The sequence below is a fragment of the Sander vitreus genome, chromosome 2 (assembly GCF_031162955.1).
Source record: "Sander vitreus isolate 19-12246 chromosome 2, sanVit1, whole genome shotgun sequence".
Classification (NCBI taxonomy): domain Eukaryota; kingdom Metazoa; phylum Chordata; class Actinopteri; order Perciformes; family Percidae; genus Sander; species Sander vitreus.
In genome coordinates, this window is record NC_135856.1 from 24280330 (window position 1) to 24424508 (window position 144179).

At 39.4% G+C, this 144179-nt stretch overlaps 9 protein-coding genes across 19 annotated transcripts in view; 3 read left to right on the forward strand and 6 right to left on the reverse strand.

Moving 5' to 3' along the window:
• Window positions 1-1282: 1282 nt before the first annotated feature.
• gprin3b (GPRIN family member 3b) lies at window positions 1283-6151 on the reverse strand. The gene is made up of 2 exons (XM_078269779.1): window positions 5913-6151; window positions 1283-4151 (listed from the first exon to the last, which is right to left on the reverse strand). Exon 2 carries the CDS (start codon window positions 4063-4065, stop codon window positions 1867-1869), a length of 2199 nt encoding a protein of 732 aa, XP_078125905.1. The 5' UTR covers window positions 4066-4151; window positions 5913-6151; the 3' UTR covers window positions 1283-1866.
• A 3715-nt stretch (window positions 6152-9866) lies between these two features.
• On the forward strand, window positions 9867-16652 carry elmod2 (ELMO/CED-12 domain containing 2). 2 transcript variants are annotated; one of them, XM_078262341.1, is made up of 9 exons: window positions 9867-9999; window positions 11674-11821; window positions 11908-11936; window positions 12606-12703; window positions 12842-12971; window positions 13286-13419; window positions 15148-15216; window positions 15351-15484; window positions 15853-16652. In XM_078262341.1, exons 2-9 carry the CDS (start codon window positions 11677-11679, stop codon window positions 16002-16004), a joined length of 891 nt encoding a protein of 296 aa, XP_078118467.1. In that variant the 5' UTR covers window positions 9867-9999; window positions 11674-11676; the 3' UTR covers window positions 16005-16652. The 2 variants fall into 2 exon arrangements, with proteins under 2 accessions (XP_078118467.1, XP_078118458.1); XM_078262332.1 differs by having other exon boundaries at window positions 9867-9970.
• On the reverse strand, window positions 15853-21766 carry ucp1 (uncoupling protein 1). The gene is made up of 7 exons (XM_078262317.1): window positions 19653-21766; window positions 19341-19477; window positions 18824-19022; window positions 17978-18175; window positions 17789-17890; window positions 17362-17542; window positions 15853-17225 (listed from the first exon to the last, which is right to left on the reverse strand). Exons 2-7 carry the CDS (start codon window positions 19464-19466, stop codon window positions 17111-17113), a joined length of 921 nt encoding a protein of 306 aa, XP_078118443.1. The 5' UTR covers window positions 19467-19477; window positions 19653-21766; the 3' UTR covers window positions 15853-17110.
• A 97-nt stretch (window positions 21767-21863) lies between these two features.
• tbc1d9 (TBC1 domain family, member 9 (with GRAM domain)) lies at window positions 21864-48668 on the reverse strand. The gene is made up of 21 exons (XM_078262304.1): window positions 47938-48668; window positions 39428-39538; window positions 37637-37755; window positions 36783-37011; window positions 35981-36242; window positions 34807-35014; window positions 34271-34477; window positions 33968-34132; window positions 33324-33474; window positions 30795-31009; window positions 30580-30697; window positions 30189-30474; window positions 29025-29154; window positions 28654-28752; window positions 28288-28356; window positions 27607-27847; window positions 27339-27404; window positions 26883-26963; window positions 24088-24156; window positions 23614-23717; window positions 21864-23513 (listed from the first exon to the last, which is right to left on the reverse strand). Exons 1-21 carry the CDS (start codon window positions 48056-48058, stop codon window positions 22695-22697), a joined length of 3870 nt encoding a protein of 1289 aa, XP_078118430.1. The 5' UTR covers window positions 48059-48668; the 3' UTR covers window positions 21864-22694.
• A 2951-nt stretch (window positions 48669-51619) lies between these two features.
• On the reverse strand, window positions 51620-62074 carry LOC144525480 (aminoacyl tRNA synthase complex-interacting multifunctional protein 1-like). The gene is made up of 4 exons (XM_078262352.1): window positions 61653-62074; window positions 58663-58871; window positions 54236-54404; window positions 51620-52851 (listed from the first exon to the last, which is right to left on the reverse strand). Exons 1-4 carry the CDS (start codon window positions 62023-62025, stop codon window positions 52685-52687), a joined length of 918 nt encoding a protein of 305 aa, XP_078118478.1. The 5' UTR covers window positions 62026-62074; the 3' UTR covers window positions 51620-52684.
• A 2646-nt stretch (window positions 62075-64720) lies between these two features.
• On the reverse strand, window positions 64721-78653 carry rnf150a (ring finger protein 150a). The gene is made up of 7 exons (XM_078262366.1): window positions 77978-78653; window positions 71540-71790; window positions 70640-70711; window positions 70337-70419; window positions 70062-70158; window positions 69720-69930; window positions 64721-67266 (listed from the first exon to the last, which is right to left on the reverse strand). Exons 1-7 carry the CDS (start codon window positions 78429-78431, stop codon window positions 67154-67156), a joined length of 1281 nt encoding a protein of 426 aa, XP_078118492.1. The 5' UTR covers window positions 78432-78653; the 3' UTR covers window positions 64721-67153.
• Window positions 78654-79661: 1008 nt separating this feature from the next.
• znf330 (zinc finger protein 330) lies at window positions 79662-89691 on the forward strand. Its single transcript, XM_078262379.1, has 10 exons — window positions 79662-79745; window positions 80545-80779; window positions 80872-80891; window positions 80998-81068; window positions 83874-83950; window positions 84783-84909; window positions 85032-85136; window positions 85278-85324; window positions 86874-86991; window positions 87953-89691. The coding sequence occupies exons 2-10, from the start codon at window positions 80660-80662 to the stop codon at window positions 88213-88215; spliced, it is 948 nt and encodes a 315-aa protein (XP_078118505.1). The 5' UTR covers window positions 79662-79745; window positions 80545-80659; the 3' UTR covers window positions 88216-89691.
• Window positions 89692-89831: 140 nt separating this feature from the next.
• On the forward strand, window positions 89832-99435 carry il15 (interleukin 15). 3 transcript variants are annotated; one of them, XM_078262408.1, is made up of 6 exons: window positions 89832-90110; window positions 95840-95892; window positions 96999-97092; window positions 97352-97396; window positions 98466-98597; window positions 98919-99435. In XM_078262408.1, exons 1-6 carry the CDS (start codon window positions 90042-90044, stop codon window positions 99042-99044), a joined length of 519 nt encoding a protein of 172 aa, XP_078118534.1. In that variant the 5' UTR covers window positions 89832-90041; the 3' UTR covers window positions 99045-99435. The 3 variants fall into 3 exon arrangements, with proteins under 3 accessions (XP_078118534.1, XP_078118526.1, XP_078118517.1); XM_078262400.1 differs by having other exon boundaries at window positions 89834-90110; window positions 95836-95918; window positions 98469-98597; XM_078262391.1 differs by having other exon boundaries at window positions 89835-90110; window positions 95836-95918.
• An 8360-nt stretch (window positions 99436-107795) lies between these two features.
• The window catches only part of inpp4b (inositol polyphosphate-4-phosphatase type II B), a 144988-nt gene continuing 108604 nt past the window's right edge, over window positions 107796-144179 (reverse strand). For 7 of the 8 annotated variants that reach the window (XM_078262421.1, XM_078262428.1, XM_078262444.1 and 4 more), the window contains 12 exons: window positions 142823-142931; window positions 131952-132135; window positions 127723-128052; window positions 125983-126121; window positions 121222-121394; window positions 120440-120563; window positions 119755-119881; window positions 118196-118336; window positions 117636-117733; window positions 116718-116830; window positions 115708-115862; window positions 113421-113617 (listed from right to left, as the gene is read on the reverse strand). In XM_078262421.1, the coding sequence (XP_078118547.1) occupies window positions 113443-113617; window positions 115708-115862; window positions 116718-116830; window positions 117636-117733; window positions 118196-118336; window positions 119755-119881; window positions 120440-120563; window positions 121222-121394; window positions 125983-126121; window positions 127723-128052; window positions 131952-132135; window positions 142823-142931 (1868 nt within the window). In that variant the 3' untranslated portion in view covers window positions 113421-113442. Of the gene's footprint in view, window positions 108940-113420; window positions 113618-115707; window positions 115863-116717; window positions 116831-117635; window positions 117734-118195; window positions 118337-119754; window positions 119882-120439; window positions 120564-121221; window positions 121395-125982; window positions 126122-127722; window positions 128053-131951; window positions 132136-142822; window positions 142932-144179 lie in introns of those variants that run through there. The other variant, XM_078262436.1, reaches the window with a different exon arrangement.

Here is a 144179-nt window from a genome sequence, read left to right on the forward strand (position 1 = left end):
ATTAAACGACTAATCATTGCATGCTTTAAAATGCCTCCACTGATTTCAACTGCCAAACAGAATAAAAGGGACATGCTGTGTGCATTTCTCTGTGGATTGAGTGTTTTGTTACTTTCACAGTATTTACAGTATATAGCACCTTGACCTGCTTTATAATCAAAAAAATACATTGAAATCTTACTTTTTACAATAGGGAATCTTTAAGACAGCTGTATGATTAGAGAGTTGGTTGTGTGAGGGTGCATTGACAATATATCACTATATCCACTAAATGAAGCTTTGATTGCATTGAATGACGGATATTTGATGTGTGTGTGTGTGTGTGTGTGTGTGTGTGTGTGTGTGTGTGTGCGCAAGCAGAGGCACCTCTTCAATTTAGAAAGTCTTGGTATCCTAAAATTGCTCTTACAACATTACAACATATGTTTCTATATTAGCTGCTATCATTCCTGCATATAATAAGGTTTGTTTTATTGTCCCTCAGCACCCAGGTCTCCATTACTAAAAATACCATGCACAATGGGCAATAGACAATTTCTTCTGTTCAATGCACATAAAACAAAAACTGCCTATTTTAGACCTGTATAATAACCAATTTTCAAGTCTTTGCTTGCACTGCACTTATTCCAAATGATCTGCTCAAAATCGTATCTTTAATTCAGATTTACTCCACAAGGCTATGCCCAAAACAGTAAATCTTGTTCTTAGAAATATCCCCAAGATTGGGTCTCTGCTGTCCTTCACTGACTATAAAACAGTTTTACAGATATGCACAGTTTTCTCTGGCTGACTGAACCCTGTACTTGTACATATTCTGTTCACACAGAACTAAACAATGCTAACTGGTGGATTCATGTAAACGCTTGCACTGATTATAAAATATTGCCATCTAGGCCCACATGCAGACTTGGGATGTTAATCTCTTCGGTCTCAAAAGGAAAGAGTTGGAGCTAACTAGCCTCTGAACAAACCTCATGCCCCCATAAGGGATCAGAAACGGTCTCTGACACTAACATATCCAGCCCAGTCTATAAAACTACAGTACTGTACCTTTACTCTCAGCTGAAGTCTGACACTCTCCTGTGGATTGCGTTGTTTCCTGCTGCTTTCACATCCTCTGACATATGCACTTGGCTCAGACGCAATGAAGTGCTATCTCATGTTTTTAATAGACTTAAAAAAAGAAGCTTAAATATCATCAGAACGGGGATGCTCAAGTCAGAAATGAAGAATATATAAATCTCAATTTAGTTTTTTGTTGTTTTAATAGAAAAAACAAACAAAGAAGAACAGAGATTAAACAGCGCATGTATGCATACAGTCCCTTTTTTTGCACAACAGTACAACGTACTGTAATCACTCACAAAAAATAAATGTGCATGAAAAGAAAATGCAGCAATCTTATAAATATAGGGCCCCAAAACACCTCAAAAACATATACCATAAATGCAGCAAATGCAATGAGATGTTGGTTTAATATACTTGCACAAATATTCTGACAGTAAGAAATATATTTACCCCGTGATCAGTGCCTTTTACTGTGAAGGTCTGGATTGCCATTGTAACTAACAAACATGCGTTTCACTATTATTGCCTCTGTTATTTAAAAAAGTTTTCTCTCTTTTTATAATATCTATTTCTAGAAAATAAGTCTTGGGTTGTTCATTTTATAGTACTATTTGCAACCGTCTTTCATCACAAACATCACACATAGTTTGACTCTTACAACATTCCAGTATACTTACTTACAGGGATCATTGTCCCATTAATGCTTTCACTTGGCATTGTAATCATGATGAGGGGGGGACAAACATTTTGCTCTCTAGGAAAAGGGAGGAGTTTGACATTGGCTACCTCTGTGCTGTGCTACTCGAGGACGGAGGAGGGAGGTGGACGCATGCAGCAGTTGGGCCGTCTGACATTTTGCAGCAATGACCTGAAAATGTTCTGCTGCCTCCTTTTGTTCTTCTTGCCATGTCGCGGAGAGTCGACACCAGAGACTGACTTTCGGAAAGAGGTCTGGACAATCAGTTTCCTCTCTTGCTCCTTGATTTTGCACTGCAAGTGGCTCTGAATTGCAAAACCAAGGGATTCTGGGTCCACAGAAGCACCGTAGACCTCCCAAGTCATCCCTTGTTCATCCCAGACGACATCATGGACGCCCTTTTCTTTCTGCTTCTGGTCGTCCTCTTTATCCTTTCTCTCCGGTTCTATCTTCTGTTTGCCTGACTTTTTCTCCTTCTTCTGGGCTTTACCCCCACCTTTAGCCTTTTGTTTTGGACTTTCAGCCTTTTTTTTAGTTACAGCTGGCTTTGATGTGGTGTTTGTTGCTGTTGTTGTTGGCAGGGCCTTGCTGGGCCCGGTTGTAACAGCAACCTTAGACAGCGCAGCATTTTTACTGTCAACATATCCAGACTTGGTAGCACCGGCTGTCTCTGGGGCTGTTACTGATTTGAGAGAGGGAGCTTCAGCAGGGGCTGTTTTGGCTGAAGATTTCTGAACTCCGGTTTTAATCTGGAAGTCGCCTGTCTTTTCTGGCTCCTTGGGGTTGCTGTGTTCAATGTTGATTTGATAAACTGGCTGCGTATTGCACAGAGCTGACCTGGGTTCTTTAGGCTTTGCTCCAAGCCTTATGTCTTGCTGCTGGGACAATATTTCTGAGTGGGAAACCACGCCAGCATTTTGGTTGGGGCACATCTCCACCTCAACAGTGAGTCTCTCTGACCTCGGATCAGTAGAGGCGGATAGAGAACTCATGCTCATCTGATGTAGTGCCACACCCCCGTCCTCCTGGTAGACTACCGCTAGGCTCTGCGTGGCCTCCCTGGGGACTGCACCATCGCTCAGCCTGCGAGGCATGGCGAAAGGCAGCAGGCTCGGACTTGTGGCCACAGCCTTACTGCACATGTTCGCTACCGCCTGAACCTCCATATCATGACACTGCCTGACTGGAGTGGATGACGGGGATAAGGTCATTGTTGAAGCCTCCTTGTACAGGTTGCAGTGCTGCTGCCCTTCATGGACAGCTGTGTCAGTCTTGCTGGCTTCCTCAGACACCTGCCCATCTGCCGGCATGTTTTGTGTAGCCTGAGGCAGAGTGGAGGGGTCCTTCTGTGAAGACACTGGCTGATGTTTATCTGAGGAGACTGTAGGTTTCTTTACTGGTGGCAAATCCTTTTCTGGAAGCGTTGAACTTGAAGTCTTATTTGTAGACTCGGCCTCTGCATCTTTGCTCTTAGACAGAGGTGTAGTGCTGCTAAGAGGAGCTGCAGTAGTTTCCTTGCTTTGATTAGGTTTGGGAATCTCTTGCAGACTCACAGAGCTTTGTGAGCAGCTACGTACATGATCAGGCTCTTGAGATTTCTCTGGTTCAGCTGTGTCCTTGTTTTTGGGAGATAAAATACTCCCTTTATTATCGTGTTGTGGTTCAGATGTCGTATGCCTTTTTTCACAGGCATTAAGATTTTTATTATTTGGAGAAACATTTTTATTACTGTCCTTTTGTGCTGCGGCTTTGGCTGAGGATGTCAGCTTTGCACACTTCTCCTCTGCTCCACTTGGCCCCTTTATTCTGCAGTCATTGGTCTGCATGTCGACCTTTGACGCTGAAAGAGCAGACAACACATCGGCCTTACAGATATCCTTTTCATCAGCCAGGCTTAACATTTTCATATTAGCGTTAGAATCCCTCTGGTCACCTCCTGCATCACCCACACCTTGGCCTGTCAGAGACTGGTCTTGCATCAGTTGGTCTCCACCTGTCACAAACTCAGACTTTGTCTGGTTATCATTAGTTGGTACTGGTTTGTCTGACACAGTGCTGCTAACTGGTTCACCCCCCTTGGAAGCTGTTTTTTGGGTGGTGTTAGCGGGAGAAGCAGTCAGAGATGAGTTATCCTGTTTGTGGTCAGGAGATGTGACGGTGGGTTTTGGGCAGACATGAGAGAGTTTGAGGTTGGGCTCTTTAGCCCAGTTGGCATTAGGCTCCTTATTGCCCAGAGTGTCCACCACAGCCAGCTGAGGCACCATCTGGACGGTCACTGTTCTTTTTGGGTTAGTTCCCATGCCGGATTTACTGTTCCAGTCCTTAAATATTGTCGTAATCCAAAGATGAAAACAGATGTGCAATATCAGTCACTTTGTGTGATTCCCTAAAAGAGGAAAATAGAAATACTTAGTTTGTTTTTAATGATTGAGCTTTACTTTTTATTAACTGTAATCTTGATTTAGACAAAAATAATCAGACCAGAATCACATAGGCCTCACAGTCAAGGCCAAGATGAGCATTATGTAAATTAGTCTACATTCCAGTTTGTTTCTTTGAAAAGTCATTTACATGCTTTTATATAATCAGTGTTACAATAAAGGCAAAGCACGAGAAGAATCAATGACCCGTATTTGCCCAATTCAACTACTGTTTTGAATTAAGATGAATGTGACTCCAAGCCTAAGGATCTAATTAACCATAAGATAACATTATAATACCAACACTCCATGTCCAAATCATAATGATGTGAGATATATACAAGCTATGTTTCTTTAAACAGTGATGTTGCTTGATGATTAGTTACTGTAAATACTACTTAAAACATAATCCCTAAAGAAATGCTGTGTCAGACTAAAGAAAAGCAAAATGTACAAACTTGCAAGTAAAGTAAGCAAAGTGCTGAAATAAGACTTTGACCTAATGTAGGCTAAAAGTGCTTACAGATAAGGCCGGGATATTTCTGATTAAAAATTGTATATGTACCACATTTAGTGGAGTTTCACTGGAACCAATAGTCGTGTGTGGTTCGAAAAACCCAAATTAGTTATGTGTTTGCTTGGCAGTATCATGCAGTTCCCAACAATTCTCAAGTTGAACTCCCTTCTTCTGTCAAGCTACGTTTATGAAATATAAACAGAAAAGGTTTGTAAGCCTAAAATAACGAGCCTTTAGGTCCTCTTTTATCTAATCAACCCAGCATACATTCGGTTTCACAAATCTCTTCATCCCAGACCTGATGAATGACTCCACCTCAGTCTGTCTCCTAAGTGTCAAAGCATCTGAGCCAATTCTGCAAGTAATGTGCCAGCACTCAGCAGACGTCTGAGGTATCTGATCCTTTGGTGTCAGACAAATGAATTGCACTGTGAGTGAGACTTTAATCATACAAAACAGTCTACAGGCTTCATCAAAAGAGGAGGAAGAACCACCGATTGATAATTCAGTGGTCCACAGGGAGCAAGTTGGTCATTTCCATTTCACTGACATTACCGATGAGAATTCATTCTGCATAATGTGCAGCATATCTCACTGAAAGAAAGGTTATAACCAGCCTTGTCTTTTCAGCTATTCCCCTTTCTCACAACAATAAACATCTCCACAACAACAATAGATTTTTTTTTACAGATCAGGTAATATTTATGTCTACATACATTATTCAAGGATGCAGAATAATGTATCTCTTAATGTACTTGTTAATCTGGAAGAGTAAGTGTGACTTGAATAAAACAGAATAGTAGGTTACTGTTTTGGGTCATGGACAGGTGTAGCCCATTTGTTTGTGCTATCCCCACTACGCATCTGCCGTCTGTTGACAAAGTGCAACTGTTTATGGAATGCATAATCCTGCCTTTAATTAGATATTCAACAATTAAAACGCCCTGGTGTCTTTTGCCTGCAGCAGTTTAGAGATAACAGACAGTGTGTCCAGAATATGAATTCATGCACACCGTTATATACATTAAAGTGATGCACACGACCTATTCGGGCCAATTAAGATCTATCATGTAGCCTACATTTGCAGCTCTGTCCCACCCCAATATCAAAGAGGCCACTGAGATTTGCTTATTTGATATGACCTTGCGGACAAATTCAACATCTAACACGAAGGAAACCACAGTCTAATGAGAAGAGGAGGGTGGCTTACCTTGAGAGACGCTTTATGTCCCGTTCCTTGGGGTGCCGTTTGCGCGTCCGTGTCAGTGAGACGAGGCTAAACCCTAGAAATGAATATGGAAAACCAGCCCTGTGTCTGTGACACCAAGCCACGCCTTCCGTCAGAATACAGGTCTTTAAAAGGTATCGATCCTCCACAGCGAAGTGCAAAATGTAAAGCCCCCTGACTGACTGACCGACCGACCGTGCGCAATGAGTCACCGCGGTCCGACCAATGGATGCTGCCTCACTGAGCTCTTGATTAGCGTTGCCTCATGCTTAGAAAAAGTGGAGCGTTTACAATTGACCTCTCATGGTGTGTGTGTGTGTGTGTGTGTGTGTGTGTGCGTGTGTGCGTGTGTGCGTGCGCGTGTGTGTGTGTGTGTGTGTGTGTGTGTGTGTGTGTGTGTGTGTGTGTGTGTGTCATCCCAGACTGAACTGGCCCAGCGCAGGCAACGTGGTGCAGCAAATAAATGAATGGATGAAATGGGGGAGAGGGTGAGAATGGAGGCAGTGCTGTATCAGCCGCAGGCATCCATAGGAGCGTCACTTGCACTTGAAATTGATTACTATTAGATCATAGCAGCATCATGTGTGTGCAGAGGCACAGTTATATTCCAAGAGGTTATGTCATTTATTTTAGTGCGTCTTTTTGCATCATTTATATATGGATTTATGAGAATAGCATGTGTGTTGTGTGCTTTATGTGTCTGTTTGAAGGGGTGCATAAAGGAATATCAGGTTATGTTTCTGAGTAGAATCAGGTAGCATGTACTGTAGGCCTACCTTTAGATTACAAACCGCACTTAGAAATGAAGACATTTTATTAGGTCTGCTAAATAAATCACTTTTATAATCAGTACATTTATTGTAGGCGAGGCGAAGTATCTTACTCCCTTAAAGATGCAGCTATTTCAGTTTAGCTGACTTTCATGTGATAGGCCCATCTGATCCAAATATTTGGAATTATCCCTTTCTCGATGACAGAAAAGCGGCTACAATAAAAGTGTAATGAGGACGAAAAGGTTTGAAAAAGTTGTTACCAGATATTGTAAATAAGTTTCGGTGGACTAGTAATAATCATTTCCCGCTTTACTACAGCAGAGAAAATGTGCGTTTTCTTTCTGTGTTTTTAATAATAGTTAAAAGGTTGACAGTGGCATGTCTAGACCGCTAGCTCCAAAACTGGCACGGCATTTCAACGCACAGCATATTATCATATCATAAAAGACAATTAGAGGGGCATCTCTCTCTACCATACAGTATGTATATTAGAAAACAATTGGTTCTCTTCAGGTGTGCACTGTGTGTATTAGTCAGTGTGTTTGATTAAGACTTTCCTGACAAGAAAAATAAATTGAAATTGAATTGACTGTCTCTTTTTCAAACGTTCTACAGCTTCCTCCAGAGCCACAGAAGTTGATAGAGTGCCCCTATCACATTCTGCCTCTCTGTCCCTCCCTCGAGCCACATCACCCAAACCTGCTCATTGCCATTCTCCACCTGTCCACCAGACTCCCTCATCCACCCGCTCACCTGTTTCCACTTTCCCTTGTCTGCCCTACAGTAGACAACCGACTCATTTCCTCTCATTCCCTGTCAGATTGTCAAAGTTGCTTTGCTGCTTCATGTCGTTTGCTTTCAAGCCTCTGGTACCCTGTAACCTGTACCACCATGATAAATTATCCTTTGCCTGTGAAATCAGGCAAACCACAACTGTGATCATTTTCATAGATATGTTGGTAAATGTGTTTTGTCGTTTTACATGTGTATTGTAGCCTATACTTGTATCTATATAGTGTTACTTGTAATTAGAGATGTTCCGATACAAATACCAGTATTGGTATCGGCCTAAAACGCTTGTATTGGTATCGGGAAGTACTGGAGTTTATGCATCGATCCGATACCACGTAATAAAGCCCTAAAGAAAATCTACGTTAAAGTAGTTTATTTATGTTCTTTTTCCGTTATAACTGACTGTCAAACTGCATAATAAAAAAAAGTTCTGGGGCGTTCATGTTTCACAAAGAGTTTAACCTGAGCCAGACTGACAACAAAGATAGAAATAATATCACATCCATACAGAGATAGTAGTATACAGCTGTTAAAACATAATAAAATATATGACACACTGGTATCGGATCGGTACTCGGTATCGGCCGATACGCAAGTTCAGGTATCAGAATCGGTATCGGGAAGCAAAAAATGGTATCGGACCATCTCTACTTGTAATGTTTTGTTTTTGTTACCTGCTTAGGGACTGTGGATGTATGTAAATTAGCATTTTTGCTAACTCCAGCATTACATCTTGCATTTTTATACTGATGTTCATTAACGTGCCCTGTCCCTCTCGAATGTATAAATGAATAAATACAAATTAGATTATCTAATCCACGGACTGATGATTCCCTCTTTAACCCCTTTAGATAAATTTGCCTGTTTGGACTGGTCTCCTGGTTTTGACTCCTGTCATATGATACATTAAGCTTGTGTACCTCCATTTTGAAATTAAATTCATTCATGTCTGCTCAATTGTCTGCATATGGATCCTTTCTCTTGACAGTGCCCTAAAACTATAGTGACATCAGAAAACGGTAATTATCATTTTTGTAAAAGACGCATGCATTTTGGAAGGTTCTTACACAATGTCATCCTGCCAGAAGGGACTAAGGATCAGGGAAGGCTTGTGGGTTGTTTTGGGTACCATCAAAGAAACTACTTTGTCATTCATTTGCAGAACTGGTCAAAAATATTGTACTTACTTGTACTCTAGGACCTGTCCTTTGGTTTTTTTCTTCAGAAACGGTGGTGGTTTGATCGTCCTGTCAATCGCATCATCCCTGGCTAACCCTGGACACTGAAGGACATGCCCCTGTATGTGTACAAGAGTGTATAGAGCACAGCATTCAAAGTATCTTTTAAATTACACCTTTGATTATTTTTCACTTAACCCAGAAAGACTCTTATTATAATCTAAGTGGTTACTTTGGGGATTCAGTTTTCAAATATAGGCTAGGTCTGAGAAAGGAGATCATCTTGGAATGCAGTAATTGTATGGGATAGACCTCCTGCCTTTAAAAGCCCAGAGGGACTGATTAGGTGAGAAGGTAGACAACGACTTAATTACAGAGTGTACCACTGGTGAGCAACTCCGGATTCATTGCTGACATGCCAGACTTGTGCTTTGGGACGAGGGTGTATGTGCAGCCTGTTTGGATGGTCTGTTGCAACCTTTTTAAACAGTGGCTAGAAATTATGACACAGAAAGTGTAACACTCTATATCAATGGTATCTGTATGTAATAATGGAGCCAAATGATTGGTGCATTTTTAAAATAGACTTGATCAGTTTAATCTAACACGGTCCTATTGTGGATCTAGCACCATCTTGTGGTTAAATTGGGAAAGGCAATTTATTGGCTAAACTGGTTCTATGAGTTGAAAACCAACCTAATCTGCAGATTATAATTTCTATATCTATATAGATAGATAGATAGATAGATACTTTATTCATCCCGAAGGAAATGTTAGAAATTTTAAGAATATCTTGATTTACTTTCTAGCTAATGCTTAAAATACACAGTATTTGAACGAGAGGTTTTCTGTATTCCTCTGTAGCTGTGACGCCATGTGAAGCACAGTCCATCCAGACAGCAGTAAGGTTTGGACAGTAGATGACGCTTTAAAACGTAGACTGAAAGGCTGGCGTGTGCTGTATTCACAGACGTCATGTAAAATAGCCTTATCAAAAAATTCAACCCATGTTTCTCGGAGTGTGTCCGCTATTTTTGCGAGAAATTGCTAACTATAGGATTCCCAAAACGTTTACAATGATGCAAATGTAATGGTTGAATGTATATGTGCATGCCACCCAAAAATCTTCACTTTCCTAGGTGCGCGTTACTACATGCACGTCAGCGACTGTGTCTGGTCAGAACCTGAACGCATCAGAGCCAGACTGTTGTCAAGAGAAACGTTGCTAACCTTAACTTACCACACAGCTGAGTCAAGATACGTTCATATCTTTGTCTCTGTAGACTTTGATAGTAGGGTAAGATTAACTTCATCTTCTTGCTCGTCGTAAGTAATATTATGTACACCGATTTTTCGGACGCAACCTAATTTAGGTGATCTTAGCAAACAGTTCGGCGAATACAATGACAACCTGTTGTCTGAACCTGTCATCTAGCTAGCTAGCTTAGTTAGTTTATTAAAAACTGAGGTAACTAGCTACCAGTTTGCTAACATGAGGGTAGACGGCTTGCTAAAGCGCTACTAAACTCGCCGAATATTTGTAGCTTTACCATAACTGAATGGTAACGTTTGTCTGAAGTTAACGTTAGCTGCATTACCGCTAATGCTATCTAACGCTAGCACAATGCCATTGTTTTAAATGTTCGCCAGCCTTCTCCCGTTACGTCAGCTAGCCGTTTCTTTCACATTAACATGATCTGGTCTTATTGTAGTTTATATATTGGTATTTTAAATGTGGCGTACCGTCAGCTGATCCTCTCATATGGAACAATGAATTAGCTCATTTGAAAAGCAGAATAGTGGCCATTGCCATTATGACATAGACAGTTAGCTAGTGTTTCAGTCCCTTTCATAAGAATGGCATTGTGGTAAGTACCGTTAGGCAGTGGTGGAAAGTAAAAGAAGCTACATTTACTCAAATACAGTTTGGGGTAGATGTACTTTACTTGAGTAACGTTATTTACATGTTATGCTACTTTGTGTACTTCTACGCTTGCCTGATATCAGACAGATTTGTCAACTCGCTGGAGTGGGCAGATTCAAAGGTCTGGATTATAGACTGAATATAAAGACGTCTTGGCCCAACTTCTACTCCACTACATTTTAAAGAATTAAATCGTTGTTATAATTTACTTTTCAGATTAATATTGGTCATACAAAACATAGGCCTATGATCAGCTTGTTAAGTGTGATGCCTTGTTATAGGTCAAAATGCCCATCTGTACAAAAAGTAGATCACATTTAGAGCTGTAACAATTAGTCAATTAATCGATTAGTTAAGTTGCACAAAGTTTATTGGCAACTGGCTAATATGATAATAAAAATAATGAATAATTGTTTAGGTAATTATTTAAGTAAACATGCCAAATATTCCATGGTTTTGTTGTTTGTTTTACCTTTACCTTGTCTTGCATTACTTTAAGTACTTTTGGGTGTTGGACTGTAGTTTGGATAAAACAAGACATCTGATGACTTAGGCCTTTTAAGAAATTGTGATTTTTATTTATTTATTTTTTTACTGTTTTCTGATATAGACCAAATGCTTTTAATAAAATAATCAGCAGATTATTAGATAATGGAAATAATTGGTAGTTGCAGCCCTAATGAAATCAGCTCCAGCTTGACCAGCTACAATATTAAAAAAAGCCAACTTGCATTTTGAAATTTGAGTACTTAATAACATTTGATGGTATGACTTTTACTTGAGTATTTTTGTAAACAGTGGTGGTACTTGTACTAAGTACTTCCTCCAACCATGCCAGTTTAACTCTTCATTCGCTCTGATCACATGTTTATACTGCCAAGTAGTTTGCTGATCGAAAGCCTGCCAGGACATTTCTTGCACCCTAGAATAAAAATCGAAGGGTGTCAATTACCCCTGACGCAGGACAGACGATCCATCACTGATGGCGAGCTGAGTGGAAATTGTCTGCTTGTCTGAGTCAGATTTTTCTGCTTGAATTCCCATTGGTCAATGTCTTTTCTCTGTCCATGTTGTAGAAGATGCTGGGGTATATCTGGCAGTATGTCTACACGTCCTTCCTGAGATACTGGCTGAAGTGGTTCCTCAGACAGGCAACAGGGACATGTGAGCTGCAGAGAATATGCTCCAACTACAAGCCTGGGGCAACAAGGACAACAAAAGCAGGTGAATTAAATCCTCTCAAATCTGGTGTGACTTTTTTTCCTGCTTATTTTACATTATATCAATCTACCTTTTGTTTCCTGTTGTAGAATATTCTCTCCGGTCATCAAAGAACAAGGTAAGAAAATGTTAACTGTCAGTTTTTTCAAATTAAATATCTTTAATTTGAGAATTGAATGAACATTTTTCATTGTTTGCATTTTATGATGAATCCACTCGCCTTATAAAAAGAACCAGATAAGTTAATTTATAATGGAAGTAGTTATTAGTTGTAGATGCACAAAGGGGATTTTCCCTCACAAAATACAAGAAAAACACAAGCACAGATAGAGGAAAGGAAATAATATATAATTGTAGGCTACACATACTGTACAGACATAACCTGTCAAACATAACCATACATGTTGAAAAACAGGCAACACTGCTGAACTACTGACCTGTTCATTATCTGTTTGGCTGCTTTGTGTGTGAACTCCAATAAAGACATATCCTGTGAGCTAAATCAGTGCTTATCTTCCAATACACTTGCCCAGCTCAGATGAATTGACTCTACATGCCATTTATTGCTAGGTAAGCATTTTCAAATTAGAAACAATGTAGGAAAAGAAGTGCTTTATCATCTTTTTCATTGTTTCTGAGGTTGACTTTGAAAGGTATTTTGTCCCTGTTGCTGACAGCATCATAGATTATATAGCAGCAACTGTGCCAGTTTTTGTGTCTGGTCGCTCGCTGTATCATTACTTCTCTGTGTCTAGCCCCTCCTCTCCTGTGCTTTCCTCCTCTGTAGGTTTTAAGAGAAGCTTTGGGAACCAACAAGGGTAAATTAGAGCAATGTGTGGATCAAATTATGAAAGAGAAGAACGTCAAACCCCAGAAAGATCCACTGTAAGGTTACTTCTTATCTGTTATTTTGAGGTTGCTTGTCACCAGTAATGATTTAATTTCCAAATCATATGTGTAGTGCAAGGGTAATTTTTGAATCAATATATTAACTATTTGTTTAATCACTCTCTACCTGTCTAGGTTCAAGGAGAGCCTACACATTTGTCTGTTACAGATAACAGGAAACAGCAGCCTGTATACATCTGTGGAAGACTTGAGAAAGGAAGTCTTCAACTCTGAGAACCAAGAACACGAGGCCATGCTGTTGAAGGTGTGTGTTCCTGATTCTGGATCCAGTTGTTCATATGTTTTAGCCACATGGTTACTTATCCGCACAACAAATCAGTCTTTGTGGATTTTTGTTATTTGATTGACAGACGCATACTTTTTAAATAATTTAATTACATTAACTAACAGATGCAGTTGAGGCCTTAGGAGAAACCACTTCTTTTTTCTTTCTTTTTTTTTTAAATTGAATTGAGTTAGACGGCACAATACAGTGGCATGATTTAGGTTACAGTATAGAAAGTATTGATTGGCAATGGCAATTAAATTGTGTAACCCCAGAAGTATTTGTACTCTCAGCTGTGGGACCTGTTGATGCCAACAGTCAAACTGGAGTCGAGGACAACCAAACAGTGGGGAGACATTGGATTCCAAGGAGATGACCCCAAGACTGACTTCAGAGGAATGGGCATGCTGGGCCTAATCAACCTTGTGTGAGTCCTCGATGAATAACAATGAGACATTAATGGTCGTTAAAACTTGAAGTAGAAATATGTATCCAGATTAGATTAGATTCAACTTTATTATCAGTGTGCAGAGTACAAGTACAAAGACAACGAAATTCAGTTTGCGTCCAACCAGAAGTGCAAAAAAAAAAAAAAAGGCAGAAAAGTGCAATGTGATATACAACTATAGACAGGTGGTGCATAGGAAGGACAATAGATATATGCAGTGTTATAAGAGCAGAATAAATATGGCTATGTAATATGAACAATGTATGAACAACATGTACAGATATGTGCAATGTAGTAGCAGTGACATACTAATAGTACGAATAATATAGATATATGCAGTGTATTAACAGAATTATAGAAGGAAAAAAAATTCTGAATGAACCATATAGACATATGTACAGTATGTACAGCTATTTGCAGTGTGGTAACATAAGAATAAGTATGTGCAGGATGAATAGTATGAAGAGCAGTAGAATATGGCTATGTATAGGTGTAATTACAGTATGAACATTTGTAAATAATAAATAGAACAGTATGGGTGGGATAGGGTAGTGCAAATTGTTTGGGGGGGGGGGCTTAGTTGGTTAACTTGTCACCGGGATGCAGAGCAAGAGTTCAGTAGGGTGACAGCCGCAGAAAAGAAGCTTCCTTTGAACCTGCTGGTCCAGGTGCTGAGAGACCTGAGATGCCTCCCAGAGGGGAGTGGGGTAAACAGGCTGTGGTTGGGGGGTGAACAGTCTTTGATGATGCTGCGCGCCTTACGCAAGCATCGCTTGCCCTGGATGGTCTCGATGGAGGGGAGTGAGGAACCGGTGATGCGTTGGGCAGTTTTCACCACCATCTGCAGTGCTTTCCGGTCATGGACAGAGCAGTTGCCATACCAAACTGACACAGTTGGTAAGGATGCTCTCGATGACGCCTCGCAGCGTAGTAGCCTATAGTCTAACATACTGCGCTTCTCAAACAAGCAAAAGCCATGGCAGAATATTGAGAAAAAGTAGTACATTATCCTCTTCTACTCAAGTTAGAGTAATCAAATCTAATTGGTATTCCATTTGCTATGACCATATCAAAAGACTGAAGAGTCCATAGGCTACAACGCATGGACTAACAGGTGACAATTGTGCCTTTATCAGATCATAAAAATATATACTACCCACACAGAAGCAGATTTTTTTTTTTTTTTCAAACACCACCAAATTAGCATTGCTCTCTTATAACATTGTCAGATTCACGATGGACAGTATTTCTTAAAAGAATCAACATCTTTTCAGCAGTACCAGAGATATCATCTTTTTTATTCCATGCATTTTTCTGCCTTGTCAAAACCTGGCACCTACAATAATACCCACAACGCAACTCAACGACAACAGTTCGGTCAGAGATTCGGGAGTGTTATGCTAGCAGCGGCTAACGTAGCCTCGAGCCACCAATTGATGCATCACTTGCAATTCAGACTTCATGCAGCTCCTTCTGAAGCCACAAAGGGCTTTATACAACCGTTTTCACATATGCAGTACTTCCTTTAAATCCTAAAAACAGACTTTGATTTGTAAACTTGAGTTTGCCTTTAGATTCTTACCATTTTTGCCAGGGAGTACGAGATTACTGGTAAACATGATCTCATTTGTAGATTAAACCAGCAAGTACAAGCAAAGTATAGGACTGTTTCACGGTAAACAATAAATATATTCAAATGTTTGTTAGTTTTTTCAGTGAAAACTACACAGAGGAGGCCCGCCAGGTGCTGTCTCATGCAAACCATCCTAAACTAGGGTAAGAGACATTCATACATGTCCAGTATTAGCATCCTAATATGTGTCAGTATTGTGTCATTCACCTTCCCCTTCAATGTGCACAGTCACTTTTGGCGTGCACTTTATGCTAATTTTGTATTCCTCATATTTCAGATATTCATATGCGATCGTTGGGATCAACTTGACAGAGATGGCATACAGCCTACTGAAGAGTGGTGCTTTGAAACCTCATTTCTACAATACAGTTCTGGGCACACCTGAGCTCCGGCATTTTCATCAGCTATACTGTGAGTACAAAAATCACACAACTGTGTGGCCAGGTTGGATCAGTGGGTAGAGCAGTCGCACATATACTGAGAAGGTTTATACCTCGACGCAGAGGTCCAGGGGTCGAGTGCGACTTGTGATGATTTCCTGCATGTCTTCCCCCTCTCTCTCTCTCTCCCCTAGCTGTCCTGTCAGTTAAAGGTGGAGAAGTCCAAAAAAATTCTTTTAAAAAAAATAAAAAAATCAGAATTGTTCTATTCTTCAACAGCTCTGATTCTTTCCATCTGCTAGAAAAAAACTAAACTGTAGTAGAAAGTTACATTTTGTTGTCTTTTTTTTTTTTTTAATTACATATACTTCTCTAAAATGTGTGCATCTTCTCTTCCAGGTTATCTGGCGTATGAATTTGATAAATTCTGGGTGGCAGAAGAACCAGAAAGCATCATGCAGTTCAATCAGTACAGAGAAAAATTCCATAACATAGTGAAGACACACCTACAGGACCCCGATGTAACGCTGAGAGTCCGTTCTAAAAACTAATATTATTCAGAAACATTCCCTCACCCCTCCGTGGCCCCTGAAGTTGTTTGACCTGGTAAGCTGGTTGTTACTCAAAAATTTGAACAAATAAATCCTCCTGTATTTGGTTTTGTGATTCATTAGTCACACTCTGTTCATCTGGTTTCAGTGGGAGTTAAGGGTTTTTAAATGGAGCACAAATCTGACACCCTATACCTCAAAAATGATCATTCCAGTGTTTAATTAACCTTTGTAAAGGGGAAATGAGAGCTGCTGCAGAGGACTGTAGAGATAATGGGTTTGTTGCAGTTCAAAGACAGTTATTGAAAAATGGTGATTAACTGCCATATTTGTAGCTGTCTCGTTTGTATTTATGTAACCAAGACTTGTGTGTTCTCACTTCTCCCTCTCAGGACTTGTCTACTAAGACAATAGCTACATTTGTGCATGGTTTAATGTGTCCCTGTTGATGCCATCTGTATTCTGTAACATACAGTAGGTGACATGGAACTCAAAATGGTTATTTGCCTCCATTCTCATAACTTTGTATGTCTGAAGACTGCCTTTTTAGTACTGGTTGTTTTTATGCTGTGGATTGCTTTTGAGGAAGGTATGTAATGATTAACACATCTGACTCAAAGTTAATAAATACACATTTTAATGTTTTAATGTGTTTCTTGTGGTGGACGTGATAGCACACGTTAATGAGCAAGCACAGTCTGTAAAACAAGTCATATTTCGAGTTCACATACTGTAAACCTGTTTGACATTTTATGGGCACCAGTATTATTTAAAAGGTGCACAGCCATTTATACATCCTTAACTGTATAAATGGCCGATTTAGATTTAAAGTGCAAACTCAGCTTCCCAAAGGAGGGAAACAACAACAACCTTGTGTTAGCACCATTCACTCCTATGAAATTTTGAATGGGTTCATTATGAAAAATTATAAATATAAAGATAGAACTGCATTTCATTGTACCGGTACATCAGTTCAACAATGGATTTTCTTCTTTTGTCACCACAAGACAAAAAGAATAAAATGAAAATGTGAATTGATATTTCTTCAGCGATGTTCCAACCCAGTGGTAGTTCAGATTTTTCAGCCAAATTTTGAAATAGGAATCTCAATTTCTGTCCTCAATCATCTTCTTTGTGACCATCATGCCTCTCTTGATTTGTTCAAATGAGACAAACATCACAACATTCCACGATCCCAACCTCAGAAATGAGGGAACAAATCTAGAGGAAACAAAGAAAATGAAAAGCTAAAGTAGGGCCACAAATGCAGCATTGCTTAAAACATTTGTCAAAATTACCTCACATGCAAAATTTCCAAAACAAAAGTGTGTGCAGGGGTCAGAGAGGAGGCGCTCACCCTTTGTAGAAAGCCGTCGGCCCCTCTTTAGTCATCATGGTCCAGGCACAGTTGATAGCACTCTTGTACTGGCCTGGTGGTGAGTTCATGTATCTAGTTTTTACCACATCTACTGGGGAAGCGATCACCGTGGTGACAAAGCCGGCACCAAAGGCAGATACAAAGTGGCAAGGCAGATTGTCTGTGGAGAAAAGATGATTGTGAACAAAACAACTAAAGGGTATGACTAAGAGTGTGCTGAGCAGTATAGAAACTCCTGTCAGCACCGTGAGGGGAAAATACACCATGTTCTGTACCTGCACATGCTGTTATCAGCTGTTATCAGCAGTGGTGGAGTTGGAGTAAGAGGGCGTGTGAATTTCTAACCCAATCAGCTGTGTGTGTGTGACTGTAACCCAGGCATTCACTCTTGAGCTCTCTCACTCACCTGACATCAGGTTGTGTCTAAGGATGGCCTCTTTGATCAGGTCGTATGTAACCAGCTCTGTGCAGTTGACGAGTGCATTTCTTGTGATGTTGGGTAGTGTGCCTGAAGAAGCCAGACAATAATAATAATACTAATGTATAAAGATTTATAAAGACTAACGTATTTTAAAGCAAGGTTCCTAAACGGCACCTTTCCAGAGTCCGCGTATGCCCTCATTCTGGAAGATGTGTTTGTAGGCTTGCATTGTGCCAGTGTACCGACGAGCCACACCATCCAGGTTCATCTGAGCTTGGAATCGAACCTTGACCACATCAGTAGGTTGTGCAAAAGACACCGCCATGGCGCCTGTAGTGCAGCCAGCCAGAATACGTACCAGTACACCAGGCTCTGCAAACGAATAGACAGAAACAACTCGTGGTGAAATATAAGTACATCTACTCAAATACTTTAATAAAGTACAGCTTAGAGGTACTCGTGCTTTGTGTGTGTGTGTGATATTTTAACACCTGTTATCTATAAAACTGAGTTCATTCTCAATTAAAACAATCGGTGTCACTGCCCTCAGATCTTCACACAGCACACTATGCCCTAAACTCTTATTACACCAAATATTTACTTATTACATGTTGTGTACTCTAGTTATTTAGTATTGTAATTGTATCCCAACATTAATATTCTACTGCTGTTACTTAATATATTGTACATACAGAATCTGTTGCACGCTGTATAAGTGATCCCTCCATTGTTGCTTTTCCTCAGGTTTCTCACTCCCCCCATGAGGTTTTAAAAGGATTTTTACTCTTAGAAAATTCTAAATTGAAGGTGTAAGGATATGTACATGTTGTACAGATTGTAAAAAACCCTCTGGGACAAATTAGTTATTTTTGGGCTTGATTAATTAAACTGACTAGAGTTGATATCTATCTTTCACGTAAAGATTTGGGTTTATGACAGTGGGACACAGAGGTATAGAAAATTATTTAGAAATATATAATTAAAAGAAACCCTGCGTGTACTTCAAAAGTAACCACTTACTGTCTTTGCCACCAGTGTAGAAATCTTTGACTGTGTCGTAGAGGCCGATTCTGATGGAGGCAAAGCACACTTGCCTCTGCAGCCCCGCTACCAGCCCATTGTACAGAGACCTGGGCCCCTCTGTCCGGATCATGGTGCTGATTGTCCCAAACACCCCTCTGTAGCGGATGCCTTCCACTCCCTTCATCTCTCCCTGAATCTGGGGTCACAGATTGTACACAAGGCTAAAACCAGTTTTACGGAACAAAAGTAGAAAACCTTTAGACTAAATGCTGCAGAGTGTTGCTCACAAGTGTTAATGAGTGCAACTGACTTTTGGGAAAATGAGGTGGACAAAGTCTAAAGTCAAGCTGCTCAGTCAGTGGTAACAAACATTACACTGTGTTCAAATTTAGTATACAGCAACATTAGTAGCTAAGGATCACAATATAACATCAGATGCATTGCAGCAAATTTTTAAGAAAACATTATATGGTACATAGACGTTCTTTCTTTGTCAGTATCACTGAACAAATACCTGTAATCTGACTTTGGCTGTGTCCAGAGGAAATGTGAAAAGGTCAGCTACACAGGCTGCAGCCCCAGCACTCGCCATTTTCACCCCCAGTGGAGGGGGAACATCTGAGGGTTTAAGTCCCACCATGTTTCCTAATCCTGGGGTTACAGGTATGCACAAACACACAATCAGAGCCAGTCACCAGGAGAAAACCACCATATAAACATTAACCTCAATAATACTAATCATTCATCTTTGCAATTGAAAGGTTAGTGATTTTTTATGAGCCAACAATTAAAGTGTAGATTGATGATAAAAACAAAACAAACTTACGTCGTTTGTCTAAAATGTAAGGTTCCTTTTGATCCTCAGTAGTTTGGTACCGGGCAGGATTTGATTGGCCAGATTATAATCCATAAAGGGCGTCACTCTGCAGAAAGGAAAGCTGCATCTTTGGCTCCGTTTTTATATATGATCTGGCTGTCTTTTTATGACATCTACAGAGAGGCGTTCCTGTGTACTCCTGTACGTACGGGTCAAATCAAAGTCCACAGTCTGTCAGAAAGTCAATGTTCAATTTTCAGTGCAGGCTCATTTCACAAAAACAACTATTTTCTTCCCCCATTCTGTGAATGTAACATCAGTATCTTTTCCTCTGCAGCTGTTGTACAAAAGTTATCAGTTTCCAAAAGTGTCTTCTTGCCTTTAGATATAATCAACACTATAGCCATGTTCACATTCAGTACTGTAAGTAGATTTTCCTTTCGGTCCTGTATCTGTCATTAATATTAAGTAATTATTTACTTTATTGGACCAAGTGTCTGTGAACTTGACAGACATAAAGCACTATCAGATGACAGCCAATGACAGAACAGGCATGACGCGAACAACAGAGAAATTGTGTGGAGTCGATTGGCTAAATGGCTAAAAGGCTATCACCTCACATCACCTTGGCCTTTCACTGTTGTAGTAGCATCGTTGTATCATACAGCATTTGCTCATTTGTTTGTTATAAAACCTAATATATACCCTGGTTTCTTAATAACAAATACCTTTCACATTTTTGTAAAAGAGGGCCGCGTTTTAAAAAACATTTTTTTAAAGAGTTTGGGGGAAGAGTAGTGATGTAAACCATTGACTTGCAGTTCATGATGGATCAGATAAGAACTTTGTGTCACAACATGTTGCCTCCCAACAGTTTGGCAGTGAAGATGCCCGTTTCACAATACCTTACCCTGATTCCAACCTACGTAGCCTCTCTAACAGTATGGAAAAATACAATTTTGGGATGAAGAAACAGGCAAGAAACACTCAGTTGCCAGGTTAATAGGTACAACTAGCTAAAACTAATGCAGTCTAATACAACAGTCCTGCAATAAATCCTACCCTTATAAAGTTCAGTTGTTTTGGATTTTGGAAACTGTAGTTTGTGGTGCTGTTGAGTTGCGTTTACTGAAAACTGAGTGTATATTGGGAGAAAAGGGATTTTGTGATTGAGATAGTTAAACAGGACCTGAGGCACAAAATAGGCCAGACTAAACTCAAGATTTTTTCATTTGCGGATTTTATAATATCTCGAAAGCAAAGTGTGAGACAGGAGGGAGACACTGTTCAAACAAAGCATCATTTCTGATATATCATTTATAGCTTTGTCATGTATCTGAGGGAAAGCCTCTTTTCAATCTTTCAATCTACAGAAAGTCCAGTTTTAAGTGAGCTCCCTTTACTGTGATTGGTTAAACTTGAGCCACAACCCTAGTGACAGACAGACAGACCTTGAGTAAATGCTGAAAGTAATTTACACAATAATAGATTATTCTGAAATTAACTTTGATGCTAATACCTTTCTACTTTTGAATGCAGGACCTTTACTTGTACCAGAGTATTTCAACACTGTGGCATTGCTACTTTTACTTAAGATTTAAGTAGTTCTTTCACCACTGTATGACAATACGTCACATTTTCTAAACGTATGTTTTGTACATAATATCTTAATCTGCCAAGTAACTTTAGCTGTCAAACCTGAAATGTAGTGGAGTAGATGTATAAAGTTACATGAAAATAAAGTGAAGGTAAAGCACTTAGTTACATTCCATAACTGTACTAAAGTCACACGAGACTCACTTGCACTGATGAGCTCCAGTAAGAGATATGAGTTACTGTAGGTTTTGTAAATAACAGGTTAAAATAGTTCAAAAAGAACAAATGATAATGCAATTCCTGTGGAATCATATTTGAGGGCTAAAAATCATATCTTCAGTAAATTAATGATTGGTAGCATAAATGATCTTCCACCAGATGGCAGTAACACAATGTCCTTAAGGTCATATAGTGGCACTCAGTCTGATGAAAAAGGCTTGAGACTTTGTTCTGTGCAGCATTAGATCAATCATACTGTAACTTTAATTAGATGGAGTGATAGCCTACACAATGCATCAGAATCCAGAGTAATAATACCTGGACATTTAAAATAAAAAAATATTCACATAAAAACAAGTTGAATACAGCAACGTAAAAATGTACAGAGCAAAAAGGTTAAAATAGTTGTTTTTTTTTTTTAAATATAAAAGCCCATAATATATTAGTGGACCACATTATGTTGTAAACATAAAGGAAGTGCAGGTTTCTCATTCAACACCTTTTTTAGTGTAATCATTTCTTAGGACACATGAATTCCTTAAATCATCAGGTGTGAGTGCTTTTTTCTTTTGAGTAAAAACAAAAGTTGTTTGCGATTACCAATAAATAAACATTATCCTGGGGAGTGAATGTTCAGGAGGTTGTGTGTGTGTGTGTGTGTGTGTGTGTGTGTGTGAGAAAAATAGTTTCAATCAACAGCCAAAGTGACACATTATGCACTAATGCATGAAAATTCACTTAATCATTGAATTTTCACAGCTTTGTTTTGCATTTGTCCGTATTGTCATTCCAAGAGAAACTAAAAAATATTTGCAAATGGAATCGTAAAGTAAGGAAGCGATAGTTTGACCCAGATATAACGTTAGGTGATCGTACGTAGACTATCAATATCCCAGTGTACTGTATCATGGACATCTACATAGCTTAAGAGTACTAGAGATTACAATATTAATACCTATGCATAAGGTTTATAAAGTACGGCTACTACATGTACACACTGATTTCATCTGAGCAAACCTTAATATTAGTGTCCTGTTCCCTCTTAGCAGGACAGAATCTAGTGATTGTTATAATAAAAGTCTTTCACATCTGGTAAAATACATCGCTAAGAGCAGTTTTTGGTCACATTCATTCAACTATCATACACATACACCCACCTTCATTGTCCTCTAAAACTCAGAGACTGACGACTGATAATCATGTTTCCCTTTTTAAAAAGTCTGTGTGTGTGAAATCTCAGCCAGAAAGCGAGATCTCATAGTCACTTGTTGACAGCAGGGGGCGGCCGACTGTCTGCACATTCTTGGCGTTAGTTATACAAGCCGCGACCTCCACTGGCTTCTCAAAATAATGCACCAGGGCCTGCTCGGTGAGCACAGAGGCCAGGAACTGCTCAAACGTGATGGTCCAGTCTTTATCAATGCTCGTGCTGTGAGGCAGCCCTCTGTCGTGGGGTCCGCCGCCGCCATGAGGCCGGTTACTTCTCTCACCACTGGAGCCGTCGTCGCTGCGAACCAGCACAGTGTCGTCTGCAATGTCCTCGCACTGCAGCTTCTCGTCCAGCTCGTGGGAGCCAGCGCTGAGCACCGAGTAAGACGACATTGAAGTGTCATCTTTGGTTTCATCATCCGAGATAAGCATGGCAGATGAAGTGCCTGTGTCTTTGGGAGACGAGTCCTCCAGCCTGATGTCTTGCATAGACGGCAGTTGCTCGCTCCCTTCGTCCCCCTTCTCCTCCTCACAGGGGCTGGGCTTGTTCTCCAAACCTGTAAGGGCAAAGCCGTCCCCCTGGCCCCGCTGCTGGAACATGCCATCCAGCACGGCCTCCGGGCTGCTTTTGGGATCTGTGGCGTCTCTCGTGCACATGCCCGGCCCCGGCCCCGATTCACCCTCCATGTTGTGGTCCTTCCTGCCAGAGGAGGAGAAGAGCTTTCCCACCTCTCCCATTTCTAGCAGCAGACTGGTGACTGTCGCTGTGGCGTGATAGAGCTCCTGTTCTGCAACATCTTCACTGAACATGCTGTAGAGCGTCTTGCAAAGCTCAATAAACTGACTCTGGAGGAAATAACACAGTTCAGGGGTCAGTTATAGCCCACCCTACTACTTAGCTTCTTATGCACATACTGTGTATGACAACAGATACAGAGAGTCTTACCTGATTCAGCTTGGGGAGGTCTTTTGTGTTTTCTAGTTTAGATTTTGTCTCCTGGTTCCACAGTTTCAGGTAATGGCGATATTCAGGAGTGTTGAGTTTCTTCACTGTAAGATGTACAAATAATGTGTTATTAACTCTTACTATATTTTGTTTTTTAAAAGCATGTGGGTGCTATTAATATCTGCTTGTTTCTGTATTGCGATTAAAGACTACGATATGTGCAGAGCTGAACCTAATTTGTGTTGCTGATAGATAGATAGATTTATTTTTATTTATTATTTTTAAAATCACCCATATGTTGACCCAATAACATTGTGTGTGAATATAAGAGTTTTTATTGGCTGCTAATTGAGACTAAAAGGTTGTTATTTGAATGAGACTAAATGCTCATTTTAGATAAATGGGACTTTGTAGTGCGTCGTATTAGATCTATACATTCAGGCTTTTATATTACTTTTGCTCTATGCTGCTTACCTCTTTCAGTCTTAAATGTAACTCTGACAAAGCCATCATCCCTCTCACTTCTGCACTTTGAGTCGTGACCTGAAGAGAAAAGATCAAACATTAACCTTTCTTCAATTGAAGAATAGTAGGATTATTAAATTCCAATAGCTAGACTGAACTTTTAGCGCCCATCTTTTAGCAGCATCCTCTATATTTTGAAGACAAGCATATTACATCAAACATATACTGTATTTTCTTGCTTCCAAGCTACATACTGCCTCTACTTCTCTACACCCAGGACAAAGGGTGTAGTGGAACAGTATAACATCAGTGACTTCTGAAAGTTTAGTTGTCCAAACATCAGCTTTCCTATCAGCAAAAGGTGTTTGAGGCAGTTTCTCTCCCTTCTGCGTATTCAACTCAGGATACAGCTGCGGGAGTGTGCCAGCAAAATTTAACTTGTGAATACATTTGTTTTCGTGCCCGTCACTGTCAGTGTGCACAATGCCGGCATGCGATGTCTGCGGTTTCAAGGTTAATACAACGACACTTTCCACAGCAAATCAAGACATTCCCATAATAACCACAAAAACAGATTCCACTCATGCAAATATCATGAATCTCAAGTCCTTTATCTTATAACTAGCAACATCGTCAGGAATAACGGCACAACAAATGACTCGGGGGGGGGGAAGCTCTTCTGCTAATAATTTCTCACCCTTTTTTACTTGCTTTTTGAATTGTTCGATACGTGTATGTACTGGATCTTTGCTATGCATCAGATGTAAAGATGGCGCCGCAGAAGGGTGACATTGTGTGTTGGTGCGCTCTGTTTTGCTTTTTGTTTTAACTTGGCTTCTTGCGATGGTACCCGTATCTCATTCACCAGTGAAGAGCTCGTGAACTTCAGGGGAACACCACCGTCGGACTTATTTCCCACTTTTCTTCTCCCTTCACTGGAAATTTTGGACATTCTGGTCAAAGGTGTGCTCACCAGTTTGCGTCATTCATTCTGGTCGGTGTTTACATCTCACCGCAGGCCAACGTGCAGGACGCACAGCGCATGCTCGCTGTCCAGATACTGTGCGTGGAGCGGACCAACCCGGACTCCCTAGTTATTGTCCTTGGTGACTTTAATAAAGGGAGCCTCACTCATGAACTCCCTAAATATAGACAGCATATTAAATGCCTGACCAGAGAGGAGAACATTCTGGATCACTGTTACACCACAGTCAGGGATGCTTATCACACCGTCCCCCGTGCTGCACTTGGACACTCTGACCACGTCATGGTTCACCTGATCCCCACCTACAGGCAGAAACTAAAGCTCTGCAAACCTGTAGTGAGGACATCAAGGAAGTGGACCAGTGAGGCTGTGGAGGATCTCCAGTCGTGTTTGGATTCTACTGACTGGGATGTGTTCAGGACTGCTACCAACAGTCTGGATGAGTACACAGAGGCTGTGACGTCATACATCAGCTTCTGTGAGGACTGCTGTGTTCCATCAAACACCAGGGTGAGTTACAACAATGACAAACCCTGGTTCACAGCCAAACTCAGAAGGTTAAGGCTGACTAAGGAAGAGGCGTTCAGGAGTGGGGACAAAGACAGATTTAAAGAGTCAAAGTACAAGTTTAGCAAGGCAGTGAAGGAGACTAAACGACGGTACTCTGAGAAGCTCCAACGCCAGTTCTCAGCTAACGACTCTGCGACTGTCTGGAAAGGACTTAGGCGGATCATCAGCTATAAGCCTAAAACCCCCCACTCCTCCTTCAATGACCGACACCTAGCCAACGACCTGAACGAGTTCTACGGTCGATTTGAAAGACAAAAAAGGACAGTCCTGACACCATCCCCTCCCTACAGCTACAGCCACTGTGCATCACCTCCACCTCCCCCACCTCAACAGGGTCCTGGGCCCCCCCACCAATGCCCTCCTTAAAAAGGTGGAGTTCCCTCGTCAAGAAAGCACAACAGAGGATGTGCTTCCTGCGGCAGCTGAAGAAATTCAACCTGCCAAAGACAATGATGGTGCACTTCTACGCAGCCATCATTGAGTCCATCCTCACATCCTCCATCACCATCTGGTACGCTGCTGCCACTGCCAAGGACAAGGGCAGACTGCAGCGTGTCATTCTGTCTGCAGAGAAGGTGATTGGCTGCAATCTGCCGCCGCTCCAGGACCTATACGCCACCAGGACTCTGAAGCGTGCTGGTAGGATTGTGGCCGATCCCTCCCACCCCGGACACAAACTCTTTGAGACACTCCCCTCTGGCAGGAGGCTGAGGTCCATCAGTAGCAAAACCTCACGTCACATGAACAGCTTTTTCCCCTCTGACCTGACTCTCCACCCCTGGCTCTTCATGCCACTGTTCTCTCTCTGCTGTAATGCTCTTTGCTCTTTATTTTTTTTATTTTATTATTTGTATTTATTTATTTATTTTACTTTTTCTTTATTTAATTTAATGTAATACATACTGTGTACATATACTTATATTGTTTATACATATACTTATATTGTTTAATATTCCATCTAGAGAATGTGTGACGTCATTTCATAATTCATCTGTAATCTCAGATTTTTTTATTTTATCTTGAGTTTATAATGTTGGAGGGTGGTGTTGTGGTCGGGGTAAGGTGGTTAAGAAATGTCACCATGGCAGGAAGGGGGTTGGGAAAAAGTGGGCCCCCAGTATGGTGTGGGGACATGTTATATTGATATATGGTTATATTAAATCCTTGTGCACATGCATAATGTGCTTATAGGTAAGGATGTAATCAAAGCAACACAAATTTGAGCACAAAGTTGATCTTAGGTTCTTACCGATGGACGTTCCTGGAGTGATGTCTTCAAAGAAATACTGAGTGGCCTCAAAGGCAGAGTCAGGCTCTTCCGGAGTGTTTTCTGGGAGGAAAATTTAAATTGGCTTGTGAAAACATTCTGTCAACCTTTTTTGTAATACGTTTAGTTTTTATCCCAAATTTTCAAATTAGAAACATAAAGCCACCCAAGTATTCATTAAGTTGACGACTGAATTTTAAAATACAGTGAGTACTTTAAAAAGTTCTCTTTCCGGTCAGTTATCTCATTAAAGCATGCTGACAAAAGTAACGGTATGAAAGAGATTTGCCCAGTGAAGTGAGACAAAGAGTTCAACATTTTCCACTGAGCCACCTCTTTTCTGTACAGCTAATAATCCTGCTTCACTAAAAAATGAAATATTTTCCGCTGTGTCCTAAAGACTTCCGATAACACTGAACTGCATGCACGCACACTCACCAGGTATGACATGCATCTTGTAGAGGAGCTTCAGCTTCTCAGTGAGGTCACCGTGACACAGGACACCTAAAAACACACCAACAAGCTTTAGAGATCGGACACATCTGAACTGCTTCCAGATGTGAATCCCCACCTTGGATGCAATTATAACCTTACCTAAGAATCATGACAGCGTGAAGCATCAATTTGACAACTGAGCCGCTATGTTACAAACCATTACTTTCAAAGAATATTTACAAGGACCTACGCACAACCTCACTCTACTTACCCAGGCCACTGATGAACTCCCGAAAATTGATGAGGGCATCTCCGTTTTGGTCAAGGAGACGGAAGAGGCGCAAAGCCAGGGGGTCTGAGTGGGCTCCGTTGGCCCAGGGGAACAGCAGGTTGAACAGGCCTTTGAACTGCTCCATGTCGATGCGGTACTGCTCCAGGTAGGGCAGGCTGGGGTCGTGGCGCTCTGTGGGGTTGCTGCTGCCGCCCCAGTAACAGCTGGTCAGGTGCTCCGCCTGAAGAGAGGAAAAGAGGGGGCAGAACTGTAAAATATAATATGCAAGTCAATATAATTTAAATGGAAGAAAAAACAACTGTATGTTTTGCTGAGTTTGAAGAGGCTAATTATAGATAAATGTGGCTAATAAACAATAACCATAGGCATAGTTGCATTCTGTCATGTTTGAGAAATACAACGCATACTTTGACAGTATGTTTGGAAAACACATTCACTCTTGAATCTAAATCATTATGAACACGGTCATTAATAAAGTGGAAAATTAATCTTCAGCATGTGTTTATATACAGACCAAAAAAAGCTTATGCTAGAGGAGTAAGATAGTTGGAGCAATAATGTCAAGATTCCCAGGCTATCATTCATTTTCTCTGCAGAGAACCTTTAGCATGGTGGCAAAACAGTAAGTGGGAGCTGGAGGTACACAAAGCTGTAACTCACCTTGAAGAGCACATAGAGCTCCTCCAGCTCGTCAATACTGAAGGCAGTCTCTGTTACAATAGTCCTGACCTGAAATATATTATGATACAATTACATTAAGTAATAATAGAAGAAAGAGAATAATGTCAAGCGTGAAAAGAGAGCACAGGATCTTATAATGAGAAGAATGTCGTTTATTGGGTTTCAAAGATCAAATCTAAATTTGAGGAGACTTTTTAAATTGTTCCATGTTGCCTGATTACTGTTGTGCTAACTGCAGGACAGGGTTGAGTAAGAACATTATAGTTAAAACAGAGTGTACTTGTCCACTTTCACAAGCACGTGTCTAATTCCAGTGTTAATAAGGGTAAGTCAGTGGGTCCTTACCACGTTGCGTTTAGTTGTATCTTCAATGGTTTGGATGACTCTCAGTCTCTGTTTGAAACGCATCTGTTCAATCACATCTGCACGGATTGAACCAAATTTCTGACACAAAAGGAGGACAATCGGAGAGATATATAGTGTCAATTCAGCTGGAAGAAGTGCGGCTGGAGACAGTTGCGTGATTGTGAGGAAACAGCTGGGCTTTTCAGTGAGATCCTGTTAAAGTTATTCTAAATTTAAGTTTAAATCATTTGAACAGTGTTTTATTGAAAGCTGTAACATTACAGCTCCCTTTAGAAAGAAAATGCACATCGAGAGCAAACACAGAGGAGGACACCGGTTTACACCCGCTCATCATCATCCAGGTTGAATACCTCGTAGGAGCTGCGGACCAGTTTGAAGATGTCGACCTCTGGATGCGGTTCTCCATTGTCTGTCAGTAAGGAGTGCAGGTGGGGGATGGGGGGGAGGGTGCTGTCCTTATTGGTCACACTGTCCAAGTATCTACAAAACAAGTGATTTACCAAAATTATCAAAAGATCTTTCAGGCTTGTGGGATAAAAATGTCTGTTAAAATAGTTTTTAGGATTTTAGACAGTGGTGGAAAAAGTATCCAGATCCTTTACGTAAGAAAAAGTACTAATACCACGCTGTAAAAAAAATACCCTGTTAAAAGTTAAAGTCCTGCACTGAAATTTTTACTTAAGCAAAAGTATATAAGTATCATCAGGAAAATATACTTAAAGTATTAACAGTAACTTTTAAAAAGGTGCAGTAAGCGATGCTGCGCAAAGATTGTTGATATTTGAACTCACCTGCCAAACAAAAACACCCCCTTCAGAGGCTCCGCCCCCCAGATTCATGGACAGATAACTACTGGCCGACTGGCACATTCACATGTTGCCTCCCCCCACCACCATCAACTGTTGCCGCCGGTTGCCGATTGGCTATAATAGTGTTTTGTGGTTCGTGCACTACTTTCTTTCTGTTGGTTTGTTTTCTATTTACACAGCCAGGGCTGTGTATTAACACCAGCACATATAAAGTAGAAAGCTAGGTGACCTGAGGAGACATTACCTGAAATTGACAAAAAAGTGTATTGGACACTTACTTACTATACCTTTAACTCAATGCAGACAAATCCTCACATTTTAGAAACTGGAAATGATCAAAACAGTTCTTTCAATCAACTAAAGTGTAATCATCTAATCATTTCAGCTGGACTTGTAGGCCGTTATATTGATGGGTAGTTTAACTTATAATAAAACATATTTTATAAACTACATGCGTTATGTGTGCAAAAACCTTAATTTGTAAAGTAACTAAAGCTGTCAGATTAATGTAGTGGAGTAAAAAGTACAATATTTCTCTAGAAGTATAAAGTGGCGTGAAAAGAAAAGACTTGAGTAAAGTACCTCAAATTTGTACTTAAGTACGGTACTTGAGTAAATGTACTTTGTTACATTCCACCACTGATTTTAGAGGAGGGAAGAGTGAAGAATTAAGGATATAGTATTGTCTCTTTTGCCTCTCCTTACCTGCCCAGTACGGTCATGGCCTCGCCGTCATCCTTGCAGCCCAGCAGCTGGTGGATGTTGGCGTGCAGCACGGAGAGCGCCAGCTGAAAGATGACCTTGATGCCGTCGTAGAAGAAGCAGTCCACCACCACCACGGCGCTCTCGAACGGCATGACCGACAGGAAGAGGGTGAGGAACCAGGAGAGCGAGATAGTCGAGATGACCCCGAGGTCCTGCATGCAGTCGTACAACTGAGGAATGTACTCACGGGCGAGCTCCTCAAACACCCCCTGATCCACTAGGGCCCCTGGGGAAGAAATAGGATGTTAAACAAATAACATAGAAAACTAATAACAATAGAAAACTGTCAAATCAAACACCCTAAAATACAGAAGCACATGCACATACTGACCTACAACCCTAGTGTTGTAGTAGTCAGGCAGCATCCTCTCACAGAGCGCCACAAGCAGCCAAAAAGCCTCCTCTTCTTTGGCGTAGAGCAGCAACACAGAGGTCACAATATTCATAGCCTTTGGTGTCGAGGGAGAAGAGAGGAGAATTTCAAGTATTGTCAAGGCCTCCAAGGTTTCTGGCAGTTCATGTCAAAATCGAGGGGAGTGCGTGTACCTGACAGTATCCAATGTTGGGGTTTCTGAATGCGTAGGCTGTAAGGACCCTGCGGAGGGCAGCGATGCCCATCTCATTCTGAAAGGCCGGGTGCTCAGGGAGAGAGCGGTGCAGGTCCCTCTCTATCTCCTCTGTTGCCAGGTTGTATTTGCCCATCGACTTCTCCACCAGGTCTTCGTAGTATCCAGGATGGGTGGCCATCTCGTTGACTGTCCCTATGAAAAAACACATAAGGTCAAACGTCCTCAAAGATAACCACAAGAGCTATGGTAACAGTCTTTGTGATGGGGTTGATTACATGCAAAGCTGTCATTAAATAGTTAAATCCTATAAGATAAGATCAGGCAAGGGGAAATGTAAGTGCCACAGCAGCGAAGCACACAAAGATTTGCAGTAACTTTGAAGATTTGCAATCGAAGAATGCAAAGGAGTTGTAATTTCACTAAAAGTACCCATGTTGTCACTTGTTAAAGTACATTTTTTCTTCATTTTTTAATTCATTCACAGATGTCTTCTTTATGTCAAACCCTTAGTCTGTAACTGCATTTGCACAAGTAAAAAACAATAACACATCATACATTAATGGATAAAGAAAGGATTGTGCTGGTGAGAAAACATTTATGAAGACATTTCACCAGAAAACAAATGGAAACAACTGAGGTAACTATTCTTTATAAACACAATAAGCATAGAAGGAGATCTCTGCTTCTACAGTAAACTACATAACCAATCATGGTAAACACCAAACCATAAACTGATTTTTATCACAGTTTCAGTTACATATTTCGGTTACTTATCAATGTGCACATCACACTCTTGCACCCTGCCTATTGTCAGCAGCCAACTACAAGAAGAAATAGACTCCATTAGCTCTGTCAAAACACAACTTTACAATCCTTATTGTCACATCAAGGTTGTCTTATTTTGATATCTTTGTATTAAACCAAGCATCCTCTGATTTTAAGAGAGCATTGGAACCATAAAGTTGGAATTTTAATGAGTAAAAAAATTTGTAAATTATGTAAATGCTAAATGGCTGAGGGAAAATTAAGTAAACGTGCACTGTAACACCAGTGGTACTGGTAATTACATGCCTTAGAGACCTGTTGCGCTGGTTAACTGTACTTGACTTTAGTTAAGTCAATAACTTTCCAGTGAAACATGGGAGAAAATCTATTTATTTATTTATTTATTTTTTAATCTCCATGTTCTCCTCAGCACAGTTATCCACATACCTCAATGTGCCTATTAATCTCTCCAAACTGGTTTTTACACCCTTTTTTTTTTTTTTTTTTAAAGAACAGACACTAATCCAGTCAACCGCTGAATGTTTTAAATAAGCAGGGTAAATAGTTTTCTTGGTGCAGGTAGTAAGGGTGACTAAGATGAACACTATGCAGCTATGACGACGGCCAAGTGATCCATAAGCTGCTGCATGACTGTGCCTATACACAGGGAAGTGTGGTGTGGATAGTCACTAGCTACAGGTCCTCTGTAGAGACTGCAGGTAATGGAAAGCTTTCATTTAGCAGCACCATGTTTTGTGGTAAAGTTTTAAATGTTGTGTTCAAGTACTCATGGAAAATAGCATATGCTTGTGTATGAGTGGTTTTACAAAAATCAAGTGAGATTTTTTTTTTTTTTTTTTACTTCAAGCCCATTTACTCCAAATAATGAAAAACATAACTTATTTCGTGTCAGCAGGATTATTATTGAATTCTCTTTTCATGTGTCAGTGCATGACCAGGTTACCTTCCTCTGAGTATATACACAGTAGTGGTATTATTGTACACAAAAATGTAACCCGATACAAACTGAATACAACATTTTAAAATCAACCAATTTAAAGTGTTTATAGTCAGCAGACAATAAAATCGGAAAACACGTTTTTAGTCGTAGCCCCCAAGTGTATTCTTTTGTGCTTATACGCGCTGTACATTCGAATATATTTGATATTCAGTATTAAAACATATTGCAAATATATTGCTAATTTTTCGCTTTTTCTTGTGAAATACTGTCAACTCTAAAAATCTTTCAAAAGAAACAATCAGTTTTCAGTTGAGTGGCTAAAAAGTGGAAAAGCATTTCTCATTTTAAGTAAATTATTTAGCTCTTATCCAAATCTTGCCTCAGGTACCGCCTAGGCTAGAGCTGGCACTGAATGTTTGAAAAACAATTTCAGTCTTGAATAATCTGAATGGTTATGAACATTGTGTCATAAATAATTAAATTAATAGTTAAATTAATCTTTACCATGTGTTTATACAGGCTGCAACACCTTTTGTTGTGGCAGTAGTATTCAGGTCCTACACTGGCTATTCCATGTTTTATCTTGTTCTTACATTGTGCATTTGTCAACAGGGTGTCTGTGGATCAACTACACCCGCGCAAAATATGTATCATGTGATGTTATGATCAAGTGTGAGCACGTAGTATGCCGGGCGTGGTCTCATTAGGTGCAGTGTAAGACAGTTCCATATGCACAGTGTGTGTTTACAGCATTTCAGGCCTCCCTGAACATTTGCTCACCAGAGAAAAGCAGCCAGAGCTCTCCTCTCATGCTCTCAGGAATGCCCTTGAGGACCAGCTCCTTCGTCTTCTCAGTGCGGTACATACACACTCCCTGGCCGTACTCGGCAAAGTGGTTCTTCCACGCCTGCTCCTTTAGGAACTCCTTCGCCTTAGCAAAGACGGAAAAGTATTTCATGGAGATGCAGCAGCTCAAGTGCAATTACCGCAATCTTTTTTCTGTCAGATTTCTGCTTTAACTATTCCACACCAGTGGTTAGATTGATTTCTTGCACAATCCACAAAGCAAATACTGTAACATTCTATAATGCAGGGTCACAGTCCCATTGCATTGAGCTTAAAAACAGGTCTGGCTTTATTTATACATTGCAGGAAAAATAATCCAGCTAGGTGGCAGTTAGCAGCAATCCTCCATGCAGCTTTAATATCCATGTAGTGTAATGATGTGAAAATGGCTATTATGAAAAAGAAAGCAAAGAAATGACAAATGTATTAGCTTAGAATCCAAGACTACATATAAATAGCTTTTAACAGAAGCAGAATGGATCAAAGTATTATTAAACTAGGTTCAACTATGTGCCGTACCATGCTCGACAAGATTAAATGCTTTTAATTGTACTTGACAAAAGGTGCATTTAACTCACCAGTTTGGGATTAAACTCCTCAGGTGAGCGGCGGCGGTACATGGTCATGAGGGCTTGTGTGGCTGTTGGCACTCTGCTGTCATTCAGGTTGAACGTACGCTCGCCTTCTGAGCTCAAACTGTGCTGTGGGCTGCTGGAGAGCAGGGATCCATGCTGGGAGGAAACCTGGAGGGGACAGCCATCAGATTCAAGCTTTGGAGCTTTGAAATGGACACACCACAATTATTTACAGTATTTTATGGATTTTCTATTTACTCTAAGTAAACTAGGTATTTACGTAAGAAACAAAACAATTTGTTTTACCTCGTCATCTGAGCTGTTTAGGCTGCTGGTAAACTCCCTCTCTATGTGGATCTTGGAGCTGGTCTGCTGCAGAAAGTCAGAAATCCTCTGGACCAGGAAGTCTCGGTCCTTCAGGTTAGCAAACAGGAATGTCATACGATTCTTGGTACTGATGGAGAGCGGGCTGGGCAGCACGTTGGAGCTGTCTGCCTTCTCCACGATGGTCACCTGGAGGAACGACGGGGAACAAATATAATCTCAGTTAACACAAAGTTTCCTAGCAACTGATTTACACCTTTACCTGCTGAGACATCCCGTACATTTCAAAGGTGTAACGCAATTTAGTAAATGACTAGCGTTAAATGGAAAAATAGTATTAACTTTGTGTACTTTTATTTACAGTACCAACCCTCTACCAGACATTATCAGACACATTCACATGTTAGCGGTTAACTTCAGCTTATGCTCATGACTGCTGTTTAGATAGATACAGTTTCCAGTTACAGTGTTGTAATTTTTTATTGGCAAAAGCAACCAGATGGAGACAAACAACTCGCCTCTCGTAGCGGGATAATGAGGCTGCACAGCGTCTCCTCCTTGCTGGTGAAGCAGATGTAGTTGGTGGAAACAAACATCTGTCCCAGGATGTGCATCTTGTTAAAGGGGGTCCACAGGGTGCAGTCTGTGTGTCCGTCCAGTTTTTCATCTTTGGGCAGACGGAAGAGCGCCCGGTAACGCTCACTCTTCGCTCTTGCATCCAAATCCCTATAGGATGGAAAATATCATGTTAGATGACACATTTTTGTAAATATATAATGTAAATTAACAGCTTGGTTTGATATAATCATAGTTATGCAAGGCAAAAAAAAGGTGATACACCAAAGATACTTCTACACAAATAATACTTGTAAAGTATACCCAGTTAAATTTATAGTCGAGTGGATAGTTTCATTTCCTAAAGTTACACAATTTGGACACAGACAATGAAGTGTCTGTGCAGATGCAGTGAAGTGTTATGCAACAATCATATAACCCCAGACTGCAGTATAACCAAGTCATGCTTATGTAAAATGTTTTGATTGAGCAAAAATTGGATCTTGAGGCCATTCTTTAGGGCTTGCAGAGGCCAATTACTAGAGTTCAATAACACACATTTATTTCCCCAACAAGATTCAAGATACTTTATTGTCATTGTATGGACATAATGAAATTACATTGGTGGCAATCAGTGCAGCAGCAGTAGTAAATAAAAAGAAAAAAAAAAAAAACAATTAAAAAAAAAATGCTTTGCACATACGGAACTATGCAGAGTGCTTTACATTGGTGGCAATCAGTGCAGTACATAAAAAAAAAAAAAATTTAAAAAAACAACACACATACAATATAAAAAAGGCATTGCACATAGTGCCCATATGGGCCTATGCTGAGTTGTTTCAGTTTGTGACAGTAGTCCTTAGCAGCTACAGATTGTCTGTGTATTTGTGGGCATGGAGAGGGGAGGGGAGGAGGGGTGATGGTTTGCAACACATGCATGTCTTGCTTTTGCAGTTAAACTGTGAAACCTAAACTAGCAACACCATTTTAGACTTTCATCCTCGGCTGTTAAGTGTCTGGGTAACCAACTGCTCTGCCAACCACATGTTCAATCAACTGCATGTCATAAACAGGCTTAAATGGCATTAATTATTAATGAGCACAAGCATTTCCCGCTCCGCATCAGATCTTTCTCACCTCTTTAGTGCTGACACCTTCTTGGGTGACTTCTTCTTGAGCTTGGGCAGCGAGCGGTCCTGCTCGAAGCCTTTGTTGTCCAGAAGCTGACGCATGGCGATGTTGGCCAGCTGCTCCGCCAGCTTAAAGGTCTCGTTGATGTTGAGGAACACAGAGAAGACGTGCTCGTTCATGCGGGTGCTCACCTTGATCGCGTCGGGCAGCAAAAGGGTGGCGCTTTTCTCCAGCTGGGTGATATCTGCCCAACGCACCACCAGTTTGGCTGACAATTACAAAAAGAAATGATGGTAGAGACATCAGTATATATGGACACGATAAAACAAACAACAGACTAAGGTAGCTCTCAGGATATGGTGTGAGACTTACATGATGGTTCACCTTGAGAAGCATGCAAGCATACTAAAATTATGTTTGATATGTGGTTAAGATGTTGGTGTGTATCAACTTACTGCCATATAACTTGTGATAATAGTTTGGAGTCTCAAATATATAATATAGCCTTGAAAAAAAGAAATTTCTTCAGATATCTCCAGGTCAGAGATTCTTTTAATGGAGAAATAAAACATGTGGAGGGTAGTTGATGTAGTTAAATATTCAAAGACTACAAATTCCAAATCGAAACTCCAAAAATGATTTGACAGTTCATATCACAATAAATGGTCAACGAGATAGTTAAGGAAGATTGGAATAATATTTGTGTAAGTCAGACGAAGACAAGCTATTGTATATTTTGTGACTCCAAGCCACCCCACCCATTTTGCTTAAAAGACATTGACAAAGTAAAGTTGGGTCTATATCCAACCTTCTTTTCCTAGTAAGTAGGAGTAGAAGCAGAGGTGGTTGATGCTGAGGTAGAGCCATCCCTGTCGTGGCACCTTGCCCTTCCAGAAGCTGCAGGAGTAATAGTTGACCAGCTTTTCCTCCTCCGGCATACCAAACAGTTTACGAAACTTGGTGCTGGCCTCCTTGAACTTGTCCGTGTCATCATCCTCTTTGACGTCGTGGTTCTTGTTGTACTCCGCAATGATGCCCTGAGGCGAGATGGACAGAGACAGACAGACTAAATGAGATGGGACATGAAACATGGATTTTAAAGTGAGGAGCAGCAGCTGTCTATGACTGAGGTTTTCAAATTTACAATTCCACATTGTTGTATGCATAGAGCATGGGCTACTACGGTTATCCGTCCCTGTTTGTACTTATATATGAAACATTTTGTTTTGCTGCCCATCTTGACAAGTGGCCATCTCTACACTTCTTTCTCTGATTCTCTTCAAAATCAAAAAAGACAGCACCACAGTCTCATAAACTGGCTGGAGAATGTTGAGGCACACCTGAGACTGAAGCAGAGAGAGAGGGGGAATGACAGGCAGCAAAGGGCCACAGGTCAGAGTTGAACCCGCAGCCACTGCGACAAGGACTGAGCCTTTGTAAATGTGGTGCATGATCTACCAGGTAAGCTATCCAGATGGCCCTATACATTTTTTTTTTTTGACCACCTGTAAATGCTCTACACTGAATGTGTGACAAAAACAAAAACACAATGTCCGTCACTTCCATCTATAATGAACAACAATCACCTCACTATTTCACGGAGGACACCTTTGAATTTAAAGTCCAAACATCAAACTACATGTTTTATGGAACAGCAGTTACCTGGACTTTTCCTTTGACAAAGGTGGTAATGTCATTCTCATTCTCAAAGATGGAGAGAGTCTGCAGCAGGTTATGTTCCAGCCACTCCCAGTGCTCGGTGATCTCTTTGCGGGAGGTTCCTGCAGAGGAGTGAAGAGGGAGGGTCAGTGCACTCAGCCACTCTGTTCACAGGAGGAACATGATGGTGTAATGTTCCAGAATTAACTGGCATTATAGTCATGATCTAGTACTGGGCCACACATGAATTTACGGGAAATTACTATTGTATTCTTAAACAGTTAGGTGGGAGATCCTGGAGGTAGATAACTGGAGGATGGGCTAATGATGGCAAAATCATCAGCGCAAGTCAAATTTCTAGAGCCAAGAGTAAAATAAAATGCATATCATACATGTCCACAGTAACACTATAATTACCATTTTGTTACTGTTATCGGTGAGGTCAAAACTGATGTTTTTTGGCTGCACGAGAAACAGTTTGCAGTAATGGCTGCCACTGTGGACCATTATCCCTCAGCACTGCTGCAAACAGCCCTTCAGTGAGTGCACATTCACTAAATTAGCAACGTCTGCCAGACTGCTCCACTCTCCTATCCCTGGGCGGAGGATTTAAGAACTGAGAGGGAGGGGAGGTGGGGAGCCATTGCCATTTCAAAGTCAGGCTAGTCTTCTGTAGGCCTCCGTTTCAGATAGGGAGCACAAATAGTATTTCATATACACATTAAGTAAGGAACAGCTGAATTAAATACATGGTTGCAAATATACCCAAACAAAGTCATCTTTGCCAGTGTCTCAACAGTGTCCCATCTTCATTAAATTTGAAACTACAGCTAATTACAGCAGTTTCATCCTAACATCATAATCTTATAAAGCACCATCCTGATTTGTTATTATGCATTCCCACAATGTGTGGGTTGCATTTTTTTGCCTCTGAACGCCCACATATATGCACATTAAGCACAGCGGAGTTGGTTCAAGCATCTCAAATGTGATAATTTGTTGATTTCCGTTGTCTTTTCTGATAGTAAATACCTTTCAGGTTTTGGACTGTTGGTCAGAGAAAATAAGCAGTTTGAGTGTGTCAACTTACGACAGGAAATTGCTATTTTTCCACTTACATTTGATTAATTAAGAAACTAATCAGCAAACTAATTGATAATGAAAATAACTTAGTTGCTGCCCTGGTTTTGTGTTGGAAGTATCAAAGCTTTTCTGAAAATATAGCTGAGATAATTTCATATTCAAAGACAGTAAAAATGAAACTAATCAGTCTGGAGTGTGGCTGCTACTTTGCATGATTTACTGCTACACACCGTCTCTCACTGGAGATAAGTAAATCTTTGCATACACAGAATATGCAGATTACATTGTTGTGAGACACCAGCAGATGACATGAAATTATAATGAAACCTCATCCAGTAATTAGCAGAAAAAAAAAAAACATCCACTCATATTTGAGCATCGATTCCTGCACCCGATCCTGTAATCCTGCCCTTCAAAACCACCGGGGCATGATGTAATGCTTGGCATTCAGCAGCTAGCATGTGAAAAGGCAGGATGTTGGAGCATTATGTGTTGTGTGATGGCTGGGGGAGGGATGTGCAGGGGGTGAAAACACAGAGGGGTCTATACTGGAGAAACATACCTGTATAACTAAAATGTGCAGGAAAAAAAAAAAAAAAAGCACCTGAAGTGGTGTAAATCAACAAACTGAATTCTCAAATGAGACTTGAGATAGTGGCTTGCTTTCCTTCTAATACATGTGTTCGAGCTAAAGAGTGAAAGTGCACATACCATGAGCAATGATCCAGTAAACTAAAGAGTCAGGAGTCTGGTAAAGGATCCTGTATGGGGCCATCCGAGCACTGGAGTCCAAGACGACGTCCAGGGTCCCAACCAGCAAACCTGTTAGAGCCCAAAATACTGTTACTTTTTGTGATTAACAATTTCCTTCTTTAAACATATAAAAAAATACAACTCGCAACATGATTCCCCCCCCCTTCTTCTTCACCACCCACCCAGACAAAAATCAAGAATCTGACGTAGATAAAAGACCATTCATCAAAAATAGATAAGCCATAAACCAAATAAACGTGTATAAATGACAACACCATAAGCCCATCAAACACGTCTCTCCCCATCACAAAGCTTCTTAGGAGCCCTCCAGAAAGCTCAGGCACTTTCCATTTTTTTTTATTATAGACATCCAATCTGGCAAACCGTTTATATGACATTAACACCGCCACCCTAGCCATCTCACAAGCCCACTCTTGGATTGATGACACCCCTTATTCTTCCATCCCCTTAAAATAACTTGTCTTGGGGCAACCTCTAGCTCACCCAATAAGAGCGTGCGCCCCATGTAGGCTGAGTCTTTTGCAGTGGCCAGGATTCGAGTCTGACCTATAGCCCTTTGCTGCGTGTCATCCCCCCCCCCCATCTCTCTCCCACCTTTCCCGTCTATCCACTGTCACTATCTGATAAAAAAAAAAGGAAAAAAAAAGCCCCAAAAAATAATCAAAGCTGGACCCAGCTTGTTGTGTGCTTATCTCTTCCGTTTAGGATTGACCCATCCCCCCAGAACAAATCATTTTGGGCTGAATGAAACCTGGGTCCCTGCAATCTGACATATGGTTATCATGTATCCCGGTCCAAAATTCCTAGACCTTATTACAGGACCACAGGACATGAACAAAATACTGTTATTAAAAGACTGAGAAACAAATACTTACTATGAAACACTTCAGAGGGCTATTTCACAAAACCAAGATAAGGGATTAAGCTGGGATTTATCAGTTATCCTGGCTCAATTTAGCCTTGACTTGGTTTCATAAAAGCAGAGGCACCCAAGTTACCACAACAGCCAGGATTTATTAATCCTGCTGCCTTTTCTGTTCACTCAGCAGTGGCGTTACCTTATTTTTATCAGCCTGCATTAAAATACAACAGGGGCATATTGCTGTTCAGTTAACTACTGTTATTTAAAGTTGTGAACATTTTTTTAAAATAAATTATTCATGTGACATTGTTCCTGTTATATTTCTGTATGAAGACTGCTGTTCATTTTGTTGTTAGAAGTTTGATGAATATATTATGACAGTTGTTAAAATAATTAGAAAAGGCTGATACAATTTCAAATGTGTTTTAAATGAAGTCTGTTACTAAGGGTAATATATAAAGTGCTGTACATGCAAGTCTGTTACTAAGGGTAATATATAAAGTGCTGTACATGCATTTCTATAGTGGACCAATGCACCTTGAATTATTTTATTTTTTATTTTTTTTTGTATTCTTTAACAATAAAGGATCATGTTTGTTCCGCTTCCATGTGCATTGTATTTGGCATTCTTAGCACACAATGTGTTGTCCAGTAAACTGGCAATATAATTTGGGAGGATTGTACAATTTTAAGAACATATCCTAATTGTACAATCCTCCCAAATTATAGACTTAGTTCACTGAACCAATAACTATCTAGTGTTGTAGGCTACTGTACATTCATGTGACAACAGGGAGAGGACACCCCAATGGTTTTTGACCTTATAGTTTGCCTGGGGGAAATAACTGATAAATATCACTCTGTTACATTACTGTTTACAGTGTGCATGGAATTCAACACTTAATTATCTTTAGTTTCTAGATTTCAGAGTCAAATTTCTTCATTGTCTCTCTTTTCTATGTCCATATATACGAGAGAGCAAAGCATATAATATGTAAAGAAGGAAACTCGGCCTCTGTAAAAAACAGCATCTTAAAGACAGACAGAGACAGTTAGGAGGGCCCCAAGCTTTATATTACAGGGGCACTGCCCCCCCCCCCCCCCCCCCCTTTAGAAGCGCCATTGCACGTAATCCTGTTAATTGAAAGTGTTTAAGTATGTCGATGTTTTTGTTTTCTAACTCCCAACCAGTATACTATGGCGATTGGTATGTAGTATAGATTTGGGACACAGTGACAAATGTAAACAATGCAGGTGACACACACGCACACACACACACACACACACACACACTATGGGAGGAAGAAAATGCATTCTACACACTTCAAGGATTCAGACAATGCTTTTTGGTGAGAAACACTGAATGTAAACAAGAAAAACTTCACAGGATACCTTTAGCAACTTATTAACAGTTACATCATCAGACTTGGACTATTGTAAGAACCCTTTATTAATGACTTACTGACACTTCTATTTGCAGATGATTTACACATTGACTTGAAATTTAGAAACCTGCAGTTGGCTAATTTGCCATTGTGATACCATTTCCCGAGCTGTTGGTAGCTGTGAATATTCTTCTTGGTTCAGGAGTAGGTATGCGTTCAATTGCCATAAGAGACAGGTTATTTTTGTTCAGCAGCTCGTCAGGCCAAACACAGTATGAGTCACACAGAGTGAGGATGAGTGGGAGGAAGGGGAGAGAGGGAGAGAGAAGACAAGCGACAAAGCTGAAATGTTTTTTCAGAAACAAAACAAGTCTTAATAATAAAAGAATTACATCTGCATGGTTAAGACTCACTGACCCTCTATCATTCAAAGACCTTACAAACCTTCCTCTAATTGTCTCCCTTCTATCCTCCTCATGTCCATTCTTCTCTGCCTTCCTCCACATATCTTACATTATAAGTCCTCATCAGTCCCTCTCACCATTTTGTCCCGATGAACATTCAAGAAAAGCACCAATAAAGCAACTTGGGCTTCAATAAATACCTGGTAGACCATGGCGTATCTTAAACTGATGAACTAGATGGTGAATGTCATGCCAAATGTCATGTTTTGAGCACTGTCATTAGAACTACTACGCATACACAAAAGTAGTTTTTCCACTTGTATTTGTAACCACTTAAGCGTTTCCCCCAGGGCTGAAGAAGTCAATCAGCTAAAGTGGAGTCTGACACTGAAACTAATGAGCTTATTCAGTCTTACACTTTGGTTTAGTCCCTTTGTGAGAAACAAACAACGGTTGTGAGTGTGAAGACAACTCTCTCTTTGACAAAAGAGGATCACGGGGAAAACAAACAGTCATATAATCAAAAGGTTCAAGTTCAACAATTACTCACACGTTGACCTCAGAAAGCTTTTACAGTTTTTCTCAATTGCTAAAACACTAAAACCCACTGGCTGAACACAGTTATCAGTTGCCTGAACTCATTTAGCGAATTGTCCAGTACCTTAAACCATTTCACATGGTAAAACACAATTTGCAGATCTCACTTAGACTTTTCAGCAAAACTCTAAACACATTCTGCACTCTAATGCATATGTCATCCATACTGGTAAACACAAGTGGCAACAACCAAATACAAATAGAGAACACATGTCATTGATTGAACACAACCACTCAAAATTGATTTCACTTGTTTCAAATGATGTGACAACCAATATAAGCCAATTCAGAGAGCAAACAAGTTGTTGAAGGTGGGAAGGAGAAAGTCTGAGAATAGATAGAAGAAACAATGTGAGAGGACGAGTGCATATGCGAGGTGTCAGGGCTAGATATGGCACACAAGAGGCTTCTTCCCCCGTTGTCTCAGGAGGGACAATATTGCTTGTGATGTCGACGAAGTGCTCTGGCCTGACCCAGGCCAAAGACAAGAAGAAGCACACTGATCACATGTTTACTCCTTTGATATTTGTCCCTTTTAGTATTGTATACTGTAATACAGTGCATTGTAGGCTGTATACTGTACAATGAACAAATTGTATGGCCCTGAACATTGTGCTGATCCTTTCAGGGTCATTATTATTTTTCTTAACATTATGAAATGATAATAATTACCGTATACTATATAATTTTCTGAGACGGTTATCATACCGTTGCAACCCTACTCTCAAAATACTTAAACAACAATTCCAAAGAGATACAGCAAATGTGAGTATCTACTGTAATCTTGTGGTTAAAAATTCATGAAAAGCAGCTAATTTGGACTTTGCTGTACAGCATGCAATGAATGGTTCAGCCTACGACATGCGAGTTGAGGTTTAACGCCGGAAATCTGGTCGTTACGCACAAAAAAGGAGACCACTGAAGGTTTGATACCACTTCACAGCCACCCCGTCACTCCTCCAGTAAGACTGATATAAGTGAAACCAAAACAGACAGAAAGACAGTGGTTTCTTAACCAGTGTGAATTGTACGTCAGTTGTTGTTTATTTACAACCGGAACCACAAACATCACATGCCTCTGCAGCATTAACTCATTACACATCCAAGTCCATGTGACCGTTTGTTCCATCTCACACATCTGCCTTACAGATATAATTTCCTTCTACACGCTATATGAGTGGGTGCACAAAACAAAGACAACACAAACCTGTGATGGTTGTATGATCTGTCTATGGAATGATGGAAGGGGGGGGAATGGTTTCTGGGTTAGGATGTTTGCATTGAGCACACAAAGGGAACACAATCTGCCTCAGACTTAAAATCAATACTGCTTCAGATAACAGAAACCAGAGACAAGCCTGAAGAATCATCATCATCATCATCACATGAAAGTCTCATTGCCTCCAAATATGCAATGATATGTATTGAATAGCCTCTCCACCTTTTCTACATCTAGATCTATATCAACATCAAACAAATCCTAAAGTTCAAAGTAACCATATGACCAACAAAAGGACGGGTCAGTATCTGTCTGTTGTCCATACTGACATCACACACCTCCAGTCAAACATACAGTAATTATTACCAGCAAGATCGTGTTATACAATGACTCAAATTATTGTAAAAATGTTATGCTTTAATTGTCAAGTTACATAACAACTGACACCATGGCCTGATTCTGAAGTTATTTACAGTCTGATGAATGCAGGTTTTGTTCCGTCTTATTCTCATTGCTTCCTCGCAGAACATACTGACTAATAATGGTCATGGCCACATATAGACAACAAAGAACACTTGGATGCAAGAAGTCCTTTTCAATGTCCCTCCAGCTCTGCACTGTCCCACAAAACACTGTGTCTGCAAACTCGGTTATTAGATAAGAATGCAAGTTAAAAGCTGGTAGTTTATCAGGTTGTGTGCGTCATCCTGCAAATGACATTAAACTGAGCAGTTAGTGTAGACCAGCTTTGTTAGGTCAAATTGTTTTTGTTTTTTAAATCGTTCCCTGTGGAGTTTTATTGTAAACAAACTAAGTCACAGATGTTCACATTCTTGTGTGTATCCTGGTCTAAGAAATGTGTTGAATGCATTTCCTTCTACATAAAACATCTGGAAAGATGACTTTTCTTAAAGTTTCACACCTGCATTGTTTACATTCATGTTTGCTAGCTTTCGATGTTGTACTTTTGCTGTGGCACTGTTGCATTTATTGGTGCATCACTGCCACCAGTTCATCAGTGGAGTAGTATAATGTGTATTGTGTTGCCTGCACACGAGAATAAACAAAACTGGGACCTACTCACCTATAGTAAAAACATCACTCCATTGCATTACTACTGTTCCAAATCTCCCACAGGTTACCTTGAAATCACAACTGACAATTACTCTCTGAAAGCATAATGGAACGAACACCATTAATATTAATAAAACAAAGAAAAGACTAGCAGCCTCCTTTTCTCAGGCTCTGGTGAGTTCTTGTTTTGGCAACACAAAGTGTGCTAAGTGGTGCTAGAGGATGATGTCATTGTTATGTTATGTAAATGCTGAGCTTGCTGACTTGTACTGTGTGCCAGTTGGCGCTTGGCGCCCAGACACACTGGCACTGCCCACAAGCACTTCTTCCAGGGAGAGAGTAAACCAATCAGCTGCACCAGGACGCAGCATTGCACAGATCCAGGCATAAATCTGCTGTTCCGTTTAACTTAACAGGGCTTGAGTTCCGATGTCAGAGCTGGCATAGGGCCGATGAGGTTTGGTGAAAAGAGGCAAATGTATATTTGCTTTGCTCCACCAAACCGCTGCTCTCTGATTTTCAAACATAATTTACCAGAGTGGCAACATTGTGAAACATCAGTACAGTAGCTGCATAAGCAGAGATGGACAGTTGCCGAATGTATGCAGTTCCTCCAGAGAAAAATGAGAAATAATTAACTCTTGTAAGGGTGAAGGATCTTTTGGGTTTTAAACATGGAGACAAAAAAAAAAAATGGATGGGTATCTGATTGCACATCCATGTTCCCCAAACAATCTGAGTCTGACAAGTTAAAGAGAGGATCTAAGAATTTTGGGTCGCCAAATGTCCTTCAACACTACATCAGTTTTATGTTAACTCCAGTTCTCATTTATCTGAACTAACCTTATAAAAGGAATCGTCGTTAAAGGAGCATTTGGAACCCTCAAATAGTAAAACTATTGGAGTTTCCCCTTTAACACCCAAAAGCTTAAAGGCTAATATAGAAGTTGAATGAATGAGTGCTCATTAAAGAAGGTCAAATATGTCAAAACGTAATACTTACTTTAAGCCTTTATTAGTTTGACTATGGTTGGTAAATATGACAATGTATACCTCGAGACAAGAATTTGCCATACTGTTCAAACCCCTGCATGCATGCTATCCCTTAAATATCTGTAGGTAGTTTTGGCCACCATTGCTTTCTACTAATAGTTTATTCAAAAGGTTTTTGCATCAATATGATGAAGTACCTTTATTTGTAATGTATCTTATTAACTAACTTAAATCTAACCTTTTGTGCGTAAAACTCACTATAGATTTTATCTACATCGCCCAGTCCTGAGTCAGTCCTCAGTGGCAGAGATTTTACTCTTATCATAGTAACTGGTGTTGAGGCTCATGAGCAGTGACACTGACAGAGTGAGAAAATCTCAGCAGGGAACAGAAACTGAGCTGATCAACACTGATTAATCAGTGACAGAGCCATCATTTTCACTTCAGGTTTGAATAAAAAAACACAAAAGAAAAGGCCTTTAAAATATTCATAATTTCCATTGCTATAAATTATGATGATATTTGGCTGCACATGTTAACATTAATGTACTTCATTACCAGCTGGGCAAGGGGGGGAACTTCGCTGGGACCATCAGGTTCACTGTGTGGCAATTGGTTTGTGATAACTTAATTTATTGTAAGTTTGTTTTGGAATATGGAAATATCACCTGACATCATATGGTCCTTGAAGTTGGTCCTGCTTTATCTCCTGATCTTAAAGCATTGGGCCAAAATGTAGCGTTACAACCTTCATAATTTAAACCAATATATACATTTTTTGTTCAAACAAATTACCACAGAGCATATATGGGGCAATCTCAGTTCATTGTAGTAAATTACATAGGGGGAGCATTGGGCGGTTTATAGGGGCCCAGCAGCTCATTTTTGCAGCCCAAGTTATCTATGGCTGTCTTAGATATAAATGTCAAAATCAGGACCCAAACAATGTCATCTATTAAGGTTTTCACATACCCAAATATGTATGATTATCTCAAAGATGTTAAACAGCATCTCTTCTATTAAATATGAGGAAGTGCCACACTTTGTGAAGAACTGCAACCAGACGGATTCAGGTTAAAGAGTGAACCAAATTTCAAAATTCAGAGAGAAAACAGGACAGTGGGCTGTTAACTGTAAACCTCCAACTGTCATCTCCATAACCTGTCTCCCTCCTCCTAATGCTCCTGCTGCTTCTTGACCCATTTTGGATAGAATAAGCAAGAGAGGAGGAGTGAGAGAAGGAAGAAGGGGAATGATTCAGCATGAACAAGCAAACAGACAAATAGATTCACTGTTAAGGCAGGCTCCACAGCTATTAGCAGCAGCACAAGAACTATTGTTTGCATTGTTGAAATTTAATTTTTCTTGCAGGAAGGGATAGTCTGCCACTTAACAAGATAGTGTGACCTAATTTCTGGAGTAGGTTTTATATGATCTGAGAGTAGATGTGCTGGACCTTGTCCCTTGATACTTGGTCAAAGGTGTATCCTTCATTAGACTAAAGCAGGCTGATAGTGTGAATAAATTAATCAGTAAAGAAAAGTACGCAGCTCCTCTTTGCCAACATACACAAAGGCCACCCATGACAGCTGATTGGTCATATGATCCTCCTCACATTATCCTGTCCATGCGTTTCCCATGTCAAACGTCAACACACTCCATCTGACATATTGTACTAAGGTAAAAAGGTATTTTATTGTCACATACATGTAGCGAAATGAATTCTCTGCATTTATCCCATCCCTCAAGGGCGCAGTGGGCAGCCATTTACATCGCCCGGAGACCAAGTCACTGACTACAGAGAACTACAGTAGGCCTACATACTGTCACTCAATGTCATCATCAATAACCTCTGAATTTAAATAAAACGTGTTTTTACTGATGAGCCATGACAGTTTAATAATAGGACTCACCCGCCAGACCTCCGCCTCCATCCCCGTGGCCCTTCCGTTTCTGGAGGATGAAATATGGATTTGCTCTCTCGGTGATCCATAATGCGCCCGCCAGTAACACATCTTCGGGACTGACCCACATAATTCTCCTGTTTTTCAAGGGAACATTGAACACAGAAGGCTGCTGACGGCGACTATCAAACCAGCAGGGTAAGGCTATTAAGTTATTAAAACACCGATGTAGGCCTGATATTCTCCTTCTCGATCCTTCAAAAATCTTCCACCGTTGGCTGTCCGTGCAGAAATTACGAGAAGTGTTGCTATAATTAAACCAGCCGGGCACGGGTCGTATCGGCCTTCAATATGGAAGTCCAACACCAAATTTCATGCACACAAACCTTCTCATGCAGCACCAGCCTATTGTGTGCAGCACAGGATCTTAAAGAAATTAATATCTTTGAGGTTTCGCAGGTAGCCTGGCTCGGTTTGTTGCCGCACAGCGCGGTGCTGGATCAGGCTTTGTTGTCCATACGCTTCGTGGCAGGTGCGATCCCGTCAGTGTCGAGGTTCGTTGATTAGCAGCGAAAGCCTCGTGATAGTCGGTCAAAATGAACAGTTAGCAGTCTATGTGCTCTCCTGCGCTGCGATACCTGTCCGTGTTGTGAAGCAGAAAGACGACACTTCAACAGTACACCCGACAGCAGTCTTCTTCTCCGCCTCCTTCTCTCTGCTGTACAGCTGCCGCTGCCGCACGCAAATTAAAGCGAGGCGGACTGGCCACCGTGCGACGTCAGCGTGCGGGAGGTGGAGGCACGTGAGGAAATAATGAATGAATTAGTTAAAACATTAAATTCAGGTTATAGACTACACATCTTTTATTCGAACATTCATCTCGACTTTTGTGTTAGTTTTTGCTGCCAACCAAAATATAATATGTATATATACCCTATATATTGTTCACAGTGTGGATTTGTTTACTTATAGACAAGCAGTAATCAAAGATCTGCCCTCTTTCCACTTAGGCTATGCCACTCACCTTATGGAGTTGTGGGCTACTATAGTCTATAAACATGGCAGTTGGAAACTAGAGATGTGAATCACGCAACATAAACATTCCTTCTGCTTTGTTTCCATTAAGTATTTTGAAAAACACCAGTGCCAGATTAACCTGCTAACCTATAACACCACTCTACATACATACAACATGTTAAATCATTTTACAGCTTTTACTATTTCAGTTAGAAATTGTACTGGTACATATTACCAGACAAATTAATACAAAGTTATTGCCACATCGGCCGGCTGGGACACTTGAACAACAGCCTTGCATAACACCCATAAAAAAAATTCAGAAATTCATTCAAAAAAGTAGACCTATTTATCTCATTGTTTTAATATACTAAGGAAGTGATAATATGAACAATTAGGAGCAAGTAAACATATACATGACAAATAAATACCACACAAACACATTCATGACACAGCTGTAAAGAGAGTGTTTTGTTGGGTTTGCTGCACTTTGTGGCTTTTCAAAAACAGGATGCAGGAGGAGCAGCACTTTATTCATGGGTTGACTGAGCTCAACTAAAACGTGGGTTCAGGTGGGTGTTTATGAACTTTCCCCTTGGTTAACCACTCAGAGTCAACAGGCTGCAGCACACTTGCAGGGCTGACTCCTCCACACCAGTTTGTCGTTGCAGATGCAGACAGAAATCAGTGTGGTAAACTTTTTCATTACCTCCACTACGACTGTAAGAGGAGACTGTAATCGGGGTGGGTGGGGGCTGACATTAATATCAACACTCCATGATCTTTTAATATTAAAGTGGATGTATTAATGTCAGCCTGTAGCATTAGTCACCACACACTGAAGCATGAGATGAAAAACACCTTGGTCTGTCTTTCTGGCCTACTTTCTTACAAAAACAACTTTAGTTACCTTACAACAACATACAAAGCTAAAGTGCCTAAGGGAATACATAATGATCAGTAGGATTGTTACATAGGAATTGTCTATTTGTTTGGTCTGTGTGTGTGTGTGTGTGTGTGTGTGTGCCTCCTCCCTCTCTTTCCCAGGTTGGTGATTGTTGAGTGAGCACACCTGTGTTCAGCTCCCTGGATAAAGGAGAGGAAACCCCACCACTTTGGCCTTCCACTCATGGGTGATTTTAGACCCTTTTTAGGGGGGCTCAAGCCCAATTTTTCATCTCAAATTTCATCTCAGCCCCCCTAAAAATTATAATAAAAAACTTTTTTTTTAAATCAATTTTGGTGCTTCAAGTGAGAGTTTGCAAACTTCTCTGTTAAGGCAGTTACACACCAACCAGAGACAGCCGACCGTTGGCAGAAAAGGCAGTTGGACTGATCAGTCTCCCCGAGTTGGTCAAAAAAGTGCCTTGGAACCTGGAACACACCAAAGCGACGAGATGTAATACGTCTCCATAACAGCAGGTGGCGCTAATCTGTATTGTCGCCCAAAAAATGAAAACTGGCAGCTGATCGGACGAACGCGTCACATGCTGCTTCTGGATTTTGGATTTTTCAAACGGCCATTACTGGCGACTCATTCAGATTACGATCTCATATTGTACTAAAATAGTTCACCGAAACGTGTTTCTGAAAACATTTTAAGTGATAAATAGGCCATGCAGTTGCTGAATCTGTCTTCATTTCAGATCGACAATGGTCAGTTTAAAAGATTTTCGTCAGATTTTGAGAGGCTTAGTCACGCTCATCCCACTTGCCATTTCCGGGTGAGTCCCGACTGCCCTGTCTCCGACTGAGCATGTCAGGTCAGCGAAAATGAAGGCCGATAGCTCCTCCAACAGATGGGGGGGGTTAACACTTTTGCAAGGCACTGTCTCCGTGTGACATTCTCATTAGGCGCTGAGCCCCCATAAAGGTTTGATCCTAGAATCGCCCCTGCTTCCACAACTCTCAATGTCTTTGTTGTGCTGGCTGGCAGCAGACAGTGCTGAGCATGTGTCGGCCTCTGCCTGAGACTGTGGCAACCTTTGTTGTTGTCGTCCGCTGCTGTGGAGCAGCGTTGCGCATTTCTGTTTGTTTTGCTAATAAATTGTACTGATAATTTTGTTACAAGCACCTCCCACCTTTTTTTTTTTTTCAATATTTTTTTGGGGCTTTTCCACCTTTGACAGGACAGCTAGGTGAGACAGGGAGAGAGAGGGGGAAACATGCAGAAAATCGTCACAGGTCGGATTTGAACCCTGGACCTCTGCGTTGAGGCATAAATCTCTAAGTATATGGGCGCCTGCTCTACCACTGAGCCAACCCGGCCACTCCCATCCTTCTTTTACATCAATGTTACTCTCTGATTTACAGGATAAATACCATTAAGAATTTACCCATCAAGACTGATCCATCCTCCTTTTTTGAGACATTAAGATGGGGTTTCTTCAGGCATCTGGGAAGTAAGTTTTATAGCTACCTTCTCTAGCTTATGAAATGGTAAAAAAATAACATTTTGTATATGCAAAGGTTGATACCATTCCTTCTCAGTGTCCCTGTTCTGTCAAATAACTACCAGCAACGACGTGCCTGGGACAATTTGTTCCACTTCTTAGTTCCTGAATCACATCCCCATTATTTACGTGCCATTTTTCGGTTCTTCCTTTAAAATAAGGGAAGAAGAACTTTGCGTGTTTGAGTTTGGACTAAAGGGAAAAACAAAAATAAAGATAGCTTGTTTTAGAACCAAGACATGTTGGTTTATTTTTTTGCCCTTGAAATGATAAATAGGCTTATCATGAATGGAAGCTGAGACACAAACATGTAACATGAAGCAGGACATATACAATCTAAGTTTTAACTAAGCTGTTACAATATCTAAAGAACAGAGTAACAATCTGCAGTAGCAGGATGGATTAAAAAAAACATCTTTGTTGAAGAAATTGTAAGTAACAAACATCTGCATTTATATTCAATCCATGATTCAGAACGGTTAGTTTTTAGTTTCATACGATTCCTGGTAAAACTACAGATAAACACAATGATCTAGATTTCAGACTAAATATTGCAATATGTAAGATGCATTCAAATAAAACTTCCCACAGGCTATTTATGCTGATGCACAACACACTCATTTCCATAATTTGTCAGCATCAGACTTAAACTGAAGGAGCTCAAAGAACTGACCTTATGCAGTTTCTTAAGAACATTGAATTTAACTATTTTTTAAGGAATTCCCTTACTCATTTCCAACTCATTTTCATGCGGTCATACGAAAGTAAAACTGTTCAGTTTCCCCTTTGTCAAAGGGATTTCTGTACTATTGAGTTTCATCCACTGTTCACTGGAAATGACAACTGTAGGTTCATGGCAAAACATTTGATATTTTATGAAATATTCCCCAACCAAAAGGGATTATTTGTAAAACTTCCATTTTCTTTTCACCTTGCTGGTTATGACTGTGTGCTGTATGTTTTACGTCTATCTCACCATACATATACTGTACATCATCACGGGCAAGTGCCCTCCTTTGACTAAATACAGAACTTCAGATTTTCATAATAAAATCCTAACAGTAATGTCCATGTCCATCCAACAGAGGGCAACATACTCTTCACTCTTACAGGACAAAAGTATGTGAACCCTCAAACATAACAACCACGTTGATTGTTGGAAATGTCATTCCAAAACCGAGGGCATTCATATGCTGCTACAACAGCCTCCATTCTTCTTGAAAGGCTCATCTCAACATTCTGGCTGCAGGGATTTGCAATGAGCCATTTCGAGCAGTCCTGTTAGTTTATTTGATTTCACTGTCGCTCATGGTTTGGGCTTTGCACACTCCCTTGCCGGCAACTTCAAAGGCAGCTCCCTTGTAGGTTGCAACACACTGGCTGTCTGTGCGTAGGTCTGGCTGAATCTGCTCCCACACCTTCTTTTTGGGGTCCAGCACTTTGTCCGGTTCACCTGCAATCAAGAAGTCCGTTTGATACATTAGAATAACCTACTTTGTTCTCTACTCATTCATCACAAACGCAGGATTTGATGGACACTGTACACGTGCTTGCATAAAACGACTCAAAACAGCAAAACCATGGACAGTAATATGCGGCCTCCAATCTCCTGGGAAGACTTTCCACAAGAATTTGGAAACTAGCTGCAAGGATTTGCTCCCATTCAACCACAATAGATGATTGAGTTGATTCAGTTAAAGAATGCCATTCTTAATGGCCCTCACTTTGTGGACATGTTGAAACAGGAAAGAGCATTTTCCAAACTTCCCACTGCTCTGTAAAATATCGCCATGGAGAGGTTTCAACAAAAAAAACATCTTCTATTTCCTAAAGACAGACATTTTGTGAAAATGTAGCTATATTACCATAATGTCCTAGTGTCTGTTTGGTTGGAAATGGTTGTTACATTTAAAGGTGCGATAAGTAATATATTTACTGTATTAAATCCAAAATTGATCACAATATATCATCAGATATTAAGGAAACATGCTAAGTTGAAATACTACATTACAATACTACTATTTTCTGACAACAATGCTAAAGCCAGCATTTTCTCTTTTGAAATTTGCGTTCCATGACGGAATGTCTGTTTTTCTTTTGGCCTGTGTGTCGGTATCAACTACTTCTTTTGACAGCCAGCCGAGTTGCCAGATATCCCTGTAAAAACGCAAACCCAGCGCGCTACAGCCGCAGTACAGCCATGGAAGCAGCAAACAAACGAACGGTATCAACTGCTAACGTTACCGGAGAACCAGGCAAGCGTTTGACTACCTCATAATGGAAACGCAATGTAATTTAACTTAGGCAAAACAACAGTATAGCCTGTTCAGCGGCCGTAGCCGACCAACGGGGAGTAATTTTAAGCCAAGAAAGTGTGTCTGTCAGTCGGGTAGAGAGGGCCGTGAGTTTGCAGTGTGTTTAGCGATTGTTGCCGTAATTTTAAGTAGAGAAAGTGTGTCTGTCATTTGGGTAGAATGGACGGCGAGGTAGTGGTGTTTCAGCGGCCGTTGCTGTAATTGTAAGCCGAGATAGGGTGGTCGTCAGTGGGGTACAGAGCTCCACGTCACAGGCTTTTATGACTGTCAACATAGCCAGCATCTAACGTTAGCTGCTGTGCTGTGGAGTAATATCTGGCTATGCGAGACTAGCGTCTAGCAACATTGTTGGATGCTGCGTTCTCAACCTGGCAACCTCCGTGAACTTCGAGTCTGGGGAGGAGGGAGATGACTCTCTCCAGTATTTTGAATTTGGACTGCAGTAACTATTTTAAACGCTAGCTGTCAGTATTACATATTGCACCTTTAAGTTTTATGTTAATGACTAATCTGTAATAGTACCTGGGAAGCCCTGGAAAGTAACTCTGTCCCCTGGTGCTGCTCCACTTGGTGGTTCAAGGATTTCAACCTTGTCTGGTGAGCTAGCACACATAACCATAGCCTGGGACACCACTCCTCTCGTCTTGGCTGGCTTCAGGTTACACAACAGGACTGCCATGCGGTTCTCTATCTGCATGAGGGATAGAAGATTAAATACGTATTTACAGCCCATATGGCCTTGACAATATAAAACAAAAACATGTTATATCAATTTACAATACACAACTCCAAATTATATTCATACAATTATGCCAATTCTACATAACTGTGTCCAAAGGGATTATGTGTGTGTGTGTGTGTGTGTGTGTGTGTCGTTCTTAAATTAAAGGAAGCAAACAGGAAAACGTCAGACTTTTGAGCCTAGAGACCTCTGTGGCTAACCAAAATTTAAAAAGAGCAGAGGTAGCTTTTGCCAAAACCTGAGAAGATGAGAAATTCTGTATTTTATGAAATGATGTATGCCACGTCTTAGAAAATAATAATACCAATTTTAAGAGCCATTTATCCATTTGTTTGCCTTTGTGTTTATTTTAGTGCAATACACCATTTTGTACACTGGATGGCAGTTGCCTATAATGTAGTCTCGCATTGTCAGACCTATCTCCACAGCGCTGTAGAGCAGAGGTCTTCAACAGGGGGTCCGTGACGCCTAGTGGGTCCGCCGAGTTAGTGCAGCGGGGCTGCCAAATGATGTTTGATATTTTATGTCTAAAAATATACATTAATATGAATTCAACATATGAATAGCAAAGATACATTGGCAGATGTGTTTACACATTGAAGATAAGCTTACTATAGGTAAGGTAGCCATACAATTAACCTTAAGGATTCACTGTCCCTTCAAAAATGTATATTTAACATTAAAACACTATATATAAATGATATAATAATATCCATTCACTTTCATCCATCTGGCCCAGTTTAATATGCAACTCCATTGTATAAAATATTTAGTAGGGGGTCCCTACTCTGTCTCTGCAGCTAAGGGGTCATTGGCCTGAAAAAAGTTGAAGATCCCTGCTGTAGAGTAAGCTCTGGCTACACCACACATACAAAACGCTCTGGGTTGTTTCCATTTCTTTAAACCAAACATTGTTTGATTGTGCAGCGACGTATCTGCAAAATAGTCTCGCGAAGGAACTTGTTTTGGTGGAACATTTGCACGCCGCAAAAGAAAACCCCACATACAATATTAAATGAAGATAACTGTTCACACAATACAGTGACGTGAGCCATTTAAATTAGCTGGATACATGGTTAAACCTAATCTGTGTTTTTCGTCCACAGCAATCCTCTCATATCAGTCCCAATACATCCCAGTTAGATAGTAAATGCTACGAACATCTTCCTTGTAAATCTTTACAATAATTCCCCGAAAGAACCAAGCAGGCCTGCCTTGTTGCACGATCCAAATTTTCTCTAAAACTTGCCTTTTTTAGCGTGCAGCTTGCTAGCTCGAAGTTGTTTGTTGTTTGTCATCTGCAGGTAGTGTAACAGTGACTCATTTGGTTAAGCTACCTGTGTAATTAATGATGTTCTACTTAGATGCAAGAGACTTTATAAATATCTGTTAGCAATAAAAGAAGCGGTAAACAGCAAAGGTAAACATCTGGACATTGTTATTGGTTTGTGCATTACCCGATGCCTACGGCACGCGTCAGTTAAGTTCGCCGGCATTGCAGCACCTCAGTGACTAGGCCTGTCGCAATATCCAATGAATCAATTAAATCGCATGCTAAATAAAAATGAGCTTGATCATTTTTAAATGCAAATTATCGCGGCCGGAATAATTTCCATTTTATTTATTGTTTTTGATTGTGTTTGGTTTTTATTCAAGTGATTTTTTGTTAGAGTACATTTTATTTATCGTTTTTGGTTGTTTTGTTCATTTATTGTGGATATTTAAAATGTCTTCCAGTTCCAGTGTTAAATATTTCTTAGAAATAAAAGTTTATTCATCTTTGAAAAGGTGTATCTGCATTATTATGCCATTATCATTATATTAGATGAAAATGGTCTCAGAATAACAATATTATCGTTTATCGCAATAATTTCTGGGACAATTTATCGTCCAGCAAAATTTGTTATCGTGACAGGCCTATCAGGGACTTATTGGAAAGCCACTACACCAAAACTATTTCCATTCGTTTAGCTGCATCCTTTCAGTATTTACTATATGAATCTAGAATAATCCCTCATGAAAAATCATTTCAAAAAGGTTTTGGTGGTAGGGAAAGTATATAGGCTAATTGCTTTGAAACTGTATTTTGTTGGTTTTGCCTAATATCTTTCCAAGTTTAATAGACAGTCAAAAAGTATTTCAATCAAAAATGCATTTTTCTCAATTATTTCACCCTTGTTTGCTTGAAGGAAATTGAGAATATACTGTAAATAAGACCTTTCACAAGTCAAATAATTTACTGGTTCTGTAAATCAGAGCTCTGCGCAAGTCAGCCATGATGTATTTTTTTTAGAGACCTTGCTATGTTGAAACAGGAAGGGGCCTTCCCCAGACTTCGGCTGCACAGTTGGAAACACACTATTGTCTAACATTTAGACAGGAAATGAATGTTACAGTATACTGTACCATGATAAATGCCATTGTGTGCTGTAAAAACAACACACCATGTAAAACAGCACCAGACCAAAAGTACACAAAAGTATGTGGACTAATAAACCAGTCAAAAGGCAGTCATCAAGAGCATCAAGAGAAGGGTGCTTGTCGTTCAAGTTCGGTCAGAAAACACTTGCTATTAGCTGTGCTATAATTACCATTACTGGAGCACCATCAACAGTTTGAGAAGCTAATTTAACATTTTGTCTCTTTGTGCATGGAAAGGTTGCCTCTTACAGATATTTTTCATACAGTTTTTGGCAAAGGCAGACAGTGTTTTAGATACATGACCTTAGAAGGCAAACATTTTGATTTAAATGATTTAAAGTATGCATCCACATACTTTTGGTTTGGGGCTGTTTTTTGAGGTCTGGGGGTAGGCAATACAGGGAAATATTACTGCTACACCACAATGATATGTCTGACAATAGTGTGAGGCAACAATTTAGGGAAGGCTCTTTCCCGTTTCAAAATTACAATTGCCTGTAGAGCCTGCCTGCACAGAGCCCATCGTACCCCTTTGGGATGCACTGTGGAAGGCAGACTGCGAGCCAGACCTTATAGAGGGTTTTCACGGCGCGTCATCAGACCCGAAGTCGCCATGTTGGAGGTACTCCGCATCACAACAAAGCACAGGCACTGAAGTAGATCCCGAACAGCGTTAAGGAAAATGGTTAATTATTGCAGTGTTTTAGGTTGTACCAATAGGTCAGACCGAGAAAAACATTTGGAATATTATCGACTTCCAAAAGTTATTAAAAACCAGGGAGAGGAATGTCAGAAGTTATCAGAGGAAAGGAGGCGCTTGTGGTTGGCAAAGCTCAACCAGGATCTACGAGGGAAAACTCTGTCTTGTTCGGTCTTTGAAATGAAAAAAAACTATTGAGTCACTTGGCTACACCTTGAGTATCGCAATGATATCATACAGTTAAGGTTAGGTTGATTAAAGACGTTATTGCATTACTTACTTTGGCCTTCACAACACAACGGTTGTTAATGACTTGGTACTGCGTCTCCCTCACCCATCCAAACACCATCTGGTTATAAGCCTCCAAACTTTTGTAGGATTTAAGGTCTTCCGCTGTGTATGGGCTCGGCGAGAAAACCATGTAGTTGACTATATCGGGATATGCAACTGAAGGAAGAATCACCGGGTCGCCATGGATCCAAGAAGAGGGAGCCAACTTGTAGGGATCTGCACCGCCAGTAAACTGTAATTTCTCAAAATATCGCGCCTTTTTTGTGGTCAAAGTCCTTCCATGCCTTTGCATCTTGGATGCGTTTTGATGAGCTTTTCTGTTGTTTAGACATAAAGTATTAAAGTATCCAAAGTGCACAGTACTCCATTACTCCATTCAGTTGTTTACACCGAGTGCCTCCAATATGGCCGCGCATCCAGGTTACCACCCAGAACGTGACGTCGGTGAAAACCCTCTATCATCCCAAATCAGTGCCTGACCTCATTAATGGTCTTGTGTATGTATGGGAAATTCTAGTAAGTGAACAAATTCAACAATTTACAAAGTGCTGTGATCCAACGTCTGGTAATTATAAGAGCTGAAATGATTAATCAATTAGTTGACATTCAACTGCAAAATTATTATCCATTTATTGTTGCGTTTCACCAGCTTCTTAAAAATGAGTATTTTCTCCTTTTTCTGTTTTATATGATTGTAAAATGTAATAACTTTGGGTTTTGGGTTGCATCTAAAAATCACAAGTCATTCAAGGAATTCCTTAAAACACAAATTATTGTATGAGAGCAATTCTATACCCGGTCCGAAGGTATGTGTTTAGCTAGCTCGCTGACCACCATCCTAGGAGAAGCCTCTCCAACATCAACCTGCTCCACATACAGACCGTCGGTCTCTGGAGGCTGCAGAGTTGTGATTATACGTCCAACACGCAGGTCCAGACGAGACACGTCCACCTTGGCTTCATCTTGGCTTGGAGCTGCCCGCTTCTTCTCTGCTTTCTCCCCTCCTGGCATCAAAGAAAGAGGAGTTTGGTTATAATAACCATGCACACAAACTGACAATGGATGTAGCCCTAAAATCTTCTATCAATGGATATTACTTCACACCTAATGTGCTCTATGTGAGGGGAAATCTGATATGATAATGTGCTAATGTGTGAAAGTCAGACAGTAGATATTTATCAAGTATTAAGGAAAGTTTGAATGAAGAGAGACATCTGTGAGAGCTGTATGCTCTTTAACTAAATGTGTATGATACGAAATGTTTTGGTTAAAAACACTTAAAATAGTTCTGCCAACTGGTAACTCATATTAGACGTTCATAGTGGAAACAATACTTGACAACAACTTTATAGTATGCTGCAGATTTTAATGTGCTTGCAAATTTGTGTCAACAGTTTGGAAAAGACCCTTTCCTTTTTTCAACATAACAATCCCCCCATACACAAAGCCAATTCCACAAAGAAATGTTTTTCTCAGTTTGTTGTGGAAGAACTTGACTGAACTGCACGGAGCCCCGACCTTTGGCTAACACATTTGGGATGAACTGGAATGCAGACTGTGAGCCAGACCTTATCGCCCAAAATGAGTGCCTGACTTTATTAATGCTTATGTGGCTGGATAAGAGAAAATCCTGTGGAAAGCCTTTAAGGAGAGCATAGGCAGCATCTAAATGCCCATAGTTTTTGGAGTGAGACCAAGTTTTCTGAAGGACATACACTACCGGTCAAAAGTTTGGGTCACTTAGAAATTTCCATTCCACTCCATTATAGACAGAACACCAGCTGAGATCAGTTGCATTGTTTTTTTAACCAGGGCAGCAGTTTTCAGATTACATTATGTGCTTACATAATTGCAAAAGGGTTCTCCAACGTTTTTTACAGTTAGCCTCTTAAAATGATATCAGATTAGTAAACAGAATGTGCCTTTGGAACATTGGATGAATGGTTGCTGATAATGGACAATGTAGATATTGCATTAAAGATCATCCACTTCTTTCTACAACAGTCGAGAACCCTTTTTCCATTATTTAAGCACATAATGTAATCTGAAAACTGCTGCCCTGATTAAAAAAACAATGCAACTGATCTCAGCTGGTGTTCTGTCTGTAATGGAGTGGAATGGAAATTTCTAAGTGACCCCAAACTTTTGACCGGTAGTGTATAGTGGAAACTAAGGAGTGAAAGAAATGTTGTGTAATGTCTTTTTTTCTAGATTCCCTCTTTTCTCCCACTACAGCACATTGTATCGATTCAACTACAGACAATTTGCTGGTGGTGCTCCAACTAATGAAGCTCAGTATTTATGCTGGAATTTGAGAAATGTGCGCACGTTGCTCATCAAAACCTCTTATACATTTCTAATCAAAACATTTTGCAGTCTTTGGGACATGAAGCACACACACATCCACAATGAGATGGTTCTGTGCAGAAAAAGCTTAGCAGAAGTCTTTTCCTCCTTGGGATAGTGTTTCCCATGCATTGCCCTCTGTGGCTGGGTTTAGGACCTATAGGTGTTAAAGAGTAGGGGTGTTGAAATTAATCACTGCATTGCGATGCAGATGTGGACAATTCTGCATCGATGCAGCGACAGACCATAATCGATTATTGCCTACTGATGGAACTTGTTCATTTTTTGTTTTCTGCTTTTTTTGTTTTTGCCTTTTGTCTGCTGTGTTCAGACTCCGCTACATTCAGGAAGTGCCTTTTTCAAGAGCAGATGCAATAAAATGGGAGATCATATATTTCTGACTGCTTGAATTTGTTGATGAAAACCATGTATGGCAATATATAATACATTTGAGGAGGTGGCGCATCGTGATGCATCATGATATCCATAGACCGTATAAAACAGGTGATATCGCATCGTATCGTTGACAGGATAATCGTAATCAAATTGAATCGTGACACCGATGGAGATTCACACCCCTACTAAAGAGATGATTGGTTTGGGGTTAGGGCTCAGACTTGGTCCAGGTTAAGGTGAGGAAACGCAAATCACAAATCAACAGGGAAGCAGACTTTGGCACAACACAAGCTATGAATTTTTACAAATGACAAACAGGTCTTGATTACCGAATAGACCGAGTGGGAAACCAAAAGTCCCAAGTTCACTGCATATCAGGGGGTTTTGGTAATTTAATAACTAGACATTAGTTAAGAGATTAGCACCACTTAAGTACAATATTAACAAAGACTAAATTATATTGCCTTGTAGAGAGGCCCTGTGACAATATATTTTTACATAGATCTTCTCAGAGTCCATATTCAGACTGCTTGTTTTGTAGATCCAAGCCCAAAACCCAAAGATATTCTGTTTATCATCATATAAGACAAACATTCTCACATTTGAGAAGGTAGAACCAGCAAATGTTTGGCATTTTACTGAAAAACCAACCTTTAAATAAAGTTGTGTTTAACCTTATTACGACAAACTAACAGAACTTTTGGGCCAGTAAGTGGGTGGCTTTATTTACATAGCACATTTCAAAACACAACTCAAAGTGCTTTACATAGGCAAAGTATAGCATTAGAATGACATTTACAAAGATATAGGTCCCTAACATATTTAGATTTTTTTCTTGTGGCTGAATAAAGAGCAAATGTCTGCAGCCAGGTCTCAAAATCCTGTAGAAAGCCTTTTATAAGAGCAACTGCAGGATGAGAGCAGGGGTGTCAATATGAATGTCCAATACAATCGCGTGTAATGTTGCCAAACGCATGTGGACACAAACACATAGATAACACTTGTATCCTGTGATTGTTGAACGTTTCCTTTCCTGAACTCACCTTTAGGCTTGTTGTAGGCTGACACTCGGCCACGGAAGCCCATCTCATGCAGCTCCCGGCGGACAGTCCTGGGGCTCACGTTGGCCCCGGAGGCGGTCTGAAACTCCGCAGTAAGAGCTTCCACCGAGGGCGAACAGTTTTCCAGCGCGACTTTCTCCAGCACTTGACGGTCCTCCTCTTTGAGCTTGTGCGGTCGGCCGCTCCGCGGCAGAGCCGTCGTTATCCCACCACGTTTCCACTTCAAAATGACATTGCTAACGGTGGACCGCGGCAGGTTTAACAGAGCGGAAATCTCACGGTTCGACTTCTTGCATAAGTGACACCCAACGACGGTCCCCCGCTGGAAGTCACTGAGCTCCTCACTGCGACCCATTCTGCCGCAAATGTCTGGCGACTCTTGCTTGGATTTGTCACCTCCTCATTTTTCTTCTTCTAATGTTTTAGGTACTATAAATGGTGCTCGACTTATTATTGCCCTCCACAGGATAAAAAAACGCATTACATCGATCACAATTGGATAAGATAAGGACATAAATAAGTACAGGTTAAAAAGAGAAAAGTAAAAAATAAAAAATAAGAATATAAATAAAAAATAGAAAGAACAATTTATATCGAAATGACAAGACAAGGAGTGACAGTGGTGTGATTAGAAACAGCTTGGAGAGCAGAAGTCATATATATTGTATATGTTATTGCTAGATTTTGACTTCTGTACTATTTCATTTCTTACTGTAGATTTTCATTTTTACTTGCATGATTTTCTTTTTTATACATATTGTACGAGCATTGTTGGAGGTAGCCTGAGAACAAAGAATATAATTGCCAACATCTGGAAATATGACAAATGTAGAACTTTGAACATAATATAGTATAACATTTAAAACCTGAAATGTAGTACTATTTTGTAACATAATATATAGTACAGTACAGCGATATAGCATAGGACATCTCACTTGAGTGCTGTTTAATAGAAAATGCATTACCCAATAATAAAACCTAATTAACACATCCTCTCCCCTTAATACATTTTTCTTATATTCAAGAAAACTATAGCAACAACTTCTTACATACTGTAGTGAGTGTGTGTGATTTCATTACTTACTTACTTACTTACCACAATTTTTCCCATTATTAAGTGCTTTTTATCACATAATTTAGACTTATTACCTCATAATTATGAGACAGTATCTTATAATAGTTTAGCATTAACATAACTGACACATTATTTTACATACACATAAACCTGTATGTTTATTGGAGTTTGTCCTTACATTCAGGCAATACCTAACATTCCTTCCTCTTAAAAAAAACCTTCATGCCCATGGGAACCTTCAAATAAACCCAGTCCTGACATCGAAAATAAGACCTGAGCGAGGCGTCATAGGGAGACCTTACTCTATTGACATTTTGTCACAGATGACTTCTGAAAATATAGAAACTTAGAGTAGTATTTGGTGGCTCAGTTTATATGCAGCAGGTTGTCAAACAGCATTTTTTTTTCCTTTTTCCAGACTATAATAGATTTCTTTAGTCTGCTTCCCTTGACTTCCCAATCAGTCACATATATCACAAGCTCTGATAGTGTTCATCATGGTACAAGAAAAGGACAGAGACACCGCTAATCATACTTACAATTATTTTATATTACAAAATAGCAATGCTGTAATCTCTGCTGGGTATAGTGTACAATATATTGATACTCCCCCCACACACACCCCACATACACGCAGTGGTTACAGATAAAAGGTCACAATATGATATAAGAAGCAACAACTGAGTCAAGTGCCATGTTCAATACTGTAGCCCTCTTTGTCAAAAGCTGTACGTAAAAAAAGGCTTTTCAAATCGTTCAGTATAGCCGCTCCTCATTCACTGGAGGGTTAAAGTGCACTATAGGAAAGTTTACACAAACAGAAGAAAACATGTGTTTGGTCACACTCTATTTTACAGGTCTATAATTTCTGAATAATTTTTGAATACTTTCCTTGAAAGAAGATAGTATATGTAAAATAGAGGCAGTGTTCAGTTGGTACATTCATTTCAATTAATTAATTCCAATCAAAGGTATCAAGTGTCATACCGTTTTTGGAATGTACCCCACTGGTGGTGGTCAAATTTAAATAATTAATTTTAATCACCAATCCTCCTTTTGATTTCAATAATAAAAATTGAAAGTTCATTTTAAACGATTTAAGATTTGGAATTGAAATTGTGACACCCCTAGTCAACATGCAAGCATACAATTCAGCTAATAATTAAATCAAATTAAGAAATAATAAATATGGTGAATAAAGTTTCCAATAATATATGAATATTTGTATAAATGTTTTGTTTAAATTATCTTAAATTAGCACCAAATCTCAAAGTTCTTTCCAGGAAACTTGTTGGAAATTATTAAGAAATTACGGACATATAAAATAAAGTGTTATGTAATGTTGCAGATACAATTAGGGACAACAATCTTGTGTTACTTCATAAGTACATTGAATGCCATTACATGGAGTACACCAAGGTCTTTTGTGTCTTAAAATTCCTTAACATTCTATTTATTCCTATAAGAGCTTTGTTATTGAAACACTGAAAACAACAAAACTGAGAGATGACGACCTTTAGCTTAGTTACATTATCTTTAAGTTGATCTGGAGACAGAAGGTTTAACTTTAGACAAACTCGCTCTGTTTTAGGCAGTACAGCCAGAATCGAGTGATCTGGCATTAAAAAACGGATGTGCTTTGCTTTATGTTTATTTAACGATCAGATGGAGACAGAGTGTTTGTTATGTTTGTGTGTCAATGTGAGAAGGAGACTAGATGACAGAAGAAAGACCCGTGAATTCAAAGCCTGGAAAGAAAGACAAGGAGAGCAACAGATATCGATGTTGTTGGGTGTTTCTGGGTTATATTATGTATTGTGCTCGTCATTATTGTCTCATTATCCATATGAGCTAATGGGACTTACAGAGGCTTAAAAGGTCCAGATCAGGCTGGCTGAGACTTAAACATCTGTATCTATAATGTGCTGGCAAGAATCACAATCATCCTCCACCTTCATATCCACAAAGCAAAAGATGTAGTCGTAAACCAGGCTTTTTATCAAACCGGCCACGTTGTTTAATAGTGTATAAAAATGTACATTCATGAACACTTCCGACTGCAGGCAGTATTCAACAGTAAAACACTGCTGTCAGAAACAAATTATTCTAACTTCTTACTTAAGCATTATCTAGAAAGTAGTGTCTATGGGTAACAAGCTGCTACAGCCAAACACATAGTCTCACAAAACAATTTAAGAAATATGGAATTACAACGTGCCCCTTCTAAAGCCAAGGCTTTCATGAAAGACTTAAACATTAGCCCATACATTCAGTAATCCTTCAATGATTGACCCAAAAAGGGGAGTGTGGACATGTGTGTGTTATGTAACAGAGTCCCAGGTGGATGCAGGACATAATGGAAACAGTGACTGGATATAAAAAAAACAGTTAAATTCCACTGGCTCCATCGGCTCAGTAGAGTCTGTGCTTCTTCAGTGTGAAAGTCTACAGGAATGTGAGAGGAAATGGATCCAGTCGAGTATTAGATCCTACTGATCTGTTTAATGTGACATTACTGAATAAGTAATAAAGGAGGTGATTGGCAGGACAACAACAGAACAACTAAAGGAAAAGTAGAAGAATGAATTCTACTGTAAAGTGTAAAAGAGGATGAACATGAATTAACAGTCAGCATTACCACTGGAGCATCCACACTAAACCGGCTCCATTTAAAGAAGCATCTTTATTTCTTTGTGTTGGCCCTCCATCCGCACTAAGCTGGTGTTTTTTCTGTAGATTCAGGTGATAATTGTCTGTAGGTTTGTTGCTACTGTACCAGCAACTCATTTTGAATATCAATATAGCCGACAATTGCTGACCGTGGACGAAGAATAGGAAATGTAGCCATTTTCCTATTCCTCAGGTGTATTTGTGTGGAGATCTTTGCGAGGGCTGCATGCATGTCATTCCCCAAAGCCGGTTTAGTGTGGACATAGTCCAAACAAAACTGTAAACATTTTCATGCTGTAAGCTTTTCATGCCATACATAATCCCATGCTTGTAGCATCTAATTCATTTAATGAAAAACCTGACCATGCATGTGAATGCATTTTATCTGTCAGGCAATGCATAGCTCCCTTCCTGTCCACAAAAACTGGCCCTCTTTTAACTTACGTAAACCATCTAATTCTGCACCCTCATGTTATTTCTTCGGTTTCATATCATGAGCAGATTCAGTGCCATTCCAGTCTATTTAACAGCCAGTAATGTTTGAAATTCTACAGATAATCTTGGCACAAAGACTTGTTGACATATTTTAAGCTGGCTTGACAAGTGTAGGAAGTTTGTCTACAGTATGTGCATACTGCCAGAATTTGGTGGTGACAACTGCTATTGCCAGCTGTATTTAGCAGCAGTGTGAACATAGATATGAATCCTCCCCTTCCGACAGTCAGCAGGGAGTGATCATCAGCGCCATGTGTTGTAACAACTTGTATATCAGCAGCAGTTTCAGTAGGGCAGTGGGTGACATCACTTCTGCTTGTGGCAAGCTATGATTGTCAAATGTAAGGACAGAAATATCTACCTTGTGTTTGGTTATTTTCTCTGACGACAGGAATATTTAGTCGTTAAAATAGAAGTTCTAAATGAAGGTCTCACAAAAACAGAAACAGAAACCGCTACATTTAGAAATTCAGAAATCTCAGCGTAACGTGTGCATACATATTCCGACTCTTCAAACATGACCATGAAGTTAAAGATCTACGATTCAAGTTTTCAAGGGATAATAACGTGTACCCAATTCTGAAGTTGAAAAAATGCTGATGGGAATTCACACCAATTGTAATGGGACTCAAAAGAAATTGCTGATATAGGCTCCTTTATGTGCTGTGTATCACATTACATCAGAAAAACTTACTTCTGGAATATGTTAGCAGTGATCTCCTACCAAGAAATCAATCAATCTGCACACATATTATTAATAATAATTAATGCAGCAATCTGGCGTCTGTTGCTCCTGTGCTCATAGTGTGTCCAGCAGCAGGTTTACTGTAGGTTGCCAGTGAGGAGAAACTAACTCCGACAACTCAGCAGTTATTGTATGTGTATTTCAGATGCTAGGTTTGGGGATGTGAAAAGATTACGTCTGACAAAAACTGGGTCACCACAATGTACGAGCTGCTGTCTGATCGCAATGGCAGTCAAGGTGTGACTGCTAGAAAACGAGCAAGCAACACGTCCACAGATAAAGGGACAAATCTGTTTTTTGGTCAGTAAAGACAGAATTGTGTGTTTTTGTGCTGCTATGTTGTATTGCCCATTTGCCCATCTTCTGAGAAGTCACTTCCTTCAGGGGGCCAAAGACGTGGCAAATCTCTGGGGGGGGGGGGGGGGTGCGCTTTCGTCCTCTTTCTCGCTTTCTCGCTTCCTCTTTCTTGGTGAATTATGCTTGTCAGATTCGATTGACTCAGGATTTGGCCCAATTACATTCCTGCTCCATGGACAGGTCTACTTCAGACATGCCTACCTCCTCGCCCATGATGATAGAAGTCTCTGAACCACTGCTGAGCTGGTGCTCACCTGGGGGGAGGGGAGGGGGTGCAAATCATTACTTGACAGGAAAAAATATTCTTTAGTAAAGTCCTTTGGAGAAGGTTGAATTCTTTGGGTTAATGCCATTAACACTTACAAATTTCCCCACATTTCAGCAATAAATCAGGTCTTTGTCTGGGACCCTGATAGACACATAGTAAATGGCTGACTCTGGAAAGAATGATAGCTGCAATACCATTATCAACAGCGCTCATTATTCAGGCTGAAGACGCAACACAATCGGCTCTCCATCACTCCCGACCCACAGCAGCAGAAATTGTGACAGATCAGCTTGTTCATCTAATGCTAACTGCCTGTCAGTGACATTGCCTCTGTTAGCTCAATAGTGCGGCAAATCACATCTAATTTACATACAAATACGTCGAGCTGATCTACTGCCTGTCAAGCACACAAAAGTAAACATAACTCTTTGTGTTACCAGCTTCTGCTGAGTGCCTTAAAGAACAGTCTCTTCTTTAGGGCAAATTGAAAAATATTTATTTTTAGTATACTGTTTTATTAATGTTTAGTATTTAGCTGAATAAATACTAGACTTTTATTTTTGTAGTAGTGCCAACACATACAAAGTGAATCTATTTCTCTGCTCTGGAAGCTGGATGCTGGTTTTGACAAAATAACAATCCAAAGAACATCCCAAAAGACATTTAGTTTACTGTCATGAAAGACAACGAAAAGCAACATATCTTCACATTTGAGAAGCCAGAGCCAGCAAATGTTTGGCAATTTTGCTTTAAAAAAATGACAAAAACAATAAATCAATTATCAGAATAGTTGGAGAGTAATTGTTTTTTTTTCAATCAACTAATCTTTGCAGCTGTACTTGTTACTTTAGGCTAGAAAGTTAAAAGGGACATCAACATTAAACATGTCACTCAACTCTTCTGCAATATAACTTATTATAACGTATTATTCTCCATGGAGTTTCAGCTATCTTGCCTTCATCAGAGTGGTGTCTAACATTTTCTTTAGGTTTCTTCATAGATAGCTTTAAGTATTAATCAGCCATGTGACTTATAAAGACAAGGTATTCAAAACAACACTACAATCATCTCATCAAAATTGTTTTGTTTTCTTAATGGCTAAACAGGTTCAATTGCCATTTTTCAATACAAAGAAAAACTAATTCAGTAATCTTTCAAAACCCAGTATGCTCAAATCTCCACTTATGAATATCACTACTGTATCTAATAGCATAGTGACTATAGCTGGCCTCAATAAATCCCTTCTTTAAATGAATACACATTGATGTGTGAAAACATGTTAGATACAAGAGTTTTCTTTACTGCGCAGGGAACAAAGATGCAAGCAAGGAGTAAAAAGAAAATGTGTGTTTGGCTTACAACTGTCAGTCCATCACTATTGGTTGTCAGGAGTGAGTCTCCTCATACAGTAAGTGTGTGTGTGGATACTGTTGGAGCTAGCCTGATGTGCTGAGCAGCAGGACTTTGGCACTCGTTACTCAGACACTTCATCTTTTCTTTACTGTTCCACTCTGCTCCTCCAGGCCTTTAAACACTGTATACAAGTTTAATTATAAACCCTACGCTGACAGTAACCAGACATCTGAGTCGTCAAAAAAAACTGCAGGCTCAACAATAAAACCACTGGGAAGTGTAATTACATCAAGCTGGAATTGTTTTTAAATTTACAGAACAGGGTGGCATTAAATCCATGCATGATCCATAAATGTCCTGCTGAATTTCTTGTTACATAGATTTACTGATTTGGCGTGAAAATGAGGATAAATGTTTTTGTCTCTTTTTTGTTCTTTATATATAAAAATAAAACTAATAAATAATACCTGTTAACCTGTTTAACCCCTGTTTATTTCTTCATCCAGCGAAAGACTTTTAAAACTCTGGCTACATCTCTGTTCTGGGGAAATGTTTTGGCTTCAGCCTCCAAATGGCAGAAACAACACATGTATGAGCATGTGCTCACGCTGTAGAACGCTGATAGCTAGCAGATGTTTAATAGTCGTTAGTTAAAGTAACAGCCCTTAGGTGTTTGAAGAAGGGCCTAAAATATACAGCATACTTCAACATAACATATATGTTAGTGTTTGTGGGTTAGATCTGTCTTTCTGAAAATGGAACACTATTCTTACCCTCCTGTGTTGCCCAGGAGGATCTGAATTGGGGAACACTGACCAGGTGGCTGCTTGGCCTGATTTAGGCTTCAGAATAAACAATTCAACCCATAAATGACAAGAAAAAAGGAACCAGAACCAGCACTTTCACTGTAAATCTCAAATGGTGCAGTTTACTGTGTAAAATAATCGAGAAACAAAGAAATGGACAGATATGTAATGTTGAGCATGTGGCGATATTTTGTCTGGATTGAATGTCCCAATTTATGGGACATATGTCAAAATCCCTTTTCACAGACTGTCCTTAAAAATGTATAATGTCTGTACTTACTGCTGGCGATAATGTGTCTCTCCCCTGCCTGAGGTTCTAGCTCTTCATCAGGATGGAGCTGCTGTAAGTATATCGATCTTCCGGCTGGATCCAGAACCACCGAGCTCTCGTTAAAGGTGATTTCACTCGCTCCGCTGATGGGGTTGGTGGGTGCACCCTCGACAGATGTCTCATAGTCTGGAGGAACGTCATCTGAACAGTCTGCGTTGAGCTGGAACGTGCCAAAGATCTTGTCTTTAGAGGCAATCATGCATGTTATCAGTGTTCAATTCTTGTGTTTTGCACTTTAGAGTTAGATTAATCTTGGGCAAAAGTTGCCAAAACAAACCAAAAGGACCTTACTGGGATTCCCAAGGCTTTGAGGATGTTCATTTTACACATGGGACACGTCCGGTGGTCCTGTAACCACGGGTCTACACAGTGCTTATGGAAGACATGCCTGACCAAACAAGAACACAGTGCACAAATAAACCATTTGAAAACAAATGACTGCTAAAATACAGGGCACAGTTAAATGTGTAGATATCGGCAGCTATGGTGCATGTGCTGACTTTATGCCTTCGACAAATTGAGAGACCTACAGTATGTACGACAAAGATCAAGCACACAAACTTTACCTGCATGGTAGTATCCTCACAACATCATTAGGCTTATAACCTTCGATGCAAACTGCACAGTTGTCAAAGTCTGACTCAGTCTCCTAAAACAAAGAAATAAACAAAAAGACAGACCAATGCATTCTCAAATATATCTATATACCAAATAAAATAAGTACTGTATAATTCAAATATTGTCCTTCACTCGGAGAAACACATTTTAGTAAATGTATGTGTAGCTTACTTTTGAATTTACTGAATAGCCAAACATGCTTTGAGGATTATGGGAGATGTACGGTTTGCAGTGTATGGAATATCATTTACCTTGTCTCCTTTCCTAATGGTGCGCAATTGTAGCTTACTGATGGCCTTTTTGGCAGCATCTCCCAAACGCCTCTGTAGATATACAAAAACGTTATTACTGACACAACCAGTGGGTTTTTAATACTGGACAGTCAGTCAACAGTCAGTGACTCAGCAGTGTGCAGGCATCTCATTGGTATGTTGCAATGACTAGAAATGGGGATCAAGTGTACAAACTGTACACCAGTTACCTTTAATACAACGTGACTTTAAAACTAAGAGATCAAGTCATTTGACAAAGTATCCAAGTTCAACTCTTCATGGTTGTAAAAAAGCTACCAGGATAGGACAAGAGTTAAAGGGAGCTGGACGCTTTGGTAGTGTACAAATGTGTCTGAAGATGTATTTTTGGACAGTAATAGGATTATTTGACCTGAAAAAATATTTTTGAAAGGTTTTCCAGTTTTTTGGGCTGCCTTGGAAATGGATTAATAGCAGATATGTTCAATCTGGCTGAAATCATAAATCAACATAATTCAAAGTGAAAACACAAACAATAGTTGTCACGGCACCGACTCCTATCATAACAAGCACAATGATGAATTTTTATTACAGACGTCAGGAAAACGTCAGAGACGGCCATTCACAATAAAAAGAAGGCAATAGCAAGTATTTGCTCAAAGGGCCAGTGAGCTGAGTTGGTTGATGGTTCATTGGTTTGCTACTTCTCTGTTCGGCCAGCTGTCAGGCTAATTCTGGCCTCTCCTTTAAAGCCTCACAGAGCCGACACCAGATGGGAAAACGCATGGGCCAATGTCAAGAGAGAGACCACAGCACTGCACCACTGCCTGTATCCATTTTAGACAGAAATACATCAGCTCATAGAGGCGTACTATGATCAAACAAAGTGCACAGTCATACCTGATTGCGGTCTCGTGCATTAGCATAACGGAACCTCTGGATGTAGTAGAAGACGAGCCAGGCGAGGGAGATTATCATGAGTACGATGAAGGAGATGGAGACAAACACTACCGATGTTCTGCTCACATACTTCTGCAGGTTGCGGGTTCCTATGGTGATGTACAACGTGACTGGGATGTTCTGCTCCAGCAAGGCCAAAATCTCACGACCTTTAGGCTCTGGGATCATGATGGCCACAACTTCGCCTGTACCTGCACACACATACAACACAGAAAGTACCAGTTTAGATGTTTAGGAGAGGAATCAAGTCTATGCAGTAGCTACCACCTACTAAAGACATTGCCTCAGTTTCATTCAGGAGTTTTAACAACTGGAGAGCAGTTTAAACTCTACTATTACATACATATTATACATGATGAATAGTAGACTATATTTTAGACATATTCAAATATGTTTTTTTAGCCAAAAAACATTAAATAAAATAAAAACATCATAAAGGAATGTTGTATTTCTTTCCACAGAATTATATCTGGTTTGGAGAAATAGCACTTAGTGAAATTTAACTAGGAACAAATATAACTTAACAGTGGTTTTGAAATGCAAATAAGCTTGTAATGCATTTTGCATAATGTCTAATGCTGCAACGATTAATTGATTTGTCGATCAACATAAAATGAATCTGCAACAATTTCGATAATTGTCATTTGAGAACAAAAATACCAATAATTTGCAATTTCCAACTTCTTCACTTTTCTTTGTCACACATGACAGTAAACTATTAAAATATTAATTTTATCATTCATTAATTTTGTTATTAATCGATTCATGTTTTGTAAATATTGTCACAAAAAAGCAACAACTGTCGATCACAATTTTCCCAGAGCCAAAGGACACGCCTTCAAATGTCTTGTTTTGTAACAGTTACCTGTTACCTATGTTCTTCATGCCTCGTGGCTTATAAGGCCTTAGTCTAAAATGTAAAGATATTCAGATTACAATGATACAAAACAGAGAAAAGAAGCAAATCCTGACATTTGAGAAGCTAAAACTAGTTAAATCATTTTTTGCTGAATAAGTTTGACTTTAGACAATTAGAAGATTACCAAAATAGCTTTTTCTGTTGATAAATCAATACATTTATCAGCTAATTAGTTCAGCTCTAATGTACAAAAAGATTTTTGTTTTAAGTTTACCAATCACACAGATTATACGTATAGATGCCCCGATGCAAATATTCTTTCCTGGTATTTGCTTCTCATAGAAGTATTGGTATTAGTGAATAAGTAACCAAAAACTGCAGTACAGAGAAACAAAGGAGGACTTGTTGTAACAAAGATATGTTGAGGTAATTTAAAAAGGGTGTCACCATTACATAATGTAGTTTGACAGTTTTTTTTTTTTTTTTCTTAAAAAAAACAATAAGATTGTTGTTTGTCATTTTTGCCTTTATTTGCCTGTTGCATTGGAGATCATGAAGTGTATACATGTTGCATAATGTTATGGGACAAATATCAGTCAATATGTTGATTTCTAGCTATCAAATATTATATATCTGTTCCTGTCGCTAAAAAATCAAGCATTGCTCAGGCTCTATTCTTTTTATTTGAAGGTGTCTGTAATGAGGGAAGGACACATGGGACATCATGCTTAAATAACACAATAAGGGTATAACAAGGCTCTCCTCTCTCAGCAGCAGGTTGATAATTCCAGGAACTGCATCAACAGCCTGAATACTGTTACATCATATTCCTTCTGTTGCCTGTTTATGACTGTGGCTGCATGGAGTTATGTTATGTTAATTTGTTATGGGTATGGTAGAAATGGGTGCGAAGCATTTCATTTGTACAATCCTCTTCAAAAACAGCCAGATCCACAGCCACACAGTAATCCAGCTGGCAGTATTGACACAAAGGTTTATCCATGTATTACGGTGGCTGCTATCTCAAAATGAGTTTATGTTAGAGCTTCTAAAGCAAACCCTGCTACAAACAATGACTGAGAAAACAAAAGATTATGTTGACAACAAACAGACGGTGATACGCTGCTGACACCGCTGTGTATTCACACTGTCAGGCCACTAGCTTTCACATCTTTCTCACTGACATAAAAAATTAAACAAATGAACATGTGGCTAAAAGACATATTCAGAGTTTTAAAATAGGCTGACCAAAAAATATATTACCTGTTTTCCCCAATAATACAAGTTAATTGTCAAGACTGACAACATAATTGAATCTGTTCACTGTTTTGTAAACCTTTTTTTTCATGTGTGTAACCTCAGATATATACACTCCTGACCTGCAGATGAATGGTTTTATTAAGCATGACCATATGGTGCGGAGGGAAAATCACTGCTATGTAACATTTGCCTTTGTAAACACAAGATAACCATTTTATCTCATGTCAACAGGCAAATGATTTCAAGAATAAAACTGTTGCTTACAGACTTGGTAGACTTTTGAAAATGCCTGTGTATGGCCACCTTCAGCTTCATAGCCAGCAGAAATAAGGAAAGGCATAACAAGGCATATAAGATTTGCCTAAGCCTTGACTCTTATCTCCTTCTACTGTTCACTGTGACGCAGTCAGAGGAGCGGACAAAAATAGCTGCTTCTAAAATAGGAGGGCAATGTCTGAGGCTGAGGTTGAACTTGTGAAAAGATCTGTGTTTTCAGATCCACTTGGCCTAAATGCGGAAGCAAAGAGGAATAAATACTGAATGGGTTAATTCAGTGGACACCATCCTGTTCCACGCTGGGAATTTCATGTCTTCAAGAGGCTTTTGGTCTGCTGAAGAGAGGATAACACTTAGGTACAGATTACCACAGAATTAACTGGTAAACGCTTTATTAACAACCATGTACTAATCTGAACCTGACAGTTACATAAAGTTGGCGTCGCTGTGGCTTATTCATGCAGGTATATCAAAAAAGCTTCAGAGTCAGTGACTGAAGGAATAGTTTTGACATTTTGGGAAATACACTTGTTCGCATTCTTGACAAGAGTTAAATGAGAAGGTTGATAGCACTTTCATATCTGTACAGTAAACATGAAGCTGAAGCCAGCAGGCGGTTAGCTTAGCTTAGTTTAGCATAAAGACTGGAAACGAGGAAACCGCTAGCTTGGTTCTGTCCAACGGTAACAAAGTTCAGCAGCTCTAAAGGTAATTAATGAACACAAAAATGACATCCTAAACTATTACTTGGTGCTAAGCAGTTGCCAGGCAACCAGTGGAGACTCCAGGAAGGCAAAGAAATAGTCTGGAACGCAGCCCGCCATAAAACAGCTAAATGTAATATTTATACTTTGTTTTTGAACAAATTAAATAAATGAACGAGAGATGCTGGTAGAGCTACCAGGTAGGCAATGGTTTTTTTTAACCTTTGGAAAGAGCCAAGCTATCCGTTTCCCCTTCTTCCAGTCGTTGTGTTAAGCTAAGTAACACAGTGATTTAGGATAAACCCCACACTTTCAGAGTTGATTAACCTGCAGTATCTGACCTGGCAGTATCAGGAGTTTAATACCACTCAGCCTTGAGATGGAAGGGTTAAATAAAGCCAGGCCTTGAGAAGCTTCTGGCTCTGGCAACTGTGGATTTTACAGCCCAGCTGTGTTAGCGCTGGACAAGAAAGTGCTCCATTCTTTCTTTGGCAGCGTAACATTGAGTCTACACATTAAGACCTGTTCATTTGTCACAGTTCTCTGTTACCTTCCTCTTTGCTAAATATTTTGGCATCACACCTCTCCTGGCTGATGTTTCTGTCTCTTGGAGTGTCTCAGTTTATATTAATGTCATGGCTTAAAGCAGGGAAGGACCTGCTTTTTTTTTTTTTATCCATGTGAAATTGTGTATGTAACCACCTAGTGAATGCAAGCTTACATTTACCCTCTTTTTAGCTTTGCTTTGGTCTCCACTAACTCCTGAGACAAGTCACTGAATTTAAATAAAATATTTAGAGGTTTTGCATACGATTTACATTATCTACTCATCTTGACAGGTGCCTGTGACACTTCTATACAAAAGGATGTTTTAGTTAAAAACATGTCATAATCAATTAGACCCTTAGGTCGTCAGGTGTGTTTTTTGTTCGAACATCTGTTTCTGCACAGATCCTTTTGTCCAACAGCCTTCATGCATTGTGCTGTTGTCTGGCACAGGCATAGTGGTCTGATCAGCCACACCTTTATGAAAACTAGCAAGAAGCTAAGAGCCCATTTCCAATGGAAATACAAGTCAAGTGGGAAAAAAGGCTCTGCATACTGTTGAAGGCCTTAACCTCGTAACTTTCATTCTCACAAATAATACATCTAATCGGTTCAGGGTGACTACTAAAAAATATATAATTTATAATAACAATGATAACTGTTTAGCAAGCTTGGAAGCAGAGAGGGGATTTCTGGCACAGCTTCACATGGAGAGGGGAAAGACGTCTAAAGCGGTCAAAACTTCAGCAACAATTTGTATAGAATAACTTTATTGTAAGTCTGATGTGTGTCGGCTTGTGGCCTTCATCAGGGACGCTTGGGTCTTACTATAACGTTTTTTTTTATACACTATAAGTGTTGCTGGAGTTTTGACCTCTCCATCGAGCCTGAAAGAAAAAAGCTTTATTCCAACTCTAGGACAGCTTTAGAGCTATTACTAAATTAGATGAGTGGCACTATGAAAAGGGAAACTACTTCACAAAGCAGAACCAACATTCAAGCCTCTGTGTCAGCAGGTGTGTGTGTGCATATGAACAAAAAACAGATGATCTATGACTTCCAGGATCATCTAACAAATAGAAAAATTCCCCAACATTATCTAATCGTATTCACTGCAAACAAATGACTCTGCTGGTACCATTATCCAATCATATCAGCTTGCACTGCCTCCAGCAAACTAGGGAAATGAATGTGACACTCTTTTGAAGAACCGTCTGTGTTTTCAAGATGTTTTGCATACATTGTGTCAAAAGGTGTGTTAGCTGGGTTTGTTGTTTACACATAGTTTATTCCTTTCAGTTCTTCAATGATTGCTTTGGTGGTGTATTGACTGTGCTTAAAGTCAAAAGATGGGTTTGTAATGTTCTTCAGCTTTGTCTTGAGCAGTAATGGACCTGTGAGTTTACAGCATGTGCTTGTCTGCAACATTTTAAATTGCATTTTTGATCACCCTCTCAACGTTACATGTTTGCCGTCTGTGGGCTTCTTGACACATATCGTGACAAGCATTTTCCTGTTTGTTGTGAAAACCTCGTAATCATGTATTGCTTAGAAATAAATCAGAGGGCGCTCTGGCAGTTCACCTGGTTGAGCATTGGCCCCAAATACGAATGCTCAGTCCTTACTGCAGTAGCCCGGGTTTGACTCTGAGCAGCAGCCCTTTGTTGCTAGTCGTCTCCACTCTCTCCCTCCTTTCCTGTCTTCAGCTATTCTGTCAAATAAAGGCCAAAAGAGCCCCAAAAAAAAATCTTTAAAAAGTAAATAAATCAGGAGCACTAATGGAACAATAACTGCCTCTGCAGTTACAGTATAGCAGGTAAACTCCACCAGAGGAAACTAGACACATGGCAGTGCTGCTATGAAATGATAAATATTTGGTATTCTTCTTTAATGACATTGGGCTCAACTCTTAGCATTTGTGAGTGCTTTGATTAGCATTGTGTTGAAAAGACAACCAATTTCCAATTCTTTGCTACTGTCTTTGTGCTTCACCTGTGTAGTTTTCTTGATTATTATTCTTTTTCTTTATATTATTATATCATAATAACAACGCATAAGGATAGTTTTAAGTGACTATTTGAGACGGCATTCTATGGTATATAGCCGGGTATTATTGGCCCTCAATGCTGTTTTGGCACCGACCGATATGTGTCTGTGGCACCGAATATCAAGCAGTATCAAGTACCAAAAGCTGGCATTAGATATGTTGTCAGATTTGTAATCTTGTTAAATTAGTCTTTAATCAGATAGTTCTTGATTTTCATCAACATTTTCAACCTTCAACCTGACAAAAAAAACTCTATTGTTTTGGTATCTGCACTGGAACTCAGGTATCAAAGTGTCACTTATATCAAAAAGGTGGTATATATATTGAGCCTGCAATGGTTGCACAGGGCACACAATGGTCAATAGTCCACATTTGAGAAAAAAACTTCAGCAAGACCTACAGACAGTTAGAAAATCCAGCAGATCATTGGAAGATGGCAATCGGTCCATCTGCTTGGGGATCCAGTGCACTTTTCTACTTTACCTCGAAACTAATTGGTTACTGAGCTGATTGCAGAGATGCAGAACAGCTCTGGGACTTCAGCAGGGGGAATGAAATCCATTAATCTTGATCAAAGGTGCCCAACAAGCAGCGAATTAATGGCATTTGTACCTTCAGGCCTCCATCACACCACTGAACAGTCAGTTATCATGATGGAAAAGACGGGTTGACAGGTTGTCTCTTACCTGGATGGGGCATTGTTATGGTGTCGTTGGCACTGCTGGAGAACACATTGTATATGACAACTGCAGAGGCGTTATAGTTTGCAACGTTACGGATCTTCTCTCGGTATGTACAGTTCCCCGCAGCTACCAGCGCCACCCAGGCGGTGTTGTAAGAGACATGGGGGAACCTGACGTTTGGGTCGCACGCTTGTCTGTCCTGCAGGACGGACGGCACCAGGACCAGACCTCTGGCTTCTTTCTTGGGCGACTGCTCGCCATACCGACCGCATTCGGTTTTCTCTGTCTTGACCTCCGAAGTAATGGGGTCCAGATAGGTGATGTTGACAAAAGCGGTGTACCATTCCTCTTTCTCTGCGACCGTGAAGTCCAGGCATAGCAAGTGCACGAAACAAAACGACAGCAGCCACGTCGAGAGAGCCAGACTGCGGCAAGCTCGGATGAGGGACGGTGCCATTGTACAGCGGCTGGTTTGGGATGGATGGTCCGGGGTCTCCTTCTCAGTGGAAAGCTCGCACCACGTCCCTTCCTTTTACAGGAGGTACCAAAAAACATTAACCTTGCATAAGAGCCAGAGCCAGACACCTGCCTTCATAGACAAGGGAAGAGTGTGTAAGCCAGGCTACGTGCTCGAGTCTACTATACACCACCACCTGCAGGAGAAGACGACTGTGTGTGTGTGTGTGTGTGTGTGTGTGTGTGTGTGTGTGTGTGTGTGTGTGTTGTTGTTCACCGTCAGCTGTTTCCTGTCCTCGTTCGAGATTGGCTCATGTGGAGAAACTAAAACATCTACGTCATAAATCATGTAATCCACTGCCAGAGAAATCAATCAAATGAACCAAGCATTAGAGTCACATGAACAGTTTCCGTACTAATTATGAACGGTTTGCATTGCATTTTGTCAAAAGCAAAGAATATAACATATGAACTAATCATGAATCTAGCCGATTAATTATACTATTGTGTTAATGTTTTTACATTATGAATGAATAGTTACATTTTAAAATGAAATTTCAAAAATATTTTTTAAAAGGTTTTAAAATTGTATTTTGTGTTATTAATATTACTTATATGTGTTATTCCATTACATCTGACAATTCAATTTACATATGTTTTGTCTTTCTGCATGACAAATTTATGCAACATCTTGTTAAATCTTAATCAGCTTTCTAGAGAGACACTTGAAACCAGCAGAAGTTGGGATGAGCCCAGTAAGTCCAGGGTTATTATAGTAACCTAAGACATTGGTTTGCTTAAGTGAAATAGTTTTCAATGTCTTTAAAATAACAAATAGGCTAACAACTTTGCTACGGAAGAGGATTAGGGCCCCATGTGAAACAAAAAAATGTAGATTTAAAAAAAAAGTCAGAATTCTGACTTTTTCTCAGAATTCTGACTTTAAACTCAGAATTCAAATACATTTTTTCATATGCGGCCCTAATCCTCTTCCGTAGGCTACTTTTCACAGGGCTGCTTTCCTCACTGTGTTGCTTTCATGTATCAATACTGCAACTGCGCTAACATCTGGTAATGTGAAGTTATTTAATAGGGAAATGAATAATCTAGAAAGTTCAACGTACACGAAATGTGTTTATTAGTAATTGAATTGTAAAGTATAGGAAATAATATATATTTAACATTTGTGAGATAACCTGCTTGTAACACATATACAGCAGTAACGTTAGTAGGAACGAACAGCTCGGCAGTATTTCTCAGCCCGGACGAATTTTCAGACCGGACTTAGAAGAAGTCGGGAGTGCTGATCATTTCGGTAAGAAATTGCAAATCAGACTCTTACATTTTAAATGACACTTAGATTTAACATTTTGGACCATTAATGTAACTGCTCGACACCCTTAATATTAAATATAAGCGGCAATAACTAAAGTTAATTTAATTTATTTACCATGTGATTCTACGTGTCAGATCAACAACTCTGCTGTCTGCAACAGCTAACGTTAGCAAACATTAACAGACATGTTATAAACTGATGGGTTAACGTTACCGTCAATGTGTTATCTATCATTGCCTTACTTATTCGATTCCGTGTGTATTTATGGACAAGAGAAGTCAAATAAAACAACGTACTACTACTTACAACGTTTCCTACTAACTTAGAAGTTTTCCTCGGTTAGCTTAATTGCTTCCATATAAAATACCTGCGTCTCCACAACAGCACTTAGCAAACTAATGTTCCGTGTTTGCAGCAAGGCAACTAGAAATAAGGAAAGTCATACAGTACGTAATTAGAATGTTGTATAGGTGTCAGACTTTTGTGTAGTTCTGTTGAAGGAGGCACATAGGAAGTCACACTAAGTTATTGCGTTAACCAGGGTTCAAATTAGCACCAATTACCAGCCAAATGCTGGTAAAATATCAAATTGGCTAGTGGATTTGCTTTATTAACCAGCCAAAAAAACAATGGTAATCCAGTGGCTGGTAACATTTTAACATTCACTAGCCATTTAGCTGTTGGACGAAAAAGTTAACTTTGAACCCTGTTGTTAACGTATCATATCTGTGTTGTTTCACCTTTTAAAATTAATCTTTCCATTTTCCTTGGTTTGCAGGTAACCAGACATTAGCTCTGTGGACACCAGCGTTAATAAACCAGCTGTTATCTCTGTGGACACCAGCTGTTAAACCAGCTGTTAGCACTGTGGAAACCAGCTTGTTGAACCAGAAATGCCCAAAAAGAAAACCGGTGCCCGGAAAAAGGCTGAGAGTCGGAAAGAGCGAGAGAAACAGAATCGAGCCAATCGGGATGTTGTCGATGTGGCCAAACACCCCTGCAACTCTAACATGGTGTGTAGCTAAGACATAATGGCAACACGTTCAAGTATCACATCTGAAGTACTTTTTCTTATATTGTTCTTTATTGTCTTCTGTTTTTATAGGACTGTGACAAATGTCAGAGGTAAGTGACTGTATTGTGGTATATAACATTTATTTAGGTAAAGGTATTTCTAGTCAACCACTTAAAAAATCAACATTTTTTTTCTCCTTGTTATATCACCTGGTAGAAAACAGAAGAACAGAGCTTTCTGCTACTTCTGTAGTTCAGTGCAGAAGCTGCCTGTCTGCGCTCAGTGTGGTGAGTAAACTGCACAGAAATGTTTACATGTATGTTGAGAAGTACTTTATGTTACTATAATGTTAAGCATCTTACTAGTTAATCCTTCTCTCAAATCTTACTGTCGCCCCTGCCCCAAATTCCTTAAGGCCCAGACACACAGAGCCGACGGCCAAATTTGGCAGAAAAGGCAGTTGGGCTGATCAGTCTTCCCAAGTTGGTCAAAAAAGTGCCTCGGAACACACCAAAGCGACTAGACGTAATACGTCTCCATAACAGCAGGCGGCGCTAATCTGTACTGTTGCCCAAAAATGAAAACCGGCAGCTGATTGAACGAGCGTGTCACGTGGGTCTGGTTTCTCCGGAAATTCAAAGACAGACTGTCATGGCGGCTTGTTCAGAATACGATCTGATATTGTGCTAAAATAGTTCACTGAAACGTGTTTCTGAAAACATTTTAAGCGAGAAATATGCCATGCAGTTGCTGAATGTGTCTTCATTTCAGATCAACAAAGGTCAGTTTAAAAGATTTTCGTCAGATTTCGAGAGACACTAGTCACTCTGCTCCCCGTTTCCGGGTTAGCACTCTACCAATCAGATGGGTCATTTGAGTCCGACTGCCGGCAGTGCCCGCCCAGCCGATTATACAGATGCTGGTCATATAATTAGAATATCATGAAAAAGTTGATTTATTTCAGTAATTCCATTCAAAAAGTGAAACTTGTATAATGTATACATTCATTCCACACATACTGATATATTTCAAGTGTTTATTTCTTTTACTTTTGATGATTAGAACTGACAACTAATGAAAACCCCAAATTCAGTATCTCAGAAAATTAGAATATTGTGAAAAGGTTCAATATTGAAGACACCTGGTGCCACACTCTAATCAGCTAATTAACTCAAAACACCTGCAAAGGCCTTTAAATGGTCTCTCAGTCTAGTTCTGTAGGCTACACAATCATGGGAAAGACTGCTGACTTGACAGCTGTCCAAAAGACGACCATTGACACCTTGCACAAGGAGGGCAAGACACAAAAGGTCATTGTTAAAGAGGCTGGCTGTTCACAGAGCTCTGTGTCCAAGCACATTAATAGAGAGGCGAAGGGAAGGAAAAGATGTGGTAGAAAAAAGTGTACAAGCAATAGGGATAACCGCACTCTGGAGAGGATTGTGAAACAAAACCCATTCAGAAATGTGGGGGAGATTCACAAAGAGTGGACTGCAGCTGGAGTCAGTGCTTCAAGAACCACCACGCACAGACGTAAGCAAGACATGGGTTTCAGCTGTTGCATTCCTTGTGTCAAGCCACTCCTGAACAAGACACAGCGTCAGAAGCGTCTCGTCTGGGCTAAAGGACTGGACTGCTGCTGAGTGGTCCAAAGTTATGTTCTCTGATGAAAGTAAATTTTGCATTTCCTTTGGAAGGTCAATGTCCCAGAGTCTGGAGGAAGAGAGGAGAGGCACAGAATCCACGTTGCTTGAAGTCCAGTGTAAAGTTTCCACAGTCAGTGATGGTTTGGGGTGCCATGTCATCTGCTGGTGTTGATCCACTGTTTTTCTGAGGTCCAGGGTCAACGCAGCCGTCTACCAGGAAGTTTTAGAGCACTTGCATTTGCAGATTTCATTTTCCAACAGGACTTGGCACCTGCACACAGTGCCAAAGCTACCAGTACCTGGTTTAAGGATCATGGTGTCCCTGTTCTTAATTGGCCAGCAAACTCGCCTGACCTTAACCCTATAGAAAATCTATGGGGTATTGTGAAGAGGAAGATGCGATGCGCCAGACCCAACAATGCAGAAGAGCTGAAGGCCACTATCAGAGCAACCTGGGCTCTCATAACACCTGAGCAGTGCCACAGACTGATGGACTCCATGCTGCGCCGCATTGCTGCAGTAATTCAGGCAAAAGGAGCCCCAACTAAGTATTGAGTGCTGTACGTGCTCATACTTTTCATGTTCATACTTTTCAGTTGGCCAACATTTCTAAAAATCCTTTTTTTGTATTGGTCTTAAGTAATCTTCAAATTTTCTGAGATACTGAATTTGGGGTTTTCATTAGTTGTCAGTTCTAATCATCAAAAGTAAAATAAATAAACACTTGAAATATATCAGTCTGTGTGGAATGAATGTATACATTATACAAGTTTCACTTTTTGAATGGAATTACTGAAATAAATCAACTTTTTCATGATATTCTAATTATATGACCAGCACCTGTACATGTCAAATTGGCCAAAATGAAGGCAAACGGCCCCTTGGACGGACGACGGCATGGAACACACCGAACAGACTCGAGTCACTGACCGCACCAGACTGACCAACGGCCGATTATCGGCTCTGTGTGTGCGGGCCTTTAGAAATAGATCATGAATCACTGTAGTTTTTAACAGTAATTACTCAAACAGTTGTAAATAGTGCATTTGTTGGGGACTATTTTCAGCCACAGATGCGTTGCCCTAGTCCAGCCTTTACTTCCGTGATGAACGTGCGTCACTTTGTAACACGTTATAATGCTCGCCTAGCTGCTAGCGTGGCACTCCCTCATACTCTGCATCTGACGGGGTAGTAGTCCTTACCTAGCTATTGCGCATGTGCGACTCCCAACAAAGATGGAATAGAAGTGAGATGCCTCACTGTGTAGCTAAAACAGAGAGCTCAACACACAGGGTGAAAAGAGGAGCTGCAGCAATGTGTAGTACAACAAATATATGGTGTTTTCTGAAAATTAAATTATGTAAACCTATTCTGATATAACTTCTAAATACAATTATGAACCTGAAAATGAGCATAATATGAGCACTTTAATGCTTCTGTTGTCAGGCAAAACCAAGTGCATGAAGTCATCAGATTGTGTCGTCAAGCATCCAGGCATCCACAGCACTGGAATGGCCATGGTGGTAAGTTAGCAACATGTCTTTTTTTAATTTTTTTATTATCACACCGCAAGAATGCTTCTTTATGCTTTGATCCATCCACACTTATCAATCCTTATGGGGGCATTTGGTTGTTTCAGCGATGTAAGAGTAGGTACAGTACAAGTTTTCTTTTTTTTAAGTGTGTTTGTTTTTATTCATTAGGTGGGTTTTTAATGTGACATGAAACGGCAATTTATTTCATCTGAAACAAATGTTCCTTACAATGTAGTAAATTCTTTTTTGTTTAAGATCAATTTATTTTTATGGATGTAGGGCTGGGACAATATGCTTTTGTCCTGATTTGATTCTTTCAAGTTACATGGGTGCCGATTCAATTTGTATTGCGATTTTCATTTATTGCACTTCTAGAAGTATTGTGATTCGATAGTATTGAGTTTTGTTGTTTTCTTTTTCCTTCTTTAACTAAAACAAAAGTTTAATAATACACTTCTAAGGACAATATATCATGAAACATTTCTAAAAACTAATTATTTACTATAAAGAATGCACATCACATGTCAGTCAGTCTGACATTTATAACATTTGTAAAGAAGTACATGCATTTTATGCTTTCAGTCTGTTTTGCTTGAAATGGATATGATGTAGTCGCCGTCGGCGGTACCGTATAAACAGAAAATATTTTGGTGAATGATTGGTAATAAAAAAAATATAGATTCTAGGGAAAAGAATCGATTTAAAAATCACTGCAAAATAAAACGAACATACGATTTTCGATCCCTCCCCCCCGCCACCCCTAGTATACAGTGGCATCAGAAAAATAAATCGTTGTTGTAATTTTCTTCTTGACCACAAGGGGGCAGTATGTGACTTCTGTGAAGCGTGGGTGTGCCACGGCAGGAAATGTCTTAGCACTCATGCCTGTGTGTGTCCTCTGACTGATGCAGACTGCATTGAGTGTGACCGGGCTGTGTGGGATCATGGTAAGAGACACCCCCCCCCCGCATTGTTTGAAATTCACCCTGGTCACATCAGTATCACACTTAATATCCACTGTTATGAGTTACTTTGAGCAAATATCCGTCTGTTTAAACACTCTGAACAGGAGGGCGTATCTTCCGCTGTTCCTTTTGTCACAACTTCTTGTGTGAGGATGATCAGTTTGAGCACCAGGCAAGCTGCCAAGTCCTCCAGGCAGAAACATACAAATGTGAGTCATTTTTTTGTGGTTAATAGCTAAAGTTAAGTTTATCTTATCCATTGCAGGGAATACTGTCTTGAGGGTATTTGTGCAAAAGATTGAATGTGACTGTTTACACTTTGTTTTGCCCTTGTATACATTCTATTTTAGGTGTTTCCTGTAATAGACTGGGACAGCACTCCTGCTTGCGCTGTAAGGTGAGGGGAATGTTAACACACTGCAGCTTACTCTACAAAATGTAGTGGCTTGGCGGCTTATGATAGCATTAGTTTCCAAAGCAATTTTACTGATATAGCAGATTTCATTACAGGTAAACTCGACATACTTTACCCATGTAGAGGAGAATACAATTAATAAAATACAAGAAAGGGAAGCAACTGTGGTGGAAAGTTTCTTGTTGCAGCCATAGAGTTTTTCAAAAAGAACAAGATGAAACAAATAAGGACTATTTGAGAATGAATCCAAAGTTTGGTCTTTGAGTATTTATATTTGCAAATATAAGGAAACCGTTTCACAAGTACATCAGCACAGTGGAAAGTGTATTCTACGAATAAGAAAAAGCACACAGCTTATATGCATCTTCAGTGAGATGGAAAGACATCTTGTCACGTCATCATCTCAGAAATGAATGTACCGTATCTGTTCTGTGTACACATTACGTTCCCAGACTTTGTGGCAGACATACTTTCAACATGTGAGAATCAGAAAAACTCACTTTCAGCATTGTGAGAGAAAGTAAAACAGAAATAAGACAAAAATTTTAAGAATCATGCTTAAATATAATTTTGCCATTACACAACAAAAAAAAAAACACACACAGTGTCTAGGTCGGTTAATAGAATACATTTGCGTAGCATTTTAAACATCAGAGAATAAGGAGCTGTAAAATAATAGCAACAATGCATTTACATACAATCCCCGGTAGCAAAAGACATACACAGCTGATTTCAGCTGAAGGTAATATGATAGTCTTAGCTGAATCTAGTGAGTTTGGTGCTAAGCGTTTTGTCCTACATCAAAACCACATGTAATTACAGGAAGTATCCCTCAGAAAGTAAACATTGTGTGCGGAAACCAAGAAGACATTTTGTACTGAAACGACAAAGGAAAAGTTTACATGGTTGGTGCCTCATATTCGCTTCAGCTGAACTTAAGTGTGCATTTTTTCACAGAATGCCCTCGTGGATTTTTTCCCTCGTCTTTTACTGGACTCATGTTAGGAAGGGATATTTCCACAGCCAGTATGGGTATGAGGAATACCTCTGAAAGAAATCCAAACTTTTCATTTTTTAACCCCGTAGATCAGTCCCAACAGTTACTACTTTAGTACTGTCTAAAGTGAATTATCATTCAGCCTTTGTAAGAACACAATTTGGTTGTCACATTTGTCTTTAACATAGATATAAAATGGAAATAGGAATGGTCAGACAAGCTTTATCAAACTGTACAGGAGGAGAAAATACAGCTGGTATATCCTCAGGGCAGGTGAGAAGGATATACCAGCTGTCAAGACATGAATACGTTGCTTTACTTTTAATTTATACTTTTTATTGATCCCCAGTGGGGAAATTACAATTTTAATGATATTTTATTGATTTAAATAGATGTGGATGAATTACATTACTTGTCTTAATGAGCCTGAACAGTCCTCTGATTTCTTTCTCATGTTTCAAACCAGAATTACATCAAGATGTGTGTGGTATTAACATTTCCATGTGACGATTTCATTCAACTGTGTCCTCTCAGGCCTGTTACTGTGATGACCACGCCAAGAGTAAGGTCTTTAAACAGGAAAAAGGCAAAGCCCCACCCTGCCCAAAGTGTGGTCACGAGACCCAGGAGACCAAAGACCTCAGCATGTCCAGTGAGTCTCAAGTTGTTTTTCTTGTAAAGGAAGTTGCAGCAGCCTCAACTTCCCTGCTGAATGATTTTAAGAAATGAAACCGAAAGAGTGAAAACGGGAACATTTGAGAAATTTCCTTTTATTTCCTGTACAAATTTGAAATAATTCCCTTGACTGTTGTTTGTCCACTCTGAGACAAACAAGTGTTTTTCCTCATTTCACATTTTTATTCAACTTTTACTTGCAATGTACGGTGATATTAACACATTTACTACACTTTTTATGAGAGAGCTTTATAAAAGAGGTGCATTGGACCAAATGGCATTTAAACCATGTTTTATTAGATCCTCCATGACTAACTCAAATGCAACATTGCAGTGTGTAACCAATGTGTAATGTGATGTAATTGAGAAATTGAGCTTGAAGGTTCATCCTTGAACAAGGAAAAAGTAACTTGACCAAAATGAAAAGATTCCTTCCAAAGTGTTTAATCACAGACCTGATCCGTTTATATTTGTCTACATTGATGTTCCTTTCTATTTTGTTTTCATAAAAAAATAAGATTGTCTATTATCTATTATATTTGTCTTGTGTCGTACAAAACGAGCAACGACGTATGACTTTTCCAGCTACCCAGATAAGAAACTGAGCTGTACTTAAAGGGTTAAAAATCTTTAATTATCGTGCAGTGGAGGGAATATTTATTTCATCCGTGCCAGTCTTTCAGGAATCTGAAAATACCTTTTTAAAACCGGGGTAAATGATGTTCAACAACCGTGGGTTTTTGAAAGATCGGCAGGTATTTATTTTTCAGGTGCTTAGCTTTGTTAAATTAACTTTTAACACAGAGAAATCAATGTAAACCGCAATGGATCTGTAATACACAAACCTGATTTTCTGAACCTTCCCTAACTTTTTTTGTCACTTCACCATCCCAGTAAATGAAACCAGAGCTAATGTCACATCTGTGTGTTCTCTGCAGCTCGCACGCTGAAATTCGGCCGCCAGGCTGACGCTGATGATGACTATTATGACGATGGAGCGTCAGGGTACGACTCCTACTGGAAGAACCTAGCATCTGGGGGCGGCCAACGGGACGACGATGGAGAGGATGACGACTATGAGGAAGATGAGGATGACGATGAGGAAGATGATGACGAAGAAGAGGAAGAAGAGGATGAGGAGGATGAGGAGGAAAAGGCTGCAGATTCCGTGGCTGGTCTTAAACTGGATGGGTCTGCCTGAGCCAGGGCAAAGACTGGAGAGCACAGTCCCGTAGATCCAGATGAGTCTCAGCAGATGTTCACTTGTTACAATGCAGGAATTAATAATATTAATACTTTAAGAATTCAACAACATAGTTGGTATAACTAAAGCTAGGTATCAACACTAGTACTGAGACTTACTCTGAGGAATATAAATGAAGAAGAATAGTAAAAATGTACTGATGCACAATTATGAATCTGACCAGCCATTTAAAAGAGTTAGGAAAGAAATGGAGGTTTCTATAACCATCCCTAGCGACGACTTGTTTTCTGCTTTGTTGTTACATCCCAGGCTGGATTAATTGCACTAGGAGGCCCCGTCGCTGAAATGAGCTGTAAACCCCTTTTAATTAGGAATATGGAATATGCACCATGTACAGTGTGACACAGACCCCTCCACAAGACAGCTAATAGAGTTGCGCAGTGGGAGGCCCCAAAAGTGTTTTTTCAAAACGTAAATTCCCAATTCAAAGTTTACCTTGAATGATTTTCTGCATTTTCCTCAACATAAAAACATATGGATCTCCTGTTAAATGTAACAATGCTATAAGTTTATGTTCTGATCATCAATTATAGTTATTTCAACTTTGTTTCAGAGATATCATGTTTGGCGTGGTGGATGGCTCTAAATACTACAATACCCATGATTCTCGGCCACTGTAACTACAGAGAAGAATACAGTCACAGGTGCAAGTTGGAGCTGTAGCTTGTAGCTGTGAACAAAAATGGAGCTATAGTTGCCAAATTGATCCAAACTTGACCCAAAAGCTGAATGCTAATTTCTTGATGCAGTGTGGTCATCATTAAAAAAAAAAAAATTAAAAAGTTATCTTGTTTGTTTGCTTGCTGTTTATTAGCAGCACATAACAGAATATTACTGTAAGTCATGTCAGTGATTAGATGATTCTTACAGAAATCAGAGTCTTAGTTAACTTCTCTACTTATGTTATTGTGTTATGTCATGCGTACAGACTCATAGCTTTGATACTTACTAAAGTAGTTGGTCATCCTTTGTGCTGATGATGTGACTTTCTAAACTTTGGTTGCCTGAAGTAACCCCTCCCATTTGCAACTCAATAATGCATATTAATAATAATCCTTGAGGCCCTAATGACTTGAGTTTGTATTGTTGCTTTAGTGGTGTATATTCCTAAACAAATGAGCAGTTAATTAAATCCCCACCAACCACACCCCAACCACAAAGCCCATGTGTGTGGTTGGTAATCCAGCCCTTGTGACAGTCTGAAATAAACATTCATGATATATTTACTGTGTAATGAGTCTGGTTCTGCTGAGGAATTAATTTGCAGTCTGTTGTGGTAATTGGATTGGGGCTACCCTGCTTCAATCCAATGCAAAACTTGACATATTTGCCCTGACCCTCATGTAATCAGCTGCATTTGTGGAGACATGTTTGTGTTTATCTCATTAAACAATAAAAATACTATTTGAGTGATCATGTTCAAATGACTGGTGGTTTTGATCGTTGTGGCTGGAAGGCTGACTGAACTATTAATCTGTGCAATTAAAAAGAAATCAATCAACAGCTCCCCTGATACGTACTGGGAGTAACAAAGTGACGAATCAGAGGAGGAGTGAGCTTGAATTTAACGTAAAGCGAAAAGGGCGTGTGTGAGTCGGTATCGGGAGCGTAATCTGGACCGCACTCACTGTCCCCTCAAGAGTTAATAATGCTTAACACGGACCAATGAGACAAAAGGGCTGTATAAGAACAAGGGAAATGCAAAAATGTGATTTTGGCTTGTTGCTCCGCTGGGTAGGAAAGAGACCGCTGCTGCTACGCAGATGACAGACTTCATGACGGCGCTCCCGGTGATCCTCATCCAGCCCACATACCCCGGAGACCTGCAAGCAGTGAGCTGACTTTCTCTGTTTGTGTGTGTGTGTGTGTGTGTGTGTGTGTGTGTGTGTGTGTGTGTGTGTGTGTGTGCCACAAGTGTAACCAACCTGTAGTGTAACTACACCTCAGATTCTGGACTTGTAGTATAAGTAAAAGTTTTCATTTAGGAAGACAGACAAGTGACAAAGTTTACACCGGCCGGGAAGAATTGGTGCGTAATGATCAGAGGTGCGTCAACTTGGTGATCCACGTGCGTCCACGGGAGATATTTCAAATGCTGTCGGTGAACCGTGCACCATTATGGTTATTTGGTTTAAACCAAACAAGACACCAGTACCATGCCGCCACTGGTTTAGTTTCATTTTCAGTTGGTGCAGAGGACATATGATCTGGTTCAACAACAAGCTCCTCCTCCTGTTTGGAGATCGTAAATAGCTCCGATTTATGTAAGAGTCGCTCCAACAAACACCTGCTCAGCTTGAATGTAAAGAATGTAAAGAAACAACTGTTGGGATATATTTATTTTTCACTGCAAACTAAAAGTAGCCCAAGAATAAGGCGATTCTTTCCAACAAGACGTTTAGAATACACCTGCTACTTTATCATACTGGTCTTCATATGTTAAAGAGATATGTTGGGAAAAGGTTTGACTATTGCCGCACAGGATTTTCTCAATCAACAAAGTTAAAGAGATCTCTTTTAAAATGCTTCACAGGTTTTACCCAACTAACCATAACCCGCAGAAACTGAAAAAAAGATATTGATATCAGCTGTACTTTTTGTGAACTAAACAAAACACTGGTACATTTATTGATGGTCTTGCCTACATACCAAGAAACTTTGGACCAGATTGTCACATTTTATTGAATATTGATTGATTTATTATCATATTTACCCTCAATTTACATTACTTTGGGAAAATGTATTGTTTGGATTCACTAAAAATGATAGGAATTTATGTTCAGAGTAATATGTGATACATAGTTTTAACCAAATTTTATTTACATAGCCTATGTCAAAAAAAGAAGAAAAGAAGCAATGCTTTTTGGAGCATGCTGCCAATATTAAGCATTCAACATGTTTTCCATATCTAACTGTACAAACAAAAAAGCTGTTAAATCATATGACCTCTGTAAGCTTTACAGTATATTTACCTGAATCTTTTTGCTATCGTTTTAGTTATATTTTCTTTTTGGTAATCCATAGACATGTTTGTGGTTGTAGACTCTGAAGATGTACAATGATATTGTAGAGCAGCTACATCCATGTCTGTCAATAAAGATTAATTAAAGAAATAACACAAGGAAATTAAAAACAAAAAACACCTGCACAGCTGTTAAAAGTGTGGGGGAATGAACAGGAGGCACGTGCACCTCAGGCATTTACCTGTTAATTTAATTCTTTTTTTTCTGCTGTTTATTTAATTTACCAAACTAAGTGTAATACGCTTTGTGGTACTCAGTGTCGTTCAGAGTTCAGATAGCACACACTTTGAGTTACATGTACTCAACTTGTAGGCTATTCCCATTTTTGTGCTACAATACCTCTTCTCCCAGTGCTGGGAAAAGAGCTTGGACTGTCCTTAAGTAAAAGTTCAATACCATAATGGAGTATAAGTATAAAATCGTACTTAACATATTAACCGTTCACATACCTTCCGCCAAATCACTATTTTCCTTTTAAAGCACAATTTAAAACTAATATTTGATGCTCAAAATCTCAATGTTTTATGTGCTGTATAACGTGTCTGTTTCTACATTGCTTATTTTTAATCCTCTGTCTTTGTTTTTATTTCTTGTTTTGTGTAAAGCACGTTGTTATAAATAATCTCTTATTACTATTATTATGCAAAATCTTACTAGAGTAGCTAATTATATATATATATTTTTTTTATATTTATATATATATATATCATTTTAGGGTATTATTTTGATTATATAGATTTTATAATTGGATTATAATTATTAACTCATTTCATTTTCATTTTATTGTTTATCTCGATCAATCATCAATGTTGCAACAAAACAAAAACAAACAAAAAAACCTCCAAAATTCAAACGCAAACAATCTGAATTTACCATAGACTCAAAAAATAAATAATAAAAAAGTATAAGTTTGAGAAGGAGCTTAGAAGGTCATTATCATTAACATGTAAGAAACATTTTAATGTAGCTGGTCAAGGTGGAGCAAATTCTGATTCATTTATATATTGTTGGATTTGTGTTGGTTTATTGTAAAACAAACAAACATATTATAAATGTATTTATGTTTTATGTGTAACATCTTAATTTGCAAAATGTTGAATGTTTAATGCCTTTATTGTCATTGCATTTAAGTACAATCAAATTGTAGAGCCACTCTAGTAAGGTGCATCATCATTGTAACACACATATAAAACTCATCTCACAACACATTCATTACACACACACACACACACACACACACACACACACACACACACACACACACACACACACACACACACACACACACACACACACACACACACAGAATACATCTCACCCATCATTCATAGCAAATCATCTCATCTTTCCTGCAAGCACATCCTAACCATAACATAAAAACACAACTTGCCCACTCTCACACTAAGGGGATAATAAATATTCTAATGTGGATAAAGTGCTGAGTAACAGTGCAAATGGCATCATTAAAAAAAGTTTAGCTTCATAATAAATAATAAGTTACTACAGCTGTCAGATACATGCAGTGCAGTGAAAAGTACAATATTTCCCTCTGTAATGTAGTAAAGTAGTATTAGTATTATTATTAAGTATTACTTAGCATGAAATAGACTGTAGAGTACAAGTAAGTTCCTCCACTGTCTACTACGTTACAAAGAGTTACTCAGCAGATTCTGATTTCACATACATAACATTCATTATCTTCCAAAAAACATGATGCACCATTGCAGATTAAACTACACAACAGCATGCAGTTAAAGTCTCTGTTACTTTGCTACTTGTTACTTAACCCTCTCCTTGATATCATGTTGTTTATGGAGGAGAACCAGGAGATGAGTCTGGGGCAATGCAACGCTTCCAAGCCACAGCTGTGCGACGTGCGTCGCTGCAACGTGTAGTTACATTTTTCGAGAGGTGCACGTCAGGCTACGGCGTAGGGTCTGGCGTAGGTTTGTGTCTTCACGTACCTGTGTTCTGTTTATGGACATCATGGAGCCGCTCAGCTCTGGTGTTGTGCTGAGTTTTGCATCCCTGCCAAGAATTGCAAGCACTCGGGATCAATCATTTCTGCAGAATAATGCATGTCCCGCACTCATCACTGCCGGAAATTGCATCCACCTCACAGGCAGCAAGGAAATGCTACTGAGTCTAATAAAACATTAATGACTTTAAATGTTCTAAAATTATAGACTTCAGATCATTTATCACCATTGATAAACATGACAAAGAAGTTTATATAGTTTTTAAACAGCACTTTGCCTCAGACTCCTGCATCCATAGCTCTCTAGCTCAGCATCAAATACCAAGACCTGGGGGAGGTAGCTGTTCCATCGTCCCCAGTGCCATTGGTAGGTAACGCTCCCCCTTAAACATCAGCTGCTACCCCTAGTTTGCCTGGTGACTCCACCAGTGATGTTGTCGTAAGTCAACTCTGCTGCCAGGTGTCCCTTGGGAAACCTGTTAAGTGACAACAGCAGGGCTACTCCCCTCGAGAAACAGCTGAGATTCAGCACATCTCTGCCATTGTTGTTGAACCATCCATGGTCCATCACCTGTCACACCCAAAACACAAACATTCTGTCACCTAGATGCCTGTGTCACATATATATATATATATATATATATATATATATATATATATATATATATATATATATATATATAATAATCCTTCACGGCCACTTAGATCCAATGCTGCTGTTTTTTTTAAATGCAAACTATCACACACAAAAAAAATCGGCAGCTCAACCTTTTTTTAACTATTCACCAAAACTATGGAACTCCCTACCCAAGGCAGGCTCCGTGGATATTTTTAAACGACAATTGAAAACGTATTTATTCAGCACTGCTTTTAAGTAACTGTGACTATCACCTAAATAATGTTGATTACTCACTGACGTCAAGTGATCACCGGTTAATGAGACAGCGTTTGCAGCACCTTGCAGCAGTTCCAGTGTGGCTGCTTTCTCTGTGTCATACAGGCTGTGGGTGTTTCTCAATCTCAAGAATGCAAAGAACAGACTTGCGTTTTTGGGGAGGACGTTCTTGCTGGTTGTTCTAGGCACAAGCTGGCGGCCGCGTCACTTTATGGAGCCTCTCACCTCCGAAAACTTTGGAGCAAATTGTCAATTCGGCAAAGATTTTGGCAAGACTGCCTATATTCAAAATCTAAACCGTTCATTTCTCGCCTAAAACGTTCTCAGAAGTGAATTTAGTGATGAATAAGATGGCGAAAATTGGTAAAATCCGTTTTTGGTCTGTCTATGTACCGGAAACGCGACAATCATTGAATGCCGAAATGAATGTTGGGCTACGGGTGCTGCAAAGTTCATACATGTTACCAACCAATGCATCCTCGGTAAAATGGGCGTGTCAAGAACATTTCCGGGAATCTTAACTGTTCTTGGTGAAATGCAAACTTGTGTATTGGGACAGTACTTTGGCAACACGAGATGACGTTTCACAGGGACACAAGAACACAAGTCAATAGAAGAACACAGATTGAGAAACGCCCTGTGTGTGCATGAAACTACTGTGCCCCTCGACGGCAGTGTATGAGACGGGTCAGAACATGCCAACTATAGTACGTCTTTAAGACCCAAATCTTCTACGATGCTGACAGGTCTGCAGTTAGTTGCCACCCATTTCGCAAGAGCTGTAGTAATTTTTTGGGATTTGGTTTCATCCACAGGTCAGCAAGTAACACTCTCCAAAATAGTGCTTTGCCTGAGTGGGTAGCATGCTAGTGGGTAGCATCAACCTGAGTCGCGTTAATTAGCTCGTAGGTAGTAGCTCAAGCTTGACGTGCTTCGTGATATTTTAATTCGGCTTTACACAAATGAGCCGTCCGGGAGTTTTGGAAAATAAAAAGCGTCATTCAGAATTGTGTTGCTGCTGTCTTTCTCCATCATGCCTGCAGCCTGCAGCAGTAGGAAGTATCGCAGCTTGATAAGTAACGGTGCAGCAAAGGGTCAAAATAGTAGCCTGTTAGGCACGACGCGAAAAATCATTTTATGATTTATCATAGTTTACATGTTTTATTGTTGCTTTGCTTTCCCCTGTTTTATTTAGATCTTTCACATATTCTGTTGTTCTTGGCATACCTGTTCTTGATATTCATTCCTCTGTGGTTTGTTCATTTGATTGCTTGGTTGTATTACACAAGATTGGTGATTTTGTTTTGTTTTGTGGTTTCTCACTTTGTTGTAAAGCACTGGAGCTACACTCTCTGTATGAAAGGTGCTAAATAAACAAAGTGCATTATGAAAGTTCATTAAAACAACCACAAAGAGACACTAAACAACCACAAAGAGTCTTGCCTTGGGTCTTATGTGTGTATGTTTGACCTAAAACATATATTGTTTGATTTTTATCATATTGATAACTATAAAATCCAAGTACTAAGTGCTTAATCGTAGCATTAGGCATTAAGGTAAAATTGATCTTGCTAACTAGCTCTTTTTCTCTTAACAGTCTCATTCAAGCTTGACAAAATAACCCAGGATGACATACTAACATTTCCTTGTGTTATTTCTAGAAAGGCGTCCACTTCCAGTCGACTTGCAACCTTTGCAGAGATAGCCACAAAACTCAGGTCTGGCTTTGTTTCTTAGTTCTGAGGTAGGCATACAGTGTGTGACTTGTTTGTCTAAACTTAAATGTTGGTTATCATACATAAAAGTGACAGAGGGAATGTTTCTGTAGTTAGAAGTAAACATTACCAAATACAACACAAATTTAGTCAGATATTTAAGCAATATTACACTAGAGGGTGTGCTTTAATGTCATTAATGGCACGACAGTGATGCGGTCAGGACCGAGGCGCCTGCGTGTAATATTGTGATTATACCTCTTTGTACACAGTCAATGGATTATACATTCAACGGTTACCAACTAAATAAAATATATAGTCTATATCCACGACCGGGATTGCTCCGGTGCTGCCAGAAATTCTGCCGGATGTCCCTCTTTTCAGCTGAAGAATTTTCTGTTGCATGAGTAAAACAACTTTTGAACATACACATTACACCAAAACAAGTTCCTTCCCGAGGCTATTTTGCACCGGCACCTTGGCTCTGTCCAGCGCCACCCATGACGATTGTGATTGGTTTAAAGAAATGCCAATAAACCAGAGAACATTTTTTGTAACTAAGATATCTGCAACAAAAAAAAAACAGTCAGTTTGAAATTTAGTCATTCTCTTTCCTCCCAAAACATCTTGTACAACCTAATATCACTCATCCATACAAGTGTAAATGGCTTGTTAATAGGTGGTGGTTAATGGGTGGTGATGGCCTTTGGTGTGGGAGATCCGTGTTTGATTCCCACTGCGATACATCATACAATGTGTCCCTGAGCAAGACACTTAACCCCTAGTTGCGCCAGAGGAGTGCGACCTCATATACAGTATATAGCAATTGTAAGTCGCTTTTGATAAAAGCATCAGCTAAATGACACGTAATGTAATGTAATGTAATACTGGGAAGGTTTACAGGTAATACAGGGAATAAGTTGAGTATTGTATCTGTCTGCAAGATTACATGTCGTAGCTCAGTGTTTGGCATAAAGTAGCAGTGAGTCAGGAAAACATATAGTACTTTTTAAACGCCTGCTTACTTTCATAGTCACTGTTGCAAGAACAAAAAAAAAAGTCTACATTCATAATGAATGTTTTGTAATCAGTGTCTCATTCTCTTACAGCTTCCTGAGTACATCTACGTCTGCTGCTTTTGTGCCTGTACCTAATACATCACATGCACAGAGCTGCTTGAAGAGTCTGAAAAACGCCATTGAGGTGAGAGAATGTATTAAATAAAAAGGCATTAAAAAAAACTAAAACATTTTGGTTATGTTTATCTTTTACCACTTATATTAAAAGCATTTGTTTTATACCAGATGTTGAAACCATCATGATTTTATATTCACTTATACTTTGTTGACACTTTCCTGTTGTGTACCCTTTTTACACATGTAATGGATAGTTTATGTTTTGTTTAATATTTGAAACATTATTCCAAACCCTAATCTTTTAAATTTTGTTTTTTATTTTTCAGAAATCTGACGCTATGCTGTATGCCCCGTCAGCTAATGATGTCGAAGTAAGTTGTGAAAGAACATGTTAAACTTTGGTTTTGATTTCAGTTAGGAGAATGATGAGAAGATCAGAGTACATGTTTGCATACTTGAGTCAATGATGTTCCAATGTTAACTTAAAGGATGAGTTTTCTTATTGTCAACAAATCCTATGGAAAAGCAACCAAAACCAACAATGAATTGATTCTACTAACAAGTATTGTCTTTGTAGTCAAAGCCTGGGGGTGTCACAGACCTCTATTAACAAAGAAATGCATTATTGAGCTACGTTGACATTTTCTGTCATTGCAATGAACATGGCCACTGTAGTTTGAGTAAATGAGTCGACCTCTGCCCAGCTCCCAGTAATACTTACTAGTGCACCAAATGAGTATTAATTCCTGACGGAAAATAGTTGCACCATTTACTCTTGTTTGAGTAACGTGTTTAAAAACTACATTGCCCAGCTGATTTAGAAAATGACTTAATCGTTCTTAGCCATGTTGGTGGTATGGCTATATGGATGGTAATGTCAGTGAGTCTACCACTTTTGGATGAATTGCCATGAACTTTAATACAGACATTAATGGTTTCCAGAGGATAAAATAATGACTTGGGTGATCCTCTGACCTTTCCTCTAGCTCCACCATGAGATTGACAATTGCAGCTTTGAGTTGAATGTCTTAACTATTATATGGATTGCTATGAAATTTGGTACAGGCATTTATGTCCCCAACATGATGAAATGTAATAAGGTTTAGTGATTCTCTTTTCATATAGCACCACCATCTGGTCAACATTTCAATGTGTGTAATACTTTGGTTTATGATCAACTACCTGGAAAACCATTCCTACATTCCTAGCACTATATTGTGACTAAGTGCAACATCACAGAGCTGCTAGCATGGATGTAGACTCAAAATCAACTTATGACTTAATTCACATTATATATTGCTTTGTGAGCATACCTGCATGAATCATGGTGTGCTCAAAGGCCTCACACAGCTACAAAAACATGTACATTTTTGTTTATAACAGTTGATGTAACATATGTAACTGCATGTGTCCATACTGACGCATTTCTCTCTCTCCTAGAAGAACTGTAAAGTTATGTCGCTCAGATGTTACATATGGGAGTTGTTGGTGGTCATCATGGAAGAAGAAATTGTGGGCCCTAAAGCAAATTGCATCTTTGATTTTAATGCCAGACTGCCTAAAGATAACTTTGTAAGTCCTGTTAACAAATTCCTCCTTACAGTATAGTGTCTGTATTTACTTTTTTAACTACCTTTCCTTCTCTCATAACCACTGATGAAGCTGGTATTAACATCATCAGTTGTTTTATGTAAAACTGTATGCACATTTATTCTTATTTTTTTTTAACAAATAAAGCTTTTCATGGCTGATACATTAATGTCTCTACCACCAGCTCAACTTATGACATCACACAAACACACTTCTGTGTCATATCAGCTTTGATTCATACTTTCACTTCTTTTTTTTAAACTAATTTTATTAATTTTCAAATATGTCTCTTTTTAATTTTAGGTTGGCTGTCGACCATGTGAAGCATACTCACTTAAAAATATTACAGTATTCTTGGACAGACTAAATAACCTTTTGGAAGAAATGACTACACAGTGGAATACTTTAAACATAATGAACAAAACATAATGTGATGTAAATATTGTAAGCTAAACAAATGTATTTGTATATATTATATAAAATATATTATTTTGCAAATTTTGTCACACTGTAACTACGTCAACCTGTGACAAAGCAAACAGTTTAAATGTATTGAAGGACAGTACTGTATCTAGACCGTTGATTATTTTTAACTGTACAGATGAAGTCTCTGACACTGCGTCACAATCAGCCTTCAGGTGTACAGGTTTGGGAGAAGTATCATAGAGTAGCAGCATGTACTGTATAAAATGTATAATATTATTAAGCTCACTGCTAAACACTACTGAATGTAACACCTATTATACAGTATAATGAATGCCTAATGAACTCTAGTATCTTCAGAATAGTTGCTCATCCAGTAAATAATATATCCAAACTATAGAGTCTTTCATTGTATTTCATTTGTCTTTTTTATACATCAAGTGTTTGTTAAAGGTGTATTTTAGAGTTTGTTTTGAAAATAGTTGCTTACAGTGGGGCTCGAAAGTTTGGGCACCCCAGGTAAAAATTTGTATTAATGTGCATAAAGAAGCCAAGAAAAGATGGAAAAATCTCCAAAAGGCATCAAATGACAGATTAGACATTCTTATAATATGTCAAAAAAGTTAGATTTTATTTCCATCATTTACACTTTCAAAATAACAGAAACCAAAAACGACGTCTGCAAAAGTTTGGGCACCCTGCAGAGTTTATAGCATGCACCGCTCCATTTGGAAAGCTGAGACCTGACAGTGTCATGGATTGTTCTCAATCATCGTCTGGAAAGACCAGGTGATGTCAATCTCAAAGGTTTTAAATGCCCAGACTCATCTGACCTTGCCCCAACAATCAGCACCATGGGTTCTTCTAAGCAGTTGTTTTCTAGAAAACTGAAACTGAAAATAGTTGACGCTCACAAAGCAGGAGAAGGCTATAAGAAGATAGCAAAGCGTTTTCAGATGCCAATATCCTCTGTTCGGAATGTAATTAAGAAATGGCAGTCATCAGGAACAGTGGAAGTTAAAGCAAGATCTGGAAGACCAAGAAAAATATCAGACAGAACAGCTCACAGGATTGTGAGAAAAGCAAGTCAAAATCCACGTTTGACTGCACAATCCATCCAGAAAGATCTGGCAGACACTGGAGTTGTGGTACACCATTCCACTATAAAGAGATACTTGAACAAATATGGTCTTCATGGAAGAGTCATCAGAAGAAAACCTCTTCTACGTCCTCACCACAAAAGTCAGCGTTTGAAGTTTGCAAATGAACATATAGACAAGCCTGATGCATTGTGGAAACAAGTTCTGTGGACTGATGAGGGTTAAAATAGAACTTTTGGCGGAATGTGCAAAGGCGCGTTTGGAGAAGAAAGGGCACAGAATTTAATGAAAAGAACCTCTGTCCAACTGTTAAGCATGGGGGGTGGATCAATCATGCTTTGGGGTTGTAGTGCAGCCAGTGGCACAGGGAATATTTCACGAGTAGAAGGAAAAATGGATTCAATAAAAATTTCAGCAAATTTTGGACGCTAACTTGATGCCATCTGTGAAAAAGCTGAAGTTAAAGAGAGGATGGCTTCTACAAATGGATAATGATCCTAAACACACCTCAAAATCCAAGGTGGATTATATCAAGAGGCGTAAACTGAAGGTTTTGCCATGGCCTTCACAGTCTCCTGACCTCAACATAATTGAAAATCTATGGATAGACCTTAAAAGAGCAGTGCGTGACAGACAGCCCAGAAATCTCAAAGAACTCGAAGACTTTTGTAAGGAAGAATGGGCGAAGATACCTCAAACAAGAATTGAAAGACTCTTGGCTGGCTACAAAAAGTGTTTACAAGCTGTGATACTTGCCAAAGGGGGCAGTACAAGGTATTAACTCTGCAGGGTGCCCAAACTTTTGCAGATGCCATTTTTTGTTTTCTGTTATTTTGAAAGTGTAAATGATGGAAATAAAATCTAACTTTTTTTGACATATTATAAGAATGTCTAACCACCAGTTTCCCGAAGTACGAGGCTGTGTTGCGGCATTGACTACCGGTAGCTCTCTCTCTCTCGTAGCCCTTTCATGGAGCTCCCGCATCTTATCTTTTCAATAAACTGTCTGTACATTTACAATGTTCTCAATGCTTAGGTTAACATTTAGGGACCCTCATTATGCTACCGTTGGGCTACTAGACTTGAGGTATGTATAAAAAGCCAAGAAAATGAAATGATGATACTCTTGTGCTCTTCACTGGTCTCATTATACAGTATGATGCTCTGTTTGGAATTTGACACTAGAGAAATGAAATAAAAGTAGACAAAACCAATTTAGAAATTATCTTGGAGGAAGTCCAGGTCTGTGATGAAGAACAGAAAAATGCCAAAAATGACAGCCTGCGGTTACTAGCTGCTTATACAGATGTATTCTTAGGTTTTCAATTTTGAAGATAGAGGAATTTGGCAAAGATGGTCATCATTTGAGATCCAGAGGTAAAGTAAAACCAGCGCTGTCTGGAAAATACGGAAATAAAACCATGTACTGTAGCCTACATTCTGCTCATCATGTCGAGAGCATGCTAATTGTAATCTGTGATCTGATAACCTTTAACAAAAGCATCAAATCAAATCCAACATATAATCCACCTCCCTTCTGTCAGAGTATGTTCAGTATTTACCAAGGAGTATTGTTTTTTTTGTCATTTAAGTTCATTTAAATTTTGAATTAGTCAAACACCATATAAAAAGCAGACAAAACACAAACACTTCAATACAAACAATACAGCCATGTAAAATAGATGCATAATAAATATATACTATATTGTATATCAGCAGATAAACATAGCACAACATATAATCATTGGATACTAAATACTGTATCCCATATATCCTTAACTATGAAGGATATATATATATAAATGAAATAAAACAATAGTATTTTTCTCCTTGTATGTTATAGGCACCTATTTCCATCTTTTATGTTATTAAAAAATTATCCCAGACCTGGTCAAATATCCCTTTGCTATCACTCAACCTAGCTATTATTAATTCAAAAGAAGCATTGTCCATCATCAGCTTAATCAGTCAGTATATTCTGGGTGAGTCTGACTCTTTCAGTAGCGAAGAATAATTCTAACTGCAGTGACAAAGCCCGTCAGTACTAAACAAAATTCTGCTTTGGATATTCCTGGTGGTAACTCTGATCTATCTCCAAGTAGACAAAGTTGGGGAGATTTTTCATAACCTCTTTGCAGAAAGGAAAATTCAAAAACATTCCCACGATAAGTGCATGAAGGTACCTATCTCTAAGTTAAATTTCTAACGCAAGTTGTTCTGTATCAAGCCCATTCTATGAATTTATGTTGGTGTATAATAGTACCTGTAAATTATCTTATGTGTACATTTACCATTCTGTATTTGTTACTATGTCTTTCTATGCATCTGTAGCCGTGGAAAGGTGGCTTCCTTTGATGACTCTTAAATATCAAAGAAGTAATTTCCTGGCCTCCTGATGGGATCTGGATTTCTCATCCTCGTGATAAGACCTCTTCCTGTTGGAGCCTTTGTGATCAGTCACATGCATCGCTGGTCCCTAAGGGACTGTTCATTATTTAATTAAGGGGCCACCGGAGGAGTTTTGTAACCTAAAAAGACTTGACCCTCCCCTCATCAGCAATAATTTTCCAATGACCTAAGCATGACCCTCCCCTTGCGTACAAGTTTGCACTTAGCAAAGAAGTACAGATGCCATTTGATTTTTACAGCCGGGATGTACAGGAGTTGACCTCTGCATTCTCATCTTACACATCACACTCCTCTGTTATGGTGTGGTGGCCATTTCAGTAGATTTACTCACTAACATTGTTGTAACAATAAGACACAATACACACAATAAATAATACATAAATACATAAACACAATAAGCATGGAAACTAAATGCACACTTCATGCATTACTGCATTACTTCAAATACTAAGTTACTCCTCTAGTAAACTAGTATTCACATGAAATAAAACAATAAAACATTGAGACCATTCAGCAAAGGACAATGGGAAATAACAATTCAACACTGGTTGCTATGGACTCGTCACTAGGCTTCGTCATTGTATATTTTAGCACATAGGTAAAGGTGCGAAGCTGAACATTATATTCGAAACACATATGTTTATTTTTAAAGCAGATTTTAAATTACATTGTAACAATTTAATAATTAGCCTTACGAAATCAATCGCGGCCGCGGCTGTTTTGGAGCATAATAGACAAGCAGCTTAAATTCAACTAAAATGTAACGGTTAACAATCAGTGTTCGACCAACAGTCTGTTGAGATGCCTCTCCAAACTCACCATAAAACGTTAAGACACGTTGAGAAAAAAGATCCGTATTTTGCCGTAATCCAATAACACGGAAAAAAAGTAATCCACAGCGATCAGGAGATCCACAAACAGAGTCACGGTGTATCAAGCAAGGGCGATACGCGCGTCACATTCACCAGCCAGCTCCAAACAGGTGAACGAGGCCTCTCCACTTCGCCGTTTAAACAAAGTGGAATAAACATATACAAGTCCAAATCTACACAAAACCCGCAATCAATTAGTAAGCTGACATCACATTTATATACATGGCATTTAGGAAACCTTTATTGCAAGGTTGGCACGGCAAGATGTCCAGACTAGTGCAACAGTAACTTTCGTTTTGTTGCGTCCTGCTGCTCCCATCTACAGCCAGGTAATATTTTTTTTTACTAAAGCAGTATATGAAATCAGATGTATTACCATTTAGTTGTTTTGTGTTATTTAAGATATTTATAAAATATCTGGTCATGCCAGACGTAATTATTAGGGCTGTCAATCGATTAAAAAATGTAATCTAATTAATTACATACTCTGTGATTAATTAATCAAAATGAATCGCATACATCATTAACGGTGCCTGAACCGATACTTTTTAAGAAAGTAAAAAAAGGGTACTAAACAACAGTTGGTGACATTAAAGAACGGCTTGTTTATTGCTAAGGCCATATGGTCAAAATTAAATGATTTAATAATAATCTATAACAATAACAATAATTTATTTCACTAGTAAATTACTGTTGAACGACAAAAACAACAACCAGATAGGAAAAGGACATTTACAATAACTTCAAATGCACCACGAGGCTGTAGTTTACCAGTTTCATTGAACGCACCGTCTGTGTTGTTTCTCCGACGGCAGCTGCAGATTGTTACATCCTGGTGTTGAATCCTCTACAGTAAAACACAGTCACACTTTACACCGTTTAGCGTTAGTTGTCAGCATTTTAACCGTGTTTAATCCAGCCACTAGCTAGCGGTAGGCTAACGTTAGCTGCTGTTGAGTATAGTGTTAACTAGCGTCACGTGCAGCGGTGTTTGTGTTTCAGAGCATCAGAGAGAAGCGCAGACATATCAGTGGCACCAGATTTTCGTCTGTATGCAAACGTCAATATGATATGGATTAATCTGCGTTAATTTTTTTAACGCGTTATTTTTTCTCAGATTAATTAATCGAAATTAACGCGTTATTTTGACAGCCCTAGTAATTATTCCACTCATTTTTTAAACAATACAATTACCCGTTTCAGCCACCAGGGGGGCAGTGCTCTCCCTGCCCACCCAGCAAACTCCGTGTATGCGGTCAGACCCATCTGCTAGGGGGCTACATGGATAAATATGCACCAAACAAGCCACTTTGAAATTTTGCTCTTTTCATGAATAAAAAAGTTGGGTGACCCCCCCCTGCCCAGACTAAAAAATGTTGGATGACCCTCCCCTCAACAAAAAATAAAAAGACATGACTCTCCCCTATTTTCCTCCGGTGGGCTATTCCATAAACACCAAACGGTCCCTAAATGGGAGGACCTTTGAACTCTCAACTATCTTTAAGTATGCCCAAAGCCCGTCTACAGAAAGCTGTTCCACTCCCTATTCAGCCCCATTGTACCGAATTTGGTTGCAGTTCCACCAGAGTTGCACTGGGCGTGATCGCGGTCCAGTGCTAAATGAATGGGACTCTATGGAGCTAGACGGCTACATTTGTCTCTTTCAACATGGATTATAGGTCAAAAGTTGAATGAACGAGTACAACGAGATTTCTTACAGGTTGAGTCGTTGTTGCCCATAACACGCTAGCATTCTCCTAATGAATGCTGATTGGTCAGTGAAGGACTGATTACGATCGGAGATCCCGCTTGACGGCATCCAAAGCAGAACCAGAATGTCAGAGTGAATATTTCTGCGTGGTCTTTAAAACATTAGCAAACTTCTTTCTAGCACGTGTATTAACAGGGAGAGCCTAACCTGTCAGCTGTGTTGTTGATGCTTCGAGAGAACAAAGGAAGCGACTCAGAGCTTGCCGTAAAGCAGTATCTCTGGCCGTATATGTGTATGACGTCATTGACATTTTAAAAGGCTTTTTAGAACAAAAAAGCCACTTTAAAAAAATCTAACACCCAGCAGTGTGTATTTTCTTAGCCTCCCCTTTCGAATGCAACATTCAATTTACTAGACAAAAAATTATATCCTGAGAAAACTGGATTTTGAGGGGTATAGCTCCATAGAGTCCCATTCATTCTGCACTGGCCTGTGAGCCAGTGCAGAATGGAACTATGGAACTCATATCAACTATGGTGGAACTGCAACCAGTTCAGAAGCCAGAAGTAACGAGAGAGTGGAACTTCTTCCCTTATTAGAAATTCTATGGTATGCCTCTGGGACTGAGTTCTGCACAACAGGACAGTAAATTAAATAACTTCATATTCGTACACGACAAAACTGTGTGTGCCTGATGCCTCTCTCTTAAGAGTCGATAGGCAAACTGAAGAATATAGACACTGTCCCTCACATACACAGTGTGTCCATTCAAGAAACCAGATATAACCTAACACTCCATCACCACTTCCATCCCTTTCATCCACTGCACATGTCATGAAGAATGACTTCAGCACACATTGCAAGATTTTCAACTTTCCCCCAGTTGACACACCAGCCAAAAGTTCACACTTCCTAATCAATGAACACTGGACCCTTCTCTTCAATGGTGACTTGTCCCAAGAAAACAACACATACTGGAAGAACATCTCTGGTCTCTCTCTCTTCCTCCCCCTTTTCAGTTACGTTCTGATATAATGTTTAGATAATCTTCTTTACCCAGGGATCAATGTACATTTTGACTGGTTTATTTGAGCTACATTATGTGTTGATTTAACACCATGTTATAGCTTTGAACTTTTTAAGAAAATGTGGTTGTGTGAAATGTGCACTAAATTGATTTCTTATCCATAACTCATGTAATGTCTAACATATTATATGTTAATTAAGTGTTAAAGGAGAATTCCGGCCAATTTTTACGCTAATCTTGATCGCTATAGCTACGCGAGTACTTTCGATAGAAAAAACCCCAACCCGAATCAGTGCAGGTAACACGGAGAAGCTGCAGCTACGTACTACAAGCGTCCCCTGAGCTAAAACGGCAGTGGTCGGGGCAAGTTTTAGAGTGCCTTTGTGCGTCTTAACAGACACAAAATGCAATTAATGTCTGTGCCACATGAACAGGGCCCTTACGTGTCAACAAGATGCGTTTTCAACTAAGACATTGTTTAAATTCACCTACCCTGGTCCCTGTCTCGATCCTGCCGGTAGCTAGCTTGCCCTGCTAGCTGATAGCCGTTAGCCATTAGCCGTTAGCTACTAGCTGCCGTCCGGTGAGTGTATTCAGACAGGCTTCTGTGATAATCATCCCAATAAACATCCACGGAGCGGCGGTGGTGTGGCTATGTCCTCCAGAGGACAGTTCATGTCACGTCTTGAAGTGTATTCCCCCCTAAAATAAACAGTACTGTGGTAGTAGCTGTTAGCTGCTAGCTGCCCTCCGGTGAGTGTGTACAGCCAGATAGCCGTTAGCTGCTAGCTGCCGTCCGGTGAGTGTATTCAGACAGGCTTCTGTGATAATCATCCCTCAGCCTAATCATCATCTCAGCCTAAGCTTTGAGACTAAAACCTTCGCTTTGGAGTTGGAAGGATCAACCAACAAGGGGCAACGTGCCCCTGCCAAATAACCCATCTGAGCTCACCCTCATACCAATGCGCAGCGACAGCCTTGGTCGCAAAAGACAAACGCAGGTCATGGGTATTCAAACCACCTTGATCTGAGGTCAGAACCAACAGAGAACTGAGCCAAACCCCTACCCCACCAACTCACGCCAAAACAAATTCCAACCTGATCAGTGGAAAAGTAGAAAGTTCAGTGAGTATAAAGGAAACACCAAAGAAAATGGTTACAAATCAGCTCCACCAGTAAGGAACAACAACACTGAAGGTAAGTAGAAAACATCCAGATTTAGCCAAGAAACAATTTTTGTTTCACCTTGAACAGAAAGGAGTAGCATGAAAGTTCTACCTTTCCATGATGCTTGAAGACACACTCCTACACGAAGCTCCCCTTCTGACAAGGCCGCAGATATTACCTTAATGTCATTAGCACTTTTCAGTAAGCTGCATATGATGGCCTGCCGATCAAAGACCTAAAACATGCAAAATACATTTTAAAGGTTACTTTTATTTTATCCAGACAAAAAACAATCTTTTCATTTCTTTGAGTGTTAGTTTTAATTTAATATATCTTGCTAGTTGTAATGGTACACATGGATTAAATAATGATGAATTGATCAATCATGACAAATTTAACTGTAGCAGTTTACTTGTTCAATTAAACACACACCTGTGAAATTGAACACATATAATCATACAATCACAAATATCCACATCAATCCATTATTTTATTTCAAATGGACAATTGTAAATGTCCAATGTACAACACAACAAATACATTTCAAACATGCATTAAGGTCCAAGGTATCAACCCTTAGAATAAAAAAAAATTGTTTAAGAATACAAAAATAAATATTTGAATTGTAAATATAGCATTCAGAAATGATGGTCCAATATTCTCATTCTGTTCTAACTTTAAACCTGTACTTCATGTGGTTTCACTGGCCTGTACCTGGAGATATAAAAAGATTATGGAAAAAGATTAAGTGCAACCATTAAGAGAATGGAATGAGTTAGAAAACAGGATTCAACATGTGCTTTGAAATACTGATATGTTACTTATTATAAATGAATGAAAATATGTCTGCAACAGTCAAAAACAATATAGGCAAAGTTTAGACTTGAATATGTGATGCCATACAAATGTACAGATCAGCTGATCAAGAACTGCAGAAATGTACAAATTCCTGTACAGCAGGACACTTTCAGCTCTGAATCTGCACTTTCATTATGTAAAAGTGCATCCAAACATGGAATTAGGCTATAAACGGTTTGTTTCCAAGTCAATGTAGACAGGGGTTTATACTCCCATTCAAAAATCACTGTAGCATGGAAGTTTATTCTCGACCTTGGGAACAGCATATTTAATAAAAAATACTCTCAACTCGAAGTTTTTACTGAATCACCTCTAAAATAGCTCAGAAAATTTTAGTTAATACTGTTGTGTGTCTCTCTCTCTCTCTCTCTCACACACACACACACACACACACACACACACACACACACACACACACACACACACACACACACACTTCTTCATATACACAAATGCAGGATGAACGGCTTAACATCTTAAAACAAATCATTAACATACTGTACAGCCACACAAAGACTCTAGACAAACTATGGTTTGCCAACACAGTTGCACTGCTTAGGCCATGACAAAATAACTACTTTGGTAACACACAATGACTGGTTTTACAGTACATGGCTTACGTCCTCAAGAGTCAACTTTGCCGTAAGTTCCCTCTGGTGGTCGGTAGCACTTGGGAAAGGCCATCAGCTGCAACATGTTGAAGGCATATTTCCTGCATTTAATATTCTTTTGAACGTTCTCAATCCGACATCCTTCTCTGGTGATCAAATAAACAGGGTGAAGAGGGAATGAGGGAAAAAAAGAAAGAAAAACAAAAAAGTAAACATGAATGAGTTTTTAAATTAGGTTTGTGATGATAAACACAAAATACAATTTAATTTGGTCTCTAAACCATCAGCCATAAATTACTGTATATATATATCACATTTGTGCGGAGATCACCTGAGACAGCCATTGTTGCCGCTCACAACTTCTGATTACCACTTTGAGACTCCATTTTACAACTTTCGTTCAAGTGTCCATCTAGTACATTTCATTTGTACAGAGAGTCGGATCTGCCCAGAGCCACTCTGGATCTGCCATAACCAATCGCTAACGTTTGGTTGTGACGTTGGCTTAGCATCGCTAGTGTTTCGCCTTAGCCAACTCCTTCACCGCTAACGGAGCGAGCTGGAAAATCAAACTTTTCCCAAACCCCGTGAGGAGGAGGGCCACAACATCATGGCCACCAACAAAACTCAGCAAAGATTGTTCTTGCTTGGGCTTTAACATCTGGATATTCGGCAGCCTTGCCACAACGGAGCGAATGGCTTCGCTTGCATCTTTCTCCGCCGCCATTACGGAACTACAACTCAAACTAGCACATGACCTAAACGTCATGGTTCTCAGCCACTCCATCTGTTCGCTGATTGGACCGGTAAAGATTTGACTGAAGAAAACCCGTGAATATACCGCAAACCCAGACGGAGTACTGAAGGAAAATGAAAATTGAGCGGAAGTACGTAGGAGGGCAGAGCCAGGCTAGGCAAACCCAGTCTGCTGCTGAAGACCAGGGGATATGAGAGGAAAATCCAGAGAAGCTACTGAATGGGCCTTGTGGTGAGATTGTTTTCTCAAATGTTTGGTAGAGGCAGAACAGGGTTAGAAAGTCAACTTAGCGTCAGGACCAGCTGAGTGATGGGACACTTTTTTTTTTTTTGCTTAGCTTTTGGCATTACATGGTTTTCTGTTGGCATTACATGGTTTTCTGTTGGCATTACATGGTTTTCTGTGGCTATAAGTGGGGCTCACTGTTTTTAAGATGAAGCAAATATTTGCTTGCTCTTTTCTGAATGTTAATGAATAATGGGTATAGTCCTAATTCAGCTCTGCAGGCATTGCTCGTGGTTTTTCTGTGCACCTGCGAGATGCGTTTGCAGAACTCTAAATGTATAATTTCCAATTGGGCTACATTCTGGTAAGAAAGAGGACCCCACTAACTACCATAGAGGAGAATTGGTTATATGACAGATTCAAATAATTTGAGACATATTTGAATTTGAATGTAAAATTGTCTTTTTACTGCATCAAGTGAAAGTGTGCTTTCTCTCTCCGTTCATTTATTGTTGAGTTAAAACTTCCAGTGGAACTCATTCCTAAATAAGTACAGTTGTTTAATGTATGTGTTCCCTAATATGAAGATATACATATTTCCCTGAGATCTGGACCTGCAACTTCTCCACATCTTTATATTTTGGTCGCATTTCCTCTCTTGTCCTCTCCCCTCCCCTCCCTGCAGCTGTCCCTTAGATGTTGCTAGGCTACCAGCTTGACCTCAACTAAAAATCACACAAATATCAAAAACATTTGAAATGAAACTTGTAGTTGAGCTAATTATATACATTTTGTGGTTGTTGTTGTTGTTGTTGTTGGCAGTTACACAAATTATCCTAAGCCCTTTACTCTTTAGCTAAACTTCATTGTTGCTATCTTTACTTACAGTCTAAAACAGGCATACGTATTTAGAACTGCAAACAAACACGTGCGTCATTAGTGTCCCTGTTAAACCTTCCAACCAATCAGAATCCAGAATTGTCAGGGCCATGCTGTATTAAATATTCTACTATAGTCTTTGTGTGATTAATTTGTTTTCAGCACCAGTCAATGCCAGGGGTAAAGACTGACTTTTTTTTACTAAGAATATGTTCTTCCTTCACCGGGACTCAATTGTCCAAAGAAACGGTTGTATTTTAACATGTTCCAGTGAAGCACTTTCCTGTTTAATGATTTTTTTAATGCTTCGGATGATTATGTGGATCATTATGTTCATTTCATATCATTTAGATTTAAAAATAGTAGTTACATAAATCAAAAAAACTACCTTTCAGCCAAGACTCGGCTCATTTAATCAGGTTTTAGTACCTTAAAGTGCTGTGACACTGTATTAACTCGTGTCTGCTAATGCTTCAGACATATATTTCTGTTTGAAAGCATAATGTGGTGTTGGGCAAGAGCTAGACGGTTAGCTTTCCAGAAACATGACAAACGAGTGACGAGTATTGCCTTTCAGGATTTAGACAAGTGTAACTGATGTGCACCTGAAAAAGGAAGTGATTGTGAAGGTGCTTCTAGGTGCAAAGGTTAGCATTTTATTGTAAGGTGCAACAGCTAATACTTGTTCTTCCACACTATATGAAGTGCTGTATGTTTTATGTTTTGTTTTGATTATAGTGATAACATGCATGCTTAATTTGAAGATTTTCATCCATATTAGATAAACAGTGTGGGAAATCCAGCCAAAACAATGAAAAACCACTGTCATAAATACTTAAAAATTAAAAAACTACATGCAATCCAATACAACACCTTCACCACAACTATGACCTACAAATACTTCAGCTCATCTGTGACATGTTCTCAACATATAATTAAGACTACAAGCTTCACAGATGCGTTTTTTGCTGTACTGTTTTTATTGGATTAAAACACCATGTTAAAGCATTAAAACGGCCTGTAAAAAAAGTGAGACCATCTGAATTCTGGGATACCATTAAAGTTTGATAGACTGCAATGTTTTGCCGTTAATCAATACATAACAGGCCTTATGTCCTTCCAACTTTTCCTTTAAGGGTCACTTCACTCAAATCATGAATCAAGGTTTCTTGTCTACTGTATAGTAGCCTGTTCATAACTGGTACAAGTGGGACATTGTTTCTGGAGAAACATTCTGCTATTAACGTCATTTCTTTATGCTTGTAGAGCCACAAACCAAATGTCATTCGCCCATAATACATTGTAGGATAGGGTAGTGGAAGTCTCAGTGGTGGAGATGTCATAACTTCTGAGGGAAACTGAAACTATCTGCACTGTTAGATATTAGGACAGATAAGTGAGACACAACATTTTATGTGATGTGGTTTTGGCCATTTATTCGATCTCTGCAAAGAGGCTGAATAAATTACCAAAACCAAAAGTTAAAAGGAGGAAAGTTTTTACTTTCCCTTTGTACTCTGGTCAATGTCCACTGGTTCAAGTTTCAGTCTCGGGGTCGAAGCATGAGCTGCACAGGGATCTTCTAAACTATATAAGACTTTTACTGTACATGTGCTGCTGACACAAAAGCAAATTATTCAAGTTTGAGGACAGGATTACGCAACCGCAGGTGTTAAAAAAGAGATGTCTACAGTGGCAGAGACTTCTTAAGATGAACTGCAGCTTAAGAAGACATGCAATTAACGACAATATTTTCACCTTTTTGACACAACATATGTACAACGTAAAATTGTACACGACAACTCACACTTCCAGACATGCAATATTTTGTACTTTTTCGTTTATGTGCCACTGTTTTATCCTTCTCAGCAATATAATCCTCGAAGAAACTTCACTCATCACTTTCACATAGAGCTTCTGTTTCATTTGATGTTACGAGTTAAAGGGTAAGACTTGAAGGCATGAAAGCATTGTTTAGTATCCAAATTGAGTATTGCTATGGGTGAGTGATACTCTGATTGCTGGTTACATGATTGGCCACCGCAGGGTGACGTTGGTAGGCTACTGCATTTTCTTTTTCCGGCTCCCCCATATGACCCCCACCACCACAGCCTAGCACTTCCCCCATTCAAAATAAATAGGAAGACCTGCGTTGTCACAGACCATCTGAGAGTACAGTGAAAGCAGTTAAAAGTAGTCCCAAACTAATTTATTCCTGTTTGAGTAATGATTTCAAGAAAATTACAGTTCCCAGAAATTACTGAACTATTTTATTTTTTATTTTTTTAGAAATGAAAGTGTAAATTTGTGACCTTTTTTTTTTTTTTAAATCCTTTTAAAGTAGGAATCAATGGGTTTGGGGCTGGGTGACAGACATGGTAGAAAAGTATAGATTAATGTCAGGCTTATCCATTAACCTTAAATGAAGATGTCTGAGAGTTAATATGAATTGTATGTATATTGATATGCAGTTAGTGTAAACCTAACGCTAACATTAGTCTTTGGTAAGTTTGTTCTTGTCAGATATTAAGGACTTACCTAAAGTTTGTCGGATAAAATATTCCTGACGAAACAAGAAAGAGGAAACTTAATTGACAGTTATCTAATACCATCTGATTTAAATACAATTTATTTGGTGATTAACACCCAACAGCTTGAGGTTGATATTAAACCACTTGCTAATAACCCTCATAGGTAAAAGTCAGTCAAATCACACTAAAACTACTCATAGAAGAATAACCAGCAAACACAGAATAAAGGAGTAAGTAGAGATGGCATTGTCAGCAATTTATTGATATTTTGCAAGCAGAAAAACAAGACTTAAAATGAGCCACACAACCAGTAAGTGCGAGCTAACAAGCAGCAGGGCAATGGGGTAAAAGTGTCTGGACGCTGGTTTGTTCTCTGTCACGGCGCCAGCCTCAGGGTCCTCCCACTGCCCAATGTCTCCCTGGGTCAGCCGACTGCAGGGGCGCCCATCAGAGTGAAACAGAACGAACAGAGACAGATCAAAACACTGCGGTGTTATTACAGTCTAGATGCTGTCTAAGTGGTACTTCTAGCACAGATTGATCACTTAAGAGCCCATACAGGCTGGTACCAGAAGGCCCACTTAGACACAGAGCCATTGGTACAGACTTTGCTTCAAAGAGCCACAGCCACAGACAAGCAGGCAGCAATGACGGAGCAGACATGTAAGAAACAGGCTCACGAAAAGCTGCATGTTAAGCTACATAATGAAATGACTTGGTTGGCAGAGGATGCAGAGAGGAGTCATGCAGTTTGATGCACATTTTACAGTGAAGGTTTTATGTAGAATGTGTTTTCATTACATCTGATCCAGCTGATAAGCATTCACTTAAGTCTAGAGCGGAAGAATCCTTGTTTACGGTAGGGGTTTGTGACACTAGTTTTCGATTTTCTTTTGGATAGCATTTGACTTCATTCACACTGTGTTTATGCCAGACTTAACTCACTGCCAGCAGCACAGAAAACATCATTATCAAAGAATGAAACTGCTTCCTTTCAGGATAATCAGGACCATAGGACAGGTGCAGAAGGTCCATGTAAGGAAGGATGTTTAGCCTGTGTGGATAATGGAACTCGGAAAAGACAGACAAGCACATACCTGGAGGTTTTAGTTAGCCATAGTCTGGAGTGATAGAAACAGCAGCCAACTACTCTCTAGCCAAACACCTGATGGCTACACTGACAAGAAGAATAGACTTAAAGACACTGTATGCACTGAATCTGCTTTGTTGTTGCATGTACAAACCACCAAATTTCTGACCCTAGTTGTAGAATATGTTGAGTGATTGAGTTGTGACCAGTTGTTATTTGTATCTTTGGTCATGTAATGTCCCGTCCTCTTATTCATCTAACACATTGACAATATTTGTTGTTGGTTTTCTTTCCAGGTTTTCCTTCCACGGGGCCAAGGAAAATAAACAGACTTTCTATTTCACTTTCACTTTGCAACAAGTAGCCTAAAGCTATCTGTCAGGCTATGTTGTCTAGGTTAATGTAACATTTCCATAACACAAACATCTCAAACAATGCCAACTTGACATTAAAAGTGTCATAACAGGTTCATAACAGGTGTCATGTCATGGTTATGCATACCCCTTCAAATAAAGTGTTCACCACAACGGCCATCCGCTGGCCTGCACAGGTCATTACCACAGGCATTTTAGATAAGCACTTCACCAAAAGCCTTAACAAAGTTCTAAATTTAGAACTTATCAGATTCAGACAGACGCAGATGTAGATGTTTACTCTGCTGGCACACACAAACAATAAAGGCAGCAGTGTCCCTGCAGCACTGATAGGAACATGCATGGTTGCCTTTGAATGTGTGAGGTGGTGATGGTGAAGGGAACACATGATAATGTTTTTACTGGCACATCGAACGGTGATAAGATGGGAGGAGAAGGTGCAGACAACATGTCTTTGATGTGTGCGGTGGACCCAGCTTTTGCTCATACAATGTGTTATGGGTGCAGGTTATTACTTCAACCAGACGTTTGTAGTAACATGTCTATTAAAGTATTACAGAATGCAATTGCTAAATCTTTGGCAATTTTGGCTAAAGGATCAGTTTACCCAATTTTTTTCACTTGCCTCTTGTAGTATCTAGCCATGCTGATAGTTTAGGTATTACAAGTTGAGATATCTTCACTGAAAACTCTGCTAACAACCCAACACAGTAGAGGTGAATGGTATTTTATTTGTGCTCCTCGAAGCACTGAAAATTAATCAAGTTGAAAAACCCAACATTGTGTCTTTCCAGAAACAACATCCTGGCTACTCTGGATAATCCATTGTCTATCGCTTTTATAGGAACTATTTCTTTTATAGAAAGTAGTTCCAATTAAAACAGTTCAGAGTGAGGTCTGTGGATTATCCAAAGAAACCAGCACATTTTCTCTGTCCATAAAGGCAAAGTAGAGAACTTTGCCTTTATGTTATTTGGATGAATGACTTTTTATATGCAGCATGTTTGGGATTTATTGGAACAATAACTTGCACCCATAATATATTTATAAGGTCTTACCTCCGCATACAGTCCAGAGCACGGATGAAGAAATCCTTGCTGAGCTGGTGTTCGTCACGTAGGAGGGCACACTGCTCTAATGTGACAGACATGGATGTCCGATCTTTGGCACTTTTACAGCTGGTAAACCTGATGCCATTTAACCTTCGGCAGATCTGGAAGGTAGTGGAGAAAAAAAAACACATTAATTAACATTAATGTGAACTGTTCCTTTTTTGTCAGCAATTGACCCATCTTGTAAGAAAACTGTGCCTGGTTTTACATTTGCTTTTTGACATAAATTGCAAATTTGAGTATCATCCAACCCTGGAGATTGTTGATGGTGCCTATTTAGCCATGCTAGCGGCATTGACGGTCAGTCGATCCACTACTGTGGTCAAATCTACTATCGTCTCAACAGCTATTGGATGGATTGCCACTAAACTTTGTAGAGACATTCATGATCCCCAGAGGATCTAGCACCATCATTAGGTCAACATTTTTATCAGTACAATACTTTGTTTTATGATTACGTATGTAAAACTAATGACTTTCCCATCAGCCTTAGCAGGACTTTGTTTAGTGCTAATTAGCAAATGTTAGAATGCTAATACACAAAACTAAGATGATAAACATGACCATTATTTCATCTAACATCAGCACAGAGCTGCTAGCATGGTTGTAAACTCTTAGTCTTGTTTGAACAGAAACAAGACAAGACTGTTCTGTGAATCACAATCACTGTAAGAACATGTATAACAATTCATTGACAGATACTGAATATCAGGTTGAAGGTCAGCGTCTATGCAGTATCGTCTTCCAAAGTCAATCCATCATGCTCAGGCTTTTTGTTCAGCTTCCATTAAAGCCCATGAAATGTCAAAATGTCAAAAACGTCATATTAGACTGCATCTAAGTGTTTACAGATCACAGTTACCCTGGTTATGCAAGAGAGGATGTTTATTTATACGGTTCATGGACTACTGTCTTCCTTGACAAGGACAAAAAGTTACAATAAAAACAGTGCTCACTGTTCCAGCAATCCACAGTATCTCCACGTTCTTTCTCTTCTTTGTAACTACATTCTGGCCCAGGGTTTCAAGTAATTCCTTTATGTCAGTTGGTGTCTGAAAACATGGTAGACCTGTTGATAAAAAGCACAAAGCACATTGCCAGTGAGGGGTTCTGTTTCATACTTTGTTCTGGTGAAGATAAAAGTTTGAGAACAGGCTGCCACTCAGGGCTGAATGCAGGTTCTAATGGCGTAATATGTGTTAGCAGACAAAAAGAAAACAATTTACTTAAGGTGCTGTAGGTAGGATTGCGAAGATCCAGGACTTAGCCAAAGAATTTGAACATCGACAACTTCTCAGTCTCTCCCCCCTTTCTGCTAAAGCCCAAACGGTCTCCTAAGCCCCTCCCCCCACAAGGGAGAATGAATGCGTGCGCATGAGCCCCCCGGCCCTGATTGGTGCATCTGAACAGGGAGCTGTGGATTTTTGTAAATCGCACTGCAGGCTGTAGGTGGTGCCAGAAGAGCCAGATTTTTTTTTTTAAATGACCTGCTTCATGTAGTTCTATTCGAATATAGGGTCAGTTTCAGCAAATATGACAGAAAGTTAGTTTTATAAGTCTTACCTACTGCACCTTTAACACACTTTGTTATAGATGATTACATTCAAAGATTCGCTTCATAACTGATAAAGTGACATTGTATAAATTGTCCTGATGTGGTAAACTCCATTAGATACGCAATGCATATTGAAACAGTTTTAAACAGTTATTTGTCAATACAGTTTTTTTTCCCCCAACATCTTTGTTACTGCAAGAGTCGCTTTGCTGCAGCAGTGGGGCCTGGAACACAAGTCCTATAGTATTTTTCAAAGATTGACAAAGATAGAGTATTTGTCCGTGGTAAAAAAAGAAAAAAGAAACATTTGTGCACTTACATTCTAGTGGCACCTGTTCACTTAATGATTTGCAATAGGCTTCTAACATCTCAAAGTTCCTCTGGTTTATTCTTTCTTGTAGAGAGATATCTCCAAACCTGAGAGAATGACAGAGAGAATGAGGGCTATGGTGGAGCATCACCAAGACGTTTAACAAATAACAGTTTATCATTCGAAATTACAATATAGCCAAGCGAATGCTAAATGCAGCTGAAATAAGAAGATAAACCATGAAAATAGTTGCTTTGTTTTTTTTGTTAAAACATTTTCAACCAATTAACATAAGTAAATACAACATGTTTACATGTTAAGCAGTTCTTTGTCTATGAGGAAAAGTGAGTATGCCATTAGAGTTTTGAATGCTTCAAGCACAGAAGGATTATTTTAATTTAAATTTTTGGATATAGATGCACTTTGCAAGAATGAATCATAAAGAAGACGCTGTGCACGACTACAGTTATTACGTGATATTGATTAGTTTTAGACCACACTGGCCTTAGTTAACATGTTGCTTGCGTTAAGTGCAACAGATTGGAGTGAACAAGGACTGTCTGCAGTACCTCTCTGCTATTGTTTGCTGTTCATTGATGCCCACGTTAAACAGCACCGGGAATACTCGTAGAGGCTTGCCCTCCTTGATCTCCTCTGGCAAGGTCTGGAAAACCAGTCGTGGTAATGGCACTTCTACTGTGAAGTGGTCTCTGAATGCAGGAAGAAGAAAAACAAAGGGGAGGTAAAAGAGACAACAGAAACATGATTAAACAGAAATTCAATAGGTTCTGCAATGCTGTAGAATTTGACACATAAAGACAGGCCTGAGCAAGCTGTACCAAGAGAGACTGTTTGTGTGTATGCATGAGAGAAGAGAGAAATTAAGTGTGTGAAAGAGATTGCTTTACAGATTGACATGGAGGGGGTGGGGCAAGAGTAAGAGCGTGTATCATCTTATCACACTTGGCATAATGCACAGTGACCGGCTCACATAACTGACTGGCAAATGTCGTACAAGTAAACTACAGTATTTATTTACTGCAGAAGGGGGACGGTATTCAAACTGCCAAGATTCAAAACTATATATATATATATATATATATATATATATATATATATATATATATATATATATATATATATATATATATATATATATATTTCACATACTTATATGTCTCTACAAGGTCATATAAAATTCATCATAACACCAGTGTATTCTCATAGTGAATAGTCAATATTTGATCTGGAACCTCTTGTTGTGAAAACACCCGGCTCTGGAAATAATAAAGGAGGTTTCTGTCTGGGTGAAAGTCAAAACATGGAAGATGAGGTTTCAAAGGTCAGCACAATTGTTGTTAATATAATATAATAATTAGTTAATAATAATACTAATGTTAGACTGAAACCTTTGTACAGGGTTAAATATACAGTAAGGAATTATGCAGAGAATGTTTTACTCTGACATGCTCCTTGATGCGAGTGTTTTGGAAAGAACCATGGAATTTTGGGTTGAATTTAAGTAAAAGTAACCACTCATTAAAAAAAAAAAAAAAACTGAGGAAAAGCCAAAACGCTTGCACACTGTTGATCATTTTAATCACTTCATTAAGAGCGTTTCAGTCCTCAGACCTTGGGCAGGTAAAATGAATATGTTCATTTGCAGGATTTTGTAGTTTTTCACAGTAAGAAAAAAAATTACACAGTTGTAGCATAGTTGGGTAGTGTTTACAAACTACACACCTAATTGCTTTCTTTTTCCCTAAACCTTTCTAAGAAATTGCAGTTACATGTCGAGCCTTTTAAAGAAATTATAAAGAAACTGGAAGGGCCAAGGCGTGCGCTATCTTACAATGTTAAGGAAGTGTGAATTTTTCTGATTATTCCGACACCACGCGTTGAACACACATTCAATGCCCCATTTTGCAATGTCATTGAAAGTGAGAAATAAATGTGTGTGTATCTGCCGCGTGATCCTAAAATATAATGGGTTCTTCCTTATCCCATGCCACACCCTTCTACCAAGTTTTATGAAAATCGAGTCAGTAGTTTTTTCTAATGAAGAGACAAATTAAACATGTTATGTTCAAACAAAGAAAAGCAAGCAGAGAAGGAGATGATGTCTCACCGCCGGCCACACACTAAAGGCTGGAGGTCACTAAGGTCATCTGTCTTGGCTTCTGTAATCTGGAACGTGACTCTCTGCAGGTCTGAGATTCCAACCTCCATGTCCTCCAGCATCCCGATCTCCTCACCTTAAACGGTTCGACAAAACAAGATTAGCAGTGATTTAATACTTGCTCGTCAAACGTCTTTTTAGTTACTCAAAATGAGTTAAGGTCGGCTTTAACTTTCCGAGTTAAATCCGGATGATGAATATAATTCAGAAACTGCCCATATGATACTGAAGATGCATTGCTTTTATCATATAAATGGGTTAAGGAATAAGCTGTCTTTCAGCTTTTATTTTTGCTGACCAATACATTTCACTTCCTTGAGAGGTGAATCATGAGCTTTGTCAAACTAGCATGAAGGAGCTGCATGGTACTCATATTTTACAAGGAGCTCCCTTAAAGTCAATCTCTAGTCTCTGTATTGATCTGAATCTATCCATAATACTCTGGTGAACTTTCACCTAGAACATGTTGTATAAAACCAAGTTATAAAAGTGCCTGTAATAAAGGCCCAACAAAACTAATGACTCATTTGCTACATGTTGTGATTTGTTACTCAAATAAAAGTAAAGCAAAACAGCTGTGTTCAGAGGCTTTGAGGTTGCCATTTCTTTCTTTTAATCTTAAAAAATGACTCACTGTAGGTGCTGAGCAGACTCTCAAACTGGGCAACCAGGCCAACTAGGTGGAGCTGCCTCAGGAAGCCTTGGTCCTGCATTCCTGCATATAGCCTCATGACAAAACCACAGGCTAATGCTGCCAGCTGCAAAACAAACAAACACACACACACACACACACACACACACACTTGTAATTCTCTAATGATGAAGATTTTTGTCAACAGTTTGTTGAAGCAAGCGGTGAGCAAATTAATTTATGAGCTTTAAAAAAATGTAACGCTTCAAGACTTGAGTGTATGGGGACATTTTTTAAGATTTTTGTGGGGCTTTTTTTCCCCTTTATTTCAGAGTGACGGTGAATAGACAGGAAAGGTGGGAGATGACACGCAGAAAAGGACCACAGGTCGGATTCGAACCCGGACCACTGCAAAGGGCTCAGCCTACATGGGGCGCACGCTCTTACTGGGTGAGCTAGAGGACGCCCCGTATGTAAACATTTAATGATTTGTTAAAAAAGGTTTTAATGTTGTTTGGACAAGCTAGGCACAAGTTTAGCATGGCAAAGTGAGTTGCATTTTGGATCACAAAGGACAGACAATTAGATTATTTTACAGTTCAATTGACTAAAATTAAAAAGTAAAAAGTCTAAGTATTTCTTTACAATTTTAATTTACGAAGTGAAGGATTGTTAGTTTTGTGAACAGAGGGCATTTACAATTAAACATTTACTAGGGTCAGATAAACTAACTAAATTTACTGAAGATTTTTAGAGTTGTTTATTATCTCAGTGTGGCTACCTACTGCTTGACTGAAGACCACATCTCGCCTCTGTTGGAGGAGGAAGCCCTGTGGAATGCTGCAGGCTGCCTCCTGCAGGAGCACAAAAGTCATGGCTCTCTTTGCCTTCTCCACCACCTCCATCACACACTCCTTTAACCTGGTCACCAGAGGACGCAGCTGCTCCCTCCAGTCGCCTGCAGAGAAATATAGGATAAAAAGGGGTAGGGGTACACAGAGTTGATGTGGTTGTAGATTTAAACATGTCTTAACTCTTGTGTTCTCAGCCAAAAACAACATGCCGTTTATCTGTGAGGTGAAACCGGTTTAGCCATTATGTTTCCTTGAAAATGGGGAGTAACTACCGGTAAGAAAAACATCAAGCACATACAAACATTTCAAGCTGATCAAAGGAAAGAATTGGCCAGCTGTTAACTTGAGAAACCCATATACAAAAACATATTAAACTTTGTATGAACATAAAATAAAACATGGCCTCAGGCCTTCATGTAAGTGCAGCAGTGCAAAGTGTAAAGGGCTGGTTGAAGTAGAAATATATATCGTGGGTGTGGTGATAATAACGAATAACAGCAATAAATACACTCTCAACCAGTCACATCACTTGTCTCATAGCTCTGAAAAAGCTGTGCAAATCAGTGAAGTATGATATTAAACAATAGCTCTACACTCTCCCAGGAAATGATAGTTGTCTGGCTAGTGGCATGACATAAACACACACCATCACAAATCTGCAGCCAAAAGCAGATGGTGTGGGGTTTCTTAACAGTTAATTAGTATGCTGACGATATCATTCATTTTAACAAATAGTTTGTTGAAGCCGTTAATGTGATTGCATCAACCTGGCACTATTTAAGTCATAATTCTACACTACATTACGTCCTAAACATTCACATCATACCGTAATTGATGTGACACACCAGCATTTGCACCATAATATATTTCAAGAATAAAACATCAAACATCATGTTTGTCAAAAAAAGTTGGAAAGGCGGCAATGATGAACAGAATTAATGAGCCCCAGTAATCTGATGTCTCCCGCATAAACACACAAAATAAATAGTCACAACCAACCAATCTGATGTGTGTACAGGTGTTTGTGGTGTTTTTAACAGACTGGTGTTGTTTTTGCATGTAATTTAATCAAGATAAACACAGTGAACAGCTGTGTGTAATGGGACCACGCTGTGGCAAGCACTTCTCAAATCAAAGGCTGCAGATTTATAAACATATCTGTCCTGCTGCAATCAGATGGCTGCAGAGAATTTATGAACTGAAGAAGAAGGATTTCATACAGTGTTACACAGCTGTTTACAACAAATACTGTAAGAATCACCCATTTATTTTCACTGAGTGAATCTCCCACCTGTGCCAGGAAAATAGCAAACTGAGGGCTGCTTGCGCTGGTTGTTTCATCATCAAGAAAAAAGGGCTCCTTACATTTACTGCGTAAAAGACACATCACACTTGGTCATTTTACTCCCTTAATGTGGTGTAATTCCTGTTGGAACAGGATGTTGGAGTGAAACATAATGCAGAGAAAGATTACTCCAAAGTGAAAGTCAATGATAGTGGATCATTGACAGTATGCCAATTGCTTGGTTGTGGCAGGGCTGGAGAAACAGTTTAGTCAGTAGTTTTAGCTAACAATTATTAGCTATTTAATAATTTATTAGCTATCAGCTTCCCTCAATGCTTGCTAACTAGTTTCCAAACATTCAATTGCAATATGTATTGTTGATGCGTTACAACTGACTCAGGTTGATGGGCAGCTTACTGATCAGGCTGATCTTTAATCATTTACAAACATCATGATGTTAAATGATTAAAGATCAGCCTCAGCCTCACACACAAGATCAGTCTCACACCAATTTGTAATCCTATTTGTACATCTTCCTACGGAACACAAATATATGGATATATCATACAATCAAATCACAAGCAGGTGAGTTATTTGGGTTTGGTTGAGTCATTTAGTTGAGCCTTCTATTTACGCCCTGACAACTGCAGAAGTAGCCCCTAAAGTACAAGTACCACTGGTTACTAATCCCAGGTATTCACTATAAACTATATACAAATTGTCATAATACACTGATTTTATATTTATTTTTGTATTTACTTTTGCAGTCGTGATTAGCTCCTCTATTTCCTTATATTTTCCTTAATTAAAGTCACACTACATACTCAATTTTTTATGGGGTCTCAGATGCATTTCCTCCTTACAAAACAAGTTTTTGATGATCTCACTAGCCAACAGGGGGCAGTGTTGGGTAAGCAATGTAGCAAAACTAGTTTTCCCAACATGCATTCGGTCATATTGAAAAGTTCTTAGAGGGAAGTGGGGGCATCAGTGTTGACACGTAGACACACACAAGCACAGTTGGATACCACCAGTAATGTATAGCAAATCAGCCTTGCCCTTGCCTTGTCATAAAAATCATGTCTTATCTCATTCTACAAATACCGCCTCTGCACAGAGAAGGAGGAAACAGAACACCAGCTGTCATCTCTTCGCCAGCCCACCTGTCCAAACATCAAACCACCCCCCCCACCCACCCCCCAAAACGCCTTGTCATCAAAAGCCCAGGCTTCACTGGTCTCAGCAAGAGATAAAGCCCCTGTCATTATTCTGTCCATGTTTTTATTTAGACAGGCAGATGACCACTTGCTCTGAGCCTGTTCAGCGTCTTAATGAAGGTGCTCGGGGGGCTGGAGCTTCTATTTCAGACTGAACACCGGGCGGATGGCCTTGTTGTTACCTGCCAACTCATTCGGAAAGATAGACACATGTAGAAACACACACACACACACACGCACACACGCACACACACACAGTCCTTGTCGCTTGGTCTGACTAATGCCGCCGCTCTGTGTGCCAGTTGGCAGTTGTAACAGGCTGGGCACTTGACTGGACACAAGCTTGAGGCAGGATTTCATTGGACGTAAGGGAAGACTGGGCAGCTTGCGGTCAACAGTGAATGGCTCTGCATGTCAAATATTGCTTTCATCCACTTTGCTGGCAACAATTTAAGTTTGCTAATGCTTAAACAACAGGGAGCAGGGAAGTTGGACTAAAGTATTGTCTCACTCAGGCTGTAGATACACTGAAAAACATTGACTGTTCCGTATTTGATTTAGTTTATTAATATATTTGTTGGCGAAAAAGCTCTTCTTAAGCTAAAATAAGCTGCTGTTTTGTGACAGGAACGGAAAATTTGACTTTTAAATTCTAAATTTAAAAAAATCTAAAATCTAAATTTGAGAACTGAAAAATGAGATAAACTTTTGATGTCTAAATCACTGAGTTTAAGCCTTTTTACGTGTATGTGTACGTAATGTAGGATATTTAATTCTGCATAATTTGGAAATGAGCTCCAAAAAGGTGTTTGGGTTTCGTACTAGGAAGGAAGCAAAGGGTTATCTAGAATAAGTCTTTATCCAAAAGGTTAATTTAAATTAAGTATATTTGATTAATTATAAGCATTAGTTTGGTTTAGGGTTGTGATTCTGCTGCTAAAGACATTTATCTAAACTTTGTCAACTGGTGTGAGTCAAACCACCTTCACATCAACGCCAGCAAGACAAAGGAGATGGTGGTTGACTTTCGCAGGAGGCCGCCTGGTACTACACCGGTGAACATCCAGGGTGTCGACATCGAGATGGTGGAGACATACAAATACCTGGGTGTTCACCTCAACAATAAACTGGACTGGTCCAAAAACGGACACAGACGTCTTGTACAAAAAGGGTTAAAGCTGTCTCCACCTGCTGAGGAGGCTGAGGTCCTTTGGTGTGTGCAGGACTCTGTTAAAAACCTTTTATGACTCGGTGGTTGTGTCTGCAATCTTTTATGCAGTAGCTTGCTGGGGAGCTGGGAGCACAGAGAGGGACAGGAAAAGACTAAACAGACTGGTGAAGAGGGCTAGCTCTGTTCTGGTCTGCCCTCTGGACACCATAGAGGAGGTGGGGGAGAGCAGGATGTTAACCAGGCTGGCATCAATCATGGGCAACACCTCTCACCCCCTACATGAGATTGTGAGTTCCCTGAGCAGCTCCTTCAGCAGCAGACTGCTGCACCCTCAGTGCAAGAAGGAGCGCTACCGCAGGACCTTCATTCCAGCAGCAGTCAGACTCTTTAATGCAACATTATACACTGTTAATGTAGCATTGCTCGCTGTTTCTTCAATATGAGCCATCACTGGACAATATTCGGCACTATGCATATTCATTTATTTATCACTCGTTACCTCCAACTGTGCAATATGTCATTTCTATTCATCTGCACCTTACTCATCTGTATATCTGTGTTTATATACTGTCTGTTTTTATTACTATTATTATTATTATTAGAACTGATTCTATTATTCTTGTTGTTATACTTTATGTATTTTTTTTCTCCCATGTCAACTTAATGTGTATTTGTGTTATTCTGATGTGTGTACATTGTTTTTCTTTTGAGCTGCTGTAGCACAGGAATTTACCCAGTGTGGGATTAATAAAGTCTATCTTATCTTATGACAAAAAAAAATAAAATTAACCAGATAACCATGTTTATATTGAAATTAAGATCTCATATATTCAAATTTAAGAAATAACAATTAAAGTGGCTGACTTACCAGTCTCGTATAAATAACAGTATATCAATGCTTAATTAAATAAAGGAAAAGTGGTTTGAAGTGGAGGGATGTAAGAACCCATTTACAGCATACATATACTCACATTTAATAGATGTTTCACTGATTGCGCTAGACATAAACAGTTATTTACCCGGGTTGTGTGAGGTGATGACATCAGCGAGCTGCTGCTCAGGGACTGGCTCCTGCTTGTTGTTGTCTTCTTCCTGGAGTTTATCCACCATGGCGATTACACAGTTGAGACATTTGGCAACGTTGGCCCACACCCTGTCCTAAAAGAGCCGAATACACAATCAGTAGTCAGATCAGCCGCATCGATAAGATTTTTCGGTAACACTTTACTTAAAGGTATCGACATAATCGTGACATGACACTGTCATAACTATGACATGACACTGTCATGAACGTGTCATAAACATTATAAACAAGTCATAAACATTTATGACTTCTGTCATTAAGTGTCATTCAGTTTTTGTCATGACAAGTTGACAATGTTTGGGTTGTCTTGATTATGACAAGTTGACATTAATCAAAGTGACATTACCAGAAGTTGTCTTGGTCGTGACAAGTTGACATTCAATTGGTTTGGGATGTCTTTGTAATGACAACTTGACATAATGCCATCCTGTTTAATGTCAAGTTGTCTTAATAAGGACACTCCAAAGAAATTTAATGTCAAGTTGTCATGACAAATACATCTTCTGGTAATGTCATCCTGGTTAATGTCAAGTTGTCATTACAAAGACATCCCAAACTAATTTAATGTCAAGTTGTCATTACAAAGACATCCCAAACTAATTTAATGTCAACTTGTCATGACCAAGACAACTTCTGGTAATGTCAAGTTGTCATAATCAAGACAACCCAAACAATGTCAACTTGTCATGACAAAAACCGAATGACACTTAATGACAGAAGTCATAAACGTTTATGACTTGTTTATAACATTTATGACACGTTCATGACAGTGTCAAATAGTTATGACAGTGTCATGTCACGATTATGTCAATACCTTCAAGTAAAGTGTTACCGATTTTTCTCACTCTGTTTGAGATAGTGAAATTGAGGAAAAACCAAAATGTGTAAAAAGAACTGAACCTGTTGAAGCAGCTAAAACCGAAAAAAAAAAAAAAAAACAATAAAGGTGTTTCCCTGTCCAGTCTTAACTGGCTGTGTGTCCAAAAGGTCAAAAGGAAATAGCAGTCGGTATATTCTGAGATTACTCTCAAAGCGTTTCAATTGTTTCCAGCTTTCTCTTGCTTTTTTCTGAACTCCAGCCTTTTACGGACGTATAGATGCTTTGTAAAAACATGACAATCCAAGTGTGTGTGTGTGTATGTGTGTGTGTGTGTGTGTGGGTGTATTGTAAGTGATTGTGTGATTTTTGATCTTTTGTGCTTCAAAAATATGGTTTTGATCGTAATATAATGGTGAGCAATATTTTGAGCGATAATTAGTCATGGGTGTGCAGAAATGATGACAAACTCCTGCTGCCAGTGAGGCAGATGGCGTCCTCACAAACAAACAAACCAACAGTCACACACAGTTCAATGAAAAGAAGCAGCATGACGAGAGATTAAGTGACAAGGATACCACAAAGTAATCTTCTGCAGTGAGTTTTTGAAATTCAAATTTTGAAACCCCCATGAGAAAACGCTCTCATTAAAAAAGAGTAACGTTTGGTATATCATATGCCATAAAAAATCTTTATCTGTAATTACAGTAATATTTTATCTCCCTAAATGTGCTCTACTGTGAGGACCAGCACTTAAAATGACACATTTGTCACATTGTACTTAAAAATAAAAATAAAAACTAACAAGTCACAGCTTTAGAAGAATTCTCAATGACTTGGAAAAGTAGTCACACTCACCCATTCCTCCTCGTCATACTCTTTATGGTGTGGTATGGAGTCTTGGTGCTTCAGTGGCCCACCTTCGCCTCTAGTCATGGTTTGGGATCCTTCCACGTTATTACACACTGCTGTGCTGTCAGTGATGGACGTGGCTGGACTGTGGCCTGGAAGTCCCTGAACTGGGCTCTGATTCTGGTCACTGCCCTGGTGGATGTGGCCTTGGTGTTGGCCTCCTTGCACCGGGGTTTGCTTCTGGTTCTTGGAAATGTATCCGGGCTGCGCTGCATGCAGTGCCAGTAATGCACTCTTGACCAATTCATCCTTAAGCGTGTGAACAAATTGTTCTGTCTGCGGCAAAGAGAGAGAATGACAGATTGGAAAAAAAGACAGATACTGAAAGTTATTGTGTGGGGGCACAACAAATTAAAATGTAACAACAACAAGCAAAAGAGACATTGTCACACAGGGGGTGGAAGAAAATACAGATGGAAGTGAGCTTGGAAGCGGGTAACTATTTACAGAGAAAGTGAAGAGAAACAAGGAAAATGAACACTCTCCTCCAACATAAAGTAGCTGCTCTCCATTACTGCAGCACAGTCGGTGAGCAACAAAAACAGCAACAAACAACAAACAATTCAATTACTCCTCCTCTAGCCTGCTTCTCCGAGCAGCACACCTCTTTTGATCTCAAATTCATCAGCTACTGTAAGTTGATGATGATCCTGGTACCAAGCAGCCACACGCTTGCTGCCGCCACAGCAAAAAAAATGAAAAGGGCTCTCAAGAGTAATTGAGTTAGCACTGCAATAAGCATTTTTATTACCACAGCAAAATACAGTCTAACAAAACACGAGCCAAGCCCTCCATGAAAAGAAACCTGCAAGGCCTTTATATACGTATATGTGCCCCCCCGATGTGAACTGAACAGTGAGCTTGTAGAGACTGCTAGAATTTGAGGAGACGGCTTAGTCAACAAAGAAGTAGAAAACTGTGGAAAAGAACCTCAGGCCAGTCCTGTCCCAGAGGCTTTGTGTGGATGTCATAAGGAAGTAATTCTGAGTATTTCTTTGGCTTGAGACCCCTTAAAATTAAGCAATGTTGACTTGTGAGCCCTTTAAAAATGGGCTGCATGACCTGTGAGCAGTTTAACTAAGGAGTGACAGTTTAACTAAGGAGGACGCACTTTGTTGATGTAAAGCTTTGAAATTTCAACAAGGAAAATCTCACATTTGATACTGAGCTGATACTGGCTTTTTTAGCTGGGCCTTTTTTAGGTGGCTAAAATATGTTTATGTTACTGATCCATCTGAGTCTGGTTTAACTGTTCTTCTTTTGATTTAAAAAAATATTTAGACTGTAATCCACATAGAATGGGCCATTTGATGAATGTTTTAGCAGAGAAAGCAAATGATGACTACACTTTATATCCATTTTAATTGCCTTGCATGAATCCAAATGAGATCTTGGATGAGACTGCGTGTGTAACTGCATGAGAACAAGCATATCTGCTGGAGTACTATTCGGTGACGCACACAATCATACACAAAGATGTAAACATAATTTTAAAACAAACAAAAAAACTTACAAAAAGGAGCCATGCTTGATTTAGTAACCAAAACACTTAACAGGAAATGGGAATTCAAAATGTAAATTCATATTCAAATTGAACTCTGCTTATCTGACCTCAATGTTAATTTGCAATCTATGAAACCATGTATTATTCATTTTCTTTCCTGGGATGAGTGAACAAAGATACACACTGTATTTAAAACAATCTGGATCTTATTTGCACTTCTTAATCACAAGGTCACAGAAGTCATGTATTTTACTACACCAGTGCTCATATGGTAACTTTTTATGAAGTCATTTTCTTATTAATGCAATCCATGCTTTTTTGTTATGGATAAAAGGGAATACATTACATTACAACCAACCAATCATTTAGTCACATTCCTAAACATTCAGCCAGTACCTAGGCTTGTATCCTCTAGGTTTAGATTAGGATCTAAAGCAAAGTACAGAAAACATTTTAATGATACACTGTACTGCAGGATACATATAGATAATGTATTCAAAGCAAAATATCAGAGGTACACTCCTTTGGGCAAAGGAGGAAAGCTTTGCAGCGTCATTCTCTTACCAAGGCTAAACCAAAGCAAATTTGCTTCTCCACGCGCAAAAGCTACTCCAAGTGTAGCTCTTCCACACCTACCTGTTTTAGAGATCTGAAACGCTCAACATCCCTTGGGAAGAATTCTGTTGCTACTCTTTCTTCAATATATCTGCTGATATGATTATGACTGAGCAGAAGTGCAAGTCAGAAAGTGCCTCTGTGGACTCCTACTGCGAAAAAATAAGTTGCGTTTGATCTAAAAAAAGAAGAAAACTGTAGGAATCTATTCACCCTGAATGGTTTTACCCTGAGGAAATTATTATTATCATCAACAGAATCATGGCCATATATAGAGAAGCAACATCGCATCTGCCACGTCCAACGCTAATCAGAATGTGCCCAGGAAAAGTATTCTGGAGTGAAATATTGCATTAGGCCTCGAGTCAGGTGGTCTGAACCGAGAAGGAAAAAGTCAGAGCCAGCAGGTACTTGATAAAAAAAGGTCCTTACATCTCCCTGATTTTCTCTGGAGATGTTTTAACACTTTTAAGAATCAGGAAATATTTAGCATTTATGTTCGAAGAATGACTAAAACGATAAACTAATTTTCAAAATTGTTGCAGATGAATTTTCCACCGACCAACCAATCCATTAATTGACTAATCATTGCAGCTCTAGTGTGTTGTAGAGTATTGTTAAAAGAAATAGTTCAATATTTTAGGAAAGATTACATTTTGATGTGAAGATTGACCAAGCTTTAGAGGTGTTGGTGTGAATTTTGTTACCTTTGAACAGAATAGCTGTTTCCCCCTCTTTCTAGTCTTTATGCTAAGCTAAGCAAACTGACTGCTGGCTTACATTTAGTGGTATTTATCTTCTCATTTAACTCTCAGCAAGAAATAAAAAAACACATTTCTCAAATTGTCAAACTATTCCTTTAAGTGTTTTAAAGGACATTTATGATTTTAGGCTATATGAATACAACTTTCTTACTTGTGTGTGCACAGGTGTGAACATACTTGTCCAAGTGAGCATGAGTCTGTGTGTATACGAACGTATATAGGTATTTGTGTATGTAAAAAAAAAAAGTTTTGAGATAGATGACCAGATCTGGAAGAGGAAATACTGAAAAAAACAATTGGTGATGTTGATCATGATTGGAGTCTTTGGGGCTTAAAGAGAATAATGTTACTTAAACATCAGCTTTTAAACACACAGAAACACACTTTCACACCCTCAACCGCACGCGCGCACGCACGCACACACATACACACACACACACACACACACACACACACACACACACACACACACACACACAGCTTGAGATTTTAATCAGAGAGCAGCCCTGCTTGTGCTGACCAGGCCAGGGGTTTACTTGGCCAATGTGTGTGTCTAATCAAGGATGAGAGGAAGTAGTGACAGAGCGAATGTACCAATTAAGCAGGCTGATTGGGCTCTATTCCACTGTGGCAAAAACAATCTCTCCCACAACAGATTGCAATCTGACAGCACCAGATGTAATTCATTAATTATACTGATAAAAACGCCTCAACTCCATAAACCTCCATGCTACTATTCACTTTTGTTAGTTTGGCGTTTTTATGATGAGTTATAGATTTTTCCTGAGGTTGTCTGTTTAGGGTGTGCATGTGTGTGAAGCAACTGCTTGATTTAAAGTTGTAAAGTTATTTTTAGAAGTTATCAATTTTGCATTTGTTTTGTTGCAATGAAACTAGCCGTGTGAAATTACCAGGGCTGGTACTAAGAAGTCTCTCCTGTAGGAAAACTCCCCTAAGAGGGTAAACATTTAGTTTAAGAGTATCAAAGTCAATTTAGGCCTATATATCGACCTGAATAGTCCTCCGATTGCAACTCTACCAGGAAAACTATTGATTATAGGCTTAGAAGCAGAACCCCTGAGCAAATAATGAACATGTATTTGGATGGGTTTGGGTTTAAATTAGTTTGTCACCTCAGTTGAAGATTAATATAAAATGCTTTTCAGGCTGAAATGTTATCTGACAATGTTTAGTGATATGTCCAAGAATAAAATAGTTGGTTGCAGCTGCTTCAGGAAGGGGATAGTTTAGATGGAAGTGAGGCTGGATGGAGGGTTTGGGGGCTGCCTCACCTTGTCAGAAAGGTTCTTGAGTGCATCCCTCAGTCCAGGGGAAGAGTGCTCCTGGGCAGCCTGGAGGAGCTGGTCCGCTAAGCTTGTGATGAGGGGCTGGAGGAGACTCATGGTGCTGAGTACCTCTTGAGCTTTGGCTGTGTGCTCTGGGGAGTAGTAGATACACTGGTAGGCAGTGCTGAAGCTGTGGTGGAGGAAAAAAACACATCAATTCAGATTTGACAGTCGCTGCAGTTGCACATGGACTGTAGATACATGAAATGCATTTGAAAGTGGCCCAAATCTGATTTAATAAGAACAGGGCCACACTTGCTTGCAATGAGTTTGTCGACATACGATACTGGACAGAGGCTCATCCCACGTTTGTTTAGACAAGTGCTGCTGGTTTTCCTAGAATCCACTTATCACCGGCCTTTGCCAAAACTAGCAGAGTAGGAAGATACCGTATTTTATATGAAACAGCATATACTGGTTGGCCTGCTCCAAGATCAATGTTGACACAAAAACATTACACATACACAACTCATCAAGAACATGATTAGTTTTTTTTCTGCTGGTATTGAACACATCAGATTTCTTTTATTATTAGAAATTGATATATCTCGATGCCTTTGGTTGTTGTGGAGTATGGGATGCAGCACGTCTAGTTGCTTGTGCACATAGCTGTAGCAGCTTTAAACTCCACCGGCATACACCTACTGTAAGCCTGAGTGCCCTGCTGTGAATAACAAACGCAACCTTTCTTTACAGCGGTCAATTGCATCTAATTGTATATACCTTGTAGTATCACAAGTGTAAATCAGTCCCTGACTACATGGATACATTAAACATAGTATGGCTCTGAAGCTCGACAAAGTTGAACTATAAGTATAACTGTTATTGTTACTTGACGACAGTAGAAAAGCTTCACAACTCTTTTCTCATCTGATAAAAAAAGTTGTTGATCATCACTTTACAATGTACAATGTCTTTGTGTTGAGGTAAAGTAATGACAAACAGACAAATAGTATGTTTTTATTGGCTATAAACATTGTGCTATTGCGCACTAATTTTACTTCTGCTGCTGAAAAAATTTACAGCAGCAACGCTTTCCAGGTACTTGGCATGAACTGTCAAATTGGACCTGCAGTCCAATGTCAACCCATTTTTTGCTTTATGAATAATTAATCCCTTCTGAATTTCCAGGGAGCTATTTAATCTGAGACAAAAACACCTTTTGTCAGTTCCTAGATTCAGGGCAAATCACTCCAATCAAACAATCTCCTCGGGTAAAGTTCCAGTGACTTTCAATGAGTTTCCGCTGACTTCCTGCCATCAGATGTAGCGTGAAGCGAGGCAGTCATTTGCAACCCTCCCAGCTAGTTTAGAGTCAGCTCTGCAAGCCTCTATGTAGGCCAGACCCCAGAGCCAGATCCTAAGGCATAATTGACATAAGAGAGAGAGAGAGATAGTGAGAGAGGGGAAGAAAGGGGCACATACAAAGGGCTGGCATAATACAGTATTCTCTGCAGCGCTCCTAATATTTTCAGCGAGGGAAAGAGTGCTTCTTTAGAAGTCGCCCGGCGTGGAACAGCACTACCTGATTTCAATAAGTGTGAAAATCTGAAGGCCTTAGGAAATTAGGAGTAGTAGGTACTAGCCACTAACTACCTCTTTGACTGGCTAACTTTAAAATCTTGGCCTTGTCATTATGACTAATGAGCTCCCTGGAGGACTAACACCCACAAGCTCAAGGCTAATCAAAGGAATCACTAAGTGAGAGAAGACACAGGGCAAACAGTGTGAAATACTTAACCCCACAGAACACTACCATGTCTACTTGCACACTAGTGTTATCCCCACTTCCAAAACCATACCTTTAAATGCTACAATTTCAGCCAGAGAAGACCATAATTGAATAATCTACTGCAACAAAGTAAAGTCTGTAAACCCTTTTCACCCCCTGCATGCTTACATTCGTCTTATTGCATTATGCAGAACTTAAGAGAAAAAAAATCCAGAAGGACTGCAACAATACAGATACTACATAAAAGAGGCAAAGGAGAAAGTTGGTGGAGGAAGACAATTGCTTCAGCGACTGAGATTCAATAACAGCCCTGTTGACTCATAAGTACAAATCCAATCCCATTAGGGAGCCTATGCAGGCAATAATGAATGTTGGGACCTGCCACCTGATGCTAGACGACAGAATTGATCCTCTCTAAGGCTGGCTAAGGCAAGGAACTTTAATTGCTTCATCAGCATTGCTGTCAGTCCAAATGGGTCTACCAAGACGGCAAACCATGAAAAAGTAAAACAGCATAAATCTGTGAATGCAAACTTGATGAAAGGCCAAAGTGGATGTTGCACACGAGGATCTGATTGTCATTTCAAGCCTTGGGTATGTTTCCCATCCCTGATGTGATTTGGGAGAACTGTGTGCCATGTTTTTAAAATGGTGCCAATAAAATGGGGTGGACAAAAAATACTACCTTTGTGGATCTTATAATATTTATCTTTTGTTGAATATGTAGGTGATGACTGAACCCTGGGGTAATGTGCATGATATATTAATAAAATTAACACAAGAGCAGAAAATTCTCCCACCTGTCTAGGTCTTACGTTGATGAGAAGTAGCCTCAATCTGACTCATAGCACACCTGGACCCATAAAAGGCCTCCTTCTTTACAAATCCTTTACTTCAGTTTAAAGAGGCACCCAGAAGAACTTGTTATTTACCGTTTGTCTGATGGTAGCCATAGTTAATGTTGACATCTGGATGCATTTCTTTTAAGTTAAACATTTGGTTCTAATGCTGTTACCATTTGATCAGATCATTTTGATATCAATAGTATTATTTGCCTTGTAGCACTATATTATCTGTAATTATCACAAAAAGTTGAAAATCCTTAGAAAATAAAAGGTTTGATAGCAGTTTGAGCACAAGTTTGCAGAGTCCTTATAACAGCAATAGCAAGCAAATATGAATGCTCATTGATATTCATAATGTGAGCCATTTGTCCTGCAACTATATAAACTGCATGCAATTTATGAATATTTATGTGTATGTCTATGGACCTAGGAGACTCATTAATGTCCATACATGCAGTATCTTGAAATGCTCTATACGATATGATCTGGTGTTGTTTTTTGCCTCTAAAGGGACCAACTAAGGACTAACACTTCAATCTAGAGGGTTGTCTTTTGCGTGTTTTAAACATAATGATGCACAAGTTCCATTTTACTGTGCCACAATGTGAAAATGAAGATAAATGAAACTCAATATTTCAGATAAAGTATCTCAAATTGGAGCTGCACATAGATGAAAGAGGCTTATTTGTGCAGACTGTACAAAACTACATAAAACAGTACGTTAGGACTCATCTCATTATGCTAATAGTGACCAGCATACCTACATCGACCTACACCCACCTACCTGCGTGTAGTCAACAGAGCACTGTGCTTTGGTGCACCTGTGTTTTGTTCATGTTTTACTGACCTGCAGACACACCTTATTGCAAAAGTCTCCAATAGTCCAATTATGCCACTAATTCCAAGATTTAGAGTACATTTTCAAATTAGGTTTTTATCAGTATCTCTTAGCCAAAACAGCTTGCATGATTATGCTGATTAACTCCCCACAAAGCCATCTAAAGATGGCAGGTTTATTTTTCATCCTAATTTGTGTGATACACTTTGTCAAACTTCCATTTCATGTGCCAGATCTAACACAGCTTCCCAGTTTATGCAGCGCAGTACACAGTGGAGACACATGCAATAAAGGTTGACCTGTGGCTATGAAAAACAGCCTGATGTCTAACTGTAGAGCAAAATAATGACTGGTCATATAACTGTGCTGGTTAAATTTAAGAGTGGTATGACTGAAAAAAAAAAAAAAAAGTATTAGAGTTAGTTATAAAAACTCCACTATTATTGTATTTATTACATATTATTATTTATTACGGTACTTTGTAGTTCACACAGAAAATGTTTTTCTTCTCGTTTGGCAGCGGTGATGTCATGGTGCATGTAAGCAAACTGAATGCAACCATTTCCGATTTCCAAATGATGTGATTTAGCACAGAAAACAATAGAGGATGATGATGGAAACTGTATGTTCAAACTAGAATTCAACTTATCTGGCCTGGCCGTGCATATTTGTGTTGGACTATAAAATCAACTCTCCACCTCCTGTTAGGGAATATTAGATTCCTCTTAGGTGAAGCTCCTCCAGACTCCATTACATGGCGTCCGTACATCATTGTGGGAGAGCAATACTTTTAGAAAGAATTGCTGCCATACCCCTACACACTCACTTATAATGTATGATAATGGATTTTTCTTAATCCTACCTCATTTACATTGCACCCTGGGTTTGCCACACGCCTCCAGCCATGAAAATACCGAAGGTGGGCTGCCACTCCCTCTGCACAATATGCACAGTGCACTTGACTGCACATTGCACCTGCACTTTGATTCATGACATTTTCTCCCTTGGTCTTCTCGTAATTCAAGTTTTACAGAAAAAAAGCACTGGATCTCCAGGAAAAAGGACCCATCCATGTGTTGTGGCGCAACGCTCCATCAGGTAAACTTGACTGTAAGAGAAGACTCCAGTCTACTAACAGATTACTAAAACTAGCAGTGTGTCAAGGATGAACTTCCTCCTTGGTTTTCCTAAATGATCAATGGGAATTGGTTATAACAGTAATGAGAGGGAGAAAACCGCTGGGCCCAGCGGCCTAATTAAGCCAGCATCTCCAACACATGGCTAATTAATAGTGGAGAGGAAATTAATGAAGAGCTTGTGGCCTGCTGCTGACAGCCAGCAGGAGTAAAATGCAGCTACGTCAGCAGAGAGCCCTGCAGCACTCCAGGTGAGAGCCTCCTTCGTTATTTAGACAGCACGCTGTAATCACGGTTCATACACCAGGACACTGCCACATAGCCACAGTAAAAACATACTGTCTGCTATAGATACATGCTGAAAGATCTGATCTCAAACCAGCTTCTTTAAACTGTCAAAGTCCATCTGTTGTTGAATCCTCCACTTGGCACTGATTTCACATCAGTTTTCAGAGTAACAGCCAAAGCTTTCCTCAGTTCAGACACAAACTAGAAACCCTGATCTAGGACCAGATACACCTCAAAGCTACTGCCAGCACCATCACCCACAGAACCTAGAGCAGGCAAAGAACTAACAAGCTGCTATCCATGGTGCATGGAGTCCCAGCCACTGTCAATGCCCTGTCTCTGAAACACACACACACACACACACACACACACACACACACACACACACACACACACACACACACACACACACACACACACACACACACACACACACACACACACACACACACACACACACATATACATCCTGGGAGGAAGTTATTTTGTTGGACAACATGCTGCTAGTCACATTAAGTCTGAACATTGGCCCCAAGAGACTGTGTGATGTAGTTTCAACTACGCTCTGTGTTCCAGAAATGTGTCATTCGGCAGTTCTGCTTGACCAGGAGGCCTGGCCAAATGCATCCTCCCTCTCTGTTACAGTGGACAGAATTCAAAGACAAATGTAGAGAGAGGAGCTCTACTGTACAGCTTCTGCACCAACTAAGTACAGCTGACCTTACAAACGGGCCTGTCTGACATTATACTGAAAAACAACACACATAAGTCAAAAACAGACTACTGTATATTTCCTTCATTACATGTGCAATAAAAACCCACAGACATCATCAGTATAGGTAGGAATACATTTGGCAATGTTGAGGTTCCATAAACCATGTCTAAAAAAAAAATGTGTTGCATCGTTATGCAAATTAGCTGAATAATTCAAAAGAGACTGTTACTGAAAGATTAGACCACCTCAGCAAATCCCCAACTATGTCTATAGGGTTCAATTAAAAACGGATAAAAATCCAGTGACTTTTAAAACAGCCATTTAAGTGGGACTGCATGCATTAATGAAAGACAAATGCTCTTGCCCTGTGTGTACATGTGCTAGGTTTCCGGAGGAATACTAAGCGTAGTTATTGATTAAACTCTTTCCTGGACCATCCTGAGAGACAAACTACATTGCATACTCTGACCATTGCCAAGTTTGGCCAATGCAGGTTTTTAATGGATAAGGAAAGAACCCCCCTTTCTCTCTTCTAGTGTCCAGGGAACAAAGACGAATAGCTCTTTTATTGCCCTCCTGGTAACACCTCTGTGCTCAGGTTTTCCTTTTTTTCCCTCCCTCAATCCTTTTCCATCCCCTCTTTGATGAATTAATATCACATTGAATAGCCAAGTCTCACATCTTGCCGAGTGTCCCCCTTTTTAATCAAATGTGATTATAAAAAGCTGCTGCAGAAAGGCGAGGAGACACACTGGGAGAAGTGAAAGTGTCTGCTTGTGCACGCACACATGTATCTACGCTTTGCTCAGATAGGCTGACCTTCTGTGCAATTAAGTTACTCTCAACTGGACTTGCGCACATGACTACAGTACTTCACAGTCACACACAACTAAAAAAAAACTGATCACGTCCTAGGCTAAATATTTGGTCAGACGTTTAGTGCATGCATAATAAAAGCAAATTAGACCATGAAATAATCAATGTTCCTCATTTAAAGTAAACTTGCACCTTCATTACAATGGCCACTGCAAACACACTGTAAAATTACAGAGAAACAGAGTTAATTCCTATTTCTGACGATGACTGACAAATGACTGCATTCCAGGTCAAACATGGATAACGGTCAGAGCAGGCCGTAGTCAGTTAGCCAGGCGGAAAATTGGAAAATTTAAGCTACAGTGAGTCATTAGCTAAGTCAAATATGAAACAAAAAGCTCTGTCTCCCTGGAGAATTCTTTCTGAAGTCTAATCTCTCGTTCAAATGATTTCACTTCAGTGGATTCTCGAAAATATGCTAACCTTATCATAGTTCATGCTAGCAGATAAAACTGACCATCTTCAGCAAATTCACTTGTGCACTTCAGCGTAAAAAAGTCCTTTTTTATTTTTTATTATCAGCACAGGCCCCCAACTATTTTTCCCACCAACTATTTTTCCATTTCATACCCACACCTCAGCCCTCTCCATCTTGCCTCTCTTCCCCTCTTTCTTGAGCTGCAAACTCTGTAACTAATTGGATCTGGCATGGTCTGTAATGACTTTGTGCTCTATGGGGAGCTTTGGGAAAAATCACCCTTCATTTCTTCTGGCATCACTCAAGTGACCACATACTGAACTTCAGTGACATATACCTCCGTCCTGCATCTAAAGGGCAAAGACAGCAACATTTACAGGATAATGCAGATCTCAGGTTTGAGGAAGTCCTATGTTCCCCCGGAGTGCACTCTCAGTCAGTATATGTGCGTATACATTTATCTTTGTATCTGTGTATGTATAACACAATCATAATAGCGTGGTCTCATTTGTGGAGCAAGTGGACTCGGTCAGTAAAATAAACACACAAGACATATTTTCTCCATCAAGCAATCAAGCAGAGAGCTGGTACACAGCCACACAATCTAACATAAAACTCAATCTAAGAGACTCCCTGTGAGTCAGTGAGACCAATTCACAAAATATCTCTGAGCAAATCCAGTACATCACTCAGACTTTTACAGATTAAGGATTCACTCCATGTGAAATGTGTACCAGTAATAATGATTGATTAATGCTATGCCTATTCTATCTCTTCTATTTTTGAACATACAGAACAGACAAATACAATTGAACAAGGTGCTCGTTTTTTAAATATATATATATATATATATATATATATATTACTGCTGTCAAACGATTACAATATTTAATCGCAATTACTCGCATTAATATCATAGTTAACTCGCAATTAATCGTACATTTTCTCTATTCTAAATGTCCCTTGATTTCTTTTTGTCCCATTATTTTTTCTCATTTTAATGCTCTTATCAACATGATACAATACTTTTAAAATGGTGCCTGAACCGAAAGAACTATATATAAAAAAAAACGAGCACCTTGTTCAAACCTTAATCGCAATTAAATATTGTAATCGTTTGACAGCAGTAATATATATATATATATATATATATATATATATATATATATATATATATATATATATTTAAAAAACGAGCACCTTGTTCAATTGTATTTGTCTGTTCTGTATATGACATTTTCCCATGCGATTTTCGCTGTAAAGCGACTAGTTTGCAGGTATGTACTACTCTTTGGCCGGCTCGCAAGCCCAAACAAGTGTGTCTGTTGTTTTGTTTCCGGTCTAGCTAGATCTGGTGTGGTGTTGTAGTTTTTCTACTAGTTGTTGTAACAGCATGTGAAAAAACCTACAAAGTTTGCTAGGCCAAAAAGAACGTTAATCTTGCGATAAAAAAAACGCCGTTTAACTGACAGCACTAATATCTATCTATCTATCTCTCTCTCTCTCTCTCTCTCTCTCTATCTATATATATAGATATATATATATATATATATCTATATATATATATATCTATATATATCTATATTAGGGCTGAATCGATTAAAAAATGTAATTAATTACATACTCTGTGATTAATTAATCGAAATGAATCGCATACATAATTAACGGTGCCTGAACCGATACTTTTTAAGAAAGTAAAAAAAGAAAAGAAAAAAAAAAGGGTACTAAACAACAGTTGGTGACATTAAAGAACGGCTTGTTTATTGCTAAGGCCATATGGTCAAAATGAAATGATTTAATAATAATGTATAACAAAAACAATAACTAATTTCAGTAGTAAATTGCTGTTGAACCATCAGATGGGAAAAGGACATTTACAATAACTTCAAATGCACCACGAGGCTGTAGTTTACCAGTTTCATTGAAAACACCGTCTGTGTTGTTTTTCCGACGGCAGCTGCAGATTGTTACATACCAGTGTTGAATCCTCTACAGTAAAACACAGTCAAAGTGTACACCGTTTAACGTTAGCTGTCAGCATTTTAACCGTGTTTAATCCAGCTACTAGCTAGCGGTAGGCTAACGTTAGCTGCTGTCGAGTATAGTGTTAACTAGCGTCATGTGCAGCGGTGTTTGTGTTTCAGAGCATCAGAGAGAAGCGCAGACATATCAGTGGCACCAGATTTCGGTAGCCAGGGTTGGCAGGAAGAAGATTTTTACAAGTAAATGTTCCAATTAATAATCCAGGCAGAACATTCTCGTCTCCCTCCTTCATTTTACGGTTGAATGGTGGCTAGAATGGCTCCGGGTCAAACGTCAATATGGAATGGATTAATCTGCGTTATTTTTTTAACGCGTTATTTGTTCTCAGATTAATTAATCGAAATGAACGCGTTATTAGGGCTGTCAAACGATTAATTTTTTTAATCGTGATTAATCGCTGAATTTCTATAGTTAATCGCGATTAATCGCATATTTTATCACATGATTAAAATTCTATTATTTTGCATTTCAGAACAGTTTTTAAGTACATATTAACAATCGAAAGCAATTCTTACCAGTGTATCTTGATTGGGAATCAAATGAATGCAAAGAAAGTTACTTTATGAACTTGATTTTAAGATTTGTAATTATTTATTTACTGTAAACAAAAGAAAAATGTGTGAATCTGTGATTATTTGCACAATTCCTCCAAGTACCTAACTAAAAAACTAAAAATCCCTATCCTTACTAGAGTCAATATAGTGTTTAGTAACTCCTAAATAATGTTGATTACTCACTGATGTCCAGTGATCACCGGTTAATGAGACAGCGTTTGCAGCACCTTGCAGCAGTTCCAGTGTGGCTGCTTTCTCCTTGTCATACAGGCTGTGCGTGGGGCTGCTGTGCCTCTCGACGGCAATGAGATGGGTCAGAACATGCCAACCGTAGTACGTCTTTAAGACCCGAGTCATCTACGATGCTGACAGGTCTGCAGTTAGTTGCCACCCGTTTCGCAAGTAGTATTTGAAGTATTTTTTTGGGGTTTGGTTTCATCCACAGGTCGGCAAGTAGCACTCTCCAAAATAGTGCTTTGCCTGAGTGGGTAGCATGCTAGTGGCTAGCATCAACGTTAACTGTACTACTATGCTTAGCTCGTAGGTGGTAGCTCAAGCTTGACGTGCTTCGGTGATATTTTAATTCGGCTTTACACAATGTGCATATGGCTTTCGACTTGTCTACGAGCCGTCCGGGAGTTTTGGAAAATAAAAAGCAGCATTCAGAGTTGTGTTGCTGCTGTCTTTCTCCATCATGCCTGCAGCCTGCAGCAGGAGGAAGTTTGGCAGCTTGATGAAAAGGGTCAAAATAGTAGCCTGTTAGGCACGACGCAAAGCCGAGTGAAGTGTAAAATAAATTAATAATAGCCGGCATGCGATTAATGCGATAAAAAAAAATTAGCGCGTTATGCTTGGCCCTTAATCGCATCGCGATTAACGCGTTAATGCTGACAGCCCTAATATATATATATATATATATATAAATATATATATATTTATATATATATATATATATAAATATATATATTATATATATATATATATATATATATAAAATACTACCTTATTCGTTAAATAGATGGTTTTTGAAATCAAGTGCTTTTTAAGAGAGAGCTCCAGCTGGCAGCTGGGAAGTTGTATTAAAAAAAGTGACAAGTTAACATACAACTTTTAAAATGGAGAAAAAAAATGCTTGCCAGGAAAAAAGAACCAGTACAGAGGAACTTGTGACTCAACAAACCCTTTGCATCATGTCTGTTTCCTCCAGTCAAATTGAGCATGGATTGGCTGGAAGTAACTGGGCCTGGAAAATCAAGTTTCAAATTTGTCTGCCACTATCAATTATGCCCAAGTCATATTCTTTTGTCAATAAAAAACCTGTTTCCTGTATTAAATCATGCATGCTCCCTCTGGCAAGGTGTTTTTTTCCTACCTCTTTTTCTCTGCTTCATATCTGCTAAGGAGACGCTGCAGACCACCACACTTGAACCCCTGGAAATGGGCAGCAGGGGCACCGACAGTGACAACATCATAGAATGCATCTGTGAAGAGAGAAAAATTAGTTGAGGAGATTTAAAATAGTGAAATGTATAATACAGCACCTTGGAAATTGGCACTAAAGGACCTTGAGGTTAGACAAATTCAAAAAATTATAATCATTCCCATCAAAGTGTGTTTTATTTAAATTTTCAATTTAAGATATACTTCAACTTAATTTTGAGTCAGAATTTTGCAAAGATATCCTCAACAGCAATTCCTCTAATAGTCAGTTATGAATATGTCATGCAGCTGTTTCAGGGCTTCAGTTCACATTAAAGGTTACATGGTGGGGTTACTTTTGTAACCTGCACACAGTATTTTTAAGCTGACACATACATCATATTTATGGACAAATAAGAGGCATGACATTATTCTGCACTCTGCCAGTATAGTTTCTTTTAGTCGTACATATTTTATGTTGTTTGTATGTATGTATTTGTATTGTGTCTATATGGCTTTAATACTAGTCATTTCTCTCTAGCCATCTTTTGGTCTTAATGTAGCATTGGTCCCAGGTTGAACCAGAAGGACGACCAATGTCACAGTGCTTTATTCCAATTTGCACACCGCCGTCACATGTAAATAAACACTTCACAGACGGCTAGGCAGGCACAAAGGTGCTTACAACAGGCCTTGTTTTGAATGAGTAATGGATAAGGCTAACAATTAAATCTGTAAAAAAAAAAAGGGAGGAGGATGAGGGGGTGGACGGGGTTTAACGGGGTAAATAGTTTGGTGTGGTTTAGTGCCAGGTCAGTTAATGAACACCTCCAGGAAAGCAACAGTGCAAAGCTCCGACCATAGGAAAACACTGCCCGGAAAATCGTTGAAAATAGATATTACTGACATAACACAGCTCCAAGTGTTGCCACAGAAATGTGAATAACAGTGTGGCCAACAGCATCACGTCCCCCAACACCACCACAATAGACCAATAGTGGTTTGATGTGAGGACTTTGCTACTACCCACTGCTTCTTCCATTAATTATCCCTGTGCCTGGCCATGGTGCTCCCTGTCCGCCACATGTTTGGCCCCAAGAGTGTTCCGATGTTCCCTTAATTGGATCTCCCACAGCAGAAGTACACTGAAATACAATGCTGGTTTTCAGAATATCAAGCACAATGACCAATTTGTGCCTGATTTGTCTGGTCTTCGTCTCATATCATTCTTTTCTCAATTTATCAACAAAACAAGCTGTTTAGATACTGAGAGGACAGTTGCTTTCTAAAAGAGGAAATTGATTTGGGCA

Coding starts and splice junctions, on each gene's coding strand:
- rnf150a (XM_078262366.1), bottom strand. CDS start 78,431: ATGGCACCGTCCCTCATCCGAGCTTGCCGCAGTCTGGCTCTCTCGACG. Junction 71,791..77,977: donor CATAACAATGCCCCATCCAG/GTAAGAGACAAC, acceptor ATGTGTGTGCAG/GTACAGGCGAAGTTGTGGCC. Junction 70,712..71,539: donor ATGCACGAGACCGCAATCAG/GTATGACTGTGC, acceptor GTATATCTACAG/AGGCGTTTGGGAGATGCTGC.
- ucp1 (XM_078262317.1), bottom strand. CDS start 19,466: ATGGTGGGACTTAAACCCTCAGATGTTCCCCCTCCACTGGGGGTGAAA. Junction 19,023..19,340: donor CAGCCAAAGTCAGATTACAG/GTATTTGTTCAG, acceptor CTGTGACCCCAG/ATTCAGGGAGAGATGAAGGG. Junction 18,176..18,823: donor CTACACTGGTGGCAAAGACA/GTAAGTGGTTAC, acceptor ATTCGTTTGCAG/AGCCTGGTGTACTGGTACGT.
- LOC144525480 (XM_078262352.1), bottom strand. CDS start 62,025: ATGGGTCGCAGTGAGGAGCTCAGTGACTTCCAGCGGGGGACCGTCGTT. Junction 54,405..58,662: donor AACACATACCTTCGGACCGG/GTATAGAATTGC, acceptor TCCCTCATGCAG/ATAGAGAACCGCATGGCAGT. Junction 52,852..54,235: donor TACTTTCCAGGGCTTCCCAG/GTACTATTACAG, acceptor TCTTGATTGCAG/GTGAACCGGACAAAGTGCTG.
- elmod2 (XM_078262341.1), top strand. CDS start 11,677: ATGCTGGGGTATATCTGGCAGTATGTCTACACGTCCTTCCTGAGATAC. Junction 11,822..11,907: donor AACAAGGACAACAAAAGCAG/GTGAATTAAATC, acceptor TTCCTGTTGTAG/AATATTCTCTCCGGTCATCA. Junction 12,704..12,841: donor AAACCCCAGAAAGATCCACT/GTAAGGTTACTT, acceptor CTACCTGTCTAG/GTTCAAGGAGAGCCTACACA.
- tbc1d9 (XM_078262304.1), bottom strand. CDS start 48,058: ATGTGGGTCAGTCCCGAAGATGTGTTACTGGCGGGCGCATTATGGATC. Junction 37,756..39,427: donor TTACTGGATCATTGCTCATG/GTATGTGCACTT, acceptor ACTCCTCTGCAG/GAACCTCCCGCAAAGAGATC. Junction 26,964..27,338: donor CAAGATGCATGTCATACCTG/GTGAGTGTGCGT, acceptor TTTTCCTCCCAG/AAAACACTCCGGAAGAGCCT.
- il15 (XM_078262391.1), top strand. CDS start 90,042: ATGACAGACTTCATGACGGCGCTCCCGGTGATCCTCATCCAGCCCACA. Junction 90,111..95,835: donor ACCCCGGAGACCTGCAAGCA/GTGAGCTGACTT, acceptor TGTTATTTCTAG/AAAGGCGTCCACTTCCAGTC. Junction 97,093..97,351: donor GTCTGAAAAACGCCATTGAG/GTGAGAGAATGT, acceptor TTTATTTTTCAG/AAATCTGACGCTATGCTGTA.
- znf330 (XM_078262379.1), top strand. CDS start 80,660: ATGCCCAAAAAGAAAACCGGTGCCCGGAAAAAGGCTGAGAGTCGGAAA. Junction 84,910..85,031: donor CCGGGCTGTGTGGGATCATG/GTAAGAGACACC, acceptor CACTCTGAACAG/GAGGGCGTATCTTCCGCTGT. Junction 85,137..85,277: donor CCAGGCAGAAACATACAAAT/GTGAGTCATTTT, acceptor ATTCTATTTTAG/GTGTTTCCTGTAATAGACTG.
- gprin3b (XM_078269779.1), bottom strand. CDS start 4,065: ATGGGAACTAACCCAAAAAGAACAGTGACCGTCCAGATGGTGCCTCAG.